Source organism: Lissotriton helveticus, chromosome 7 (genome assembly GCF_964261635.1).
Source record: "Lissotriton helveticus chromosome 7, aLisHel1.1, whole genome shotgun sequence".
Classification (NCBI taxonomy): Eukaryota; Metazoa; Chordata; class Amphibia; order Caudata; family Salamandridae; genus Lissotriton; species Lissotriton helveticus.
Window position 1 is genome coordinate 637472969 of NC_136068.1, and position 144179 is coordinate 637617147.

The 144179-nt window shown below is 44.8% G+C and overlaps 1 protein-coding gene across 1 annotated transcript; it reads left to right on the forward strand.

Annotated features, from left to right (window-relative positions):
* Nucleotides 1-3216: 3216 nt before the first annotated feature.
* LOC144769202 (uncharacterized) lies at nt 3217-91422 on the forward strand. Its single transcript, XM_078653220.1, has 5 exons — nt 3217-3253; nt 30486-30593; nt 31460-31591; nt 32919-33119; nt 91256-91422. Exons 1-5 carry the CDS (start codon nt 3217-3219, stop codon nt 91420-91422), a joined length of 645 nt encoding a protein of 214 aa, XP_078509346.1.
* The last annotated feature ends 52757 nt before the right edge of the window (nt 91423-144179 follow it).

Consider the following 144179-nt stretch of genomic DNA (forward strand, 5'->3'; position numbering starts at 1 on the left):
AAGAAAGGATATGTAACAATGTGCCTTTCCCACAGGACTTGAACTGATACTAGGGAGGAAGAAGGATGTGCGGATATGTGGACACTCTATTATAAAGTGGACAGAGGACCATGCAAGGAGACATGGTCAGCAACTAGGACTAGACAGTGCTAAGATGTTTGTGGTATGGCATGACCTTGTTGGCATGAGAAGGGGGAACTGTTGCCTCTGTTGTGGGAACTGATGGAAAACAAGCAGAGATCGCACAGGCTAGTGGCACACCTTGGGGAAAATTACTTTGTTCAAATTTTGGACCTGGAACTTTTAAAGATGATTAAAAAAGATTTTTGGGTGGTTAAAAAAAGAAAGATGGTAAAAGACCGAATTAATGTGGATGCGGTTGCTGTCATGGAGGGTAATGTGGGGTGCTACGTAGACATTTTTTTTCTGACAATGTAAGAAAAAAAGTAAACAGAGAAGTGGCAGGGTTGCGTAGGGCCAGTATAGGAGTGATCAGCCATGTGGGTATAACCTATAATTTGCCCATGTTATTTCAGCAAGATGAGGTTCACCTATTGGTTTTGGGCTGCAGTGCATATCTGATGAAGGTGATGGAGGTTCTGGAAGAGTGGTGGGGGCATAGAGAAAAACGACAGAAAGCAGGTTGGGGTTTTCTGGCGGTGGGGCGAGCTCACGAATAGGAAGGGGGGAGAAATGTTAAGTTTAAGTAGGAAAGTACGGGAAAGCAGCTTTGGAATCCTGGATCCTTGTGCAGGCAGGTGGAAAAACATGAGGCGATGACACATAATGGAAAAGGAACAAATTATTTCTGGTTAAATATGTTGATGTTTGACCACAGGTTGTTGAGGCGGGCTATGAGAGAACAAGAGGCTGGCATCAGTTAGAGGTCAGGGGAGGGGTTTACATTTTTCTGATAGATCTAAAGATATGTTGTATTAGAATGTGTGGGTTGAGCTGAAGATCAAACAAGTGTGAGCTCTGATTGCTTGCACATAAAGCAGACTTTTCCACAGCCTGCACAAGTCAAGTGTGGCTATTAACCCAAGTAAGGGCACTGCTTGGGGGGGCTAGAGGGCGCACCAGCGGCATGGCTGCTTAGTCTCGCGGCTCCCGCTCCTTGGGACACTATCCTTCTCATATCCTTTGCCAAAGGGATCCAAAACGGCTTAATTTCCGGACGAGGTGCAATGCAACCACTATCCCTGCACTCGGTCCAAATCTGGTGACGCTGGGAGACTCGGGGCCGGAGCGGCGCCGCTTTGAATATTCGCCGACGGCTGCTGCGGTGCGGTGGAGTGAACAAGTCCGGCCACGCTGGGCTACTACAGGCCGGGGATTGCCACGAGGAGCTGGGCCTCTCCCCTGAGAAGACTGGTGGACCCCTGGACGGATCTTCGCCGGCGGACCCGCGATCAGGGTGAGTGGCGGTTGGCTCGGTGGTGCGGGGACCCCCCGCCCCCCCTCCCCCCCTCGCTGCGTTCGCCTCCCCCGCAGGTGGAGCTGCCACTGCCCTCTGTATACCGGGCCGCCGGGACACGAGCACCTCACTGCCTGCCTGATCCCTGGGGAGCTCCGGACCCGCTTGGCAGGACACGGCACGGAACAGTGCACTGCCCGGTGAGGGGGCTGACCCTTGGACCTTGAACTCTCGAGCTGGCTGCCGCTCCTACATTGAGCCTCGGCCGGCCCTGACCATCTACACAGCGCTAAGCATCGGGACGCTGTCCCCTCCATGCCAGGAGACTGCGCCTTCCACACAGGAGAGGCTGGGACCCACCTCGATCCTCCTTCACCCGCCTGGCACCACTCCTTCATACTGCCAACTGAACATTGTAGGGTGGCCTCGGTGTAAGCTACCCTAGATAGAGCACCACACCTGCGTGGCACACCCCCGCTGAGGTCCGGCTGCACTGCCTCCCACACTCGCATGGAACGGTCGTGCCGCCACCCTGCACAGCGACATTGGCGTACTAGGCCCTACCACCATTGCCATTAAGACTTTGCTATCCCCCTCCCTGGCCGCCAGGCCAAGCGTGGCCTCATCAGACCCCCGGGCTTCCACCGCCTGGACCCTTGTTGCACTCTTGGGGCTTTGCCCTGCCCCACCCTCGCTGTGGCCCTACATCCTGGAGTTAGTATCCTAGCCAGGCAACCTGCAGTGCTACTGCTCCTCACGCCCTTGGAGTGTCGCGTCCCGACGCCATCATGGTGCGGCCTGAGAACCGCCAGACCAAGCTCAGCTTTGATACTGCGAAGAAAGGCGCAAAATCGACGCAGCTGGACCCGGACCCTGGCACGTCCTCCCCGAGGGCCACCGTCTCCTCCGTTAAAGACACTGACCTGTCCAGCCTGCTGCAAGAGATGCGACAGGGCTTCGCCACTGTTGTAGAAAAGGTCGACGGGGTCACCGCGCGACTGGACGCACTGGTGCACAAGGTAGATCGTCACGAGGAACGCCTTACAGCTGCGGAGCAACGTATCTCTGACACCTCGGATGTTGCCGCATCTCACACCACTCAACTGTCCAGGATGGACAACCTCCTCCGGATCATAGCGGCCAAAAATGAGGATTTGGAAGCCCGTAGCCGCCGAAACAACATACGGGTTACCAATGTTCCGGAATCCACAGATACGGGCAGAATGGAGCTGTACGTAGAGAAACTGCTCAAGGGGGCCATCGGGGAGGACGCTTTCTCGCCCCAGTTTATCGTCGAGAGGGCGCACCGCTCTCTGGCGCCTATGCCCAAGCCGGGCCTCCCTCCGCGCCCCATCATAGCCCGGCTGCTAAACTACCGCGATCGGGACGCTGCCCTCCGGGCAGCCCGAACTCAGAGATCGCTGCAGCATAATGGAGTCACCTTCTCCATCTACCCAGACTTCACGCCTATGGTGCAGGAGGAGCGGCGCAAGTTTCTCCCGGTGAAGAAAAAACTTTGTGAGGCTCAGATCGACTATGCGCTGTTATACCCTGCAAAGCTGCGAATCACCCACCAGGGCAAGCAACGGTTCTTCACCAACCCACAGAAGGTGGAGGACTTTCTCAAAACGCTCCGGAGAGCACGTAGAGAGGACCGAGATGCAGAGGAGGACCGGGATAACGCAGACCTACCCCCGGCACCACACGAAGACTGACTATAGATCTTTGCTACGCGGCACACCCTGCCTACGTCGGCTTTTTCTCATCCCGAACATTGATGCACGGACATATGAGACCGCATGGGCGGGGACGCTGCATGGACTCTTCATCCCTATGGTAATGTAACCCAAGGACCACATTCCTGGCCCTAGCCTCCACCAAGGGCGGCACAGTTACGGAGCTGGGACCTAGGAGGTGGCTGTACGCACTCTATGTTTTACCCCCACTGGGTGTTCCCCTTTGACTTGCTGGAGTTCCAGCTGTTCACGGTGCTTGAGTTGGGGAAGGGGGGAGGGGGGCGGGGTGCTGGGTGGGAGTACTTGGCTGCTGGCATGATTGGGATGCTGGGGTGGGTGGTGGGGAGGGGGGTTTATTTCTTTTTTTCCTTTTTTTTGAGACACTCATTTCTTGGACTCTTTGCTTGGACTTTATCTCGGTGTGGGCAACGATGCTGTGATGCGGAGGTGATGTATCCGTGCTGCTTATACCGGCGCTGTTATTATTCTTGCTGTGCTATCCATGGCCACTCCAGCAGTTAACACGCAATTAACTTGCTTATCCTGGAATATAAGAGGGTTGAACAATACCAGAAAGTGCCGGGATGTCATAGCCTACCTGGATAGAAATCATGTACAAGTCGCTATGTTACAGGAAACGCATCTGGCACCACAGGGTGGGACATCGTTCGCGAGTAGGTGGGCCGGAGAACGTGTCTTCTCCTCCTACTCCACCTATTCGAGGGGAGTCGCTATCCTCATAGCCCACAAGATACACTTTCAAAAGTATGGAGAATTACTCGACAGGGAGGGTAGATATGCACTATTGTGGGGCAGGATAGGCCGGGACACTTTCACATTTGTAACCATGTACGCACCCAATGTTGACACACCAGTTTTTTTCACTACTCTCTGGGGTAAAATCCTCTCCATTGCATCACGACACGTAGTTTGGGGAGGTGACTTCAACCTAGCGATGCAACCACAGTTGGACAGAGCGGATGGGGTCTGCACCTACAAGCCCAGAGCACGGGAGGCACTGGAGGGTATTGTCGAGGAGGGCGGACTGTTGGACGCGTGGCGGCACTTACACCCCCTAGGGCGGGAGGGCACACACTTTACTTCATATACCGGGACTTGGGCACGGCTAGACTATTTCCTCATCACAAGAGATGTCGCTGTTGACTTGGTGGGGGTTCGTCATCTGCCGAGGACGTACTCTGATCACAGCCCTGTCCTGCTCCACTTTCGTACACCAGGCTGGGACAGTCCTCGACCGCAATGGAGACTTCGCCCTGATATCCTCCTTGATAACCTGTTTCGTACTGAACTGGGTGAGGAGATCGAAGATTTCTTCACTAGGAACAAGGGATCGGTAGACTCAGTTGAGCACATATGGGAGGCATTCAAGGTCACGATCAGGGGGTACTGCATTTCCAAAGGCCATGGCGTACTACGCTCCATCCTCACATCACTTAACACACTGGAGAAGGAGCTGCGCGATCTAGAACTGCGAATGGTTTCCGACCCCAGCCCCGACCTACAGGACTATTTTAGGGAGACACTGTCATGATATGAGGAGGAGGCTGCGCGGGAGGCAAAGTTTAGGGGCAAACACTGGCAGGCACGTAAATATTGCGAGGGGGACAGGCCCGGAAAGGCGCTAGCTGCGATTACACAACCGCCCCGAGCTCGTAACACCATATTAGAACTCACCGACACCTCTGGCACTGCTATTAGGGACTCGGATGCGATCCTTGCTACCTTCGTGGCGCACTATCACTCACTCTACACCTCCACTGTAGGGCCCGACGTCTCCTATGCTGACTACCTCAGCGACGTTGCGCTGTGTTGGCTTAGCGACGGCGATAGAGAGTTCCTTGCGGCTCCGTTCGAGCAAGACGAAATACGCGAGGCCATTATGTCCCTCAAGAATGGCAAAGCCCCTGGGCTTGATGGCATACCAGCCGAATTCTACAAGGCTTAAATCGACATCATGGCCCCGGTACTCAGCGAGGTCTTCTCTGAATCCTTGGATGATGGAGTACTCCCTTGCTCAATGCGCGAGGTAGTGATTACCTCCCTTCTTAAACCCAATAAGGACCCCAACTCCTGTAACTCTTATCGTCCGCTCTCCCTTCTAAATTGCGACATCAAAGTACTTGCTAAGGTCTTGGCCACCCGGCTGTCGCTGTTAATGACCAGACTCGTGCTGCCCGACCAATCGGGATTTGTGGCGGGCAGGTCTACCTCCCATAACCTCCGCACGCTTTTTTCCCTGCTCCGCACGGTACACCCCGACACACCCGTGGCGGCCATATTTCTGGACTCAACCAAGGCGTTCGATTCTGTCGAATGGCCATACCTGTTCTCTGTGCTAGCTCATATGGGATTTCCTACATTATTTATATCCTGGGTCCGCCTGCTGTATACTCACCCTATGGCAAGAGTACTGATCAACGGTCATCTGTCACAGCCCGTCGCACTTACCAGGGGTACGAGACAAGGGTGCCCTCTCTCTCCCCTATTGTTCGCCATCGCGGTTGAACCTCTCGCCTGTAGGCTGCGTCAGTTGCATCGCGGAGGCGCGGTGCAATGCCTGCAGCGCCAGATTGATGTGTCACTCTATGCGGATGACATAACGCTATATGTCAAGCATCCTGAAACATATCTCAATCCGTTGCTTAGGGAGTTTGTTCTGTATGGAGGGATATCCGGAGTCCATATCAACTGGTCCAAGTCGCAACTACTCCCCCTGACTGATGCGGTGACTGACTTCCCCCTCGATTACCCAATAGAGTGGTGTCGGTTTGATATCCGCTATCTTGGGATATGCGTTTCAAGAGACAGAGACGAGACGCTGCGATCCAACTACGGTGTAGCGATAACCAAACTGATTGCTTCAGTGGACCGCTGGATCACCCTGCCGCTATCCATGGCCGGGAGAGCGTCGCTCATAAAAATGGTGATACTCCCCCGCTTCCTTTATCTCTTTGTCAATGTACCGTACTTCCCTGGCGCTCATTTTTTCCGAACCTTGCGGTCGGAGTCGCGACGGCTCTTTTGGGGAGGCAAGAATCCCCGACTTAAGTGGTCTACCATTTCTCTCCCCTATGAGAAGGGAGGTTTCGATGTCCCTGATTTCGAGGCCTACTATCAGTGTGCGCAAGCGCATTTCGCTTACCGCTGGATGGCCCCTACTCCCTTTATGCCGCATGTAGCAGTGGAGGACTGGATCGTACATCCCCTCCCGCTTAATGGTTTGCTTCACTGTCCTGAATCTGCCATTACTACACCGAATACGTCGATCTCCTGCACATTAGACGCATGGCGCCGCATCACCAAGAGCTTGGTATGTGACTTTCTCTACTCGCCCAAGCTACCGCTCACGCATCACCCTGATCTTACCCTTTTGGGGGAAGTGGGCTTTCGCAACCTCTGTGCAAAGCTGCGAGTCTCTTGCTGGGGGGACCTCTTCTCCAATGGCACCTTCAAGTCGGCAGACCTGTTCTTTGCTGCACACGACCGCACTCCCCTCGACCTCTTCTACTATGTGCGACTACAGGCGGGGATGAGAGACATCCTACCAGACTTTCCCAGCGAGCCCGACGCCACACCTCCGCTGCACTTTTTATTAAGCTCACAAGATGGGGCCCACCTGGTTTCCGGCCTTTATCGCCAGATCAGGGGAGCTGTCCCGGTGTCAGAGTCCAATGCGCGGTTGAGCTGGTCTGCTGAACTCGGTCTTGACATATCAGATGAGCAGTGGGGTCGCTGCTGCGCGCTCACCTCTCGCATTTCTGCCAGCAGCAGATTAAAGATCATTCATTATAAATACCTGCAGCGTGTATACTACACGCCGGCGAGGAAACGGCGCTTTGGCCTGGCGGATGATGACCGCTGTGAACGTTGCCATGTCCCTGGTGCCGACTTTCTCCATTTGGCGTGGACGTGCCCTCAGTGCTGGATGCTCTTGCGGAGATGGTTGAAGAACCAATGCCTTCCGACCCATTGGTGGCCCTACTCAGGGACACTGTCCGTTTTCCTAGATCCTGCCGGAAATTTGTTGACACTGCGCTCCTGCTGGCCAAGAGGCGCGTGGCGTGCCGGTGGGGACGGGGCAGGGCGCCCAAATCTAAGGATTGGCTGGGCGACCTAACATACTGCCAAGATCAGCATACGACATTTGCTGAACTGCTGCCCATCTCGAGTCGCCCCGGCGACATTTGGGACCCATTGCTGCGATATCTCCTCACACGCTCAGACGATGCGACCATAGCAGGCGATCAACCCACAATAGATTAGCGCACTACTCCATTCTTGACCCTGGCTGGGAACCCTGCTTCTATGCGCGTGCCCCCCTCCTTGCATTATCCAAGTAGGGCCCCCCCCTAGACTCGGCCACTGCACACTTGTCAGCCTCCCCCCGCCTCCTGACTCCATGCTCCGCCTGCACCGTGGCCTTGCTCCCTTGTCTTACCACCACTCCCCCATACTCTCACGCAGACTCCTTCATGCCCTGCAGGCAATATGTCGTGACACCCACTGCTGGTTGACTCTCTGGGGCCCCACGCCCGACCTAACCTCTGGCTACTAGAGACCCTCTCGCTGGATTGATTGTGCCCTGCACACACTCCTAAACGCACCTCCACTCACATAGCATGCCACACCTATACACTGATCCTTAACTGACCAAGATGCATGACTTGCCTCATGGTCATTGCACTGTTGGGTAATGTTGTTACGTTGTTTTATTACACCCCAAAAAACGGAGAGGGAAGGACGTTCTTTTTGTCTCCATTAGAAAACACTGTTCTGCTGCTGTTCATCCTCTTTTACTGTGCCACATCGGAGAAGCACCCCCACTTCCTCCTTCTACGCAATGCCGCCGGGCCTCCGGGATGCCGGCAACAAGGCTGTGTACGCTTCCGTTTTTTTATTGCTGCCGGCCTCTGGGTTGTGGGCACGACAAGCTGTGTGACATGTCTCCAAACACACAATAAAGCAGAGTTGAACCCAAAAAACAAAAAAAAAAAAAAAAAAGTAAGGGCACTGCTTTGCCTGTGTGTATGCTGTGTATTAATGAAGCATGTTAACTGTGTGCCCCTAAGAGATATTCTATTGCAATGTAGCTCTAGGAGGCTCGCTTTTTCCATCACATCTTAACGAGCGGACTTTCAGGTGCAAGCCAGCAAATGCCCCATTGTGACAGACTCTGTCAGTGGAGGGGAATAGTTGGAGTATCCGAGTTGTGTCACCCTGCATGTACCCTGACCGTGGCTCAGTGAACAGCTGGGCTAAGGACATTGCTCACTAAAAGTTTTTGACAGACAATCATGCATTTTAATTGCATTTTAATTTCTATGGTGTTAAAACAGTGCATAATGTTGTGGCATTGGCTAAAATAAATACCTGCCAGTGACCAGAACTGCTTTGGAATGACCCTCAGCCCATCTGATGAATCTGAAGTAAGTGCATGGAGCAGAATCTGAGGCAGACAATCTTTAATAACCTTCATCTTATATACTTGTTTTTTATAATATGCATTACTATGAAGGGGACACTTCATCTGTCATCAACTAACTCCTCTCCCCAACATAGAGAAATGTTTCTCTGCAGTGTATTATATGATTTTGTTCAGTTACATTTTTCAAAGTGTGGTTTTACACCTTTTTAGGAGGAGCCTAGGCAGCGCTTGCACTGTCTTCAAGACATGCTGTATTCATTAGGTGATTTGCAAAAAACACAGTTGATGGACAGAATGTAGAACAATGTCATACATTGACCCCAGTACAAGGATCTGGGCCTAAATCCATCGTTTTTTTGCACTCCACACCACCCTGGGTTAGACACTGGCTATATGCAAATCAGCTCTGACCCTGTGCCTCATGGGAACAGTCCAGTCCGAACTACCAAACCATGTCTTTCCCAGACCGGAATCAAGCATCCAAGGACCGTTTTTTGGCTATCAGCCTTCATTTAGCCTGGATAGCTTGACTCCAGTGGTGTGGAGAGCCTGGGACTCACATCTGAGCATACCCAGCCCACTCGGGGTGAAAATTGAAAAAAACACAGTTGATGGACAGAATGTAGAACAATGTCGTACATTCACCCCAGTACAAGGATCTGGGCCTAAATCCATCGTTTTTTGCACTCCACACCACCCTGGGTTAGACACTGGCTATATGCAAATCAGCTCTGACCCTGTGCCTCATGGGAACAGTCCAGTCCGAACTACCAAGCCATGTCTTTCCCAGACCAGAATCAAGCATCCAAGGACCGGTTTCTGGCTATCAGCCTTCATTCAGCCTGGATAGCTTGACTCCAGAGTGTGGAGAGCCTGGGACTCACGTCTGAGCATACCCAGCCCACTCGGGGTGAAAATTGCAAAAAACACAGTTGATGGACAGAATGTAGAACAATGTCATACATTCACCCCAGTACAAGGATCTGGGCCTAAATCCATCGTTTTTTTGCACTCCACACCACCCTGGGTTAGACACTGGCTATATGCAAATCAGCTCTGACCCTGTGCCTCATGGGAACAGTCCAGTCCGAACTACCAAACCATGTCTTTCCCAGACCGGAATCAAGCATCCAAGGACCGTTTTTTGGCTATCAGCCTTCATTTAGCCTGGATAGCTTGACTCCAGTGGTGTGGAGAGCCTGGGACTCACATCTGAGCATACCCAGCCCACTCTGGGTGAAAATTGCAAAAAACACAGTTGATGGGCAGAATGTAGAACAATGTCATACATTCACCCCAGTACAAGGATCTGGGCCTAAATCCATCGTTTTTTTGCACTCCACACCACCCTGGGTTAGACACTGGCTATATGCAAATCAGCTCTGACCCTGTGCCTCATGGGAACAGTCCAGTCCGAACTACCAAGCCATGTCTTTCCCAGACCGGAATCAAGCATCCAAGGACTGGTTTCTGGCTATCAGCCTTCATTCAGCCTGGATAACTTGACTCCAGTGGTGTGGAGAGCCTGGGACTCACGTCTGAGCATACCCAGCCCACTCAGCTATTTGCTCCTTGTTGCTTTAGCAAGCCTTGGCCACCGGACCTTCAGAAGCCCAACCTTGCAGCACAGTTAAGGGCAAGGCTTGGAAAACTCCTGGCAAATTTGTTCTGATGCTTGTTTATAAAATGTGAGCTCAAGCAACTCAAAGGTATTGGAGTGCTTTACATTAGCGCTAGTTACGTAGCACAATGTCAGATGTATTTTTGGGGGAATTGTTTTATAGAGCGCAAACTCAACGAACCCAAAGGTATTGAAGAGCTTTACAAAATCTTTCAATTACATAAGTCTGGCAAATGCAATCCACATTTCCTAATGGTTACACACACCAGACGCAGCTGAAGAAATATCCAGGGAGCTGAAACCCTCAATATAAGTCTGATACAACATTGTGAAATGCTAAAAAGCTACAACGTGTACCCAGTCAGAACCCAGCAGATCAGTTATTAGCCTTGAATAAATGTTGAGAAACTAAAATTAAACATAAGTGAAGAAAAGCAACAATGTAACTTATCGAGTTAATCTATCTGGAGGCACAAATGTGTAACGCTAAGAATGAGAAACACTGTTTTTCTGAGGCAGACAGTCAAAGAACAGTAAGAACACGTTAAAATGAGAATAAGATACCTAGTAGCAGGATTTTAATTTAATCACGGGCAAAGCAAGCGCGCAGTAAAGGAAAATGGATACAATGGTATGAGTCAGCTGTCCAACAAAGTGCTGCAAATGTGAGAAATCAGTAATTAATTAGAATAAGGCTCCAAGCATAGAATAACACGTATTTGCTAAAGCGCTTCCACGAATGTAAACATTGAGGAAGTCGAAAAATCAGATTTGGTGGTTTACACGTGGTCAACAACTTCTATTATTTTCACAGAAACAAATAAGAAGGTATCTGCCTGACTAATTCACTGTCCATAGAGAAGGAAGAATTGGGTAGAATTTTTTTAAAGGTCTCACCATAACAGTAAATAGTTTTAGCAACAGAGAGATAAAGGTAGCAAACCTTTATAACTCACAAAACCAGAAACTACAGTCTAAAAACAAATTCATTAAAATACAAACGGTCATCCAATTTTTACTCTATTCATTATATTATAGGACAAATTAGTCAGGGTCCTGATGAAGGAAGGGACCCGATTAGCGCCACTCAGATCACTCGCGACCACCTCTCAGCCTTACATACAAATGAAGAATCGATCAGACAGTAGAGAATACAAACCACGTATTTATTTGTATGTGCTCGAGCGGAGTCCGGTCTGACCAGCCTCATTAGATTGATGCAGAGGGACTGATCCCCACCAATTTAGCAATACATGTTATACTTTTCCAATACCCAAAGGACCACCCAGACTGGAACTTTCCAGTTTGGGAGCTGATGAACAAAGGAGGTACAGAAGGATGGGCTACGATCCTTAGACCAGGTACATGCTATCTTAGTTTCAAGGTTATTCGGCCCATGCCCATCTCTGAGAGTGGGAGCAGGCCTACCAACAGGGAAAGGCATGCAGTTACACAACGATCTATTCATTAGTGCAGCCAAGCTCAACCTTTAAGAATAAAGAGAAACATTCAAAGCTGCTTTCTGCTGAGGCAAACAAAATGAGACAGAAGCTTCATTCCGATCATGACACAAAATGGTGGCTAAAATACAAAATGGTGCCCTAAATGTTAACTTAACTCGCACAATGCCACAAGGGGTCAGTCAGACTTATTTTGTCAGCCCAACACTGATGAGAACCCAAAAGAAATTAGAGGTTCAAAACGTGCCGTCAAACAATCTTTGGGAGTTAGTTCAGCTTTTGCAAAAACCGCATGTAGGTAATCCTGTATGAGACATTCGCAGCTTACTCCAACAGAATGCACTTAATAACCTCCATAGAATAATTTTTAAAAGATGTTAAGAATAGGACTAATAATAGAAACCTCAACCCTATGAAAATCATTTGTCTGGTTCAAGTTTCATTCAAAAATGTGTGCAGTCTAGTCTACGCCTGATATGTGTATAAAATGTTGAATGAATTTGATTTTATTTTGTAGTAGTACTGTGTTTATTGTGATTTTTTTAAAACAATACATTCATTCATAGAGGGCTGTGAAAAATGTGCCTTAGACCCTAGACAGTTGTGTTGTCTGAATTACATGTTTAGGTGTTTATGAAATGCATACAAATATTATGAAGTCTCGAAAATCATAAAAAGATTAAGGTAATTAAATTAGATGATCATATGAAAAAAATGTTGACTGAATAATTACAGTTAGGGTACATTGCAAGAATTTGAATTTAATAGTGGCTCATCTCACCTGATTAAAGGGACCAACCCCTTTTACGTAACTTCACAGAGAAGGTCATCACCCGCTAGGGTCCGCTGTGTTGGTACCATCAGCCTGTGGGCATAATGTTCAGGATGCGGAGGAAGGTTGTCCTTTTGAGCCTGTAGTGGGCAACGACATTCTCTGGTGTTAGGTCTGTGAGGCTCATGCGTTTTCTGAAGGTCCGCTGTCTTTGTATCACGCTGCATCAGTGTTGGTCTGGGGAGGCAGGAGGGTCCGGGGGGCTGGGGGTCCTGGGGGTGGTGGGTATTGTGGTCCTGTTGGGGCTCCAACCTGCATGATCAGTGGCTCCGTGGCATTGGTTGATCTTCAGGTGTGGCCCCGGACTGGGCTCCCTTTTCTGGTTCAGGATGTTGTCTGACTTTACACCAGGTCAGAGCAGGTGTAATTTCCTGCTGCTAATGCGCCTTATTGCCTTTTTTGGGTTCTTATCGCTGATCTGGCTGGTCGTTGTGAATGTTGTGGAGTAGTGTTGTAGCACCTTTTGCACGGGAATGCCTACTCTGCATCTTATTAGCATTAGTTGCCAGTGTAATCTGTGGTGATGTTTTTTGCGGCTGCTATCGCAGGTAAACTGGTGATATGGGCTGTTACCACCAGCTTGTGAATGGTGCGATAAATCTATTGCCACTTTGGCTGCGATAAAGTGCTGATAACTCGGCGATAAATCCTTGAGAATATGCCCCACTGTGTACCTTTTATATGTGGCTGAATAATAGAAGCCCAGATATTAAATTGAGTATGTTGATACACCTAAAAAGATTGACATTCTTAGAAGTGGAAGTTAAGGTAATGGAAGAAAATCCAGTCACAACTCTACATCAGAAGCCAACTGATAAAAGCATTGCCCTGCACTATGAAAGTTTGCATCCTTAGAATTTAAAAGACAACTTTCCCTACAATCAATGTTTGAGGATTAGGAGAAATGTACCACAAGAGAGGACACATTTCCAATGCTGCTATACCACAAAAAAAGGACACCCACAAAAACATTCACTAAAGAAAGCTTGGTACACACTAAGTCAAAGCCTACTTGTAAAAGAGACAGGACACTGTTAAACAATCTAATTTATGTTTCCACATATTGTCCACAGACACATCATTTCCCAACAAGTATTCAAAGTAATTGCCAATTGATCGAAAATTCCGAATGCTTTGTTTGTCCACTACTCACAATAAAAAAATAATGCGAATTTGGGACACACTTAGTAAGAGCTACAAAGACAAATGTCAGAACTCAATGGAACTATAACCTTTAGAAGGCCACCACAAATATGGGAATTACGTGGCATGCAGCTGAAACTATGGAGGTACAGTATTTCAGAACGATAGCATAAAATGGAAAGACATTCAATTTCAATTCAATTCAAAAGCTTTTATTCGATTTGTACATACAAATCATACAAGCAGAAATACATGATTGAAATATTAAAAATCACCATATAATTATTCCAAAAAGGAAAAGAAGGCTAAAGTGCATCAAATTGGAAGTGATCCCGCCTCTATAGGCCAACATTATTATAAAATACAAACATTCTTACATTGATTAGCTGGGGATCAGTAGGAGTTACTCGCTAGACTTTTCATGGGGAACTGTACATTAAAAATTATTATAATCAATCAATACTGTGGTCAACTTCATGTTTAGTAATACCTTAATTACAGAAATTGATATAAAATTTAAAAGTGGGAGCATATCTATACAGACAGGAGCGTTAAACAGTAATATCATCATAAACAGATCCTGGCAGCTGTAGAGCATAAGTACAGACAGGTAAGTAGACAACATTATAATACAATACTTTTCCTGGCAGCTGTACATTTTAGAATAAAAGTAGCCAAAAAAAAACAAGTCTCCTCGTTCTCTAATGAAGATAAAAATATCAATGCTGTTTGTGTGGTGCAAATGTTATATTTGATAAAGATAGGTTTAAGGTATTTTAGCCTAAAGCACTGATAAAATTTGCAAAAAAGCAAAAAATGGCAACTACTCTGCCTAGAGGTGCTATCGCATGGACAGGGTATGTTTGAACTAGTCTTTGTATTTGGAAAAGCAACCAAGTGGTGTACTATGCCCAGTCTGACCCGTGTTAAAACGTACTGGTGAGAAGGGCGAGTCACAAATACAAGATAGGATTGTAGTCCGGGAGCTAGATTTAGGTCTTTATAAAATTTTATAGTAACAAGATTGCCAACGGCTTTGTCTCGTTCAGCCTTACGAAAATTAAGAAACGTTATCTTGATTTCTTTTTTTGAAATGGAGACAACCTTTTCAGGCTCACGAAACACATCAATATTAAAAAGAAGTAGATACCAACGATGAATGTATCTTAACCATGATACACGTGAGGAGTGATCCAAGCCTATACAGTCAAGGATAATGTCCTTGGTGAATCGAGTCTCTGGCTTAGCCCAAATAGAACGCCACAATAAGAGTGGCCGAACTGCTGCTAAGTCAGAAATATACTCGATCCCAACTTCTTCGTGGATCAGCTGGATGGAGGCAGAAGGGGGAACACATAACATCCTCCTTAAGAACTTGTTTTCCTCCTTCTGCAAGGAAATACCCTCACAGTGACCCCATACCCCTGCCCCATACAGAGCAGAGGAAACACAGCATACATTATAAATGTTCATCATATCTAGAATACTTCGTGAGCCGAGTTTAGAGGCAAAACGAAATATGCTACTAGTGGACCGTAGCATTTTTGTTTTTACGGCCTCAAATTCCGCATTCCAAGACCCTCTATTATTATATGTTATTCCCAGATAACAAAAGGACTTAACAGAAGTTAGCTTTTCCTTATCAAGGAAGAAAGTGTGCTTTACCTGCTTGGCTGCCTGACCACATGACATTACATATGTCTTAGTTTTATTCACACGAAGCCGCCTAGCTTGAATGAACTGCATAAAATTATCAATTAGGCGCTGTAGGCCCAACTGTGTTCGCGATAAAAGAACAGCGTCATCCGCATAAAGTAACAGCGGAACAGGTTTACCATCAATCAAAGGGGCATCTGCTGGGATGTCAGTCAATGATCGGTCGACACCATTAATAAAAAGGGAAAATAAAAGCGGGGCTAAAACACAACCCTGACGTATGCCCCGTGACACTCTAAAGAACGGGGTACATTCGCCAAGGGTGCCATAGCGGACTTTACATGAGAGTTTTTCGTACAATCTAGCTAAAAAGTACACTATTTCCCTTGGTGCCCCGGCGTCAAGCAGAACCTCCCAGAGAATGTTATGGTTAACCAAATCAAAAGCGCTGCTCAGATCAGCAAAACATAAAAAGAGGTTGCCACTTTTGGCCACAGTATATTTACTGATTAAAAGGTCCAGATTTACGCATTGGTCCAGTGTACCCAGGCCTTTGCGAAAGCCATATTGGACTCTAGTTAGAATGTTAAAATCCGTTGCCCAGTCTTCTAGCCTCTTCAGCAAGATCCTACTCATCACCTTTACAGAGGCGTCCAGTAATGAAATAGGACGATAATTAGAAGCCTCTGCCTTGTCACCTTTCTTGTGTAAGGGAATGATAATCGATTGACCCCAAGTAGAAGGAAATTCACTTTCGGCCGCACAATTGAAAACCCTCACCAAAATGGGAGCCCATAACGCTGTTTCGTCTTTGTATAAATCCAGCGGAACCCCATCGGGGCCAGGGGCCTTTCCTCCTTTACTTAAAGAGATAGCTTCCTGACATTCTTCTAGTGTTATAGCCATCGGAAGGGGCAACCATGGGTTTATAACTGGTGGTGATAACTCAGAGGTTGACCTTTCTGGATTAAATATTTTAGAAAAATGGTTAACCCAATCGCTACATGCCACGTATGAGGTCAGTTCTGGGACATTTTCTTTATTGAGAAACGGGCTGTTAATTGTTTCCCAATAGAGTTTACTATTTTTGGTCTCAGCCGCCTCCCTCAACTTATCCCACGCCTCAGACTGCAGAACCCTTTTCCTTTTATTAATAGCTGTTTTATAACAGGCCCTGAGATATTGTATGTCCGTCTTAACACGTGGTTTAGTGCCTAGCGCATTCTTTAGGTCACGGAGGGCGACTATACATGTCTTATCAAACCACCCCTGTTTTGGACCACTATTGGCTGACGGGGTCTTAGTAAAAATACCATCAATACAGCTATTCATAGATACAAAATAATCTGTTAAGCAGCCAGAATCACTGTCATCATCCAAGCAATAACTAATTTGGTTCTTGCAAAGCATAACGACCTCCTTCTGCTTGGTTTTGGAGTTTAAACCAGTCCATTTAACCCTCAGGCCCTTTGGTCTAACAGGCACTATATCAGTTGTACATTTACCACCTGGAACTAATGAAGTACCATGCCCCAAGAGGGTGACACGTAGGCTATTGTGGTCACTGAGACTTTCTTCATTCACATACAAATCCGTGTAGGCTCCACTGCTGGACATCAAAATATGATCAATAAATGAACCTGCACCCCTGCCTGTAAATGTAGGGCATATAATTGCCTGATTATTAACATTGCAATTTAACAGGGTCAGATCTAGCATGACTAGCATATTATTTAAAGTGGAACCATAACTGCAGTGTTGAAAGTGGGGAGAGTCCTCCCTCCCCCCCTGATCTCCCCAATGGCTATTTAATGCTGCATCGAAACCACAGTTATTCCCATTGGACAGATGGCAGGGCTGCAAGTTAAAATCACCAGCCCAAACCACCTCAGCCTTTCTTTTCGAGATATCAAGAGCCTTATTGATTTCCCTTTCTAGAGGCAGTAAAATATCCCCCCTAGTAGCATCAAAAATATTATTATAGAAATTAACAATAACTAAATCAATGTTCTTCCTGCACTCCACCCTAATAACTTGGCTGTATGTCCCCACGGTTGTACTGTATTTAACCGTACATTCACACAGCTTGGTTGACATTAACAATAAAAGGCCCCCCTTAGCCCTACCCGAGCTAGATTTAGTTGCTCTAAGGCAGAAGGATACATACCCTTCGATGTTAATGGGGTCTGGACACCAAGTTTCCTGAAGTAGGATTAAATCAAAACCCTCACCCAAAAAACTGGTCCAAAAGGGTGTACCTAATTTGCCGGTAAGACCAGCGATGTTCCAAGAAATAAGAGAAATTCCTGCTGGTTTACCAGGATTACCACCAACAGATATCTCCGACTGATTTGCTGGTGGTAAAAAGGCAGGACCCTCTTCCCGAATGATGGTAACTGGACTCAGGCTCGGACTAGTAGTAGTTATACATATATCAGAGCTACCCTGATTACCTATGTACTGGGGAGGTATTGGTAGTGCCGATGTAGTGAATTCGTGAGGTACAGCAAGGGGTGTGGCAGAGGAAGAAGAAGAACGCTCCATATCAAGAAAGGGCTTAGGAATGTTTAGGTCCAGTGCATCTAGAGGGCTAAGTCAGTCTACCTCATCTAGCACGGCATATCTGTTTGGGTGGGCGAATTGTGAAGACATTGGGTTTTGGGAGTGGGGCGGGTCCTGCCACATTTGTTGCCACGGATGTTTGTCTAATTGCGGTGGCTGGAAAGATTGCTGCCATTGATAAGCAGGCTGATGTAAAGGTGGCGGAAGATGAAAAGGGTGTTGCCAATGTACTTTAACTTGCTGCATAGGAAAAGGTGAGGCATTTGATAACTGCTGCTGTAAATTAACATAATGTGGAAAAGGAGGGGGCGGATAAGGTGGTTGCAGCCAAGGTTTAACGGCTTGCTGTGAAAAAAACCCCGGTCCACTGTTACTTTGAAAAGTGGGACAGGGGGGGTTAGGTCGTGCGGGTTTTGATAAAAAATTTGACAAAGGAAGTGGTTTAATTTGAGTCGCAGGACCACTATTGGGTGCATTACATACATAACTAGCTGCCCCTACATCCCTAAAATTGACAGTTATTACGTCCCCTACTATTGATTTCTTACTTCTGCCCACCCAATCCCCTCTCCGGACGGTAAGAATTTCGCCGTTCATGCTATTAGGTAGGGGTTTATGTAGATGGAGCCATTGAGCACATTTGTTTCTAAGCTCAGTAAACGTTTCTTTTACTCCCTCTTTCAATGGGGGAACTGCTGTCAACACAACAACAAAAGGAGAAACCTCTGGTGGTAGATTGATGGACCTGAAACGTGCCTGCTTCGGTTTAGGCCCTTCAGGTTTATTTATAGAAAGAGGTGCGGTGGTTAAATTGGGTTTCCCTGCTACTTCTTTAGCTTGAATAGATGTGGTGGCAATATTAGCAACAACAGAGTGTTGAATCGCCTGTACAGGGACATTCCCCTTTGGAATCGGTACAGTTATTGGTTGAACGGAGTTGTTCGCTGTTTGCGACTCAAGAGATACAGAGTTCCCAAGGGCTACGCTACCTTGGACCTTATTTAAAGCGTCTTTAGGGGACTGGATGCTCGTTAAGCATTCAGAGACTAAATCTGTAGTCCCTTGCAATTGAACATGCCCTTGTCCTTGCTTTTTTTGTGGCCATTTGGAGTGTATTAACGAAGTAAGCCTGTCCACTTTAGAAATTAAAGGTTTGATTTGTGCTGCTAAAGTGGCTTCAAGATCTAGTTTTAAATCTGTAACCATATTTTGCACCCAGCACGGGATACCTGATATCATTTGTGGGGTAGGGGAAATCAAATTGTGATTCCTAACCGGTGCTTTTGCTTTACTTTTGCCCTTCGATGTAACCTTAGGAGGGTTAGGAGCCCTTCTCCGGGGAACAATGGGTACAGGGGCTGTTTCCCCATCATTAGACCCACTCAGACTCGGCTCCTCTTTATCAGGCGACTGACATGATTCTAGATCTGGTGTACCCTCCAGGTCTTCGAAAGATGGATCCGAGTCTGATTGGGCAACCGATAAATCAACAGTATTCGGTACAGTCGGAACACTGTTGGTAGGCATGGTTATAGGTAAGGAGCAATTATTATTCAGAGTCTGCATAGCAGGGGATTTAACCTTTGCCAAAGGGCCCAAGGATGAGCGCCTAGCATTAGCAAGGTCCATAGAGACTCTTTTTTCCAATAATACAATACTTTGGTCAATTGTCTCGTGCACGCGTGAAATAAAAAGATCAATAGGTCCTGTCACCTGAGCTACCGCCGTAGCTTTTTTCGCGCAACTTCGAGTTCTGCTACGTATGGTCGACATTTTAGACGATTATGGTTATCAAGGGTGAAGACACAAGAGTTCTGGGCCAGGGCCGTCCTCTGCCGTCCTTGAACGGCCTTAAACGGCCCGCTCTTTGCCCGGTCTTCGCCCCGGTCGTCGCCCCGCGCGCGTCCCGCGTCGCGGTAGAACTGAAGCCAGTGATGAAGGCGAAGGTTGGGGGCGTGGCCGCCGGGGGAAGAGGCAGCAGCTGTGTGCCGCTGAGGCTGCTGGACCTCGCAGTCCCCCGGTAGGCTCCACGCACAGTCTGTAGATTAAATCCTCTACCTGGGAGCGCGTTACTCACCACGGACTGTGGATCCGCTCACACCAGGGAGGACGAGGCAAAAGGAACGATGAGCGGCACCCGCGGAGCGGGTGTCGCGAACAGTTGCAGGAGATGGCAGAAAACACACAGCACGAGTCTGGCTCCTCACAGAAAGCAGGTAAGCCCAGAAAGCGCCAGTTGACCAGGGAAACCAGGCGATGTTAAAGCGAAGGCTGGGGGCGTGGCCGCCGGGGGAAGAGGCAGCAGCTGTGTGCCGCTGAGGCTGCTGGACCTCGCAGTCCCCCGGTAGGCTCCACGCACAGTCTGTAGATTAAATCCTCTACCTGGGAGCGCGTTACTCACCACGGACTGTGGATCCGCTCACACCAGGGAGGACGAGGCAAAAGGAACGATGAGCGGCACCCGCGGAGCGGGTGTCGCGAACAGTTGCAGGAGATGGCAGAAAACACACAGCACGAGTCTGGCTCCTCACAGAAAGCAGGTAAGCCCAGAAAGCGCCAGTTGACCAGGGAAACCAGGCGATGTTAAAGCGAAGGCTGGGGGCGTGGCCGCCGGGGGAAGAGGCAGCAGCTGTGTGCCGCTGAGGCTGCTGGACCTCGCAGTCCCCCGGTAGGCTCCACGCACAGTCTGTAGATTAAATCCTCTACCTGGGAGCGCGTTACTCACCACGGACTGTGGATCCGCTCACACCAGGGAGGACGAGGCAAAAGGAACGATGAGCGGCACCCGCGGAGCGGGTGTCGCGAACAGTTGCAGGAGATGGCAGAAAACACACAGCACGAGTCTGGCTCCTCACAGAAAGCAGGTAAGCCCAGAAAGCGCCAGTTGACCAGGGAAACCAGGCGATGTTAAAGCGAAGGCTGGGGGCGTGGCCGCCGGGGGAAGAGGCAGCAGCTGTGTGCCGCTGAGGCTGCTGGACCTCGCAGTCCCCCGGTAGGCTCCACGCACAGTCTGTAGATTAAATCCTCTACCTGGGAGCGCGTTACTCACCACGGACTGTGGATCCGCTCACACCAGGGAGGACGAGGCAAAAGGAACGATGAGCGGCACCCGCAGAGCGGGTGTCGCGAACAGTTGCAGGAGATGGCAGAAAACACACAGCACGAGTCTGGCTCCTCACAGAAAGCAGGTAAGCCCAGAAAGACATTCATTTCTTCAACCGTCACACCAAAAACGTAGTGTATGCAGTTGCTTGTCCTTGTCAAAAAATGTACATCGGAAAAACCAACCAAGAAATAAGACAAAGAATAGTTCAGCACAAGTCTCTCATATGAACAAAAGCAGTCACAGCTCCGTTGGTAAATCATTTCATTACAAATAGACATACTGGGAAAGATTTCTAACGCACAGTATTATGGGAGTTTCAACCTAATCCGAAAAGAGCAGATTTTGCAGCAACTCTTTTGCAGAAAGAAGTTCATTTGATACTGCGTACTAACACAGTCACTGATGGCCTGAATGAAATGGCAGAATTACACAGAATATAATTCAACATAAAGAAAAAATACTATTGAAGATGACAAAAACATGCTAAGGCACACCATCAATAATGAACTGGAAGAAGCCTGCCATAACAAATCGAAAATTGCCCACAGAAACATTTTCCCTTTAAAGAAGTGAAGTTTCCACAAACTGGTTAATGAGAAAAAACATACACTTGAATTTAAATAATGGTTTAGAATAGAATAAAACAACTAGACAAAACTGAAATTATGGAACAAAAACGTGCACAAACAGTACAATGAAAGATGTCACAAATATGCTGAGGCACACTGGGCCATATATATGACCGGGGAATTTAGCGATTCGCAAATTGCGCTCAATTGCGAGTTGCAATTGACGAGTTGCTAAATGCCACGTACAACAGTGTCAGAGACAGTGTCAGAGAATATTCATGAGGCATTTGCAATTTGAGACCCCGTTAGGAATGGCTGACCCTCCAGGTATGGTGGAATGTTGGGCTCAGCAGACCTCCATGTCTGGGACTGCTTTTCGATAAAGCAGGTTTTTTTTTAAATGCAGCCTGTTTTCCTTAAAGGAAAATGGGCTGCATTTCAAAAAGAAAAATGAAACGTTTTTGTTTCAATTTTTAAGGGCAGGTCCCTTGGACCACTGCCTGCCCCTAAAACATAATTTCGCCTGCATTTGCACAGGGGTTCCCCTGGGTGACTTTTCCCTCTTGAAGAGTGCGGTAAATTGTGAGTGATTTGCAACCGCAATTGAGGTCGCAAAACATTCTTACATAGGGCAGCGATTTTCAATTAGGAAGGGACGCCCTTGGAACGCCACTTCCTAATTGCGAGTCGCAAATCTTATTCAGTGAGACGCAAATATATTGTGACTCGCTAAATAGGGTTTTACATGGCCCTATTAGTTTTTGCATGCCCAAGCGGGTTTCTTACCTATTTGCACATGCCAAAACGGGTCGTACATCTGGCCCACTATCAAAAATGATTTGGAAGAAGCCTGCCATACCAAATCCAAAATCACCCCTGGAAATATATTCCATTCATAGAAGTGGAGTTTTCATAAAAAAAGTTTATGAAAAATAGCATACACTTGAATTTTAAAATGTAGCTCTGTTCGGGACCGAATAAAACAACTAGACGAATGCGAAAATATGGAACAAGAATGTGCACATACACTTTAACGACCAGCATGCAATGGGACCGAAATATGCTTTCCATTACATAAGTCTAACAAATGCAATCCGCATTTCCTAACAGTTAGACACGCCAGACAGAGCTGAAAAATGTCCTGGGAGCTGAGACCCTAAAAGTAAGTCAGGTACAACATTGTGAAATGCTAAAAAGCTGTTGTACCCAGTCAGAAGTCGTACGAGCCAGCTGTCTGCATTATAGAAAAAGAATTGAAATCCTAAATTTGAACATAAGCATCAGAAAAGCAACAGTGTAACTCATCGAGGTAATCTATAATGAGGCACGAAACTGTAACACCAAGAATGCGAAACATTGTTTCCGAGGCACACAGTCCAAGAACAGTAAGAAAGAGTCAAAATGAGAACTGATACTAGTAGCAGTGTTTTCATATAAGCACAGACAAAGCAAGTGCACAGTAAAAGAAAATAGTACCTTTAGGGCAGATTTACAAGTCCCTTGCACCTCCTTGTGCCACCATTGCGTCACTTTTTTTGACATAACGGCGGCGCAAACAATGCAGCCAATTTACAACGTACGCATCTAGGGAGATGCATCACGTTGTAAAGCACTGCGTCACATTATACCTGCGCCAGGTATAATGTATTGCAGGCTAGGCGTTCCCACGCAAAAAAGCCATGTAGAACTGACGCAGTGAAATTTACAACATTTCACTGCATCACTCTAAGCCTTCACTGCGTTAAAATCCCTACGCCTGCTCAGACCAGGCATAAGAAATGATGCATGGCTTTTTTTGGGGGGGACTCACCTATCTGTTGTGGCACATTGCTGCACTTGCGTCACTTTCATGAGCAACTTCAGCAATGTGGCACTTTTGTTCCAACAGAAATCCTGACGCATCTGTTAATCCTTGCGCCATGGAGCACTGTATTGTAAATACAGCGCATCCATGGTGACGCAAGGACATTTGGCACTGGCGCAAGGAAACTGATGCATCAATGCAGATGCGTCACTTCCTTGTAAATCTGCCCCAATGTTACGAGTCAGGTATTAAGCAAAGTGCTGCAAATGCGAGAGAGCAGAAATGAATTCAAATAAGGCTCCAAACACAGAATAACAAGTATCTACTAAAAATCTTCCACTGATGTAAACATTGAGGAAGTTGAAAAATCGGATGTGGTGGTTTACACTTGGTCAACAACTTCTATTATTTCCACAGAAACAAATGAGGCATCAATCTAAATAATACACTGTCAACAGAGAAGGAAGAATTAGGTGGAATTTGCTAAAGGTCTCACCATAACGTTTAATAATTGGAGCAACCCAGAGAAAATGGTAAGAAGTCTTTATTACTCTCAAGATCAGAAACTACAGCCCTAAAACAAAATCAAAAAAATACAAATGGTCATCCCATCATCATCATTATCTTTATTCGGTCTCTTGCACAAAAACCAGAAAAGCACATATTAAATACAAACGAGAATGTCCTTCAATAAAAACGTGCCACTCAAAATGTTAACCAAAACTCTATCTAGAAGACAAAATACAAAGAGCACTAGACTCACACAGGCATGACCAGATAAGAAAACGTAGCCTAGATAAAAACAACTAGTCTCATCCGGTATAAACAGCTAATGAACAGGTTAGATGTGCAAAACATTACACAAGTGCATTGTGCCATAAAAAGATAGTGGGTTAAAAACACACTGGTTAATGGTAACTAGATCTAAGCTTGACTGCTGGTTTTAAAAAGCTAAGCACATAAAAAACTGTACTACCCGTAAGCATTACTAAAAAAATATAAGCAGGACCGCACTTGCCTGAAATGATCTTTTTTCAAAATCAGAATGATAAAGGACTTCCTGGGTGGGTCATAAAAACTGCAAGATATCAAAAAAAGATGCCTCTTACTATGGAAACTTACCGTCGCAGCCACAGGGCGACAGCCTTTGTCCCTTACAGTGCCCCCTTGGGTGGGCGAGAAAAACATGGAAAAGGTCAAATCGGAGCCTGGTCAATAAAAAGCGGTCATACAAATTCTCAAACCCTAATAGGTAAGGTTCAATCATCTGCATGGTTCTTAGCATGATAAAGCGATGTACACTAGACTTCAATAGCTACGTATATTCTCTGACTGTAACTGCTGTCTAGAAAAGGCCGCCTTGATACCCACCAGTTCCTTCTTGTTAGTCGATTCTGTTTCTTAAAAAGAAATCTGCTCTCCCCAGATTCACAAAGCACTCCCTATAGTATTTGAGCCACGGATTAGGGGAGGCCTGATCAAGGGCCATACAGTCCTCTGTGAAGCTAACAAATCAGTGGGAGAGGCCATGCCAAGCTCTTCGAGTAAAGTAAAGGTTCAGGTACCCTGAGGTACAGCTAGAGGCAGTCTCAAAAATATGTTTTTGGTGATTTGAAGGTCATTAAGGGCAATATAGCCCCAGATTTCAATAGTGTACAACACTTTTGTGACGCACTTGGCCCTGTAGAGCTGCAATATTACCCCAACTGGTCTTTTGCCTAATATGAAGGCAAAATTCAAAATAGCCGCATTTGAGTAAGGTCACTTTTCTTATGAATTTGTAAGGGTCCCCAGTTCATCTTGGCATCCAACAGGACCCCCATATAGGAGAAGGCCCACGTCCTAGGGACCGGTCATCCAATTATACTCTATTCATTATCTCACAGAACCAATCAGTCAGGGTTTTGATGAGAGCCCAAAAGAAATGAAAGATTCAAAATGCATCGACGATCAATCTTGGGGAGTAATTTCAACTATTGCAAAAATCGCATGTAGGCAAGCCTGTAAGAGAAATTGGCAGACTAGTCCAACAGAGTACGTTTGATAACCCTCAAGGAGATTTAAGAAAAGAGGTTAAGAATAATGGGCTGATTGTGAGTTTGTCGGTGTGGGAGCGGGTCGCCAGGCCAGCGCCCCGCTCCCACACCACCAAACTCCACCGCCGGCTGCCCGCCAGAGCAGAACTTGTCTCCTTGTCTTGCGTGTGGTGCTTCAATGGTTCCAGGCAGTGAGCCTTAGAAAGGCACTGCAATGGGAACGCTAAAGCCTGTGCCTGTACGACATGGTCTTTGAAGCCCATGCCGTGCAGGAACAGGGGATGCAGGCATACAGGGGGGCACAACATGTGCCCCCTTGCATGCATCCCCTGACCCTGAGGCAACAGGGGGCCCTGTAGGGCCCCCTTTGTTTTATCAACGCCACAGTTTTCATGAAAACTGTGGTGGTCTGGAAACTCCTAATATGCATAATTACAGCCTCAAACTGCTGCTCCATCCCCTTGGGATCTATGATCCCCAGTGGTTGCGGTGGGCCTGTGATGGTGCGACTACCGCACTCGTAATGTGGCAGTCGGACCGCCAGTGCGGTGGTTCCAGCCACACCACCGCGAGTTTAACGGTCTGGTGGACTGGCAAACTCATAATCAGCCCTTAAGATTAATATAAACTTCAACACTATGAAAATCATTTCACTAGTTCAAGTTTCATTCAGAAATGTGTGAGGTCTAGTCTAAGCCTGCTGTATGCATAAAATGTTGAATGCATTTGATTAATTTTTTTGTAGTATTGTCTTTAATGTGATTTTTTGTAAACATAAATGTACTCGTAGAGGGCTGTAAATAATGTGCCATGAACAGACCTGTTGTCTTAATGATATGTTTAGATGTCGTATAAAATTCATACAAATATTGTGAAGTCACAAAAAGGCTAACAAGATTACGGTAACTAAATTACTTGAGCTTATGAAAAAAGGGTTGACTGAATATTTACAGTCTGGGTACGTTGCAAATGCATAAACTTTTAGAAAGTTTGCAGTTTCTTGTCCAAACATTTGGTGTCTGCTGCCTGCATCCTGTGTCACATGACTAGGTATAGTTGGCAATTATATTGCTCTCAGAGAGTGAGACAAAGGGAAGATGGGTATTGGCAGGATGGGCAACTCAGAGTTAACAAGGGGTAGCAGTTGAAACCTACCAAACTTGAACACCATGAAGGCTCTGCCTGAAAACGTACCCATTGAGGTTACCCCAGACAATCTGGGGCCAGGACAGGGAGGCAGGATATTCCATGCACCTTTGGAGGGTGGAAACCTGCTCCTACTTCAAAGTTGGTAATAGGTATAAATATTGGACCTCAGACCCCAATGCTCCATTATGCTTCTGGACCTGTGAAAGACTCTGCCAGAAAGAAGGGGGCTATGCTGCCGTAACGACTGGCACTCTGCTGAACCATGAGAGTAAGAAGGATTGGACCTGCAACCTGTACCCAGGACCACTAGAGTGACTCCAAAGGCTAGTCTATTGTAGCCAACACCTGGACTCCGCAACTGTGAGCTCTACCCTGCCAAATGTTGCAACCCCGGTCCTGAACCCTTAGAAGAGGTCCTGAAGGTGATCTGCCAGCCCCTCTGTAGCTCCAGCAAAAATGACCCATTTCCTCTGCTTCGCGCCATAACCCCAAGCAGAACGGATGCATATCCTCTGCAACAAGGTCTCTTCCAGTCCAAGGACTTTGCATTGCCCTTGCAGTTTCCGTGGAACCACCACTGAATGAGGCATCCCTGACGCAGGACTCTGCATCTCAAGCCCTGCAGTTTCTTCAGAACCAGCTGATGTGCTATGCATCTTCGATGCATGACTTCTCATCTCAAGCTCCCCTTGTCAACGGCCTCCTTGATGAGGATACAGAACAATGCATCGCAGCCTCGCAACTCCTTAGAACCAATGCTATCTCATTTGTCTCCAACCCGGACTGCACATCGCCTCAGCTGGGCAATGCATCCTCAACGCGGGACCTTGCAATGCTCCGTGACCAGGATTTAATGTACTCCTGGGCAGGGCTGGACTGAGAACCCAAAACGGCCCTGGCAAATCTGACCGACCAGCCTCCCTGCTGCTTTTGTTACTGGCAGCCGATATAGCAACACCACTACAACAACAGCCCCCTCCGCTGCAAAGTTGGCCCAACCCTTCCAGCCTCCCGAGGAATCGCCTGATGCCCGCCAGTCCATTCCTGCTCTTTGGCCTAACTGGGTCCCTGTAGCCAGCCCGCACTACATTGCAATTTGCTGTAACTTGTGACTTTGTCCCCATCGGCGCTAGCAGATGACCACAGTAAGCATGGGCGGATCTAGCGGATCTCGCGTACGCGAATTTGCGGATTAACGGATTCGTAATCCGCGACAATACGCGAACTCTCGCGGATTTGCGGATTTTCCCGTTTTTTGTGTTGGCGAGCGTTCGCGCGGATTTTGGGACAATTTCGCAATTGCGAACTTACTTTTCGGCTCGCAGCGGCCGCGACTATGTTGTTTCTACGTCTGGTTTATCATCACAGGTTCACAGCACCCTCTGTTTCACCACTGCCACCCTCTGGGACACCCATGCCACCCTCTGGTACATCCTCACTGCCACCCATTAGGTTTGTTTATCACTGTAGTTTATGGGGGTTGAAAAAAGCAAGCACCCCTCCCCTACTTCAACTGCCATGAATTAATTTGGGGTTGATTAATGTGTCAGTTATTTTGAAAGTTCCAGTCTGGCTGGCACCTGCTTCCTTCCTTATCTGTAATTTGCTTTCTGTTGCAGTGCAATTTTTTTTCACAGGACCTTTATGGTCTACTTGTAGCTATTCTATGAGCCTGATGTTTGGGTCATAGCAGGGTCATAGAATAGTTGCAAACTCTGGAGGGGCCCCTCAGGAAGCACTAGAGTGAATGTTACTAATGTTAAGTTTGAACTTTTGCACCTGCTCATTGCTTTCAGTTTAGCAAAAATCGTTTTTTCTGCAATTTCGCGCGTTTTTTGGGGCGCGAATCCGTGCGAGATCCATTTCGGAAGCCGCGAATGCTTGCGAATACACGAAATTTTTTTTGCGACGTGTATGTTCGCGTGATTTTGTGCGTGTTCGCGAGGCGCTTGTAGCTATACGTTTGCCAAGTTACCCTAGCGGTCGTACACGGGCGCGGCCATCTTGTTTGCGTGACGTAATTCCGTTTCCAGCCGCTATGTGTAATCTCGCAAACTGTGCTGCTCGCTAGTACAATTTCGCGCGTGCTCGCGAGGAAAATCTCGCGCGAACTTACCCACGCGGTCGTGAACGGGCGCGGCCATCTTGTTTCTCATTCATTGCTATGGTTCTGGGTATGCTTTCTGTATCCTCTCTGAATCTCTGCCATCCTTTGCTTGTTTGAAGTTTATTTGATCTATTTTACTTATTATCTATCCCTCTATTTTTCTAGGTCTATATTTTTGTGTTTTCTGCTGCTTTTAGTTACTTTTAAACTACTTTTTTAAACTCTTTTCTTTTCTTCTTCACTATTCTATTTCTTCTTTATCATTTAACTTTATTTCTGCCCAGACCATGGTAAAGGGAGCCGGGAAGCACCCTGAGAAGGGGAAGGGTCCGCACCCCGTGCCCGGCTCCCGTGCGGGCGTTTGAGGGGGGAGCAAGTGGTGCCACGGGAGATCTTTAGCGCGGAGGAGGTGGCCGCACTCATCTTCCACGTCCAGCGCCGCCTCCCCAAGACGATCCTGGGAGGCGGCAAGATCGCAACCGGCTATGGCATCCGGGAGCGCCGGAAGCGGTGGGAGAAGGTGTGCCGGGCCATGTTTAAGCTCTCTGGGGTCCGGCGCACATATAACCAGGCCACCCACCGCTGGACAGATGTCATGGACCGGGAACGGGACTTGCTGGACGCGCTCGGCGTAGAGGTCCCCGGGCTTGGTGAGTAGTAGTAGCTATTCATCACTACTCTGTTTTATCCGGCTCTGTTATTTGCAAATCTTTGTTCTTTACCAAGATCAATAATGCTGCCGATTACATTGTAGGTAAATTATATTTCAAAATCTTCTATGCATTTCAGGTGCACTGCTCTCCTTCTCAGTAGCCTTGCTTGCTACTATGCTTATTTGTTTTGTATTTTGTGTTCATTTCATTGGCCTGAGAAATTATGTACGAGTGTAGTGTAAAGATAAGAACTGCGTAATGCTAGACACTAAGGGTCATATTTTCAATTACCGGCGCATCCCTGCAAAGTAGCAGGGATGCGGCAGTAATTGTGTGCCATGCCACCACCACCCATTGGCCCAAAACGTCACAGAAGCCTTACGCATCTGTGCCGTAAAGGCGGCGCATTGCTGGAGTTGCGTGCCAACGATGGCGCAGCTCCAGCAATGCTCTGGGGTACCCTATCTCCCCAATGCTGCATCAAGCCGTACGTCGGCTTCAAGCGCGCAGGGTTTGAGTCATGCATCATTGTCCTAAAAGTGACTGATTGACATCTTGTAGATTTCCCTCAGCCACTTTTAGGATTCGTTCCTGCGCAGGTACGCCCTCCCTTGTGCCGGAACGCCCCCTGATGGCGCAGGGCTTTACAACGTGATGCATCGCCCATATGTGTTTTTTTTTAATATATACGCCGCACCAACACCATGGCGAGTATTTTGTTCTGCCGCTGCGTCACAAAAGTCACGCAACAATGGAGGAAAATGAGCCGCAAGGGACTTCTAAATCAGCCCCAACAGACTGAAGTCCAGTCCTTCCTTTAGACACATGGCTATAAGAAGAAATAGTGGTGGTGGTCGGTGGATTGATAGTTTGAGTATTCACTGATCTGCAAGCAGGATGGACTTTGTCTGTCACTTCGCGTGCTGCGGACTGCTGCCTGCCAGGCCTAGGCAAACCTCTTTAGTAGTCTGTTTATTGAGTTACATAGGAACTTTCTAAGTCAACGGTCCGCAAATCAGGCAATACGAATAACGTAGTATACCACATGAGATAGATCCCGTGGAATAGTTGTCTATCTATTTGCTATTTCTCCAAAATATTTTGTTATTGTTCTTTTGAAATGTTTGATTTGGTTGACAAATCTCATCCATGTTTTCTGGTCTTTCTTTCTTTCATGTTGTACATCAGCTCCCCCCAAGGGCAAGAGGAGTCGGACACAGGAGGAGGAGGAGGAGGGTGCTGTTCAGGAGGATGCAGGCCAGGATCGGGCAGGCGAGGGCTCCTTTGCTGGCCCCAGTAAGTTTAAATTTTAATAAAGAGTACCTATTTTTTCCTAGCGTTCCTCATTCGATTTTTTCTAAATCGTCTTTGATCTTCTTGTAGACTGGATATAAATTCTTATCCTGCCTCGAATATGACTCCCTGTGGTATTACTAGATTATTCTTATTAGTCTGTCTGTGTAGCTAACTAAGATTGGACATTTGGCAATTCCATTGGACTCCCATTCTATTCAGCAATAGCTCTATGCACTGTCTCCTTACTGACTAGATAGTGTGGCAGAGTCATTTAGCTCCCGAAGTCACCGATGTTTGATCCCCAATGATCTTTAGATTATCCTACGCAGGACAAGAGTACGGAGTCACAGTCAAGAAGTGTCAGAGGCACTCATGCTTGCAAAAATTCCAAAACCTTTAGCTCATCCACTCTAGTCTGGAGGAACAAAAACCACAGAGTCTATTTAAGTTTAAAAGCTTTATTAAAAGTAAACACATTTATTAAAATCAACTTTGTCATAAAACTATTTAACTGAAAACGGAAAAGTGCTTAGTGCTGACGATTAATTGGACACATTTCTTGTGGTCGAGCCGAGCTCTCACCTGGTTTGAACTTGATCCTGGTCGTGTTCTTAGAAGTCAAGCTTCTGTCTGTTAGGAGAAAAAGTGGTGCGTGTTAAAAATAAAAAGCAAGCATTCATCAGTTGTGCATAAAAGTGCAGCAAGACAACAGCCTTCCCTGGAAAAAGGGACATTTTTACTTTAGAGTAGACAGTCACAAATTATTACATTGTATTCTGTTTTTTTAACATTTCTTTATTACTCCTAGACCAAATATTATATAGTAGTGAGTGGTGTATTCTAACATTCTTAAATGTACTTTGTAGGTGGAACATCTGGTGGCGGGGCCAGCGCGGAGGTGGCGGTGTTGGGCGAGGACTCGGAGGACTCTGGGGAGGATGCGGTGCAAGAGCCGGCGGACGGTCCTGTGGGGGTTCGCACGGTGGTGGCGGGAACAGGTAAGCTATATATTCCTTACTTATTGAGATTGAAGACTGCATAGTGTGCTTTCTGCACAGGTGTATTACAAATCAACCAGGTAGTAGCCTCCTCGAAATGTATTCCGACTTAGCTGTGAAGTTTTTGGTGAGAAGAATCCCAATAAGATCTTAGATGAACGTGATGGATGGGATGAACGAAAAGCGAAAGAAGGGTGTAAGTAAGTGGGACGCGAAATTTTATGATGGCTGGCAAAGAAGAACGATATATGTTTGCTTGGCCCCCGAGGTGGCTGGGAAGGAAAGAATATGGTATGGTGCATGGCTGGGTCAATGATGAAGCAAGGATGGGTGGAAGGACAGCAGCCTGGGTGGGTGAAACAGAAACTGTATGTGTGCGTATACTTTGAATGAATGGATGCCTGGAGCATGGTATTCTCTGACTCTTAGATAGCACATGTGTATCTAGAGAGAGTCGACTGTCGCTGGATGAACTAAGTGTTACCTTGAAGAGCATGTACCACCGCACCCGCACGTCCGTTCCAGTGTAGGGAAGGCAAGGAAACGAAATTGTAAATGTGTCCAATACTACCATGAATAGTAGCAGTACTTTGTATTGCAACTGCAAGGACAGCATATATCCGGTTATTACGGTGGACACTCCGTACCTCTCTTAATAACTTTAGTTTAGTTGTAGTACGTCATTCATGTGTGGGTGTATCACTTTTCACTCAATATTAAGCAAAGCACCTAAAGTCATCCCATATGTCATCAAATACGTCCCATGTGAAGTGATAGTAGATAATCAAATTATTTAGCTTCTTCATTTTCCTTTTCTAGTACTCATTTGCACTGTAGGGTGAAAGGTAAATTAATTAAGCAGTAGCCCTTGTAACAGAGTATTCTCAGTGCCACCCGTAATAGAAAAGTAATAGCTTCACCACCTGCATGTACTGGACCGGTACAGTAATGCCAGTCTGTCTCACTCATCATGGTGTGCAACTGTTTTTCTCGGGTGCAAGTTCACTGTGCTGCCATTCTGCCGGCTTGCATAAGATAACGTACCAATTTTCCTAAACAAGAGAGAAGAAGAAGAATAAGACTGGTGTACTGTCATAGTCGACTGTAATGGAAGTCCATAGTGGTCGTAGAATTTGTTCATTAAACTACCACTAATGTTAGAGCAAGGATGCAGAAGTGGGAGGTTACATAGATACTGTCCTCAATAGTTATGTACTGTGCTTTCAATTTGCTACTTGTACTGTGACCCAACTTTCGGCTCAATCACTTTGTGTTATTAATGCTAAGGAGCATTGGTTACAGACTATGTCTTTCTTTCTTCATATAGTTGCTCCTTCCAAATCGACATCACGGAGGGAGCAGGCTCGAATGGCCCGGCAACGGAGGCTGGATGCCACTGTCGCCGAATATCGGCGGCTGGTGGCCCTGGAGGAGGAGGAGGACACGCAGTCGACCGGTGCAACCACAACATCCTCGACTGGGACAGCTGCATCCTCCTCCGTGACCCCACGGGCCGCCAGCATGCGCAGTGCTCCAGCGGTACGGAGCCGGGCTAACAAAGCCAACCGCCACCGCCAAGCAGCAGAAAGACCAGCTGCCCCCCACAGGAGCTGCAAGGCACGCCAACGCCGCCTAGGAGTCCAAATGTCCTACCTGGAGCAGGAGGTCCATAACTATAAGAACTTGGTGGAGGGCCTCCGCTTCGAGCTTGCCACCCTCCGCAAGGAGTATGATGCCCATGCCGCAAAATGCACCAGCACCCTCCAGTAGTGGAGTGTCCCTTGCCCTTTTTTTAGAGACTTTTGGGGGGTGGGATTTGGGAGTTGGGTTCTTTTTGGGACTTTTCAAAGACAATCGTTGGGGTTAGGGAGGGTCTTGAGGGAGATTATTTTGTTAGGGCTACATAAATATACATTTTTAAACTTTATCTGACCATACCTGTTTTTTACTGCTTTTCAGTCTGGTGGGTGGGGGACGGGGGTGTAACAGTAAGTTTGTTTTCCTGAACAGTCGTAGGACTTTAGTAGTACTACCGTCAATCTCTCGTCTAGTCCTAATACTCCATTATACTACCTCCCACCAAACGCTTATCTTACCTGTAATTTGTGTTAGAAATTAGGGCTAGGCCCAGGGCTGGCTCCACGTGAAATGGGGATTAACGTTGGCAATCCTGGGCGGGTGAAATTTCCTCATTGCGGTGGTACTAGTGGTGTGACACAGTGGCAGTTGCATGCCTATGGAAAAAAAGAAAACGTTTCCTGGTTTGTCCTTACTGTAGCATTACACCGGTTACGGTACGATCGAGAATATAGCAGGTGACAGTACACTAGAACAGTGCCATAATGTAGCCTAACAAATGGTAAAGTATTTGCTTGCAAGTATAACTAGTACTTGCGTTGAATTTATTTGACATTGGCTCCTACTACTAGAAGAAATAGTACTGAAGCTGAGTAAGTCTAGAAGATATCCTCGTATTCCTTCACCAGCCTGTTGCTATGACCTTATCCTCCCCAGCAAGTGTGTGGAATTATTGATGTCATTTTAGTCAGACATCAAGCAAAACAACACAGCCCGGGGGAAGAGGGTTAGGGTTTGGAAAATGGATGGGAATGGGGGTTTCTTTTTGGGTAGGTTTTGTTGAGAGAAGAAAAAAAATGCACAGCCTGGACAAACAATAATTGAAGATAAAGAAATCTTTGGGTACAAACTAAAGCTAAGCACATGCAGTCACACTCATAGAAGAAAACAATGGATACTGTATCTGTATTCTGTATGTTGTTGGAGTTGTCCTGTTGAATTTGGTAAGTAAGTTGCATGCAGCAAACAATTCCTCTTATTAGCGGCACTCCTCCATTCCAGCTGACGCTTCGTCCATCAATGTTGGTGACCACTGACAGAAGACACCCTGTCCACTGCCTGCCTGGCGGATGTTAACCCGGCCTGTAATTATTGAACGGAAAACAGGAAGTGCTATTACAATACCACTGATAAATAAATATAAGGTATGTACGCTGTGTGGTGCAAAAAGTCACACTTTGATTTCCCTAATAGACAGTACAATATTTTTGAAATTGCGTGCTCTGTCTGAGTCACCTTTTTAAGGATAAATAAGTATGGCCAAAATATTATAGCGGATCTTTCCCCTCAAGGTAGGTGTACTGTAAACTGTGTTTTAGAACAAAATTTGACCTTCCCAGCAATGCTCCCACCAAGACCCTTACTAAAGCCAGTCGCAAAAATGTAGAAGACCCCCAATCAGATCTCCAAAAACGATGCCTAGCAGAAAAATGGTGACAAAACGTACTTTGAAAGTAACAGTAGGCCCAAATACACCCTTACCGACCGTGGATTGTATTCAAACCACTTGCAAGCAAGCAAAAGTATCCATAGCCAGCATCGCTCCAAGAGTGCTCTAAAACCCCAGAACTGCGTTGCAATAGAACACCCCGAAACACATGCAATCCTGCTGCTAGGGCTAACCCTAACGAACCCTAACTTACAAAAAGTGCCAAAAGGTTTTTCCTTATGGATTTTGTCCAAAACACTTCTATCCGGTATTAGACCTTCCCAGGAATGCCCGAAGACCCGCCAACCCACCCGCAAAAAAGCACGCGACAACACCCCCAAACAGCAAAAAAGCTAAATCTCATACTTACAATATCTCTCGGCCTTCGGTCCAAACGCGCTGTGCAGCTAGGTCATCATCATAACTCCTGTTTTCCACCACGGATTTCCTGAAAAGCAAATGCAATCAAGATTAGACTGTCGCAGCAGTGCTTCGACAGAGACCCCGCAACCCACCCACGAACAGCAGGAAGCCCCCCAAAACGCTACATTGAGCAAGATGTCAGAAGAAATAGCAAAAAAAGGCTTTTCCTTAAGGATTTTGTCCAAAACACTTCTATCCGGTATTAGACCTTCCCAGGAATGCCCCAGCCAAGACCCGCCAACCCACCCGCAAAAAAGCACGCGACAACACCCCCAAACATCGAAAAAGCTAAATCTCATACTTACAATATCTCTCGGCCTTCGGTCCAAACGCGCTGTGCAGCTAGGTCATCATCATAACTCCTGTTTTCCACCACGGATGTCCTGAAAAGCAAATGCAATCAAGATTAGACTGTCGCAGCAGTGCTCCCAGACCCCAAAACTCACCCACAAACACCCGGAACCCCGCCAAAGAGCACCTCAAAGGCAAGCAAGTCAGCAAAAACGGCAAGAAATTTCGACCTCATATTTGGTCCAAAACACTTTTATCCATTATTAGAGCTTCACAGCAATGGGCCCAAAGCCGTCAACTCACCCGCAAAGAAGTAGAACACCCCCACAAGTGCTGAGTCTTTCTTCATTGGGCGTAATCCAGCACTCTGCTTTGAGGGAAATCGCAGTCTGGAGGAGGAGGATAGAGGAGCATGTTCTTCAGAACTTGTGAACCTGAGGAATGTAGACTGCGGCACCTTCAAATCAATAAGCAAACAAGTGAAGACAGTTCTGCTGATGGTCTTGTTTTTGGGATTAGGTGATTAAAGTTTGAATTAAATTAACTGTGCAAAACAAAGAAAGACAGACACACAGGAATAAAAGTGAATAAGGACGAAAAAGAAAGTTATTGATTGATTGTCTCATTTTCAGGGCTCGGTGTCAGGGAATAAGAAGAAGATTTCGTCATCATACTCTGCGAATTCAGGCAGGATGAGGTCAGTGCCACCGAACAGAGAACAAATCCCCTCATCTACATTGCTTTCTCGTACTTTGCAATCTGGTGGTATGAGGTGCTGATTCATCTTGATCATTGTCAGCCGCTCCACATTTTTGGGCGAGAGGCGGCTCCGTTTGGGAGTTACAATGCCACCAGCAGCACTGAAAACACGTTCAGAAGACACACTTGCGAGTGGGCAAGACAAATAGTTTATAGCCAGGTTGGAGAGCTGTGGCCACAATTGTTTTTTGCCATGCCAATACTGCAATGGCTCATCATTAAGAAAGACCTCTGTTGAGTCATTCAGATAGTCCTGCACCATCGACTCAAGGTCATCAATGGTTCCTCCACTTTGCTTACTTTTTGCTGTGCCTGTGACATTTTTTCGAGAACCAAACCCAAGCAAACTTAGCCAATCCTCCACAGCAGCCACTGTTACTGTTGTGTGTGGTGCAGATGATCCAGTTGCCGGTGTCTTTAACGGCTGAGAGGTCACTTGTGCCCCAGCCACAGGTGCAGAAGTGGATTCTTGTGACTGGGGATGGCCTGCTGATGCTGATGCTGATGTATTGCCTTCTCCTTCAATAACCTGCCGTTCTTTTTCAAACCTCTTGGCTGACCAGGCTAGCCAATGTTTGTACTTTTGAACATCTTCATCAGCAAAAGGAAAGAATGCTTCGCCTGCCAGCGCCTTTTTGTAGCGTGGATCCAGAATAGTAGCACAAATGTAATGCTGTTCTGACTTGATCTTTTGAAGACGTTCATCACCACGTAGGCGCTCTAATAATTTCTCAGACAAAATAAAAGGGTCTTTTTTTTTACATCTTTTTCAAACTCAGAAGACACCGCCATCAGTTGGTGCTCCAGCATGCACAACAATGGGATAGCTTTTCCCAAATTACAGTCCTCCTGGCTGACTGCACGCGTGAAGAACTCAAAAGGACGAAGCATGTCTGTCAGGCTTTTAACTATGTCCCATTGCGCCGCACCCATCCGCAGGTCCTCCTTCTGAGATGTACCCTCTGTTAAGAAATAGTGATCGAGTACCGTATACTGCTCATACAGACGCTCAAGCATGTAGAAGGTTGAGTTCCAACGTGTTGCCACCTCCTGGATGAGTGCTTTCACTGGTATTCGTCTTTGAAGTAGCAGCCTCCTCAGATGCTTCCGGGCCTTAAAAGAATGGCTGAAATGGTTGCACATTTTGCGGCAGGTGGCCATTACCGCGAACGCTGCACTGTCTCTATCACTCAAGAATTTTTGAACTACCAGGTTGATACAGTGCGCCAAACACGGCACTCTGAAATAGCCACCCAGCGCCATGGCCTTAACTACATTGGCGCCTTTATCCGTGGAAACATAACCAATCTGGCGTTTTTTTGGGGATAGCATTTTCAAGACCTTTTTGTTAAACTCGTCCAAAATGTTTTGGGATGTGTGACTTTTCTCCAAGCCAAACATGGCTAGTGTTGCATGTTTCCGAGCAGCTTTAAAAACTTGGTCCGGGTCAACACCTGCGTTTAGCTTTGCTTTAACACCTGAAAAAGAGACCCAGTGTGCAGTGATGCACATGTAATCAGCGCCTGCGCCACTGGTCCACATGTCTGTTGTCAGATGTATTGTGTGAACAGCACTCTTCTGCAAAGCTGCCCCAATCGCCTACAGCACATCTTCATGTAGTGCTGGAACCGCAACTCTGGCAAAATAGAACCGGCTAGGAACCTTCCATTTAGGGCAGAGCGTTGCCACTAATTCTAGAAAACCTACCGCTTCTACAAAAGAAAAAGGGAGAAGGTCCACAGCTAGCATTTTAGCCAGCTTAGTGTTATACAGACGCGTCAGTGGGTGGTTGCGTTCATATGGCACGTCTGAAGAAAACATGGTTCTAATGTTGCCCTGGACCAAGCATTTACGGGATGATAATGACTTCGTTGACCCAATTTTGCTCGCTGGTGAACTTTTGCGCGTTGGTGTCTCACTCGCTCCAACACTCTTAGTGTGCCTCACATTGGGTGTGCTGCTGACAGGGGTACTGGGTGTAAGGGAAGTGTTTGACACGTCTTCTTCCTCCTCGTCATCATCAGATGCAACATCAACATTTTCTTGACTTCCAATTCGGGCTTCCTTGATCGCATCTAGGTGCGCAAACCATTTGACAGTGTGCTTTCTCTCAAGATGACCTCTCTGGCCTCCGGTACCATAGTTGGTACCTGACTTACCACGACTAACTGCAAGCTTACAAAGGGTACAAATGGCAAACTTTGGACTTTTTTGGCAAACAGTAAAGAAGTCCCAAACTGGGGACTTGAAGTGTCTGTGGGGCCTGGAGGAGGCGGCGATACTGGTGGTGGTGGTCATGATGCTAATGCCAGATGAAGTGGAGGATCTGGATTGCCCAACTTTTGTACGTTGTGCACTTTCACCGCCACTAATTAAGGTCGAGGTGGATGGAGGTCCCTTCTTGCCCGAAAGAAATATGGAAGCGGCACGAGTTGGTGTACTACTTAACTCCAATGATTGTGGTGGTGTTTCCACTGCCTCCTCGTCGACAACATCATCATCATCACGCTCAGCAGCTTTTCGGGCTAGGGTCAAAATGTCTGTTTGCTGCATGCCCGCTGGAGCTGCAGTGACCTTTACGATGACTGGGTCGTTGTTGTCAGAGTCTTCATCAGCAGCAGTATCCACCACTTCTTGTTGAGCCTCATCATCACACTCCATAACTCTGAGACTTTGGACGAGCTTCCTTTTACGCGTAACTACCTTTGTCAGATCATGGTGTGCCTCACTCTCAGGCAGTGGTGCTGGCTCCCAAATTTGATCCGTATCATCAGAAGGAGGTGTGCTTGAAGAAGATGTAGACACCACCCTTGATCTCTTCCTTGCTAGGGGTGTGGAAGACAATGAATGATCATCAGGAGGAGTGTCTTCCTCAAATGATACCTCGCCTTGATTGTCGATTTCCTGATGTGCCCCTACTTCGGGAGGAACAACTATTGTGGGCACTTGTGACCCTCCATGCACCTCTGCTTGCGCATCTCCTTGCGCTGCCTCTCCTTCCACATGTACTTGGGCTTGTACTTGCACATGTGATTGTTGTTGCGGCTGTGGTTGTTCAACACTCGTCAGATGAGCTACAACAACCTGTGTTGATTGAGGGACATTGCTGCTGCTTTCTTGCGATGAGCCAACATCACTGGTCGATGGTGATTGAAGAACTATACTGGCTGCCTCTGCAGCACTCAAGGGCTTGGACTTAAGTTGGCGTGGTGGTGGTGGTGGCACTGAGCCCAATAGAGCGGGGGTGCTGCTGCCAGCTTGGTCCCCAGCAGATCCCGCTGCTGCTGCAGGCATACTTTTTTTTTTACTCCCAAAAAAAGGGGCGGGCGGCACACCAGTCTCCTTGGTAACTTGCTTCTTCTGCTCCTTACTGGCACCTTTCTTCCTAGAGGAGCTACGGGTAACTTTTTTTGGGGCCATCTTCTTCAGAGCAGGTCAGAACAGCAGGCAGCAGTTGCACGAGTTGCAGAGTTGTCTGTGTCCAGACGTGACGTCGCGTGACGTTATGCTGCACACACACACCGCTGCAGGACTTCTTCCTGGCACTGGTGGTTCTCTTGAGTCTTGTGCACCTAAAAGCAATGGAAGACAGAGGAACATCAGTTCAGTTATACACCCCAAAAAATCGACAAAACACAGAAAAATCAGCACAATCCCATGCCATCCATGATGTTTACATTGAAGACACCCCACAGAAAGACTAGGTCCATGCAAGTATGCAACACTCACTACCCCTGGGCATAATGGATGAAAAGTAGGCAAAATAAGTGCAGGCCTCAGACACTGCCTCTCTTCAAAATGGCCCCTTACACCCCAAGCCAGTCCACATCAACAGTACACCCCAAAAAAACAGAAAAACAGCCAAAAATCACCACAATCCAATGCCATCCAGGATGTTTACATTAAAGAGAGTGAGACCACACTACAGGCACACTCAGTCCATGCACCACTACCCCTGGGCAAAAGGCCACACCAGCAGCCCCAAAAAAACGACAAAAACAACAAAAAACAGCACAATCCCAGCCCATCCATGGCCTCAATGGTGTTTAAATTCAAGAGGACACCCCACAGAAAGACTAGGCCCATGCAACACTCACCACCCCTAGGCAAAGGGCCCCACCAGCAGCCCCAAAAAAACGACAAAAAACAATAAAATCAGCACAATCCCAGCCCATCCATGGCCTCAATGGTGTTTAAATTCAAGAAGACACCCCTCAGAAACACTAGGCCCATGCAACACTCACTACCCCTGGGCATAATGGATGAAAGGTAGGCAAAATAAGTGCAGACCTCAGACACTGCCTCTCTTCAAAATGGCCCCTTGCACCCCAAGCACATGTTGCCTGTACCAGCCAGCACTCAAGATGGCCACCACCACCACCCACATGGCCAGTCCACATCAACAGTACACCCCAAAAAAACAGAAAAACAGCCAAAAATCACTACAATCCAATGCCATCCAGGATGTTTACATTAAAGAGAGTGAGACCCCACAGGCACACTCAGTCCATGCATCACTACCCCTTGGCAAAAGGCCACACCAGCATCCCCAAAAAAACGACAAAAAACACAAAAAACAGCACAATCCCAGCCCATCCATGGCCTCAATGGTGTTTAAATTCAAGAGGACACCCCACAGAAAGACTAGGCCCATGCAACACTCACCACCCCTGGTCAAAGGGCCCCACCAGCAGCCCCAAAAAACGACAAAAACGACAAAATTCAGCACAATCCCAGCCCATCCATGGCCTCAATGGTGTTTAAATTCAAGAAGACACCCCACAGAAAGACTAGGCCCATGCAACACTCACTACCCCTGGGCATAATGGATGAAAGGTAGGCAAAATAAGTGCAGGCCTCAGACACTGCCTCTCTTCAAAATGGCCCCTTGCACCCCAAGCACATGTTGCCTGTACCAGCCAGCACTCAAGATGGCCACCACCACCACCCACATGGCCAGTCCACATCAACAGTACACCCCAAAAAAACAGAAAAACAGCCAAAAATCACCACAATCTAATGCCATCCAGGATGTTTACATTAAAGAGAGTGAGACCCCACAGGCACACTCAGTCCATGCATCACTACCAATTGGCAAAAGGCCACACCAGCAGCCCCAAAAAAACGACAAAATACACAAAAAACAGCACAATCCCAGCCCATCCATGGCCTCAATGGTGTTTAAATTCAAGAGGACACCCCACAGAAAGACTAGGCCCATGCAACACTCACCACCCCTGGGCAAAGGGCCCCACCAGCAGCCCCCAAAAAACGACAAAAAACAATAAAATCAGCACAATCCCAGCCCATCCATGGCCTCAATGGTGTTTAAATTCAAGAAGACACCCCTCAGAAACACTAGGCCCATGCAACACTCACTACCCCTGGGCATAATGGATGAAAAGTAGGCAAAATAAGTGCAGGCCTCAGACACTGCCTCTCTTCAAAATGGCCCCTTGCACCCCAAGCACATGTTGCCTGTACCAGCCAGCACTCAAGATGGCCACCCCCACCACCCACATGGCCAGTCCACATCAACAGTACACCCCCAAAAAACAAAAAAACAGCCACAAATCACCACAATCCAATGCCATCCATGATGTTTACATTAAAGAGAGTGAGACCACACCACAGGCACACTCAGTCCATGCACCACCACCCCTGGGCAAAAGGCCACACCAGCAGCCCCAAAAAAACGACAAAAAACAATAAAATAAGCACAATCCCAGCCCATCCATGGCCTCAATGATGTTTAAATTCAAGAAGACACCCCACAGAAAGACTAGGCCCATGCAACACTCACCACCCCTGGGCAAAGGGCCCCACCAGCAGCCCCAAAAAAATGACAAAAACAACAAAAATCAGCACAATCCCAGCCCATCCATGGCCTCAATGGTGTTTAAATTCAACAAAACAGTTGTATCATGCACCCATAACCAACCCTGGTCCTACTGGATACTGTGGCTACCCACAATACAATTTATTTAATGTTCTGAAAAAGTTCCAAAATTGTAGTTGCAGCAACTGTAATGCCCCAAACAAACTTACTTGTGAAAGTTGATTTCTAATCCAAAAGTGATCCAAAGAAAGTCAAAAAGGCCTCAAATCCAAATATCCAGCAGCACCCACAAAAAGTAATCCTTCCAGCTCCAGATCCAAATGAAAGTGACCAGGAGATGGACAAAGCACTGGGAGGAGCCTGCTGGACAGGAACAGGAAGTTGGAGACTGTGGGGCACTTCCTTCCCTCCCCCCCAAAAATGGACTCCTTGCAAAAAAAAGGCCATGCAAATGTCAACCTGAGGAGTGATTCTGATAAAAATCATTATTTTCTGAAGGTTTATCCTGTTTGCTGGTGGATTTCTTGTGCAGAATTGCAAAATCTCTATTTCGCGAGTGCGAGATTGTTCCTTTCCGCCGCAACTACGTGTTCGCAATTGCGAACTCTCGCGAGGTGTGCTGTGCAAGGTGGCAAGCCGCGATTACGTATTCGCGGGCGCCAAACTCCCGCGGGATCACGCAGCAAGATCCAAAATGGCTCGGCACTCGCAAAATATGATCGAGAAAAACAACTCGGCAAACGCTTAATGACGGAAAGTGAACGCCGTGCACCACGCCGCGCGCCGCAACCAAGCAAAAAATCCGCCGCGAGCGGATTCACGGATTTTCGACAAATTCGCGAGAGTTCGCGGATTGCGAATTTGCCGAAAATCCGAAAAATCCGCGATCGGAGCGGATTTTACGCCCATGCTTAGACCACAGTTGGTGCTTTTGGTGCTATATTCACACAAATATTTTAAATTGCTTATATTCAGTCTTACTGATTGGATGTTTGTCTTTCTGGTCTTGATTTATTTATTAAAATTTGGGGTTGGGGTTTGCTTGTGACTTCACCCTGACCAGGATTGCGGTTTCTGCTTCAGTAAAATGTCATCCTCCTCAACCTTAACTCACTTTCTTACAACTAGCACAACAGCAAACAGTGATCTATGTATCCTGAGCTTCATCAAATTGCAGCTCAGTAAACATTAACATTATTTATGCTGGAATATACTAGCAGTGCAGAAACATCCTGGTCATGTGAGGTGAGTCAGAGAAACTCAGTGAATAATTTAAAGATGCAAAGTCAATAGATCTCCCCTTTCAAATGCGTAAGCTTTCGTTTGATCTTTGCAAATGCTTGTTGCAGATTCTGCCAACTGACCAACATCAGAAATAAAAACAAATGCTTTCTTACGAAAGCTGAACAGCAAGGAAAAAAGAAGAAAACTAAAAATGCTTACTGAGGGGCCTGTGTCACCATGCATTTGCACACCTACATCATGACGCTGTGACAGCCTTTTTTGAATGTATCATTCCAAGATGATGGACACAATCAGCACACATATATTGCCATGGAGTGCTGGAAGAAAATGAAAAAAAAAACAAGTTTCCTGAATGTAGGCAATGGTCAGACACAAAGTCGTCAAATCAAATGGATGGCAAAGAAGCTATTAAGGCCTCTAGGCCGAAACGTGTGTAGAGAGATCTTCTGAGTGTACCATTTACTTCGGCTGCATTACATTCTCAATTATCGATGATATTAAGCTATTGAAATTTCTGTCATATGCTATATCTTGAGCTATATGAAAAAATCTATATTTGAATGGTTAACTTCCAGATTAGGAACTGATAATCAACATGATAGTGATTTATAAACTTTTTGTAACTACATGATTTGTCTATTTAGTGGAATTCACGAATGTGTATGGGTTATGACAGATGTGGATGATTGTTTCCGTTTGTTTTAGAGCTGTATTTTATATATATTTATGCATATGTCATGTGTGTGTACATTCTTGAATACTGATAATAAAGTAATTTTGCAGCTTTTCTAATATTTATATGTTATTGAGCCCAGTTAATCATATAATATTGCACTTGAAAGTAAAGAGATTTGTTGCCTGAGCATTTACATTATAGTTATTCTTTTCCCTGCCTCAGGAACTTTTCATTAGTGCAGGGGGTCCCCTTTATATATGCATTGGTGAAGAAGCTTTTGATGGCGAGCTGGTACTTACACCACAGTCAAAGATTTTCCCCTATTGTCATATGGACCTTTGTAGAATGGCTTGAAGCACTGTAAGGGAGAAGACATCAACAATAATTTTCCAGCTTGTGAAGCCAATGTGACTCCACAATAAGGACTAGGATTTGCCAAGTATGGTTAAAGGAATTTTATTTTGGATTTCCAATCAATCCAGTAAATACACCAGCGCTTAATTTGAGCCGGTGCTTTCCGTTGCTGAGTACCAGCATTTAATTGGTTTCCAGTGCTCAGCACAGGCACCTAATTGTCAACACCACACTTTGGGCAGTTTGCCACAAGGTGGCGCTGCTCATCTAATTTAGAGATGAGCAGTATAGCAGTTGTTTAGGAAAACAATATACATTAAAATGTATATATATATATATATATATAAATTTACCGCTTTCTTTGTCAACTTTCATTAGCTAAAGCAGGCGTGGACCACAAATTAAGAGCTTGAGTTATTGTTTATTTCTATCGGCCATAATGCATTTTGGTCCAGCCAGACTTTGATGACATGACAACGCCAATGCTTTCATACAGCCCGTTTAAAGTGACCCATGCTTATTGTGATTGGTAGTAGTTAATTGACATGAAAGACATACTTTCTGGTGAAATTTGGGTATAATACAGAAAGTTTCATTACAATTGCTTCTTTATAAAATAATGTATGTTAAATGTTAAATACACAAAGCATTTCAAACAACAAAACAGAGGGCAGAGGCTGATAGAGTCCGCACCCAACACGTGAATAGTGTCCCGTTGTTTAGTTAGAGGTGCACGAAACCAAGGAGTACTTCCCTCTATGTTCCCCACAATATAGGATCTGATCCTACAGTCTTAATACTTCAACAACAGTTTCAGCACTCTATATAAGAATAATAGTGTTTCTTGTCACAATCCATAACCAGTAAATATCAATAAATTTACACATAAGGGAAAGAAAAAAAAAAACAAGGAGTATCCAAATCCAACAGATGTTTTTCTTGTTCCAATGTTCTCTTTATTTTTCACAAACAGATTCTTCTTTCACAATTGATTCATCATAGCCAACGCGTTTTGTCTCTTTGAGAGACATTTCAGGGCTATTGAAAAAATATACAAATACATATTTAAAAAAGATGGAGACTAACCCCTATTAACACACATTATGTACAAAAAGGTTTTTTAATATATTTACAAAAACACCTTCCCATTTATCATTGAATACAAACATAGTGTCTGAAAAAACGAATATGGATAAAAGCTCAAGACAGTACATAATTAAATGTCAATACTGGTGAGAGAAATCAAAATGTACATCCAGACATCTTCCTGACTAACATTAGTGTATATATACAAACAGCATTTCAGTAAGAACCAATGTTCTTGTACACATATAAATATATAAATAAATAAATAGATCATTAAGTATTTAAACAGTATTAATGATAAAAGACCATAAAATATACAGTTCTCATATCATAAATTTAAATAACATGAATAAATAAATACATAAATATTAATTATTTAAAATTTGTTTTCAGAAATGCCATAAAATATTAAAAGACAATTCTTTGTAAACGAATGAGTCCATGCTTAAATGCATTTTGTTTTTCCCTCATCTTCTCTACTGTATAATTATTTCTAATCTCCCTACACCTGGGAACTGTCCTTAAATGGGCCCCCCCATGTTCCATCAATTCATACTATGTGACTTCATTAATTTAAAGTGCTTGTGCGCTCCTAAAATAAACGTACCCAATCTCACTTGTGGCAACCCAAAATTTGATCTACAAATGTTAAGATGCTCTTAGAGTTAAAAAACACTATTCTTGTGATTATGGACGGTTTGGCGGACTCCATCCCTTAAGGTTAAATACCCAAGCAGCTTCTCTCATTTGTGGTAAAGTACCCCTACAACATCCTTCCCGATTTTGAATTCTCTATCCTCTCAGCGGAAAGGTTTTTGTAATGCTATTATTATATGGTTACACTGACGGGTACCTAATTTAATAAAAGGATTAATAAAAATATGTAAAGAATCCTGAGTATCATTATAAGCAGGTATGCAGATCCTCCGTCGTGTTTAAACCCCCTGGGGTCTTGCTATCAAAGTTTAGGATGTACCTGGTCTCAAGTTTCCTGAGTTGCCCTTCTCTGTCACCTCCCCTTCTATTGGTAGGAATGGTGTCAATGAGGTAATATGAGAAGTGTTTGAGATTACTTTCATGCATTTCCCTGAAATGTCTTGCTACTGGGTACATTTAGTCATAATTATTGATGGCCCTAATGTGTTGCAAAATTCTTTTATGTGCAGGAAGTTTGGTGCTTCCCACATATTTAAGGTTGCGTGAGCATTCCAAAACATATATGGCATATTCAGTTTTACAGTTGAGTGCCTTACTAATGTTGAATTCTTTCTCACTGAAAAGCCATATTGTATGTTTTCTTATTTATGCCATATTGGCATGCCTTGCAACTTTTGCAATTTGTAAATCCATTTTGTACCCATCATTTTCTTTGGTCATTTACTTCTGGGATGCTGCTTACTAGGCTATCGTGCATGGAGGGTGCTCTTCTGTAAGTGACTCCCAAGTTTGGTGGTAATTTGACCCCTATAACTGGGTCACTCCGCACAATAGGCCAGTTGCGCTGCATGATCTTTTTAATCTCTTTTTCTTGAGCATTGTAAGCTAAAATTGGCCCTACTTCAATAGGGTGTTGTTGTTCGATGTGGTCTCTCATCTTTTTAGTTTTTAATAAAAGGCATCTGTCTTGGTTCTGTGATTTAGTGATAGTAGCTTCTATTGTCTTTCTTGAGTACCCTCGAAAAATAAATCTTTTCTTGCTTTCCTGCTGTGCTAACGCTAAGTCTACGGGGTTGCTGCAGACTCTTTTGAGTCGCAACATTTCCCCATAGGGAATGCTTTCAACAAGGTGCCTGGGGTGGAAGCTCAAAGAATGCAATACCGAGTTTCCGGCTGTTTCATTCCTATATATTTTTGTTTCCAACTTGTTGTTTTCTAAGTATACTTCCACATTCAAAAAGTGAATATTTCTATCACTAACAGTAGAAATGAATTTAAATCGATGTTATTCTTGTTGATGGTTGAAACAAATTCTGTAGCTTCCACATCAGAGCCCTACCACACAATAAATAAACCATCAATAAAGTGATACAGTAACTTCACATTGTTCTCCATATATTGTTTGTGAGTAATGCCGAGGACCAGCCCCTCCCACCAGCCCATAAACAGGCAGGCATAACTGGGGGAGAAGCTGGCCCACATTGCCACACCACGCATCTGCTGATAGTATGTTTTATTGAACATAAACAATTATTGTTCAAGCAGAAACTAATCATGTTGACTAACATTATACTGTGTTGCGACAGGGCTGTTTTATTTGTTCCTAGGTAATATTTTAGTGCCCATATCCCGTCTTTGTGATTAATACATGTGTCTAAAAACACTACATTAAGGGTAATTAGTAGTCAGTTGTTTTTCCACCGAACGTCTTTCAATTTTAAAATAAAGTCACTAGTGTCTCTTATGTAAGAGGGCTACTGTTGTATCAAATCCTGTAGAAAGAAGTCAATGTAATTTGACACATTTTCCAGGAGGCAATTTTGTGCCGATATGATCTGTCTTCCTGGTGGTTTGTGAACGCTTTTATGTATCTTCGGAATAAAGTATATGTTAGGTACCTTGGGGTATTCTTTTCTGATGAATTTGTACTGATCTGTTGTGAAAAGTCCCGCACTTTTCCATGGTACCAATTTGCCATAGGAATCATTATATATTCCCCATCAATTCCAGTGCGTTACTGATGCGATAACATTCCCTGTCATTCAGTTGTGATAATGCTTCCTCTACATATTCTTTCTTTGCCCACAAAAAATGTTGCCCCCTTTGTCAGAGCCTCTGCTGACAATGTTGTCATTTTTCTGTAGTTTAGATATCAATTGATAGTATTGCAGATTTCTCTTATTGACTTTTCTTTTGATGTTTTGTGTCTTGGTATTCAATTTCTTTATTTCATTTTTCACATTTTCATTAAAAATGTCAATTCCGTTCCTCGATGTTATGGGTGTGAAGGTTGATTTATTCTTGAATGGAGTCTTTTTCTTTTTAAACTTTGCTTCACTTTGTGATTCATATCTTGGGGACTTCTCTGGCTGCTTATATTGCCTTTCTCCTCTTGTAATGCTATCAAGGTTTCCAAGAGAGATTGTTCAGATGTAGTGGCTGTTTCCTGGGAGATAACTGCTTCCACATGAATATCCAGGTTCGTTTTCTTGTTGTAATAAGGCGTGATGTTTTTGCAATTTCAATTTGCGGACATATGTATATATGTCCATATATATATATATATATATATTTACTGAAAAAACCATAGGTTTCAGCCACGTTATAGTTAGGAATTAGCATTAAAAAAACTTAGAAATTCACTGAAAAAAACAGGTTTCATACATGTTATAGTTAGCTGGACATTTCACTCATACAAAACCATTGAAATTCCCCCCTTATAGCTAGTTCAGCTAACTATAACTTGCGTGCCCGCAATGCACTGCTGATGACGTCACATATTACATCACTCATGACAAGGTCAGTGACATCACTCATGACATCACAGATGACATCTCAAATGAGAACACTGATGACATCACTTGTGCTCTGCATATATGTGACACCAATTCCCACAGGGGTTCCTTTGATTAAAATCTGGAGGGTATGCTGTTAAGGCCATACAGTTACATCTCTGACTGCTGCCCCACTCTTTAAGGGTATTAAGCACAAGGTGAACGGGAAAGACTGAGGTTATTAAACTGTTGTACAGTAAGGTCTGTTGTTGATTGTTCCACTGCCTAATGATATATACTATGAAAGACGGATATCATTTAACTGATTGCATGTTCGTTGTTGGCTGCTCTAACATGAAAAACAGAGGCCATTCAAGGATACCCTTTCGGGTACTGCTCTACTGTTTTGGGTGGTTCCTTTTGCCCTAGCTGATCCTGCATATACTTGGTAATTGTTCACTTACTTTGGGACATGCACAGACGAAAACAGAGTGCGATTGAGGCCTTTGGATATTTCAGAGGCGTGCATGGCCGAGCACGATGGGGGAGCAAAGTGAGCCAGCTTTTCGAGCATGGCAGCTTTTTTCATCTTGTAATTTCATCGGAATCAGCACCAGACGGATAATTTTGCTGATTCGTCCATAGGCGGCTTTGGTGTATCTTCGCATTCACACACAACCTGTTACATCATTTAAAACCTCAAATTCACGGACACTTTTAATTATTAGCTCAGACCATTATCTGCGTCATCCACGGTTATCTATACCTGTGCAACACCTTCTACGATTACCGATTTCCTGAGTGACATCTTTGAGCAAGAAAACCAGGTCTGGTGTGGCTGTCACGTCTACAGTCTACAATCTGAAGTTGATACTACTTTTATATACAGAAAGAGTTGTGGAACTCCTGAAGAAGGTGCTTTTAGTGCTGAAACATTGTTTTTTTAGTGCCGTAACATTGTTTTTTATTATGTCCATGTATATGTATTAATGTTTCGTCTATTTTATATCAGCTTTTGGCTTTGTGATATCAATGAGAATTTGGACTTCGCTTAAATCATGTTGCAATAGAATCATGCTTTGCCCATAACATTATTTGAATGAAAGTTTTTTTTTTTTAAATGAATAAAATAAAATTCTAATATGTTTTAATGTAGCTTAATTACTTTCACACTGAGCTCTCCCTATCATGTTGTCTGTGTTGATGAGTTGTTGAACTAGTTTAAACCATTTGACTGCCTAGGAATTTTGCCTTCTATTGTATTATTACCCTGTCCTAGGAGCTCTAGAAGTATTTTAGGGGGTCCTTGATATATGCATTATATACTTGGTAATGATTCACTTACTTTTGGGACGTGCACAGGCGAAAACGGTGTGATTGAGGCCTCTGGCTTTTCAGGGGCATCCATGGCCGAGCACGATCGGGGGAGCAAAGCGAGACAGCTTTTGCTGGCTAGCTGTGGCACACTTTTTTAGGGTGTGAATATGATCCTGGGGGTGATTGCACATCGGATTCCCGTAGATGACTGAATTCCTTCGTGTTGTTGGATGTGTTTTGCTGTGTTGCCTAGGGGTCAGTTGAACTGAGAATTTTTGCCGCCATGTTCGTTTCACCCCTGGGCAGGCCCTGCCTTTTAAACTGTTTTCTTGCCCTCATTTCGGGCATAAGAAGGTGCTTAGTGCGAGATGTAGTGCTTTAGCACAGTGCTAATGCCGGCGGGCCGTGGTTTCGATGCCCGACAATTTTGAGTTGATTGGTTGTACATGTGTTTCAGCATGGTGCGTGTCCTTGTGCTTGGTAGTGTGCATAGGGTTCGGGTCCCTCTGTTGGCAGTGATATGCTGGAGGGTCTTCTTTCATTGGTTTTGCACTTCGGGCAGCAGGGAACATGAGGCACAAGATAAAAGTGTTTGCTTTGGCTATTTTATGTGGGGCACGGGCATGGGTTTTCTGAACATATTTGTTGTCCCACACACTGGGGGGAATGGCCACTGCTGCACCTCAGGGCTTGCCCCTCTGCCCGTCACTGTGTTGGGGCTCAGTGCCATAGATGTGTGTCCCTGTCATCCTGTTTCTGCTGCCCATTGATGGTGGTGTCCTGCCCTTAGTGCTGGGTGGCTTGGTTCACGGCATGATATTACTTTTGAGCTGGGCAGCCTCATAGAATAGGGGGCAGGTGCACCAGCGCTCCTCACCAGTGGTGGGTGGAATGGATCTGAGGTGGCAGGGTGGGGAGTAAAAGGGTCTAAAACAGAAATACTCACTTACCTCCTGCTGCGTCTCTCCTCGCATCGGGTTGAACAGGAAGCAGCCAGGCTCCTCTGAGCCAAATACAACGCTGCAATGCAGCTTTGTGATTGGTCTGAGCGTCGTGGTTCAGCGCTCATCCAGGGAAATGGGAGCTTGCACATGTTCTCCACCCAGGCGGTAATGCGGCCTGGGTGGAGGACATGGTCAGTGCGCATGACTCTTTGGCCAGCCCCAGAGAGACAACCAAAGCATCATGCTCACTTCAGTGTACCTACCACTCCTCCCCAGGCCTGCTCTGTGAGCAGAGCAGCCCTGCCTGCAAAGCTGCCGCAGGAGGAACAAATAAAATTATAATAACATCAAGTTATTATCGTTTTATTTTTCCTTTCTTTCACTGCTGAAAAGCAGTGTGGGGCGATGCTCCTCCGCCTTTGCGGAAGAGCTGCCGGGTGCTCCTCACCCTGTCTCGTCCATGTCACCCAGTTCCTCCACCCTGCTTCGGACAGGTTTATTGTCATTCCAAGGTGGATGTTTGCATTGTGCTACGAATGGGCTTGGAGCAGGGTTGACTAGAGATGGCAATGGCTGTCATGGGCCTGGCTTGTCAGTTGGTTGCGCTTTGTACACACGATGCTTTGGTTGACGATCCGATGCCTGCAGAGTCCATTGCATGTTCGTCAGATCCCTTAATGTTCTACAGTTTAAAATTCTACTATCAGTTTGGCAGTGGAGGTGGTGACTGTAGCGCCAGTTTTGCCATAGCATCGGGGCAAGATCCTATGTCAAGTCAAGTTAAAGTAAGCTTTATTCAAAAGCACATTGTGTATCATATAAGTTGCGTAAAACAACATCTCTGATTAAAAAATATCAATTTAAAATAGAAAAACAGATCACTAAAATTAAAATGAAAAAAAAAAAACACTGTGAATAAAAACAGGTGTAGACCTCCTCCAAACAGTAGAATTTCTACAGCTGCTTCCTATGTCTTAACACAGCCGATAGATATCATGACAACACTATGCATATGTACAAACTCTGTAGCATTTGCAGATAGGTAAAAGCTGGGTAACATTGGACACATCCAAGTTGTTTTAACAACGGCTTAATAAAACATTTTCGGAGCTCTCAGTAAAACAAACAGAAAAACAGGATATGCATAGTACTTTGCTTAGAAACATTGTCACATGGGCATAATGGGAGATCAGAGGCCCTATTGTTAGTGCAAGGTAAAGTTCTTAAGTGGTGAAAGATATCCAGCCTATGCCTAGTTAGGACAAATCTGTCCCGATAATTAGTACATCAGCTAGGTAAGGTTGCATATCATAACTTGTCAAAATTTGCTATTTTTTCCGCACAGAGAGTTTCATCATCTCAGAAGATAACCTCAAATAACCTCAGATAACCTCAAATCCTCTAATAAGGAGAAGCATTTTAGTTTTAGGGCTTTTCTTTGGATACTGCTATTAAGTTCCGGATAGTCAAAAAATTTAGAGTGGCCTATGTCAACCAAAAAGTCACGCACATACCTAAGCAAAGGGATTTTCAATGCTGACGAAGATCTCAGACAGTACTCTATTATAGAGCAATTAAGGATAGTGTGATCCGAGGACCAGATCTTGTGCCAGAGCAAAACTGTCTGGACCTTAATCAAATCAGTCAAGTATGCAAATCCCAATGCAGAATGACACACATATGTAGAACTACTTTTTGGGAGGACCAGAAGGTTGCTTAGAAATGCATTTTCTACATGCTGTAATAGTTTGCCATTCGCATATGCCCAAAGCTCAGACCCGTATGTGATGGTCGGTCTACATTTGGCATTATGGACATGCAGCATTTCCCTCTGGTGCTTTATGCTCAATTTCCTGGCAAAATCTAATAGAGCTGTAGTACTTTTAATAAATAAAATTGATTTAATTGCATTAGACCAGCTCCCATCTTTACTAAATAAAATACCTAAATAGGAAAATGTAGGAGTGAAGAGTGTCTTTGCGCCTTCTATAAAAATGTCTCTACAGTGTGAGGACCTGTTCCTGAGTTTCATAATAAACATTTTACTAATATTTATTTTTAAACCAAGACCCTGCATGAGCTCTACAAATTCATCTTGTACTCGCTGTAAACCTAGTGGAGTAGGTGTCATTTAAACAGCGTCATTGGTATATACCAATTCTGGGATTCGGTGCTGTACTATTTGGGCTAGATCAGTGCACGTGGTTGCGAGGGTGTCACCGAGGCTATTAAGATAAAAATTCAACAAGAATGGGGCAAACATGCAGCCTTGGCGTACGTTTCGTTCTCTCGGAAATGATTGAGTACATTCACCTTGCAGGCCGTAACGCTCTCTGCCCCGACTCCATGCATACAAATCTCTAAGGAAATTTACAATGGAGTGATCTACTCCCATGCTAACCATCACCAACCATAGTTTCTCATGAACCACAAAATGAAATGCCAAGGTTAAGTCGACAAAAGCTGAGAACAAACTCCCTTCTTCAATAAGTACATATTTTCCAATAAGTAGAGTTTAATTGATAGCCTTTTCAGTTGTCCCGAGGCCTTGGCAGAATGGATACAGCAAATCGGTGATAACTCTGCTGGACTCTGCCCAGTCCCAAAGTCTACCAAGCAGAATACGTCCCGCCACTTTAATTAAGGAGTCCAGCAGGGAAATCGGTCTATACTGTGCTGGGCTGTTGCGATTACCTTTCTTAAATATAGGGACTATCAGAGACTCAGACAAGGTCTGTAAGAGACGTTTGCTGTGACAGGCCCTAAAAAGTAGAGTTAAAAGTGGGCCCCAAAGGTCAATGTTAGCTTTAAATAAATCAATAGGAATCCCATCTGGGCCCGGTGCTTTACTACCTCTGCTCGGAACTAAAGCCTTAACTACCTCATCAAAGAAAAAATCAGGGTAGATCTGCTCAAGTACAGATAAAGAATGAGAAACAATAGACGTGGAGATGGAACTAGTGGGGGGAGGGGGGTAAAAATACCCTCCTGGTTAGAATACAAAGTAGTAAAATAATTAAGCCATGCAGATTCTGTCACGGCAATCTCCATTCAGGGAAGATCAACTGAATTAAAAAAGGGAATATTATTAATACGCCAGAAAGATGTATTGTCATTTGCCATACTGGCCGCAAGAAGCTGCTTCCATGTCTCCTCTTTCAAGGTCTTTTTACGATGTTTAATCGCAAGCCTGTAGGCGATCCTACACTCCTTCACTTCCTGAATAGACCTAGGTTGTTTGCCTAGTGCTGGCTTTAGACTTCTCAGAGCCTATGATTTGGATGGGGTAATTTGGGTTTCTCTCTTTTCAATTTCGTTGATAAATTAGATGCTAGAGGCTGGCGATTGCCTGAGGCTGGGGGCCATTCACTGGGGTTTGAGTCCCATCTCCCACAGGAGGTAGCAGAGTCACGCTCATTGACTTTGAGAGACGGATTGTTGCAAGCGCCTCTGGCGAGTGACCTATCCAGAACTCTGCTACTTCCTGTGGGTATATAGTGTTTACCCTCTATAGTCAGTTTATTAACCTACTGTATATTATATACTTTTGTAATTGGTGTCAGGTACGGTTTTAATTAGCACACACTTTTTGCCAACTCACCCCTGAGTAGTCTAGCTTTTTTGGTTCTGAAGAATTGCTGTTATAATTTTTTGACATTTAATAGGCAAGAAACATGTTGACCTCTACTTAACCCTTTTGAGCCAGTGTGGACCATTATAGCCACTTTTGGTCACTACCTGTTTTTAATATAACAAAGCAATCCAGTTATTAAATTGACTTTAGTTTTCTTTAGTCTACTGGACACCAGCCTACTCACTTCATCACATTCACGCTGCACCTCACTGTTTTCATTGGTTCTCAAATCAAAAGAACTCAAGTAAAGAGCCCCCCTGTGGGGGTAGTTGAGCAATGCAGTGCTGGCCCAACGATGAGCTGCCTGATGATGAAGCATGACACCCCTTGGAGTGTGTGAGGGCTCTTGCTCCTGAAGGATCAGATCTCACGATCTGACACCTCAGGTGCCTCCGACCTCTCCCTTCTCCTTTTTTAGGAACTGCATAGTCATACCTTCCGATTGAACTCACTTGATTGGGGATGTGTATGCTGGACCTTCATTCGCCTCATGTCACTCTCTTTATGGACTTGCTTAAAGCCATGCCCATGGTTAATTGATTGTGCTTATTAACGTTGTCATGATCACATATATGGCCCCACGGTTTAAAGCGGATGAATGTATATTCAAGGGCTTGTGGTTGTGCAAGGCCTGCAGATCTGCCACAGGAGGCCTCCTTCTTATACGCAGGGGCCAACTCCTCATCAGTAGTGTCAAACAGCAATTCTTTGGTTGGTGTTAGGAGTTCTGCACCATACTACCTCGGGGTACCTGCCATCTTATTCTACAATACTAGTTCAGTGTTTCAGTCGGAGGCTCATTGTATTGGATACATTCTAGGGGACCCCAACAAAATGTATGGTGTTGGGGTAACAACTTTAGTCTCTAGACCCCAGTACTGTGCAGTTTAACTTGGATTAGAAGTCAAGGTAAGTGGAGAAAGTCCGTACACTATCCCTGGATATACATCCCTTCCACTGGTTATCACATACCAAGTTCAGATGGACCCTGCCTTTTCTAGCTAGAGTGTTTGACATCTGGTGGAAGTCTTGGTACAGAGCAGGCATATTGGGGACAGTCAGCACATTCACTTTTGTACCAGTTGGGCATGACACCACTCTATCTAAATAGGGATGGTCATTTTGGGGTTATCAACGTTCTTGGTGGGCTGATATGTTGTAGACAACATACCTAACCTCCCCTTGGGGGCTAGCTCACCATGCTGTTTTCTAGTAACTACAAACAGGAAGCCCTCTTGTATTTCAGCTGTACATGGCTGAGAAACCTGCGGATGGCAAAAGACACTACCATACACAATTGAGTACAAGGGTCATCATAAAATCCCAGAAGTACAGGTGAGCCACCTTGCAAAGTTGATGTCCACCACTTTTAGCGGCCTTCAACACCCTTTGTCATTCACTGACAAGCACACTATATGTTCAAGTCAGAGTCCACCTTTCTCATTGAGAGACATAGGCAATCAAACAGAAGGGACAGAATCTTGGTGTTTTCAGGCCATGTTGGGTCTGGGACTGTACTTGGATATACTCTGCTTTGAAGGGAATTCAAGGCCTTGCACTACACAAGCCAACAGTTGACACCATAGTTTGCAGCCCTGGTAGGTGACTACATCCATCATGCTTTGGGGGCTGCTCAATGGCGACTGATTGGGAACGGTGGCGAGGGAGCGTGGGAGGGGAGCGGGGTTTTAGAAAAAAGGGGAAAAAAGTACCTTATCGCTGGTGATCGACAGTTGCCGCCTCTCCGACGCAGGAACAGGAATCACCCAGCCTCCCGGAATCCCCTGACTAATCACAGTGCTGCTGTAGTGTTTGTGTCTCAGCATGATGGTTTTCCATTGGTTTCAGCTGGCTACTTTTAAAAGTTCCAGATATGAATGGGGCCGTCTTAGTCAATGCACATAAACCCTATGAAGGAAGAACAGGGCTGAGCTCCATTTTGGAGAGCCATCCCAGGGGCTTTTGCAAGCTTCCCATAGCTCCCGCATTACCAGGTTCAGACCTGTGATCGAGAATAATATGCCCTTCACACATAGTGATGACCATGTGGAAGAAAATGTAGATCGGAGGTAAGTTTTGAACAATCCGGAACAGCACCTTGCTTGTAATGTCTAGGTGACCCAACAGCAGGATGGGTCTGTAAAAAGGCAGTATAAAATATAAAGATGTAGCTAGTTCACCCTTTTTGAAGCTATGTTCCTTTTATTCTGAGACAATGTTCTGGAAGAATATTTGAGATTTCGGGACGACATGAAGGTTTACGTAACCTTCGCAGCTGGTAATACCATTCAACTAATTAAACCTTCACTGCTACAGCCTGCCTGTGACTTGAATTCACATATTTTATTAGGGAAAGGCCAACTGATCTATTTATTGCTCCAAGAAGGGCTCATTGATGGGAGGGGGCCTCACGAGATAAGGTCCCACACTCACAACTGCAGGATCAGGTTTCCGGGCTGATCATCATCGTAAAACAGCTTTCCGTTAAGGGACCTGGCATTTCTTTGGGCATAATTCAGGGAAGGCCCAGATTCCTTGGGCCACTGAGAAGTCATTCTGCACAGTAATTTGCCCCTCCAACTAACTATGTCACAGGGAGTTTTCCATTAAATATATACCTCGGTGCATACCAAGTGGAATATGGGACAGATGACCATGAATGAATGAATATGTCAAAAAAGCTAATGCCACGGAACAAATAATCAAACAACAATATGTTGGAGAGATACTATGAATTACCGCTCCCACTCGTATTAATCTTTAGAACCAATCTACTGATTACAAGGAATCACTGACCAAAGGTATGGCTAAAAAACAGATGTCAAATATTTTCAGAACAAAAAATATATATTTATTACCAGGTTTTTTTCTTTTTATCTTCTGTATATTTTTGAGTGAAGACTCACATAAACAATATATTTACATGTATATATGTTACAGTCAAAGTGTGAAATCCTGCATTCTATAGAATGCCTAGGTAATGTATAGAATGCCTGAAAATGCCTGAAAATCCAACGTCAAAGTATGAAATGATTGATATTTTATACATTGCCTAAGCATTGTGTACTTTGCCGGATTGTCTGCCGGCAAAGTATATAATACGCCTAATCCCGCCATTTTATTCCCGCCCGGCAATGTGTGAAATCCGGCATTCTATAGAATGGCTAGGTAATGTATAGAATGCCTGAAAATCGAACGTCAAAGTATGAAATGATTGATATTTTATACATTGCCTAGGCATTGTATACTTTGCCGGCAAAGTATATAATACACCTAATCCCAGAGACAGCACAAGCTATCAGCAAGTGAGGGGCAGAGACAGCACAGGTTATCAGCAAGCGAGGGGCAGAGACGGCACAAGTTGCCAGCAAGCAAGGGGCAGAGACAGCACAAGTAAACAGGCAGAGAGCAGGTGGCAGCCGTGCAGTGGTGTGGGGAGCGACCTGCCGGCAAGCAGGGTCAGAGGTCGTGTATTTTATCTGGCTGAGGTTCCACAGATGCTCTGCCGTCATCCTTTCCCGTGGTTCTTGTATCACCATGTCGCAAGGGAGTATAGTGCCAAGACAGGAATCACGCCATGCTGACATGCAACAACGGTTCTGCGATGAATTATCTCAAGTAAGAGCCAATGCTGCTAAAAACTGTGTTTTACTAACCGAAACCAGTTACCAAAAGTTAGTGGACGATGTGAAAAAGGCTAAGACGACCATTAAGAAGGAACCACGGGACTATTGGCTGGTGAAACACTATGACGTAATGATGGTCGAGAATACGGCTAAGTTGATCTATCCTGTTAAAGATGGTACAAGTGCTATTCAGTTCTGTTTTCATTGTTTTCCGGTAAGAATATCCTGTGCTTTATTTCTTAGTTTGTTCTTTCAGTTTCAAATGCGTATTAATTAATAAAGGCTTCTCATCTTGTGCCCTTTTAACACTTTGCGTAAATGGTACTGGTCATTCTGTATAATGCCTAGGAATTGTATAGAATGCCTAGGAAAAGTATGTCACATTTTCACAAAAAACGTATATTTCCTAGTTTGCCTCTAAACCATCAGGCATTCTATACATTACCTAGGCATTCTATACAATACCGGGATTTCACACTTTGCCGAATGCCTAGGAATCTCATCTTGTGGCCTTTTAACACTTTGCTTAAATGGTACTGGTCATTCTGGATAATGCCTAGGAATTGTATAGAATGCCTAGGAAAAGTATGTAACATTTTCACAAAAAAGTATATTTCATAGTTTGCCGAAAACCATCAGGCATTCTATATATTACCTAGGCATTCTATACAATACCGGGATTTCACACTTTGACTGTAACATATGTTCAAATATTTATCACAATAGACATATAAATACAAAGTCCATATAAACAAACACCACAAGATATAAACCTTACTTATTGTCTCTCATAGCCCTATCATTCAAAGAGGATGTTCTATACACAAAAATACCCTACTGAGCATTCCTAAAATAAAAGATCACTCTATAGGTCGAGCATTTAAGGTTCAAAACTTCTGTCCTTATCTTTTCAAAAAATGCCCCTGAAATTATTTGTATAATCAAAAAATTTTATGAGTGTCTTCCACTGTATTGTCGACCCGTTTCAGCCCACCAACTTCCGGGCCTCATCAGGACTTGGACTTCAGAGTAACCACATATTCAAACCAACCTACAATATCACCTTATTCGCCTTCCATTATTTATGGCATTTACAAATATACATACAGATATCATATGGTAATTTAAAACAATTACACATGCACACATAAAGAAGGGAGCTTATATACAAATGTTTATAGAATACTGAAGTGACAGCCAGATAGCTTAAACCTTAACGTGTCTAAAAGTATTCTGACCCCAAACTGAGGCCAATCACGACGTGCCTTACAAAACACTGTGTAAAAGAATGAAACAAGTGCACCCAGTGATCCCAAAGCTTAGTGAAAAGATGGAATAAAAACAAGGAACATTCTAGAAATACCCAATCACATACAACGGAAATAAATACCTAAGGAGGTCCATCGCGTGGAGAAGCGTGGCTCAGTGGTTAGAGGCGGCAGACCCGGAAGCTGAGATCGGCCGTGGACCAGGGTTCGATTCCCCGCCTCTGCGGGTCTCGGGATCAAAAATTCCACAGACTCGATAATTCTCGCTCCGGTGCCTACTCAACTCACGGGGTCACACTCTGCGATTCTGGGCAATAGCTTGCTTAATCTCCACTACGGCCCCTCGCGGCGGGATGACTGGCTTTCACCTTGTGGATACCCTGCCGGGGTATCTCACAGGGGAATACCAGGACGGGTTCCCTAAGCAAGCGCTTAGATACCGGGTCGGTGATTTGCGCTATATAAATACATGTACATTTACATTTACATCACAAATGCCACCCGGGGCACTTATCTTTCTAGGGACCAATTCTTTATGAAACGTAGTCGGTATCTTCTACTACCAGGGACTAGAGGTAAAAATATACACTAACTAAACAAGGCACAGAAAACTGTATCTATGTAACTAAAAAATAAAGAATAAACGCTATACTTACAACTATAGGTGGGGGAAGGAAGAAAGGGCACCAACGTAATCACTTCCAGAGGTGTCTTCTGTATTATTTTAATCTCTGCTGTCTGTCTATCTGGAAATCGACAGAGACAAGCGTCAACCCAAACTATTATCTATTTCTTATAAAAGGACTCATTTTGGACAAAACCAATGACATTTTTACTGGTATAGACCTCTCCGGAGATCCACAATATGTTAAAATAGTATATAGAGATTTCTAATCCCATAGTACCACGATATATCACGAAATACATTATATACAAGAGTGATTATTCTTCTTAACTTAAACAGCTCTAAAATAGCGGGAGAAACGCTTTAAGAAAATTAAAAACTTTGTAACATACAAATTCTTCAGGTGGATTTCTTATAATCAGATGCCCATGTTACCGGCTGCAGAGACACCTCCCCCTTCAGGTAGGAGGATCAGTTAAACTAGGCCCAAGTTAAATAAAGATGCCTTTAACCCTAAAGCTGACTGGTGACGTTTGTTGTGCTTCAAAGACTAAGGACATTTGTGAGGCTAGGTCTGCGGACAAATTCTGGCTTACTTTTTGATATATTGAACGTGGGGTACGTACATATCAGTAAGGAAAGGGAGCACATTTCTAGTAATTTTGAAATATGATGGAAACAGTGATTTAATATGGTCTAACCAAATCAGAACGCTGTGCTTGTTGATGTACAAAAGACAAACTGTCCCGGAAGCGGAAGTTCGGTTGTATCGTGCAGTTCAACATAACAGTAGCAGTAAAACTGCGTGTCTGTGCAAATTTAGTGGCCATTTCAAGGAAAATGGTGCCCCAGGAAACAAGTGCGGGTCACAGGATGCTACGGTTGAGTTCACCTGCTCTATGGCCATTATAGCCAGGAAGTGGGAAAGTGTCTTTCACACAGGTGCAGAGGACAAATGCTGACAAACTCATCAGAAGACATGTAGGAAGTGCATGTAGAATAGTACATATATTTTACGCCTCGTGCTCTCATTCACAAAGCTGCTCACTGATCAGCATTTTGGCAAAACGTGTATAAGAATTTTCCCACTTGGCTGGACATGCCAGGGTGGGGGCATCAGCACAGCGGCACAGCACCGAATGAGCAGGTAACTTTGATGGGCTGCACACAATGTGGGTATGCAATAAAGCAGAATACTAGGGGGACATTTTGTGATATGGCATGGTTCCACGTTCTATGTTCCAAGTAGTCCCGCTTACTTTGTTACACATTTATGGGGGACCCCCGCCTGCAACTTCTGTCAGACCTTCCCATGCCCTGGTTTTGGTGTGCCTCAAGGGGACCACCATTCTAATCGTGCCTGATCGTCGGACTCTACCCAGAGGGGGCCCAGAGGGCTTCATACCCACATTCAACATTCGATCTTGAGTTAGCGATTGCTCCCATCTAATTTGCATGTTTCTAGCGTGTCCATGTTTCACATGCTGAGCTGTTGCTGCATACTATTGTTTTTTCTGTGGATGCTTCCTAAGTCTGTGGTGAGGGGTATGGGGGCCACCATGATCTTTTGGCAAGCAAGTTTTTGAGCCCTCCCTGTTGCTTCCTGTTGATCCTCTGCCTGACCCCAAGATGGCTGCCACTTTGTTCCCTACCACGTTGTGCTACTCCGCTGAGAAAAACCTGACTTCGGCCAGACCTCAAACTCATCCCCCATCCGTCCTATCCTTCACGATACCGAATCTGTGAACCTACCTCTGACTGTGGAGATCCAGCTTTTTCGCCGATGCCCGGTGGAGCTACTTGATAGCTATAGAGGAGATGGGCTGTGGACTCCCCCTTCGGCCGTCACCTACCCAGCCAGAAATTGGGCAGACCTTACTTAGTCTCTCCATCATACTCTCCCTCCTACCCTTTTACTCCACCCAATTTCTCCTTTACGCTCCATTTATACCTCCTCTTTGATCTCTGTTTTCTCATTGAGAACTAGCCGCTTGACTGATGCCCGGTGGAGCTACCTGATAGCTATAGAGGAGATGGGCTGTGGACTTCCCCCTCTGCCATCACCTACCCAGCTGGACTTTGGGCAGACTCTCCTTCTTCTCTACATCCATCCTTTCTCCCTCCTATTCCTTTACCCCACTCCCTTACCCTTCTAAGCTCCATTTACTTCGTCTTCCGACGCTCTTGAAATGTTTTCTTGGAACTGATGTAACTTGTAACTGATGTAATTTTGTGGATCCTTATGTAAAGCGCTATGATACCTCCGGGTCTAGCCAGCGCTATATAAAACTCAAATAAATAAATAAATAAAAATAAACAAGCACTCCTGGTGCACATTAAGAGCTTGACACACCTTCAGTTCTTGGAGATAGGTTCTTTTTTATTGCGCCAAGAGTAGTACCAATAAAATGAGTAATGTAACACTTGGTGTTTACAGCAATACAGATTTACAAACTCACCTGGCACTATTTTATTGCCCTGATCCATTTTGGCCTTCATTTCGGTTTAAGTACCTCCCACTGAGGAAGTCATTTAATTAACAGGCTAAGCCTCACACTAAATTACTGTGTGCTGTGCGGACCGGGGCAGGAATAGGAAAATGCTAAAAACGCAGGTTTCAGTGCCTTATTCCCAAAACGGAACGCCCATTTTGGAAGCTGGTTTGTTTATTCTCCGGTTACTACTAGTAAGATATAATGCAGTATCAAAGCGCCACCATTACAAGGCCGCAATGATGGGAGGAAACATCACTTGGTTGGGGAGGGTTGTGCCCCTTGTGCCAGCTCATGCAAGCTACTTGCATCAGTTGAAGCTTTCAAACAGTGGTACAGCATAGAGCCAGGTCTGGGGATGCCATCGAACAGTCCCGTAGCAGGGCAAATAATGCCAGGCACAAGTTCACAGAGCAGAGGGGATTTAGTTGTAAGGCATGGCCTCTTCAATGCAAGTTCCACTGGGTACTGCAATAGGGAGGGGCCCACCTGTCAGAGGTTGATTTGGCCCAAACTGTAAAGTACTATTATAGCAGGGCTTGGTTTACCCTGCATGCATCGGTGCAGTTAGATTACAAAGCTGCAGCAGAAACTAGCGGGGATGGGTCCCAATCTGACAGTTTAGAAATTCACCTGGGTGGCACTGCCCTCACCTCACTGGGGGTCAAAGCGCACTAATCAAGTCAATAAAATTTACAATGGGTGAAACTAGCAATTCATGGGGCACTGCAAGATATGGAAGTCCATTGATGCCTTGTGGCTAGATAATCCCACACAGGGTATGCCATGAAGCCAGGTCCAGGGAGGCCATCGAACATTCCTGCCGAATGGTAATTAGAGCCATACGGAAGGTCACCGAGCAGAGGGTCTTTGGTTAGATAGAGCATGGCTTCATTAGTTCAAATACCACAGGGTACTCCAATAGGGACAGTATACACCTGCCAGACGTAGATATGGATTTGGTCAGGCTAGAAAGACTTATAGCTGCGGGTTTTAGGTGGTTATTGAGCCTGCCATGGTGGGTAGGGGGCCCCGAATACGACAGTAGCCAGATCCAGGGCATTGGCAGAATTACAGGGCGATTTGGAGGCAGTTTGGTACAAAAGGGTACCTTCTGAGGGAGCACAGTAAGGGTGGTTGATACCAAACCCCACAAGTCTTTACGGCAAGACCCTGGCATGTAAGCGACTGTGCCCCGTTAGTCCTTCAGGCGGTTGCAAGCCCGAGCAACCGGGGGCTTGCCCTGTATTGCTCCACCTCTAAAAATGTGTGAGTAATGATCCAGGACTGGAGGTCATGGATTAAAAAAAGTAGCACCAACTGGGTTGGCCACAACATTGTTTGGCTCATCAGGCAGGTGGGCAGTTTAGGTTACTCTCCATTGCCTGTCCTTGGATCACCCGCAAGTTAACCCACCACATTGGCTTATTTCACTTATGAATTAAATCAACTAAACCTGGAGCAAATTTTTTTCCAACCAAATCATGTGTTGTCTGATTTATTTCATTCCTTGTGTGCTAAGTATCTATTAATCTGGTGTGCCTGCATGGATTGCCGATGTCAGCGATTTGCGGCTGCCCGTGGCTCATGCAGGGTGCCCTCCTAAGAGGGCAGCCTCTTAGTGCTGCATTCGGCACTAGCACCTGTGCTCCAACCATTTGGGCCCTTGTTGGAGACCCCCTATTCCAGCATCACTCTCCCACGCATTCCCGGCACCTGAGGGGCTGGGGCCAGGTTTTTATACCAGCCCAAACCAGGAGCCGGCCTCTTTGTTGCCGTCTGGACAAGCTGTCACTCACCCTATCCCATACCCAACGTGCTGTTGGCAGTATTTTGCTTCTCATGCTGAACTTATTAATTGTTTATTTGGGTTGCAAGTGGGGTTACAGGGCAATCAGGATGCAGTTAGGTACATAAAGGTACAATCTGAGGGAGCACAGTAAAGGTACTCGATGCCACACCTCACAAGTCTTTACAGCAGGACCCTGGGATGTAAGCGAAAGCACCCCGTTAGTCCTTTGGGCAGTTGCAAGCCTGAGCAACCAGGAGTTTGCCCTGTGCTGCTCCACCCCATAAAAGGTGTGAGTAATAATCCGGGACAGGCGTTCACAGATTTAAAAATGGTAGTACCGAAATGTTGGCCAGGGTGGTGTTTTGCTCATCAGGTGGGTGGGTAGTTTAGGTTACTCACCGCTGCCTGCCCTTGGATCTCCCATAAGCTAACCCACAACATTGGCATATTTCACTTATGAATTAAATGAAATAAGCCTGCAGCAAACTGTTTTTCCACAAAATCATGCATTGCTTGATTTACCTAATTCCTTGTGTGCTAAGTAGCTAGTATCCAGTTGTGCGGGGAGGGCTGCCGATATTAGCGCTATGCACAAGGCATCTCAGGCCAGAACCTTGCATCACCTCTGCTAAGCAACGCATCCTTGATGCAGGACCTCCCAACACTCTGCCACTGGGATATAAGGGACTCCTGTTCTGTGGGAATAACTATGTCCGGGTATCTGGCCCACACTCTATCCCAGTCAGCCTGAAGTTGTGACTTTCTCCAGGACGGCGCGACCAGCTAACGTGGTTGGTGCTTAGTGCTTTTTGGTGCAATATTCTCACAAACCTTTGGAATTGCATATCAATGGTCATACTGATTACATTTCTTTGGCTTCTGGGTTTTGTTTTATTTATTAAAACTTACTCTAATTTTTAAAATTGGTTTGGTATTTTTCATGTGTTGTGGTTTCACTTTACTACTGTATGAAGTGCTGCATAAATACTTTGCACATTGTCTCTAAGTTAAGCCTGACTGCTCTGTAGCTACAAGTGGGTTGAGCACAGGTTAATTTGGGGTTTGCTTGTGACTTCACCCTGACCAGTATTGTGGTTTCTGCTTGAGTAAAGTTTCATCCTCCTCCACCTTAACCCACTTTCTTAGAATTAGCACAACAGCAAACAATGTGCCGTGTATCCTGAGCTGCATCAAACTGCAGCTCAGAAAACATTAATATGATTTATGCTGGAATGTACTAGCAATGCAAAAACATCCTGGACATGTGAAGTGAGTCAGAGAAACTCGCTCAATTATTTAAAGATGCATATTCAAAAGGTCTTGCCTTTCAAATGTGTTTGCTGACCTTTTGGCTTTGGAAATGCTTGTTGCAGACACTGCCAGCTGACCAACATCAGAATAAAAAGAACAATACATGTTTTCTAGCTGATGCTGAACAGCAATGACAAAAAAAGAAGAAAAAAAAAGCTTGCTGAGGAGCATGCGTCACTGTACACTTGCACACACACATCATCACGCTGTGACAGCCATTTTGCCTCTTTTTAATTTATCGTTCCAAGATGATGGACACCATTAGCACACTCGGGAGAGAGAGCAGAAAAACACATATATTCCCATGGAGCGCATGAAGAAAAAGAAAAAAACAAAGTTTCCCGAATGTAGGCAGTGGTCAGATACAAAGTCATCAAATCAAAGGATGGTAAAGAAGCAATGCTCAAGGGTAGAGTATAGGCACAACATGCAATGGTAATGCATCGGTTTTGTCTATTTAATGATTAAAGAGCTGTTTTCATCGATCATCGTTCGGGAGAAGGAAAGAGCTTCCTGACAGATAACACAGGAGTGGAGAGGATATGGTGAAGTGGCCAGAGCTGCTGACTCGAGAGCTGCGGATACCTGTTTCAGTCTTGGTGGCAATGGGCAACATCCTGTGATAATATGTAAATCACCTAGGGCCAGATGTAGGTAATTTTAATTTACCACCTCTTAAATACCGATTCATACCGAATCGGTATTTAAGAAGTGGTAAAATAGAGGGGGGGAGATGTAGGTATTTCTGATTCGGTAAATACCGAATCGTTAAGATTCGGTATTTACTGATTCTGTAAATACCGATTCGGTAATGCCCATTGATTCCTATGGGCTTTGAAGCCCATAGGAATCAATGGGCATTACCGAATCGGTATTTACAGATTTGGTAAATACCGATTTCAGCAAGGGTGCAGGGGGTGTCACTTTGACACCCTCTAGCACCCCAAATACAGGCATGTGTGCCATGTGGCACACAGACATGCCCTAAGGGCATGTCTGTGTGTCACATGGCACAGGTGTGCATGCACACCTGTATTCGGTATTTTACCACCCAATTGAGTTGGGTGGTAAAATACCGAATTCTGAAGGCCTGTAGCACTGTCAACAGTGCTACCTACATCTGGGTATTACCGAATCGGTAAAATTACCGATTCGGTATTTTACAGATTCGGTAAATTTACCGTTTCGGTAAATATACAGAATCTGTAAAATATTTGCCCCTACATCTCGAAAACCAATTACTGGTCGGTAACGGACGAAATCGGCCGTTACCGACCGGTAATTGGCTACCTACATCTGGCCCTTAATCTCTCCGCGTGGTAAATTGTTAAATAAATATGCACCAAGAGTAAAAGGCAAAACCTTGATAATATAGTTCCACCAAAGTGCATGTTAACAATATTTTGGTGGGGGGGAACTAGTAAGAGAAGCAGACCAGGAACAAGCATTGGTAAATGCAGAAAAATATGTAACAGCCAATAGAAATGGGGGAGAGGTAAATGGCACACGCAGGAACCAATAAGAAGCCAGGAAAGAGAGGTGGATATAAATCCCTTTTAGGTTTATATTAAAAACAATAGATTTCTCCAGCACTGTGCAGGCAAAACCTAAACTGGAAGAAACATAATATTAAGCAAGCAAGATACACAAGAAGACCAACCAATCAGGAGCAATAGACTGACCGAATGCCCACTCCAGCACCTCATTTAAAGACACAGCTCTGATCTACCACTGTAATGCACACGATCTGCTCATGAGGTATTTATATTTCTTCGTGAGTGGATAATGAAAGTTAAAGAGTACTGCCTCAGACGTGCCAAAGATGAAAGAACTGTGCCTTTTGCCATCATGATTATGGTGATCACTTGTCCGTTTTTTTCACGGACAGTGGGTAATCTGAGTTAAAAAAACCTTTGTCCATTATTGTTTCACTTAAGGATACTTTATGTCCCTAATTTCAAAGGGGCGTAAAGTGAAATGTTTGTATATTTAATCCTGTCATGTACAGATGCCAGTTGTTGCACTGCCCGTTTCTGGACTTACATGCTAACTAGCAAAGAAAGTTCATTTGAAGAAACGGGGGTGGTGGGGGGGGGGGCTACAATCATTGATCATTGATGCGGTTTTCTTTCTGCCCTGCTATACTGTCGGGCGCCATTGATTTGACTGAAGAATTACAGAATTGATTTGATCTATCTGTCAAGCACTCCATTTCTATAATAATATTTTGGAGTGCAGTCTTGAATTTCTTATCTCTGATGTCCCCCGTAAAGTGCTGGTCGCTTTAAATAAGACTGTTAAAATAACTGTGGCATCCACGATTTCAATAAGTGATACCTTGTGCTCGCTCGAAGTTGCAACTAACATGCCATAAAGTTCAAATACGCATGCTCCGGCGCAATTAAGATACATAAGGCCATCTCTAGTTCTACACTCGTTTGAATCCTGTGATTTCCTTCCAGTTCGAGGAAGCTTTCACCGACACGCAAAAAAATCTGAACACACTGCCATAAGGGCCACTAAGAGTTGCACATCTCCAGTGCCACCATTTAGAAGAAATTGAGCCAAGCTGGTCTGATTGTCTCTAGGGGTCTACAACCTCAATACTATACAGTGGAGAAGTGTGGCTCACTGGTTAGAGGAGGCAGACCTGGAAGCAGAGGTCAGCCCGGGACCAGGGTTCAATTCCCGGCTCGGCGGGGTCTTGAGTCCTAAAATGTCCATGGACTTGACAATTCTCGCTCCGGTGCCTACTTGATTCACGGGTTCACACTCTGCGACTCTGGGCAATAGCTTGCTTTATCTCCACAACGGCCCCTCGCGGCGGGATGCCTGGCTTTCACCTTGCGGATACCCTGCTGGGGTTATCTCACAGGGGAATACCAGGACGGGTTCCCTAAGCAAGCGCTTAGAAACCGCTCGGTGATTTGCGCTATATAAATTCCTGTACATTTACATTTACAGTCCTGAAGATGGTCTCACTAATGCAAAACTAGAGACTGAAACGTTGACTTATACACTTTTTTCTTTGATATTGATTTGTGGTTTATTTTTTTAAAAAGTGTCGCAATTGTTACAGTGAAGGTTTTCAAGTGCATAATAATTACCCTCTCGCTTCATTGCATGTATTGTATACAAGTACCCTGAAAAATTGTAATATAAAATGTAATACTTTCATATATACACAGGGGCGGTGGGTGACATTTGAAAGTAGTGGGGCGCAAAGTGATTTGCATACAGCACTGTAGCGATCGAGCGCAGCGAGCGATCCCGAACCCCAAAAGGGGAGTTTGGGGGGGTTACCCCCCCCCCCACGAAAATCGTGCATTTTCAAGCAAATTTGAGAAAGCAGTAAGGTTAATAAAGCAATTGTGAAAGTGCAGTTATTACATTAATAGATGGCATAACATAGGTAGCTGCTTATTCAGTATAACCACAGAGCTTCATACATTCCGTCCTGGGACGAGGCTGGGGGCTGGGCCTGGCGTGTCTGGATGCGGGGCCTGCCTGAGGCTGGGCCTGGGCTAAGGACTGAGGCTGAGTGCTGGGCCTGCCTGGGGCTGGGCCTGGCGGGTGCTGGGCCTGGGCTCAGGGCTGAGGCTGGGTGCTGGCCCTGCCTGGGGGCTGGGACTGGCTTGGCTGGGCCAGGGCTGAGGCTGGGTGCTGGGCCTGCCTGAGACTGGGGCTGGGCCTGGGCTAAGGACTGAGTCTGGGAGCCGGGCCAACCTGGGGCTGGGCCTGGCGTGGCTGGTCCTGGGCTGGTGCTGGGCCTGCCTGAGGCTGGGGGCTGGGCTTGGCTGGTGCTGGGCCTGGGCTCAGGGCTGAGGCTGGGTGCTGGGCCTGCCTGGGGCTGGGGGCTGGCCTGGCTTGGCTGGGCCAGGGCTGAGGCTGGGTGCTGGGCCTGCCTGAGGCTGTGGGCTGTGCCTGGGCTAAGGACTGAGGCTGGGTGCTGGGCCTGCCTGGGGCTGGGCCTGGCGTGGCTGGTCCTGGGCTGGTGCTGGGCCTGCCTGAGGCTGGGGGCTGGGCCTGGCTGGTGCTGGGCCTGGGCTCAGGGCTGAGGCTGGGTGCTGGGCCTGCCTGAGGTTGGGGGCTGGGCCTGGGCTAAGGACTGAGGCTGGAAGCCGGGCCTACCTGGGGCTGGGCCTGGCATGGCTGGTCCTGGGCTGGTGCTGGGCCTGCCTGAGGCTGGGGGCTGGGCCTGGCTGGTGCTGGGCCTGGGCCGGCCTGGGGCTGGGGGCTGGGCCTGGCTTGGCTGGGCCTGGGCTGAGGCTGGGTGCTGGGCCTGCCTGAGGCTGGGGGCTGGACCTGGGCTAAGGACTGAGGCTGGGTGCCGGGCCTACCTGGGGCTGGGCCTGGTGTGGCTGGTCCTGGGCTGGTGCTGGGCCTGCCTGAGGCTGGGGGCAGGGCCTGGCTGGTGCTGGGCCTGGGCTCAGGGCTGAGGCTGGGTGCTGGGCCTGCCTGGGGCTGGGCCTGGCTTGGCTGGGCCAGGGCTGAGGCTGGGTGCTGGGCCTGCCTGAGGCTGGGGGCTGGGCCTGGGCTAAGGACTGAGGCTGGGTGCTGGGCCTGCCTGGGCCCGGGCCTGGCGTCGCTGGTCCTGGGCTGGTGCTGGGCCTGGACTCAGGGCTGAGGCTGGGTGCTGGGCCTGGCTTGGCTGGGCCAGGGCTGAGGCTGGGTGCTGGGCCTGCCTGAGGCTGGGGGCTGGGCCTGGGCTAAGGACTGAGGCTGGGTGCCGGGCCTACCTGGGGCTGGGCCTGGCGTGGCTGGTCCTGGGCTGGTGCTGGGCCTGCCTGGTGCTGGGCCTGCCTGGTGCTGGGCCTGGGCTCAGGGCTGAGGCTGGGTGCTGGGCCTGCCTGTGGCTGGGCCTGGCTTGGCTGGGCCAGGGCTGAGGCTGGGTGCTGGGCCTGCCTGAGGCTGGGGGCTGGGCCTGGGCTAAGGACTGAGGCTGGGTGCCGGGCCTACCTGGGGCTGGGCCGGGTGTGGCTGGTCCTGGGCTGGTGCTGGGCCTGCCTGGTGCTGGGCCTGGGCTCAGGGCTGAGGCTGGGTGCCGGGCCTGCCTGGGGCTGGGGGCTGGGCCTGGCTTGGCTGGGCCAGGGCTGAGGCTGGGTGCTGGGCCTGCCTGAGGCTGGGGGCTGGGCCTGGGCTAAGGACTGAGGCTGGGTGCTGGGCCTGCATGGGGCTGGGCCTGGCGTGGCTGGTCCTGGGCTGGTGCTGGGCCTGCCTGAGGCTGGGGTCTGGGCCTGGCTGGTGCTGGGCCTGGGCTCAGGGCTGAGGCTGGGTGCTGGGCCTGCCTGTGGCTGGGGGCTGGGCCTGGCTTGGCTGGGCCAGGGCTGAGGCTGGGTGCTGGGCCTGCCTGGGGCTGGGGGCTGGGCCTGGCTTGGCTGGGCCAGGGCTGAGGCTGGGTGCTGGGCCTGCCTGAGGCTGGGCCTGGCGTGGCTGTTGGGACTAGGTTGAGGCTCACACAGCATCACACCGATGTTATCCACCGTCCGCTGGCTTCCCATCGAGGCTAGAGCTATCTACAAGACTGCCTGTATCACCCACAAAGCCTTGCACTCCTCATCTCCTCACTAAATGGCGAATAAACTGAAACTCTCTGGAGGCTCTAGACCATCATGTAATGCGGAAATTCTACTGCTTGAACCTCCCACTTTCAAGAAGGAAAGGTCGATGGCCCAATCCTTTTCAGGCAACACGGTGAGAATCTGGAACTCCCTTCCGCCTCAGCTCCGGACCACCACCTCCTCCCAGGCCTTCTAAACGGACCTCAAAGTTCTACTCCTCCAAAGACACCTCCAAAAGTAATTCACGTCCTCTCTATTATCTGAGGAAGACCTAACATTACTGAAAATTCTATTCTCCATGACTAAGAAAGTGCCTTCCCAGTGTGTTCTTGTGGTTGGAGTGTTTGCCATTTATTGCAGTATTATCCTTGTACCTGTGTTTGGTACTCTTTTGTAACATGCACACACCACTTTTCTCTTGTAACACACTGTTTGCTACCTCTCACATTTTGTTTGCTTTTCATACTTGCACAAGTGCCACCATTGCCTACGTAACGTTTGTTCTTGTGCCTGAGTGTCTAGCATATATTGCAGTATATTACCCCTAATTTTACTTTGTTTTCTCTTGTAACCTGCACACTTGTCACTTTTTCCTCCTGTAATGCACTGTTTGCTACCTCATGTATTTTGTTTGCTCCGAATTGTCACTTTTACCTCATGTAACTTAACGTATGATTTTGTAATTTGTTCACTTGTAATTTTCTCCTCATGTATCATTACTGTTCCTATTGTGAAACGCTCTGATTGCCAACCACGAAAGTACAATGGGTCTATTTGCCTCTGTTGTGCGACCTTTGTAGATGTTTGTTCAGTCCCTTGACAGTCTAAAATTATTGTGAATATTCAGGATATGAACGTCACCCTCTCTAATGAACTTGACTTGGTGGCACATTGTTGGCTTAGATGTACAAAAATGGAATCTATTGGTTCTGCCTTCTTCTCTTAAATTGAATTTGGTGGGCATGACGGGGTAATCTTGAACCACCATACAGCCAACTCGTCATAGAGAAAAGTCTGGATTAGAGAATATGGCTCAGACGATGGCCACAGCTGAGTTCTGTTTCTGAGTTTCCATTTAGAATGTGCAGATGTTCTAGGGGACAGAGGAGATGATTTACCTCTGCTACCCTTAAAAATTATTTGCGCTCCTCTTGAAACCTTCGGGTATATGTTTAACTTATCTATCCATCTAAATCAGAAACTCTGCAGTTGTGTTCCTCAAGACCTGCCCTTGTGGTCTCATTGTCGGAGATTCATTTCTTCTCTGGTCCAGTAGCATCTGTGGCCTTACGTACTTGGCCCAGACTCTCGCATCACAAGCCAGCTGAGTCGAGTCACAGCACCTTCCCATCTCTCCCTTTCAAACCACAACAATACTTGCCTGTGAGAAAGAATTTGGATGACTTTAAAACGTAAATATCCCTGCTTATCTGTCACCTTTGGCTTTAAGGAAAATGTCGTAATAGCATAGCCTCTGGTGGTAATTATTAGCTGTGGAGTGGAATGCATTGATACCGCAGACTGAGGTGTTTACTAGGCCTGTGATTTGAGGTAAGTTGAAGCACATCATAACGGTGCAGTTAGAGCGGGACAGCTCAGTTAAATCTGTGATCTCTATTGCTCTTGTCAGAGCAGTTCCAGGATACAAACCCACTCCAGCACAGTTTTCTTCTGACTTGAGCTTCCCCCTCTACCCAACCTCAATGGGGCCTTTAATTATTTTTTGGGGCTTCCGGGAGGGAGTGTGCCTTCTTGAATGATAGCTGCCTTTATCAATTTGTCACCCAGTACTCTATTAGCATTGTTGGTGGCTTTCTGGGCCTCTGAGGTTTTAAAACTAAAAGAGAGAATATTTCAGTGTTTTTTCTTTTTTGCTTCAAGTGAGACTTGCTGTCTGTCTTCTTTTGCACTCCTGTATCCTATTCAATAAGAAAGAAGCACTCCTATCCCTGAAGTGTTTTCTTGGCCAACCCGACTGCACACCTGTTCAGACCCTGATAAATATACACACACATGCCTTAGTCAGGTCCGCACAGCCGCTGGCTCCTGCAACACGACCTCAACTGATCACCGATGACACTCTGGAACATTCAAGTGTCATCAGTGATGCAGCTGAGTGGACACATGACGAGACCATTAAAGAGGCACAGCGAGAATAGTGTAAACACAACAATATGGCTGAGTAAAAGCTTCTGCTAATAAGAAACCCCCACCCTCAGGAAGGACGCCAGCAGGGCCGGGCAGGATAGGCATGCAAAGAGAACTTTCACACTCTTACCCGCTCTACAGAACCCACCGAGCTACCTCTCCGGGCCCGGGGTTGGGGCCGCTCAGCCTGCAGTGGGGTGCACAGAGGATACCGTGTGCCTGCCTTTATGCACAATCTTCACTGTTTTCGCTGTAGCGCTCACGTCTTGAGGGCACTCACCCAGCCACCGTCCATAAGTCTGCAGTTTGCCATCCCGGTCTCGGCGTGTCCTCGAGTTGGAGATGCCCAGGGCCTGCCCTAGCCCGGTGCCCAGGTACCCGAGGGCCGGGTGAGGCGCAGTATCCTGGAGTGCCAGCACGCACCTGCCTCACAGTGGCACCAACCCTCACAAGTCCCGGCCGGGTAAAGTTCGGCTCTCGGTCTAAAGACGCTGTACTGCAGTGCAGACGTCAGCAAATCTTTAGAGAGCGTGAGTTTTATTGCCGCTCCGAACAGACCGAGGGCGGAGTTGTGAGCCTGGATCTTCTAGTCCGACTTATCTGCTGCTTCATACTCTATGAAATACGTGGAACCCATGAGTGTGAAGATAGAAAGGCGACTCACACTCGGTTGTATTTCTCCACTTTAAGGAACGTCCTGCCTGCTCGCGCTATCATTCGCCTGGAGTCTGGCACATTCACGATACAAAGAAAGAACTCTTTAATTTCCTTCCTCTCTTTTCAGAACCATTTTGTCATTTGTCAGTCTGTGCTCTGATATTTCCCTCTCTGCTAACAAATCCACACCATTCGGCGGATCCAACAACAACGTCAGCAGCGCCGCGCGTCGCAAAATGGCCAATCACTGCATGACTACATGAAGTCACACAGTGATTGGCCATTGTGCAGTGCGGCATCCAATAATGGATTGCTGTACGGTGACCGGCCCTTAGAGGAGATAAGGCTGAGTCATGATTTAGAATGAGGAGGCACAAGAGAGGCGAAGGTGTGGAGAAATAACACTAGGCTGGTTCCTTAGATAAGGGAGAGGTGGTCGTGACAGGATGTCTGTTTGTCGTGTTTCAGCATTCGGGGGCTCTTCTTCTCGGAATTGATTATCGTGGTTTAACAGAATGGGGCCTATTTCTCGGAATTGGCCCGATTGTAGGGAAATGGTTACAGATGGGGGGGGGGTCTTGTTCTCGGAATCGGCTTAACCACAGTAATGCACGGTTTGAGTGAGGCAGTTGGTTCTCGGAGTCGCTTTGACCATAAGGATGAGCGTTTGACTTATTTTTGGGGAAGGAGAGCGCGTGTGTAACTACATGAGGCGCATGATCAGCGCGTGATCGGTTCGTGTTCGTTTTTCTCGGGTGCTCGTGTTTTCGTGTGCTCGTGTTTTGGCATGATGGGCTCGGGGACGTGACGGAAGAGGGTGTATGATGGGACATAACTGTATGATAAATAATTATTTTCCACATTCCCTCCTTGTCCCATAATATACCCTTCTAAAATTCTTTGCTTTTTCTAGTCCACCTCTATACTCATTAGGTCGTTTACTTGTTCCTGTAACATGATTCTTTCTCTTTCTTTCTTTCTGGTCTGTGTTTTGGGAATGCAGGTAGTGATACAGAAACTACAGAGTGCTGGACCGCACTGAATACAGAGGCAGCAGGTGAAGAGAATAGTTAGAGCAAAACCTAGGACTGCAAGCACCTTCCATCCCCATGAGGACAGGAGGCTCCAGAGCCAACCCGTCAGGGACCAGGCACCAGTGTCTGCATCTAGTTTTCTGGAAAGTATATGAAGGCGGGAAATAGCGGCATACACCGAGGGTGCATTATCTGGGATAAATATACAGCAACTGGACCCGATCAGTTCACATACACCACCACGGTCAGCCAATATGATGTCTAGGACCATACGGTTTTGTAACGTCATGAGTCTGTCGGCAGCCATCTCAGCGGTGATGTTACTTAATGCACCGGCTGTTTCGTTTATGGCTCCCTGGACTACACGAGTCAGTTGTCTTATGTGGCGGCTGTTGATCATAGGCCCCCAGAATGGGATGACTCCTTTAAAGAAATCGCCAGCCTCTTGGCCCGCTGTATCTTCAGCATCTATGGCCCCCCTTCGCCGTCTATTAATTACGGTCGGGGGGTCACTGAGATGATAATCTGCTGGGGCGGTGTAGGTTGGGGGAAGGAGAAATGCAATGTAGCATTTTCCAGACCAGCCTTGAGGTAACCAAGTGCGCGCGTGGGGTCCACAGATAAAGTAGGTGTTGGGGGCAGTGGCCATCGTTGGGAAATTTGGATCAGGTAGGGTGTAGGTCTTGTTACATTCACTATCTCCCATTTTCTGACCCTTGCCCTTTCCTCTTACGCAGAATAGGCCCTGGTGGGGCACGGCCCATCCTCCCTGGTCTGTCTGTCTTTTCTGGACTGAAAATGTCTCCCTAAAGGAGGTGGTGTAATTAAAGAGGGAGTAACTGGTGTTTTCACTAATGTCTGCTCGTCCCCATGTTGCTGTGAGAGTTACCATCCTTGCGACGGCTCGTACTGTTTTTGCTTTTATCTCATTCCAGGTACTAGTGTTATTGATCGGGGTCTCAGGAATGTTCCTAACAGAGGCGGAAAATATCATAGAGAGTGCATAGGTAGATCCAGCATAGCCAAAAGGGAGAGGAATAAAAAGCATTCCTCCGTGCACAGAATGTGGCATTAAACCACAGACCCAACAATTCGTTTTGTTAATCACCAATTGATGTTGGTGAAGTGTGGAGATGAATGTGTTATTGAAGAACTCTTTTCTTCTGTTCATGAGATGTGGAGGAAGATCTACGTGTGAATGCATAGCAGTATTATTCAAGGGCGCGGGGGAAGACGGCGGGAAAGCTAGATGAAGGAACCAACCTAGACAAGCCATGATGCAGAAAATAAGAATCATGATAGAAAGGAAAAGGGTAACTTTGTCATGTAACAGTTTCGCACAATGAGTCTTCATCTTCATAATTTCGGCTGCTTAATCTTTGAGAGGAGAAAAATGCACCAGTAACCGGACTCTTCCCAGCAACCGCTTCACCAAGCGTCCGTCTTGGGCTTAAATAGCCACTGGCAGGCCGGATTCAGATGCAAATGTCTCAAGTCTGATTGGGGTAGGATCGCAGCCGCGATTTGTACTCTTCTTGGGGTAAAAGTTCTGGGAGGGGTGAAATAAAGTCTGTCGTTTCAGTGTCTTTAAAGTCTGTTTTTTCAGTGTCTCTGGTCTCAGGATCAGCAACAGTGTCCGGAGTTGGTCCGTAGAAGGGTTTGCAATGCGACACGTGCAACCACCCTTTCCGTCCCTCGACCTTGATGGCGGTCCTCATCGTCAGCAGCACCAGTTTGGGGGACGTCCACCTTTTCTCCAGAGGGCTGGTTCGATCAAAATTTCTGACGAGCACCCATTGACCAGGCTGAAGGGGGTGCTCATCGGGCGCGGTCTTGTCTGGAAAGGCTGCAGCCACCTGTGAACGGCAAGAACGTAGTGCAGATATCAAAGAAGCCAGGTAATCTGTCAGTACATTTGCATCAATGTCAATTAGCTTTTTAGGAGATGGGACACCCCAGATATTCGGAGGCCTCCCAAATGTAATTTCATAGGGGGACAGACCCGTCCGGGAATGTGCCACCATTCTCATATAGAAGAGGGCAACCGGAAGAGCTGTAACCCAATCTATTTGTTTGTCAGCGCATATTTTTGCTAATTTTGTTTTTAATGTCTGGTTATGTCGTTCGACTAGGCCTGCTGCTTGTGGATGCCTAACACAGTGAAACTTCCAGGTGTATCCTAGCAGTAAGGAGACAGCTTCCACCAATTTAGAGGAGAATGGTTGTCCGTTGTCAGAGTAAATGACTCTTGGCAACCCGTAGCGAGGGAAGAATTCCCTCACCAATTGCTTGGCAGTCATCTGGGCACCATAGTCTGGGACGGGGTATGCTTCAGTCCATCGATTTAAGGTACAGACTACTACGAGGACATACTTATATCCCCGACATCTCTCCATCTGTATGTAGTCCATTTGTAGGACTTCAAAGGGGTGATCTGGAGGATGGAACCCTCCTTGTTCAACGGATACACTTTTCCCTGGATTGAACTGACAGCAAATCATACAGGTTCGTACTTTTTGTTTGGCTGCTGCATGCAGATGCTTGTTGTGCCATATCAGATTCAGACTGTCTAACATTCCTTTCTCTCCTAGATGTGCGGGACCATGAGCAGTTTCTATCATTATGGGAACCATTAGATCAGGGAGAAACCATTTGGACTTGTCCTGTGTTACCCAACCTTGATCTGTGTGTGAACCTCCCTCCTCTTCCCATTTTCTCTTTTTGGTTTCTGTGGCTTGATTTTGGATGTCTACTACATCCTTGGTCGGATCGATAACTGGACAGATAGTACTATTGGTGGTTTCGGTGTTTAGTGATTCTGTCTGAGCAGCATGTTTAGCTGTGGCGTCAGCCAGAGCATTACCTCTGGTGATAGAGTCTACAACTTTGGTGTGTGCTTTACATTTTAGTATGGCTATTTCTGTGGGTTTGTGTATTGACTCTAGTAGCTGGAGGATAAGGTCTCCATGTTGGATCTTGGTTCCATGAGAGGTCAGGAAACCTCTCTCTTTCCAAAGGATGCCGAAATTATGAACTACCCCGAATGCATATTGTGAGTCGGTGTAGATGTTGACTCGTTTTCCTTTGGACCATTCACATGCTTGGGTGAGAGCTATTAGTTTTGCTGCTTGTGCAGAATGTACAGGTATTCTGGCTGCTAGAAGGACGGTGTTTTCTGTAGTGACAGCATAGGCTGCTGAGAGTTCGCCTGATTGGAGGCGCATACAGGAACCGTCTACAAACAGTGTGTGTTCTGGTGTACTTAGAGGGACATCTGTAAGATCAGACCGGGGTTTTGTAACTAGTTCGACCACCTCTAAGCAGTCATGAACCTGGTTGTCAACTGGAACCGTAGGCAGTAGCGTAGCTGGGTTGAGGATATTGCACCTTTTGATGATAATATGGGGTTGGAACAGAGTGACTTCATAACCTGTGAGGCGAGCCATGGTTAAGTGTTGTGTCTGTGTCCTATTCAAAAGCAATTCTACTGCATGTGGAACTTGTACTTCAAGGGAGTGTCCTAGTACTATGGAATCACTTTGTCGTATTGCTAGAGCTGTAGCTGCAACAGATTTCAGGCAGGCCGGCAAACCTTGTGCAACAGGGTCAAGAGTGCTAGAAAAATAAGCACAGGGACGGTGTTTGTCAGCTTGTGTTTGTGTGAGTACTGACAAGGCTGTACCTTCCCGTTCTGTGACAAAGAGAACAAAAGGTTTGGCACAATCAGGTGTGGCTAGGACAGGTGCAGAGCATAATGCCTGTTTGAGGGTGTCAAAAGCAAAAGTGTGCTCAGGTGTCCATGGCAATGGGGAAGAGGTTGTGCTTGTTAGCTGTATCAGGGGTTTGGCCAGGTATGCAAACTGAGGAATCCACTGTCTACAGTAAGACGTGAGACCAATAAAAGCACGGACTTCTCTCTGTGTCTTGGGGACAGGAATGTTAAAAATGAGTTGAATTCTTTCAGGTGTGAGTGCCCTACCCTCCTTTGACAGCAGGTGTCCTAGGTAGGCCACCTGCTGTAAACACAATTGTAATTTCGAGGGTGACACCTTGTGGCCATGTTGTGCAAGGAACATTAGGACAATTCGTGAAGCTTGTTCACATTCTGGTTTGGAGCGTGCGGTGATCAGCAAGTCATCGATATATTGTAACAATGTCGTGTTGGCGGGCAGAACAATGTCATCTAGCTGTCTTTTAAGTGCCTGACTGTAGATACTGGGACTTTCTGTATATCCTTGGGGAGCTCTTGTGAAACAGAAACTACGACCTTGTAGGGAGAATCCGAATAGGTACTGACTATCTTGGTGGATGGGTACACTGAAGAAAGCATTCTTCAGGTCGATTACAGTAAAATGTGTAGCCTCAGGATCTATGGCTGTTAACAGAGTACTGATATCTGAGACCACAGGGTATTGTGGTACTACACATTTATTGAGTTCACGTAAGTCAACCACGAGTCTGTAGACTGGTGGCGCACCATCATCAGTTTTCTTTCTGACAGGCAGGACTGGCGAGTTACATGTGTTGGAAGGTACTTCTCTGACTACTCCTTTTGTTATCAAATCATCGATAATCTGAATAAGGGCTTGCTCTGCATCTGGAGGTAATTTGTATTGACGGATACGAGGTAGGACAACGCCTTCTTTCAGTGTCACTAAGTGTGGTGTAATATCCATGAATCCTACATCTGTTGGATCAGTAGCCCATAGTGTAACAGGAATGTCTCTTAGTCTGACATCTAGTTCTCGTGTGGTGAAATGACCTTTAAAATCTTGGAGGAATAGTCGGACTCCTTCTGGGGAACAACATATTATAACACCTAGTTCTTTTAGTGTCTGGATGCCAAGGAGATTTTCGGGACAGGACTTTGTAAGCACTAAATCAGTGGAAGTTGTAAGAGGACCAACTTTAAGTGAAATTGGTTCAGAAACTTTGTTGATGACAGGTATACCAGAAAAACCCAAGGAAATACTATTTGAGCCAGAGAGGGGTACCTTGGGAACTTCGTTGTGCTGCACTGTCGTCCTACTAGCCCCGGTGTCGATCAGAAATTTTGCTTCCTTACCTAGGAGTTTAGCATGTACATAGGGACCCTCTTGGTCAACCGGGACCGGTATTAGTGGACGATTATCGTGTTCCTCTCAGCTGTTTCATGAGATCGTGGGGAATTCAGGATAGGATGACACTGGGTACTGATAGAGTTGGGTGGTAGGTTTAGCATCAGTTGGAGGAGCAGAAGGACGAGGGGGATAGTTACGAGGTTGTGTCTTCCCAGTGGCAATATTATGTTGTAATACTGGACAGTCACGCACGAAATGTCCTGGCTTTTTACAGTAATTACAAGTAACTTTTTCTTGTGATACTTGGGGTTGTTTAGGGGTCTGTTGGATCGTATTAGTTTGTGCTACTAATACCTTCATTTTAGTATCTTTTGTTCTCTTCTTTTCTTGTTCTTGTTCGTCCCTAATTCTATTTTGGTGATATTGGAGCATCTGAAGTGCTTGTGAGGGGGAGCTTGCTTGCCAAGTACTTTCTACCTTCAGTACTCTATTTTTGATCGTGGGCAAGGCATTTTCTACGAGTTTGGAAACAAATAATCGACTATAGGCATCTCCACCGGAGGAGAAGCCGCTGTTGATGAGGAAGCATTTCTCTAACCTGGAATAATAGTCCCCTATCTCCTCATCTGGTTTCTGTTTACATGCAGAGATAGCATCCCAATCTTCTTTCTTAGTGGTCAGCAACTGGGACAGTATTTTAGGGAGACAGCGAGGGAGTTCCTGAACTAGAGGTCCCAAACCTTGTCCGGGATTACGAGTGGCATCTTCTTTTTCTAAGTCTGCCCATGTTACCTTTTTCCCTTCAATCTCCCAATCTTTTCCTTTTAGCTTGTCGTACGTTCCTTGAGGTAACAGGACTTTAAGGAGAATATTGAGGTCTTTATAAGTAAAGGAACCCATTTGAAGAATGTCCTTGAGTACCCTATGGAAACCCGAAGGGTCTTTTTCGTGGGAAGGGACCATTTTCTTCATCTCGAGTATTTCCAGTTTTGTCAAAGGAGTGTACACAAATGTTAGTTGCAACTTTCCATCGGAATCTGCAACGGGGTGTACTTCTCGGAGGGGGAACTGTCCTTGGTCATAGGGATGGGGATTTGTACTGCCTGTAAAACATTGGATATATCGCTGTCGTAGTTCAAGGAAGATATTAAGGAATTCTTGTCCCCTAGCCACCCACCTCCCTTCTAAACAGTCCCATTAGAGAGGATGTAATCTTTTTGGTGGGCAACCAGTATCTTCGTACATTGTAATGAGTTGTTGAACCATATAGATGCTAGCTAGTCTTTGAGAGGCTAGAGGGATCGATAAAAACATTTGAGCAACTATATCAGAGCCATATATGGAGTATTGAGATACCCAATGGGTGCTTGATCTAGCGAGTTCTTTTTCTTGTGTGGTGAGTGGAGGCTCGTCGTCCATCCAATCATCTAGAGCTTCTTGCGTTCGTTGGAACAACCTATCTGTGGGGGCTGACAATTTCTTAGTTCTAAGTTTGAATTGTTCGTTATTCTGAGAACGAGGGATACGGGAACGTACTGCACCCTGAAAAGCAGTTCCTTCGTCTCTATCCTCGCTCGTACTCTCATTCTCAGTTCCCTGGGTAAGGGCATCTTTTCGATGGGAATCGGAAACCTTGCTTATGAAGAGCGGAATAAAAAGATCTATTTCTTTTATTTTATTGTAATTTCCTGCGACTACTGCTTGGTCTAGTTGTAGTAAATCATCAGGAACTCTTTTTCCTGCACTAGCTATCATTCTAATAAAACAAGTGATCATGAATCGTGAGAGGCATTTTCTATGTGCTATGGGTCTATTTTTTATAGCCTCCTGTAGAGTTTCTAAATGTTCTCCTGTTCGAAGCGCTTCATAAATTTTGTTTAGGCAATTTGTGACATTCGGTACCTCTCGTATACCTTCTAGAGCTTCTCGTAAGCGAAGGGAAATACCTGCTTGTGAACCTTCCCCTGGGGTTGGATCATAATCACATTCTAACAGAGGTAGAACACCACCCGAAGTGTCAGGGATGGGTTCCGGCTGAGTAACTACTCGTCTGGCTGTTACCTGATTCGTATAAGCAGGAGGAGGCTCCATCAAGTAAGTAGTAATAAAATCGTCGGGTACAGAAGGAACCTTAGGGTGTGGAGGTGCCGTAGGGGTACTAGAATCTGAGTTAATCTCGGACCCTGTTTTTGGTGAGAGGACAGGATATATACCCGTTACTGAGGCTGAGACCTCCCTTTTCTTTTGTTCAGAACAAATATCATCATCCTGATCCTGTAACTTTTTCATCTTACTTTCTTCCGACATTCTCTTTGCTTTCTCAACTTTCCCTTGCTCTTTCTGTTCCCTTCGATGTGCTTCCTTTCGCCATATATCAACACTCTCTAACATCGAGGGTCTCGCTTTCTTTTCCCAACATCTTTTCTCAACCGCCATGATACAATTCAAATCCCATGTGCCACTCTTTGGCCATCTGATCGTGATGTCTAAATCTTTAGTATAACCTTCCCAAAGATCCAAATACAAGATGGCACCAATCCCATACTTTGTGTACATAAAATAACCAGGAGTATCCTTCGGGGGGGCTGGTACAGACTGTTCCAGTAACCCCTTCCGGGTACCCAGTTTACACAGCTTAGAGAACAAAGGCATTGTATCAGATACAAATAAAAACTTTACACTTGAAAAAACTCGATATATTCTGAGTATCAGAATACAAACATACCGTATTCTAGAAACCTAGAACCCGTCTTTACCGTGCTCTGAATAATTCAGAACCCGTCTTTACCGTGCTCTGAAAATTCAAAACCCGTCTTTACCGTGCTCTGAAAATTCAGAACCCGTCTTTATACACCCCCAGCAGTACTCACCGAGGTGCAGAGAACTTGAAGACCTTGAAGATCTGGACACTTGATTACGCAGTGCTCGTGGACAGGGACTGGTCGGGTTTCAGACGACCTCGGACTCGGCAATCTTCACAGGTTTCGGGCTCTGGGTCGAGACTTCCGCTGTCGTCCTCACAGCCTCGTATGGATGGCTAGGCCGTGGCTCGGCCCCTCTTCGACACGAAGGAGTTCATGCAGGAACACCCTGCAGTGTGCACGTAGAAGTCCGTCGATGTCTTGAAGAGACCGGTCTAGGTCCGCATCACCGGCGTGTGGAGAGAAAGGGAAGTTCCTGTTCGGGCGCCAATTTGCTGTGGTAAATATTTTAGTAATTTACCTTGATCAGAATTTCTAGGCAATATCAATAAGTTCAAGTATGAAGAGCAGAGTCGGTGGTGGTTCGAATTTAGGGTCTTTATTCAGTAACTCGAGTTAAGGGAGAGCTCCGTCACCTGAGGAGGATCGGAAGAATCTCTAACATTATTATCTGAACACACAGTATTTATAGCAGGAAAAGAGGAAGGAGCTTCCCTTCAATGCATGCCCGGATCATACGTTAACATAAAACAGAAGTCATGTAGGCCCGGATCATATGTTGCAATAAAACAGAAGTCATGACCATAAAAGGAGGCAGCGTCATGAAAGAGTGAAGACATGGTAGAGGAGATAAGGCTGAGTCATGATTTAGAATGAGGAAGCACAAGAGAGGCGAAGGTGTGGAGAAATAACACTAGGCTGGTTCCTTAGATAAGGGAGAGGTGGTGGTGACAGGATGTCTGTTTGTCGTGTTTCAGCATTCGGGGGTTCTTCTTCTCGGAATTGGTTATCGTGGTTTAACAGAATGGGGCCTATTTCTCGGAATTGGCCCGATTGTAGGGAAATGGTTACAGATGAGGGGGGGGGGGTCGTGTTCTCGGCATCGGCTTAACCACAGTAATGCATGGTTTGAGTGAGGCAGTTGGTTCTCGGAGTCGCTTTGACCATAAGGATGAGCGTTTGACTTATTTTTGGGGAAGGAGAGCGCGTGTGTAACTACATGAGGCGCATGATCAGCGCGTGATCGGTTCGTGCTCGTTTTTCTCGGGTGCTCGTGTTTTCGTGTGCTCGTGTTTTGGCATGATGGGCTCGGGGACGTGACGGAAGAGGGTGTATGATGGGACATAACTGTATGATAAATAATCATTTTCCACAATGTTTACATGTTTAGATTGGGCAGAAGTTGTGGGCTTCTGCTGAAAAAATGCTTGTATTTCATTCCTATTGGCTATTGAGTAGGTTTCCCCTCATCTAAAATGGCTGCTTCATCAAAACGTGATATCATGCTGCAGGTTAGCAAAGGCCTAGCATGAAACAACAGAACATTACATGCTCGGATTTGGAGTTCCAAAGCTGGGGTTCAGCCTCTTCTTTCAGTCCCAGCCCATGGCATAGCAGGTTACTATCTTTGTGATACGCCTACATGGCGATGTCATGTACCATGAAATGCAACCAGAGCTAGTGCTCTGAAACGACTCCTTGATTTTTGTTTCCTCATCACAGACCAGAGACCCTCGGCATTAACTTGGAGGTTGAAGATGTGTCAACAGCCCTACATGGTCAGAGTGCGAGGGCTGGTGAGGAGTCAGTCTAGACCTTCAACCCCTGTTCCAGATGTAGTGTCTCCACTGCCCTTATCACCATGGGCTCAATCTGACTGCAATAGATTGAAAATGGACATTATATCTAGCATAAACAGAGATGAAGGGCACATGGGGTGTTGCTTGGTCAGAAGGATTAGGGGAGTGTACGCTTCAGGGTTAGCAAAAACAATGCCGGCATATCAAGTTGAAGTACATTATTAGAGAAGCAGTGCGGAAGTGGCGTTTAAGGGTTGGTGAAAAAGGGAGAGGAGTGCAGATTGTAAGGGGTCCTTAGAAAACAATATTTTAAACAATAGCAAGCCTTTTTAAGACCATCAAAACAGAGACGACAGACAAAGAGAGAGAGTGTGTGTGTGTGTGTGTATGTGAGTGTGTGTGTATGTGGTTTTGTGTAAAACCCCAGGTGGAATTCAACAGACTCCTCACCATACCCGACTGAAAATACCTGTACCCAACTATTTACTAGAGAATAGATTTACTAAGTGGAGTGTGACACCCCAAACACCCTCCTTCCCCTGAAGCTACGTCTCTGGAAGGGCATAACCTTCACATCAGTGGACAGAGTCCGCTTGTGACCAAGAGTAAATGCATATTATCCAGGATGCCCATGTTAATGGGAGTGCTGGGCGCAGTAATCGATGGGAGGAGAAAATACAGAAGCTCAGTGGTGTAACGAAACTTGAGGCCCCCCAGCAAAGTACAAAGAGCCACCCCCAAGTTCTGGACCCAGTCAGGTGCTCTCAGGCCAGGGTCCCACGACCCGTGAGTAGTGCCCGAAGGACCCATGGCGATGCAGGGCCCTGGCACCCCAGAGACTGTGGGGCTAATGTTACACCACTGCAGAAACGGGGTTTGGCGCGTACTAGGGCCCGTTTCCTGACACAGCTTTGGGAAACGTTCTTAGTGACGCAACCGGGATCACGCTGTTCCTTCACAGCACTGGCAACAGAACAAACACATGTTTAGCATGCAAACATTCTACACACAAATCATTACAATGACTTGCTTTAGGGGGGGACATTAGTGGAATAGTTTTGGACCTAAAGTCCAACACCTTCCTTACTAATGCACTGATTGGAGTTGGAATAGTAAATTAAACTCTTTCAATATCCAGCGCCCCCTAAGGCAAGTCGTTAAAAAGACTTGCGTAGAGAAAAAATATGTGCTAAAGACTTATTAGTTCAAATAATGGAATTCCTTGGGCATGCGTGAAAATTCATGCAGGATACCGTCATACATTCACAGCTTCACTGAGGTTGAGGATCAGAACTATGGTATCAGTTGGAGTCTGGCTGCTGGGGGTCAGTGGACATAGGAGTACCTACGGGGTGGACTGGCATGTCTGCATACTAATCCTACTGGGGACTGGTACATGCGGTTTCTGCGTATCTTTATTTTGTTTTACTTGGATGATAGTCTTGCTTGCAAACTAGAAACATGCTTTGCTACATAACTCTGTGAAATAAAGTTTATGGAAACAGAATAACTTGTTAGATGTTTGGTATTATTGTTATAAAGAAACCTAACCTAGGCACTCAAACATACCTCCTGACGTCTGCCTTCCTCATAATGAGTCAGCTCTCCAAATCTAAGTAGCCTCCTGCAAACAGCTCGTCTTTTGTTAGTGTTCCTGTATATGTTTACCTGGCAGGGCTAAGGTATGTGTTTATGACTTATGGAAATATATAAATCCAAACATACACACCTGTAAACACAACCCCCACGAGTTATTTACACACATTATGCACTGAGACAGACATCTACTACAAAGAAAATCGCATTCTGTTACATGCACTTTCAACACTCAAACTCTGCCATACACTTACAGTCCTTCATAAACCAATTCTGCACAAACCACACACTGCAAGTTACTATCACTTAAAATACTTTATAAAGATTTCTCTCACGCCGTCCCTTGGGGTACTTTACTCAGCACTATGCTCTCTCACTCACAAGCACCAAGGGAACTTTATGCACCCGTGCTCTCTCACACTAACACTCCATGCAACCCATTGCTATTTCTCACCTTGGCCCTCAAAGTTCTTTGTGCAACTCTGTGATTTTTTCACTCATGCAACGTACTTTACACACCCTGAGTGTTAGAATTGAAAATGTTATTGTCCCATTGCTCGTGTTTCATTCTGTGTTAGGTTAGCATTCATGGCGCCATTTTATTAGTAGCCGCCATTCTGTTCTACGATCTAAGCTAAGCTCCTGCCTCATGCTGCTTGCCTCCATGCATCTTTCTTCATTTTTCTCCAATGTCAATTTCAGCTACACTAATGAATGTACTTTCTATTATGGCATACCTTTGCTGTTAGATAGGCTCGTTCCCACCTTCTAGAATGGCGGGCAGAGGCAGAGTAACCTTGGAGCAGAGATAATATGTACCTGGTCCCAGGACCGTAGCTCATGCTCCTGTGCCTCCTTTGTTTGCTAGTGCCTAGACTGGAAATTTCCAGTCTGGGCGTGTTCTTAGGGATTTATAGATGTATATTATCTTATGTTATGTTGGGGGGAGTCAATCCCTCGGCAGCCACCTCGCGAAGCTGGTCAGACTGGGCTCCGCTGCAGCGCAATACTAACAAATAACTTGGGTTTATATCCTCTACTGTCTGACCGACTCTTCATTTGTTTGGACGGCCAAGAGGTGATCACGAGTGACCTGGGTGACTCTATTCGGGTCACTTCCTTCAGTTGACACCCAAACAGGGACCCCATTGAGCTGACCCATCCACTCCAACGGATGGGTGGGGAGGTTGGGTGCACGTCGGGTCGGATGGGCGGATCGGGGATCCCTGCACGATAGAGCGCAGTACTCGCAGCTGCCTTGCCTGGCTGATTGGGCGATGCCTCACCCAGTAGGGGTCCTGAAAGGTGAAACCCTTGGATCTGACCATTTGGTCCGAAGAGTCGGCAGTGGAGAATACATTTGTTCGACCTGTGTGCCCCAGGTCAGTTTCTCTTGGTTCTTTGTGAATATGGCCCCATTTTGAATAATCTTTTGTCTGAGCTTTGTAGGGCTGTGACACGATTTGAATACAGAGCATATATGGACACTCTGCAAGGCAGCATGATGGATTTGGCTTATTTTTGAATATGCCTTGGATTTGGCTGGCTTTTGGTTTTGTGGTATCGATTTTGACTTGTCTCTTTGGTACAGTCTGAGGATTAATTTTTGGTTTCCTTTGTTTGATACGGTCTGAGGACCAATCCTTTTTGGAAAGACATTTACAAGCTATTCATCTGGCCCAAATAGCGAACTAGTCCCTCATTATGCCCTGTTTGAGCAAGTTGTGTTGTTTGGGGTGCCGTTGTTGTTCCGCTGAGGCTCAATGGGAGGAAAGGCAACCTGCGTCTGTGGAAGGCACCCGAACTTCGACATGTATGTTAAGCATGGCCTTGGCCCTAATATGTTTAGTACAGTACGGCACAAATATACGAGGGACAAAGCCGAGCTGCAATGGCCGCTAACTGGTACCAGTGATGAATAAAAACTGAATTTGCTGCAGGATAAGTTGTTCACAAGGCAGTCGATGTTTGATTATCTCCAGGTATGGCAAAAGGGGGCTAGGCAAAGGCGAATGAAAGCAAAGAAAGAGACACAAAGAGAAAAGATGGAGACATTGACTCAGAAAGCAGTAGCGAATGATAGAAAGTGGAGAAAGGTATAGAGTGTGGTGACAAAAAGTTTTGATTGCAATGTGATAAATCCTATGTCTCCCGAGAGGAAGGCGATGCATTTGTGGAAGAGCTGTTAGATGCCTGACCTCCACCTCCCTATGCCCCGCAGAGGATATACCATATTGTCCCGACGCCCCAGTCTTCTGCCCCTACTGCTTCCACCTCTGGTTCTTCTGCTCTTTACCTGGCTGCCTTGGCTACAGCACCGCCTGCTCTTTCTCTGGCCTCACATGCCGCGACTGTGACAACTTAAAGTCTCCCTGCTATGCCTAAAGTTTCCACCTACACACTTTCTCCTTTCCTCTCACCCTGAACACAGCCATTAATAACTTTAGTGCCTGCTCCATCATCTATTGTGTGCTCCTCGAATATATCTTCCACAACATTTCTGAGTATTGTGACACCGGTGCGTGGACTGGACGAGGGGGACTGGACGACTGCACAGGAGCGAATGGGGCGGGTGCTGATTCAATCTGATCTTGGAGATGTAGAGAAAAAGATGGTCGCTGATCAGGTTGCACAGTGGGCTCGGAATCCGATTTACAGCGTGGAGGATGTGTGGAGTGTGTTGAAGGAGTATGAACCATTTTACAGCAGCATGCCCTTAAGCATATGTCGGCACATTAATATGGTTGTGGGAACAGTGTTTCTATGGTGTTGCTCCTTAGATAATTTATGACATCCGGGACTGTGTGTATGCTGCCGACATGGCCCCTAATGACGTTTTCAGTAATGTTGCAACACTGATTGGTTATCGAGGTAGGTTGCATCAGAAGAGCCCGACGACAGTGTCCCAGTTTCCAATGAGGAAAGTACATCCTATTTTTCACCCTGAGATACCGGAGCTACGAGATCAGCAGAATGCTATCGTCAGGGATGTATGATGTTCCAACGCATGCTTTTACAACGCATGCCTTTACGACGCAAGTTTTACAACGCAAGTCGTTACAACGACTTGCGTTGGGGGGCGCTGGATAGTGAATAGTTTAATTTACTATTCCAACTCCAGTCCCCGTGGATAGTAGGGAAGGTGTTGGATAGTAAATTAAAACTATTCCCTATCCTAGAGCGCCCCCCAGCGCAAGTCGTTATAAAAGTTGCATTGTAATGGTTGCGTCGTAAAGGTACTAAGTTGTAAAAGCTGCGTTGAAAAGGATGTTCCCCTATAGTCAGGCACCCAGTATAGGCTCATTTCCAGGAACAATGGGTTCATACTCCTTGGAAAAGCAGTGAGGTTTGGTCGCTTAAGACTCAGTTACCCAACCCTAGAAAAAAATCCAACTGCATATTATAAAGAATTAACTGAGGCTGCGTCGTTGACGGTGATGACCTTAGCAGACATTGAGATGTTTTTTGGTTTATTGGTGCCCGTTGATATTTGACGGCTGGTGCATCGATAGGACCCTGTTGTGGAGTTGGGTGGCACTTGGGATGAGATCAGTGCATGGGATAAAGAGAGGAAGCCTGGTGAGAAGCCTAAGGCTGAGATACTAGCTTTGCCAGGTCGAATTATTACCTAAACACACTCTCTAAGTCCACCTGGAAGAGTAGATTGGGACAAGTTAACAGCATGTCGTCAGAAGAAAGATGAAAGTGTATCTGACTTTTTTACTAGGTTTGAATGTCTGTTTTTGGACTTCAGTGGACAGGAATTGTCGATGGAGGGTGGTGCCCGACTGTTTGTTAACAGATTTGTTACAAACCTGCTTCCCGAGATAGCGACTCGGTTACAGGCTTGAGAGAGCACTTGGACTACTTCCTCCCCATCCGTGATATTAAGTATGGCTCAGTATTATAAGAATAGAGAGAAAGAACAGAAGGAGAAGGTGGAGACAAAAAATAAGGAATTGAAGATGAAGGTGTTGTTGCAGCAGGTAACTTGAGGGACCCAGATAGGATGTGGCATTGGTCTGGCCCGACAGCAGCCCCCGCACTAGCAAAAATACGGCGCCTTTAGGGTCTAACCAGTGTGCATATTGTAAGTAGGAGGGACACTGGCGCAATAAGTGCCCGATGTTTTTGCTAAAAGTTGTGGCCCCTAGAGGACGAGGTTCTCGTGGACTGGGCCATGGAACAGGTGGGCATGACAGAGGTCAAGAAAATGAGGAACAGCAGGGTCGCTCTGATCAGAACTATTTTGATGACCCTCGGGGCGACAGTACTATCATGATGACTATGATTTGGATGAAGTGACTGGGTTGACTCATGGTTAGGACTGCCAGGGACAGGGGGAGAGACCAGTTCAGATACCCGTAGATCAGCGTGGACCTTATGTTACTGCTGACTTACAGGGCTCAGCTAAGCAATTCTTGGTGAATACAGGCACAATGAATAGCTCTGTTTCTCATTCACTTGTCCCCGGGGCAGCCCTGTCCGGCCAAAATAATGTTTTGGTTGTGAGCCCCATTTCCAAGCCCCTTGCCTTGACTATAGGTTCCTTCACTGTAGACTAGCCCTTTCTATTGACATCCAATTGTGGAGAAAATGTGATGGGTTTAGATTTGTCCCAATGCAGTGAGTTCCAAGCAGTGTTTGTGTAAGGATAAACGCCTTCCAGCTGAGTTTAAAGATATGCCAACTACTTTGTGGGCTACAGGTGATACTGATGTAGGGCTGTTACGGATACCCCCAGTCTCTATTAAGGTCAAGGATAACGCTGTCCTGCCTCGTATTCCCCAGTACAAAATCCTGCAAGCTCTCTTACAGATTATACCGGACTTGATCAAGTCTGGAGTTGTTGAAGAGACAACCGTGAATGTGTGAAATAGCCCTAGTCTTCCTATTTTTAAGAGGGCACCTTCTGGTTCCTCTGACGATCATCCGGATGTCTATCGTTTTGTGATTGATCTGCGTGAGGTTAACAAAATAGTGGTCGCTCAGTTTCCAGTGGTCCCTGACATCACTGCCCTTCTGACAAAGATTCATTTCACAGCCAAATTATTTTCTGTGATTGATTTAAAAAAAAAAAATTCTTTAGCATTCCCATTCATCCTGATAGCAGGCACCTCTTTGCATTCGCCCTGGCTGGCAGAAGCTTTCAATTCTGTCACGCTCCTCAGGACTATACTGAAAGCCCTAGCATATATAGTCAAGCTTTAAAAGGTCACTAAGATTCCCTCACACTTCCCTCAGGTAATGTGTTACTGCAGTAAGTTGATGATCTCTTGATCGCTTCTAACACTGAAGAAGGTTGCAAAGATGCAACGGTCAAATTATTGCTACATTTGGCACAGCACAGACATAAAGTGTCCCTTTCAAAGTTTTAATATTGTCGACAAGAGGTCACCTACTGTCGAAGGAGGGAAGGAGACTAACACCCGAACGCATTAGTGCTATTGTCAAAATGCCCATTCCTAAGACTCAGTGGGATGTGCGAGCTTTCATTGGAATGCCTTCGTATTGTTGGCACTGGATCCCTAACTTTTCTTTACTAACAAAACCGCTGCTGCAGCTAACCACTAAATATGTGCATGAACCTTTGCCCTGGTAGCCTAAATGTCAACAAGCTTTTGAGCAATTAAAGGTTGCGCTTTGCTCTGCTCCTCTGCATAGTACGCTTGACTACCAGAAGCCGTTCGTGCTGTACATACATGAGACGGCTGGTTGCGCGCTCTCTGTCATGACACAAGCCTTTAGAGGTAAACCCTCCCGAGCTGTCTAAGAGCGGTCGCGGCTTTGGCTGTGTCTATCCGACAATCGGCAGGGCTCGTCCTTGATACCGATCTCATAGTTATGGTACCTCATGCTGTGGATACACTTTTGAACAGAACAAAGACACAGCACCTTACCAGTGCACATCTGACTGAATATGAGCTGACCCTATTCGCACCACAGGTCTCCATCAAAAGATCAGCCACCCTGAACCCAGCCATGTTACTACCCCACCTTTCTGAAAGTGAGGAAATAGACATGCATGTTTGTGTTTTTTGGACTGAAGAGGAGACAAAGGGACAGGTAGACCTGACTGATGTTCCCCTAACTGAACCAACAGCGAAAAGGTCCCTATGTGTCTAAAGAAAGGGCAAATAGCTATTACCTGGACCAAGTGTCACTATCCTAAACCAATATTTGCTCGAATGACCAAAAATTATAACCACTAATTATTTATTATCTCAAATCATGCACTTAAGACAGTTATGTATATGTCATAAACTATAACAGACCTAATGTTTTGTACACAACACATATTCAGGAAGATAAGTTAAAAGCACATTTATTTGATTTACAAAATACAAATTGTATTTAAACAATATCTGTTTTCAGTCAAATTCATATTTACATTCCTCCCATAGTGGGTTACAATCTTATCAAAACTATTTAAAAAATTTTAAAAAGTCGACGCAGCGTTTCGGTAATCTCTTTAATGGTTCCACCTTCTTCAGGACTAAAATAGTTTTGTCAAGTCTTTTAAAATCTGGTAAGTAAAAATTCAATTATTCCTTTCAAGGGGGGATGTCCCTCCGAAAATCCAAACAGAATCGGCTTGTAAATGAGCCTCATTCATAATCATGTTAGTCTTAATAGTCCGCGAGAGCCAACCTACTAGTACACCATCTATGTTGATTTAAAAAAAGCTGCTGCAGTCAATTCAGGACTTTATCTCAGAAATCAATGCGGTGTAGATTATTTTCTCATTTCAATTGAGCAATTCAGGTATTTACAATTACCCGTGGAGGGTGAGATTCTATAGTTCTTTTGGTTATCACCTCACTTTGTTGTGAGGTGATAGTGTTTTTTTTTTACAGAAGGGTTCGCCTCATACCTGCCTAAACAAATGTTAACGGCCATTGTAACATAGATTCACACAGCAGTGCATTTGACACCAGTCAGAGATATTGTCTAAGGTTTTATCTGAATGATGGCGGAGGTTAATTAAATCCAGGCCAATATTTTGAAACTGAACAAATTTAATGTCACGTGAACATTTTGAAAGCAATGTGAAGAAATGTGAACTAACTGTGAAGTAAATGCTGAGTAAGATTGAAGTAAATGTGATCTAATTGGAAACTAAATGCAAATTATATTTAGACATGTTCACAGTGCATTCAACATGTGGAATGAATTGGGGACTTAAATATGGGTCATCAATGGTAAGTAGAGGTAGGGGAGCCATCAAATTAACAGGGATAGCCAAATCAGATCTGAGTCAAAAGTCTTGCTTCTCTCCAGACACAGGGGCAGATTTACAAGCCCCTTCCGCCACCCGTTCGTCTCTTTTCCAATGTTAAAAACCATTGGCATAGCCGATAGGTCTTGCCTTTGGGACCTTATAAGTGTTTAACCATGCAACAGTTAATGTTGTTGCACCAAAGATATTGTGCTGCGTAAATAAATACTTATACGGTCCCAAAAGCGAGACCTATTGGCTATGCCAATGCTTGTTTTTTTGTATGTGCAAAATTATGCAGAGATTTGCCCACCCCTACTATCCTCTAAGATGATGTTTTGTACATCTTCTAAGATTACATTTGCCCTATGTAATCAGAAATTTCCATGTATACAGTACTGCTTTTTTCAGTGAGCACAAAGTTCACGGGGGAAAAGAACAGTCTTCGGCCCAACACCAAGCTCACAGGCCGTGCTGTGAGAAAGGTATCCCTGTATGGGTATATCTGCTTACTTCCATGCACTGACACCACTAGTTGAATTGTGGTCTATAAACAAAAGTAATAACACTGCTCTGCTATCTAGTAACAGAACAATTCATTCCTAAATAATCAGACCAACCATTTGTACCTTTGTTTTTCGAGCCTGGGGCTTTGAGCTTCTTGCTCCTGTCCCCGGATGTGCTTTGCAGAGCAGGTCACCTCTGTCCCATCTGTGCAGCAGGTGGTGTTCTGTAGACCTCTGTGCATTGTGTTGTATGTTCAACGTTTTTTTTTTATTGGGGTTGTATTGTCGATGTTTAACACGATCCGCCACTTTTTGACGTGTCTGCCTTGTGTTTTTTAATTAATGATATTATTCCTTCTCTTCTTTTCATGTTGCAAGTTTAATGGTGCATTATCAATAATGGAACGTGAGAGGTGGAAAGAAATGAAGATATGTCAACAGGTAAAGGTACCAACCTCAGTTAGAGAGGAGAAAGTCTCTTGTCAGTACCCATCATTCACAAATTGTGAGATATCATCACTTTGGACTGGCCTCCTCTCGCTCAGACATTCAGTCTTGATGATTGACTGAGATATCTTAAGCTAGTTGAAGGACTAGAGGATGGCTGTTGACTCGGCAGAGTCTACCAAAAAGCCCATAGGCACAAATTCATGCTATGTGAAGAGGATTCCTAACAAAGAAATCAAAGAAATCAAAAATGTGCAGCGCTAAATTATACGAACAAAAGTGTGTTAAAAATAACTAAGGGGACTCAATTCCTATTTTATTCTTAGAGAGCCCTTGTCATGTTTAAAAAGCAGTCTATTAACACTCGAAGTTGTCAAATGTTAAACAGTGTTATAGGTCGACATGTTTCTGCCCTCACAAGGATCTGAGCGTATCGGGGCATTCACCAGGACCAGAAAGGCAAAAATTCAAAGAGCTGCTGCCAATAACAAAATTGTGAAAAATTATAATACAGTGAAAAATTTCAAAAGTAACAATTCTTATGCTCCACCGGTAATGTCCAATCTAAGTAGTAGTAGAGGAGATTATCGGTTACCTGTGAAGACAATATTCATATGTTAAAATTACACACCACTCTCAGTTACACCAAAACGAAAGCATGTAATGAGTATTTGGCTGGAAACCTTGAATGTTTTCCCAGTAGTCTATATAGTGCATATAGTACATACACTTACCCATAGTGATTGGGTGTCGCCCTCACCTCAACCTGGTAATTACTCAGGGAAGGGGGCACCGCTCTGTAATAAAAAAGGGAAGTCCATGATAGAAATGGTCATGGCATCGCTATTTATCACGTTATACTTGTTAATCCAAGCTCAAACAAATACTACTGCAACTCTCACAACAACATCACTCCTGTAGTAAAACCACTAGGTATAAACAGTAAAAACGCCAAATCGTGACTGGCATATAAAGGTATCGTATCTTGGGACTTGCACAATGGCCGTGTCTGTTTGGGTCAAGGAAACCACGGATCCAACGATTCACTGAGCCTTTGCAAAAGAAAAAGAAGCCAGTCGACCCCTTAGATAGGACTGTGTTTATAGTCACGTTGAATTTAAAGCACATAAACAGCAACACGAATGTAAGTTTCTAACGCAAGACCTCTCGACTGAAGCACATGTGTACCCAAGTACGTGAATGTAAACACGCAAATGTCAGTCTTTAAAGAAAAGAAAAGACCTCTGAAAAATAGTCAATTGTACAAACAAAAAGTTTAGACAGAAGTTTAACACGAATAGGCAAGCAAGGCGGCCTCAACTGTCCGTCGGTACCCCGGGCGGACGTTGAGTAATGACCGGAGGTACCGACGGTGGCCGCAAAAGACTGATTTATTCGCAAACGCGGGCGGTCTCGGTCTCAGGACCGTGGGGCGTCTGGGCAACTGCCTGTTCGAAAATCATGACTGGTATTTTCGCGCATTGCGACTAATTCAACGCGACTATAAACACAGTCCTATCTAAGGGGTCCACGGGCTTCTTTTTCTTTTGCAAAGGCTCAGTGAATCGTTGGAACCGTGGTTTCCTTGACCCAAACAGACACGGCCATTGTGCAAGTCCCAAGATACGATACCTTTATATGCCAGTCACGATTTGGCGTTTTTACTGTTTATACCTAGTGGTTTTACTACAGGAGTGATGTTGTTGTGAGAGTTGCAGTAGTATTTGTTTGAGCTTGGATTAACAAGTACAAAGTGATAAATAGCGATGCCATGACCATTTCTATCATGGACTTCCCTTTTTTATTACCGAGCGGGCCCCCTTCCCTGAGTAATTACCAGGTTGAGGTGAGGGCGACACCCAATCACTATGGGTAAGTGTATGTACTATATGCACTATATAGACTACTGGGAAACCATTCAAGGTTTCCAGCCTAATACTCATTACAGGCTTTCGTTTTAGTGTAACTGAGAGTGGTGTGTAATTTTAACATATGAATATTGTCTTCACAGGTAACTGATAATCTCCTCTACTACTACTTAGATTGGACATTACCGGTGGAGTATAAGAATTGTTACTTTTGACAATTTTCACTGTATTATAATTTTTCACAATTTTGTTATTGGCAGCAGCTCTTTGAATTTTTGCCTTTCTGGTCCTGATGAATGCCCCGATACGCTCAGATCCTTGTGAGGGCAGAAACATGTCGACCTATAACACTGTTTAACATTTGATAACTTCGAGTGTTAATAGACTGCTTTTTAAACATGACAAGGGCTCTCTAAGAATAAAATAGGAATTGAGTCCCCTCAGTTATTTTTAACACACTTTTGTTTGTATAATTTAGCGCTGCAAATTTTTGATTTCTTTGTTAGGAACCCTCTCCACTCAGCATGAATTTGTGCCTATGGGCTTTTTGGTAGACTCTGCCGAGTCAACAGACATCCTCTAGTCCTTCAACTGGCTTAAGATATCTCAGTCAATCATCAAAACTGAATGTCTGAGCGAGAGGAGGCCAGTCCCAAGTGATGATATCTCACAATTTCTGAATGATGGGTACTGACAAGAGACTTTCTCCTCTCTAACTGAGGTGGCTGGTACCTTTACCTGTTGACATATCTTCATTTCTTTCCACCTCTCACGTTTCACCTAGTTGTTCAAACCCAAGGTGTTTTGTGTTACTTATATGTCTGATAGGGGATATACACCTTGCGGGTCTTTAAATAATTCCCTGAGACCTCCCATAATGTTTTGTATCGCATTATCAATAATGCCATATCTCTCTCCTAAAATTAATACATAAATGCAGTGATAAGGTAGTGGGGTACGTGGGGAAGACCCCTGATGCATATGGTGCACAAAAATGTGCTGCCGGTCAGGGATGTTGGACAGGAGAATCTGGAGTATTCTCTAAGATGCCACAGCGTCCAGTGCCTCAGGGAGAGAGGTGGCTTTACAACACCAAAGAGCAGACTGCACGTAGGACTTGGAAAGGTTTGTGTGTGAGTGGCGGACTCCGCCTTTGGCTGTAGCCGGCCCTGTAGTGGGAGGCAGCTGGAGGGCTGGCAGATCTCAACCCTTCTGCTTGTATATACCAACAGGGCCTCTCGTGCTGTGCCATGCTGAGAAAAAGCATGCCAGCACCAAGGCCAATGGAAGCATGGGCTGTGGGAGCTCGAGAAGTGAGCGCTCAGCCCATGAATACAGACCAGCTGAACTCAGGAGAATATCCTGGCATTTCTTCAGCTCAACCACAACAACGTTTCATTTCATATAAAAAAAAATTATTCTGTGTGCAGTGCTTGTGAGGCTCAGCTTCTGTTAACTTAAAAAACAAAAAGAATCATTTACATTGCTGCCATTGTCCTAATGAGATTTCTTGAAAAAAGTAATGCATGACATGAAGCCCGCGGAAAGGAAAATAATGGATGCATTGTTTGAATGATTTTCTCTAGCATTGGCATAAAAACAGACTCGTTTTTTTCCTAAACAAATCGCCTCCATATATGTTCTCATTCTTCATTTTAGTGGGGGAGGGGCAGAGCGAGGCACTTGGGAGAGCAAGGCTTAATGAGCCATGAAAGTCCCATGGCGGCTAGGCGCGTGCAAGCACTCAAGTACGCAAGCTTGAGGCAAGGAAAAGATTGTGGTAGCACTTTGAAAAGCCACTAACTAAATGTCTCGAAGAGACAGCATGCGCTGTCTCTGGCGAAACCTAAAAATTACACAAATGTGGCATAAGGGGCTTGTAAATAAGGACCCCAGTGTATGAGATGAGTCTTGAAAAATCAAGCAGCAGTATTCATGTAAATTAAAATAAAGTTTCTTCTGCATCCTAAAAAATTTATTTATTTAACATGTGAAAGTGTTTGAACTTAGTACAGCAGATGATATCACCGAATCGAGAGGCATTTATTAAATATTTGAATACTTTTTAAACATCAACTTAGAAATATGGATTTGTCTTCCTAGAATCAAATATCAGTTAATAAACCACTACAAAATACAACTATCTACAGATGAGATGGGTGGATTTAAAACTAGGGGTCCTGTATTGAAAAACTAGAATCAGGTTTTACTGACACATGCTTTCTTTATCATTTTAGCCTTTTCGGAAGCATAATGTATCTACTCCCATTGGTAGGAGAAATATTCACCGCAGTGCGGCTGCACCAGTGAGTTGAACAAATTAGTAGATGAGTGAAGTTAAGTAATGAATGCTGAGCTTGGTTAAATCAAGAGTTTGTAAGATGAATACCCATATGGTTTTACTTCCTATCCAGTATGACTGAAGCACTTATAGTTTGGGCATAAAAAATGTATTTTGTTAGATTTATGATTTTTGACAATGAAAGCCTCCTTTTGGTAATAATGAGTATAATTCTGTCCATGATATAAATTTTACTGAAATGTGATGTATATTTTTCTTATTATATAATAGGTGGGATTGTTGCTAATAAGATACATCCCTTAAGGAGAAAAAATCTTTGTGTCCTGAAGAAGGTGGCCCTATTGTGACTGTGCTACCGAAACACATCAACGCCTATTTTTATGTTAAATTTGGTTCTAGTCTGCAGTTAGCTTTAGACAGGGATTCAATACCCATGCTCGGTGCTGTTTATACCGTGTCTGAATTAAAAACTGTATGACAAATTTATCGTCTTTGTATTCTCCTTTTTAGATACATGATTTATTCCGCATTGGAGTAATTGCGTTTTTATGATTATACCTTTTAACTTGAATCTTCTGATGGAGATTCTAATATCTGTACAGTTTTATATTCATTAAAAATATATTTTGATTATAGTCATTTGTTTGATTATAAGTGCTTTATTTTCTGTGTTGAGTGTTGATGAAAGTGAGTATGTATGTGGTTATATACCTGGCGTGAATTGTTGTCTGCAGAGTCTCTCCAAAGGGTACATTTATTTTTAATAATTTGGAAGTTTACAAAGAAAAATGGGTAAAGAAAGGAGGAAAGCAAAAACAAAAAGAAGAGGGTACAGTAAAGAGAACTCGTGTGTGACTCAGAGCATGAAGTGGTTGCAGGATTTCCTTTCAGAGGAAATCCTTAAACCACTTCATACTAACATGGAGGTGCATATGTTCACAATGGGGACAACGTCTGATCTCCTGACATTTACGAAGGATATTCCAAATCTTAGAGAACAACCAGGCAAGTAGTATACAGAGTTAGAAAGAACTGTGATGATTTCGAGGGTTCTTTGGATGGATTTGAATACCTTGTTTGAGATTATTATTCCAAAAGATTTGTGATCAGAACGTAAGGTGGTTGTGAATTGACCTAATGAAGAACATGCAAGGGATCCTTTTCAGAATGGTCTGTCTCCTGTTATCAGGAATAATTATAAATTAGTGATTGAGCAATTTGAAGGCTAGTGTGCTGCAAAAGGAAATACATTTGCTGAACATTTTAAGGGCGACACAGGAGCATAAAGAATCAGTGCATGCATATTGGGAAAGAATTTTGGAAAATATATAGACAGTACAGCGGAGTTGATGGCACCACGAAAAAAGAAATTTTTGGATTCATTTTAGTTTTCATGGTTGGTTTGTGTCTTAAGGTTAGTTCCCATATGTAACAGAGTGTGATATGCTGACAACCCACAATTCTTCATGAGTTTTTGATGTATGCCACGCATGTTGTGATTGTTTTGATGCCTATAGAGGCACAGTCAAAGTCCTTTCAGAAAGTTAGCTGGAAAGGAAACCCTTCCCAAATGTCAGATCTTGGTTTTGATTCTGGCTTTGATTCAGGTTCAAATTTGGATATGCAGGAAGTTGATATGCACAGTAATGATTTAAAATTTGTGCAGGATAAAACAACATTTTCAGAGGGTGTTTCTCAAGGCAGAGGTAGGGGTTTTGTTAATAAGTTAAATGTAGCCAATGCTAATATAAATATGCAGAAAAATACTCTCTTTGTCATATATGCTGGAAAACTGGTAACTGGGAAAGGGTCTGTAGACTTACTCCAGAACGGGTGAAAATAAATCACAAGCGGTCCCCTAAATGTGACAAACATGAATAACATGGCATAGAATGGGTTGCCTCAGTCAGCTGCCCCAGTCCCAATTGGCTTTTGCACAGAATCGAAGACTGTGCAATTAAAACTTTCCTACAGCCCTAAAGATGAATTACAATTTGCAGAGTTAGATGCAGAATTTCCAACAGAATCCTGAGTGGCAGCAAAGTTCTTCAGTGATGAGCAATACCTTTCCTCAGACTACATCATCAATACTCGGAGTTCCTACTAGACCAAGTCAAATACAGGCACAATGACAGTGACTGATTGTGGAATGAGGATTGCTTGCTTGGTTAAGTCTTTGAGCAGACCAGAGAAGCCAATATGTAGATGGTGAGAGGAATGGCCACCCAGTATAATTTTTGTTTGCTACAGCTGCTACCTGTTCAACAGTCAAACCGATGGAGGTTCTAAACCTACCCGCTTGGAAAAAGAAGTGCAAGTTGTAGGCATTAGTCAGACCCTCCAGCTTATCGCGATTTCGCGATTTGCAAAAAAATCGCGAAATTTGCATCTTTGTGCAAATCCCGCGATTTTTGGCAAATCGGCCGCGAAATCCGCCGTTTTCGATTGGACGCCCAGGAGCCAATCTCATTCGTGTGTCCTTCTCTTCTTATTGCCTGCTCCATTCTCTTCCATCTCCACACTCCAGGATTTCGCGCCCCCGAGACGAGAGAAGAGACCAACGCGCCACGGACGACGACGGACGACGGGAGAAAACCAAACCAAGGACGACGAAGACGAGAGAGAGACGACCGCCAGGTCAGAGAGCCAGGTAAGCGCCTAATTGTAACGCTGGCTCTGGGCTCTGCTATGTGGGGGCCCGCCGCACACGGGGCACGCGGCGGGCCCCCAGCCGGGCAAAATGTTTTGTTTTAATCTGTTGTGGGGGCCCGCCGCACAAGGGGCACGCGGCGGGCCCCCAGCCGGGCAAAATGTTTTTTTTTTATCTGTTGTGGGGGCCCGCCGCACAAGGGGCACGCGGCGGGCCCCCAGCCGGGCAAAATGTTTCTTTTTAATCTGTTGTGGGGGCCCGCTGCACAAGGGGCACGCGGCGGGCCCCCAGCCGGGCAAAATGTTTTTTTTTATCTGTTGTGGGGGCCCGCCGCACAAGGGGCACGCGGCGGGCCCCCAGCCGGGCAAAATGTTTTGTTTTAATCTGTTGTGGGGGCCCGCCGCACAAGGGGCACGCGGCGGGCCCCCAGCCGGGCAAAATGGTTTTTTTTTATCTGTTGTGGGGGCCCGCCGCACAAGGGGCACGCGGCGGGCCCCCAGCCAGGCAAAATGTTTTGTTTTAATCTGTTGTGGGGGCCCGCTGCACAAGGGGCACGCGGCGGGCCCCCAGCCGGGCAAAATGTTTTTTTTTAATCTGTTGTGGGGGCCCGCCGTACAAGGGGCACGCGGCGGGCCCCCAGCCGGGCAAAATGTTTTGTTTTAATCTGTTGTGGGGGCCCGCCGCACAAGGGGCATGCGGCGGGCCCCCGGCCGGGCAAAATGTGTTTTTTTGATCTGTTGTGGGGGCCCGCCGCACAAGGGGCACGCGGCGGGCCCCCGGCCGGGCAAAATGTGTTTTTTTGATCTGTTGTGGGGGCCCGCCGCACAAGGGGCATGCGGCGGGCCCCCGGGGGGCAAAAATCCTTTTCTTTCCTTTCCGGTGGGGGCCCGCCGCACATGGGGCACGCGGCGGGCCCCCGGGGGCCCAATAATCATTTTCTTTCCTTTCCGGTGGGGGCCCGCCGCACATGGGGCACGCGGCGGGCCCCCGGGGGCGAATAATCATTTTCTTTCCTTTCCGGTGGGGGCCCGCCGCACATGGGGCACGCGGCGGGCCCCCGGGGGCCAACAATCATTTTCTTTCCTTTCCGGTGGGGGCCCGCTGCACATGGGGCACGCGGCAGGCCCCCGGGGGCCAACAATCATTTTCTTTCCTTTCCGGTGGGGGCCCGCCGCACATGGGGCACGCGGTGGGCCCCCGGGGGCCAACAATCATTTTCTTTCCTTTGCTGTGCGGGCCCGCCGCACAAGGGGCACGCGGCGGGCCCCAGGGGGCCCAAATCCAGGTTTTTAACTTAACTTTTAACGTAGCGTGACCCTTTGGCCTGATTTTGTACTGTCAATGTTACTGATTTTTTGTCCTGAATCTTGACCCTTTGGCATTAATTTTTACTTGCCATTGGGCCAGGTGCCGCTGCGCACTGGTAAGTTTGGGGTTGTGGGCACCTGGTGAGTTTCCTAACTCTTTACTTGGTTTGTTTTACAGAGCATCACAGGGGAGAATCCGCTGTTGCAAGAGCCAGAATTGGGTCAGCTGCCGCAGCGCACTGGTAAGTTTGGGGTTGTGGGCACCTCTGGGGAATTTCATAATTGTTTGTTTTGGTTCTGGGGAATTGTTGTGTTCTCTGGACTGTACTGCATTTTTTTCCTGAATCTTGACCCTTTGGCCTGATTTTTTACTGTCACTGCACTGAAGTTTTGTCCTGAATCTTGACCCTTTGGCCTGATTTTGTACTGTCACTGTTACTGATTTTTTGTCCTGAATCTTGACCCTTTGGCCTGATTTTTTACTGTCACTGTTACTGATTTTTTGTCCTGAATCTTGACCCTTTAGCCTGATTTTTTACTGTCACTGTTACTGATTTTTTGTCCTGAATCTTGACCCTTTGGCATTAATTTTTACTTGCCATTGGGTCAGCTGCCGCTGCGCACTGGTAAGTTTGGGGTTGTGGGCACCTGGTGAGTTTCCTAACTCTTTACTTGGTTTCTTTTACAGAGCATCACAGGGGAGAATCCGCTGTTGCAAGAGCCAGAATTGGGTCAGCTGCCGCAGCGCACTGGTAAGTTTGGGGTTGTGGGCACCTCTGGGGAATTTCATAATTGTTTGTTTTGGTTCTGGGGAATTGTTGTGTTCTCTGGACTGTACTGCATTTTTTTCCTGAATCTTGACCCTTTGGCCTGATTTTGTACTGTCACTGATTTTTTGTCCTGAATCTTGACCCCTTGGCCTGATTTTTTACTGTCACTGTTACTGATTTTTTGTCCTGAATCTTGACCCTTTGGCCTGATTTTGTACTGTCACTGTTACTGATTTTTTGTCCTGAATCTTGACCCTTTGGCGTTGTGGGCACCTCTGGGGAATTTCATAATTGTTTCTTTTGGTTTGGGGCAATGGGGAATTTCATAATTGTTTATTTTGGGGCAATTCTTTCACTTTCTTTGCACGTGGCTTTGACATTTTAAATTTTCAGGCACTTGGAGCTTTTCAACAATTGCTATGGCTTTTTCCCCCTGCGCTTTTCTCTCTGTCTGTTTGCTCAACACCGTTCGGGGACTGGCATTTACCATTGCAGTTATGGCCCAACACGTTTGTCAGTTTACTTGTGCTTCAGGGTTGCATGCATTTCTTATCGTTGAGCATCGGCGCTTTATGAACTTTCCATTCAACAATTGCCTTTCCCCCCTTCCCTATCTTTGTAGGTGAGATAACTGACAGCGCCACAACAGCGAGATCTTCTGTCTTACAAGGGAGCAACAAGCCACCACAAGAAAAGCAGAATGGATAAGTTTGTGCTGCAGCATGCAAAGGGTGTGAAGCACAGATCACATCTGCCCACCCAGATAACCGCAGCAGACCGGGCCAGAGACTACAGCACCGTGATGCACGCTGACGGTGGGGTGCTGTTTTGCAGTGTGTGCAATGTGGCGGTGGACCACATCCGGAAACACACTGTGGATATGCATGTGCGGTCCCAAAAACATTTGAAGCGCTGTTCAGATGATCCTGACCTTCAATCGTCTCCAAAACGTGCCCGGCAGATGACAGTGAACTCGCTATTCACAAAGAGTACAGTTGCCGGTGCCGCAAACCATGAAATGATAAGTGAGTGGGTTAACGTCTGCACTGCGTTGAACATTCCGCTCAGCAAAACCGACCACCCTGTGTTGCGCAAGTTCCTACACGAGCGAGTACGGAATGGTGGAGCGATACCTGGGAGTCATCAGCTGCAAGAACGTTATCTCCCTAAGAGATATACAAGTGCCAAGAACGAGCTGAAAGAGCTATTGAAAGATCAGAAGATCAGCGTTATCTTTGATGAAACACCAGATGTCGAAGGGCGGTGTGTTTTGAATGTGCTAGTTGCAGTAGTCTCTCCGCAGGGTGGCCGTCAGATCCATACCTACCTGGTGGACACAGTCTTCCTATCCCAGTGCAACCATGCGACTGTAGCGCAAGCTGTTGTAAAGGTGCTCACAGAGTACAGCATAGACTTCCAGAACGTTGTTTCCTTCAACACTGACAACGCGGCATACATGCTCAAGGCATTCAACACAGTGTTGAGGAATCTGTACCCAAACTCCATCCACATCACCTGCTTGGCACACATCATGAATCTTGTTGGAGAGTCATTTAGGAAGCCTTTTGTGGAGCTGAATGCTTTCCTGCTGTACTTCTCCCGCATCTTTTATATGGCCGGCAGCAGAAAGAGAAGGTACCTGCACCATCTTGCAGAGAACCATGGGATGAAGGCACCTGACCCTTGCAGTACCCGCTGGAATTCTTGGTTTGCCGCAGTCCAGTACCACTGCAAGCACTTTGAGGCCTATGCTGGGTTTGTGGAGTCAGAGATGCAACTCAGCAAGTCTCCCCCAGATTCCCTTGAAAATCTACAGAAGATTTTTAACACCGACCAAAGGGAGTGCATTAAAGTCCAATTGGACATTGTGGCAGAAAAATGCCAAAGCATTTTAAACCTGATGGAGCTATTCCAGAGTCAGACACCAGTGACCATGAAGGTATACGATTATTTGGAGGACCTCCACATGAACTTAACCAACAATTCAGTCCTCACTGTGGAGTCACTACAGCCGTTTGTACAGACCACTGCAGGGGCAAAATTAAGCCTGGCACAGAAAAAAAAAATTACAGCCCAGCTTAATGAAGCTTTTGAACATTCACTAGAAAAGGTGGCCAAATACATGGGGGAGGCCCAGCCAGGCATACAATTCTTGAAAAAAGTGCGCCTCTTCAACCCTGCGCGACTCAGCATCCTGCCTAATAAGAAGAGTGCCTATTCAGCAATCCCTGGTTTCAGCAAAGTTCCCGATCAGGAGCTTCGCCTCTACTTTGACAATGTAGGGCCAGAAGCAGTGCAGGCGTCTGTTTCTGGACTTATTGACACCGACCTCTTTTGGCGTGGGCTGGCTGACCGCATTCCAGCTCTTTCCCAACTTGCAGCTGTGTATAAGGACTGCGTCACAAGCTCTGCAGATGCTGAAAGGAGCAACAGTATATACAAAATTATTCTCTCTTCCAGACGACGGTCCCTTTCAGAGCAATCAATCCGGGCATTATTGTTTTTACATTACAACCAGCAGCACAATACTGGTCTTGATTTGGAGTGCTCGGAAGAACTTACCGTACGTGGCCAAGACTAACATGCCTTTTAACTAAAACAAATGGGCTGAATTGTAAATAAACAAAATGTACATAGCTCCATGTTGTCAAATAACTCAAACAGTAAGATATCTGTGTTTGGTGTTGCAAAAACCACAAAATAAAATGCCGCTAAATGCCGCTAAATTTCCATTTTTGTGCCGCAATATTTTTATTTTTGTGCCGCTAAATTTGCCAATCCATGCCGCTATATCCTGGGGGGTCTGAGTAAACATAACTAATAAAGTGTCAGCAAATGTCCCTGTAAAAATTGGATCTAAAGAAAATAATCACCAGTTCATAATTTGAGAAATGAGTCCACTTTATTTGTTGGGTTGTGATCGTTTGTGCAACATGAATTGTGTAATTTATTGTACACTGACGGTGTGGCAATTCAAACACAAGACAAGGACTTTAAGTTAAAGTCAGCAGGTCAAGGGGGGCTGGCTAGCATTCACGCAAGACGGTGGCACCCTTCTAAGCCCTGCTGAGCCTGCTGCTTTGAAAGCTACTTTTCCTGGCCATGCCCTTACAATAGACAACCCTGAACTTTGGGATGACCTTTCTGCCAAACATGCATTCTTCCCCCCAGATGCTGGATCATACTTGGTGGTAACTTTAACCTCCCAATGGACCCACTCCTGGACAGGCGATCTGCCCTCAAATACAGAATCCTCAGATCCCATAAAGCGATTCAAACCTTGTGTTCGGCTCACAAACTAGCCGAAGTCTGGAGACTCCACAACCCCACTGGCAGCAACTTGACCTTTTTCTCACCCCCACATGACACTTTCTCCAGAATCAACTACTTGCTTGTTGATTCCACTCTCCTTCCATAAGCCACCTCTACCTCTATAGAACTGATCATTATTTCAGACCGTGCCGCCATCTTTATACATCTCCAGCTTCTTCCCACCTCTCTGAATTCAAAGGCCTGGTGTATGAATCTAGTGATCCTGGAAGATTCAAACGGAGTCAAGGAACTCCATAATGGAGTAACCTAATTTATTCAGATTAACCAAAACTCTGTATCCTATCAGGTTACTCTCTGGGATGCCCTGCAATGCTACTGTAGAGGCCAAATCATAAGCCAAATGTCATGGAAAAACAAACTTATGAAGTCATCCCTAGACCACTTGTCTTCAGAAATAAAGAACTGAGCTATTGGGAAAATAATGACCCGGCTATCCTGACACTCATAAAGTGGCTTAAATATGAATTAAAGTCTTTAGTCAGTAAACTCGTGCATGTTTGGGTCCATGCCCAAAAAAGTAAAAAACTGTTTTACCTTAATAATGCTGGAAAGTCCCTGGTGGCCTACCTAAAGTTTAAAGGTAACTCTAACCTCATCCAAACGATCAAAGATGAACGTAACAAACTACAAACTTTAACTGAAATGATACTTAAAGTCTTCCAACGCTTCTACACCAAGTTATACACTCCCTCAGTCAACATGCCCATTGATGCTTGCTCAAACTTTCTGAAGTCTCTACCAATTATTCAAATTTCCAATTCCCATCCCACTTTGCTAACCATTCCGAATCATTACAAAGGAGATCTCTCACGCCATCAAAAGTATCCCATCTGGCAAAGCACTGGTGGTTTCCCAATCGAATTTTACAAAACCTTCGCCCCCAATTATTACCACATTAGAGCTGATTCTCTCCCACTTCGCTAAGCTCTGGTTCAGTATCGGAGTTGACCTCCGAGGTCAACATTGTGGTTATCCCGAAAGATGAAAAGAACCACTCCGACCACCAAAATTTAGGTCTGTTTCCCTCATCAACATGGAAGCTAAACTTTATACAGAAATCCTTGCAAACCATCTCACCCCTAAGTTTCCAAAAGTAGTCCACCTCGCCCAAACCTGTTTTATCAAAGGATGCCTACCTAGTTATAATATCCGTCTCATATCATTGTGAGAGCCTCCAACCCACTTTTTCCAATGGCAGTGGCCACAGCCTTAGATGCGGAGAAGGATTTCGACAAAGTTTCCTGACCATACCTCAAAGTCAGTCCCTCAAGACATGCTTTGGGGAAGGAGTTTATTACAATGACCATGGGTCTATACTCTAACCCCTCTGCCAGAATGAGGATTAATAGAACCCTGTTGCAACCCTTTATGCCTCACCAGGGAACCCGCCCTATTCCCTATACTGTTCTTACTCACCATTGACCCCTTGCTCCTAATGCTAAATGAGTCACCCGACATCCCGGGCATCTCCTTTGATGACATCCCATACAAAATGGCTGAATATGCGGACAACGTTCTGATATTCACAGAATCTCCGGATCTTGTGATTACTGCGATCCTATCTAATATTGATCATTTTTACAACTTCTCTGGATATTTCCTGAATAGGGACAAGACTGAGATGCTCTTTCTGAACATCCACTGCCATCCCTCAATGAGTGGTTCATCCAATTTCCATTGGAAGTCTGCTAACAAATATCTTGGGATATGGTTTCATAAGGCCCTCGTGTCCATTAATGAAAACAAAACCCTAAATAAAATTAAAGAGCTACTATTGACGTGTTTGCCGAAACATATATCCTGGTGGGGTAGATTTGAAGGTAGTAGTAGTAATAACAAATTGAGAGAGAGGGAAAAGGACACTCTTGGTCCCCCTGTTAAAACTTGTAAAACAACAAAAGAGTGTTGTGAGACGCTAGGTGCAAAACAGGTGGCAGGCGTTGCGGGCGGTGTGCCATTGTCGCTTTCCCCCCCTCCCGAGACCCATGGGGTGTGGATCTTGTGCATTACAAACAGTACAGGGACCTCAAATTGAAGGTTTCCCATCACTTTTGTTTGGTTTTTGCACTTTATTTTACACACTTGTTTTTAACTTTCACGTCCTCTGGTAAGGGTGGGCCTTAGCGCGCCCATACCGCCGAGGTACACCACCTGACGGTCCTGATGAAAGCCCAGTAAATGACACATAGACAGGCAGAAACATGTTGACCCCACTTTAAGTGGAAACAACCGAGTCATTAACTGGTAAGTTTCCCACACATATTTTACTTATGTCAAACTGACCATTGAATAAAAAAAATTCCGCATGGTACAGTTTCTGACATTTTTAGCTCACATTTCTTTTTGACACTTTTGCCACAAACAACCTGCTCCGCAGTAATCTGGCGTTGTAGCACACCAGGGAGGCATTCGGCTTCTCCTGGTGGGCCCGATGATGAAGCATGTCACCACCCAGGGTGGTGAGTAGGGCTTCCTAAAAAAAAAACGCTGATTTCCACTGTGACTTCTTCAGGGAGATTTCTTCTCTGTGTTTAGTGCTTACACACTTCTCGCACGACTCAAAATGATGGTTTCACCATTGATTAACTTACTATCGAGGATGTTACCTACTCAACTCTACCCAGACGTCTTTCTTAAGGTTGATAAAGCTGTTTTACATTTCCTATAGGAGAATAAAAAAACTAGTATTAGCCTAAAAAAAATGAGGAAGACGGCGAAAGTAGGAGGTTGCAACTTCCCTAACTGGATCGCCTATCAAACTGCCTACCTGGAAGCCTAGGCCTCACGGTGATTTGAAATTAACCTGTTAGAAAAACCTGTATGGATCGACGTGGAGCTCTCCATCTGCCACCTCTTCCCATTCCTGTCCACACTAACAATGACACAATATCCTTATACCCAGTCCCATAAACCTTTAAAAACAATAAATCCACCATACTCTCCTTAGATGCAGAATTGACGACCAATATTCACAACTCAACTTTCACATCACTTTGGTACACTAAGAAACTACATATTTCTAACTTTCAAACCATTGGACAAATATGGGCAGGTAAAGGAATTGTAACAATATCAGACATCTATTCTATGATAATACTGAACCACTCTTGTTTGCCTTCTTACAATGCAAGTGCAACCTCTCTAACATGGACTTCTATGTTTTTCTTCAAACTAAGGCCAAAATATCTAAACTTGGTCCCACCCTTAGTTCACCCTTACTAAAGAAACTCCGACTGATATTATTGAGTGGTAATGCTGCTTTAAAATTCTACAAAATACTTACCACTTCCAAAAACCCAGAAAAGGGCTTCTTACTTCTCTTCTAGGAGCCTTGCTCCCCCCAAACGAGGACACCTGGGTAAAAGTAGGATTACACCTACTTCAGCACAAACTAATTCTGTCCCTGACCCAGACCAAATTCTTTGCTTCACACTTCATGTACTGGACCCCGTAAAATTGTTTCAATTAAAACTCAAGGATGCCAACACGTACTGGGCATGCAACTACTCCCCTGGTGGCGAAGAGCACATGTTCTTCTTTTACCAACATCTATGCTCCTATTGGTGAGATGTTTCCCTAGAATTACTCAAAATATTCAGAATGACCATTTCATTGTCCTTCCCACTTATTTTACTAGGACTTCATCTGACACAGATCTTTCCCGTCTTGACCTTCTACTCACCATTGCTATCAAAGTAATACTGATCGTTTGGAAGTCTAGCAACAATGTGTCATATCATGCCTGGTGGACCTGGGTTAACTGCATAAGAAAAACACACATAAACCAATCTAGAAACAAAGGTTGCCCTGTGACCTCCCAACACGCTAGATCTCTTTATTTGCAACCCGTTCTCCCAATTGGAAATTCTCCAATCCTCCCCTTGGCCACATGCTCCCGCATCGTCAGCATTACCTAGGTTTTCATACCTTTCATAGTGACTCACATGACACCACCTCTCCCCCTCTTCCTATCCCCTTTCCACTCCCCACCATTAGATATTATGCCAGAAACAGTTCCAAGGATGTGTACAATATACATATATTTCTGACTTGCACCCCTCAAGATTCATTATATCCCCTACTGTTTATCACTTCATACCTCCCCCACACATCTTTGAGCTAACCTTATGCTACAGTCCCTTGGTATAGTTTACAGCTATTGGCAATCTACGAGCTCTATCCATAACAAGCGTAAAAGGAACATTGATATACATATCCTGGCAGTGCTAATGATTCTATGTCATTTTATTTTCTTCTCCCTCCTTGCGTCCTCTGTATTCTTTTTCTTATTATTAAAAATGCTAATAAACTACTTTGAACAACAACAAAAAAATCCAAAAGGTCAAGGGTGAGGTTGCTCCCAGTTTTGAACGTAGAGGATTTGCCTTTTGATTTTAAACACACAGTGAAAGAGGAAATGTGGGATTTTATTAAAAAAGAAAATGAATTAATAAAAAGTGAAGAGCCAGTGCAGATCTATGGGAAACATAATGTGGCGTTTCCTTGTCCTCCCCAGTCAAAACTTACGTGTGAAGCAGAGGAGGAAATGGCACCTGTCATTGAGAAAATGGTCGACGAAAGCATTTTTGAGGTGCTATTAACTCCTTGCAATTCGCAGGTCATAGGTATTTTTTTAAAAGAGAGGAAAGTGGAGAATGGTGCAACACCCGAGAAAAATTAATAAGACTGTAGTATAATGCTGTCCCTTGGTACGAAACCCTGCTGTCAAAATCAAATAACCTAATTCGCAGCTCTTCTACTGCATAAAAGCACAGCTCTGGGTAACAAAACAAGAAAAGAAAATACATTCCATGACCATCACAAACATTATGAGCTCACAACTCAAAACATAAAAATGTATCCAATATCATCACCTGGCTCATAGTTTCGTCGTGCAGAAGAATAGTGCAATGGGTTAGAAATAAGGACAAACAGTGCATATTCAACTAAGATTGCCCCTCCCTTCCTTCAGTATATTTAGCTGCCCGCACATAAAAAGTAAAAAACCCAATAAAATCCATAATCCAGTGCAACACTGACCCAGTTACCTAGCCACAAACGGCATTCCTTCTGATATATAAAATCTGCCATATAAAAGACGCCATAGAATAACATACCAGAGGGCAGTGCAACTGCTGAAGAAACAGTAGGGCTGGCCCACACTGACGAAATTTGAATAATTCTAAAGTAGTAAAATCACCTTTTTCCTTGGAATTTTATACAAATGACTGTAAAACAACATATGTAAATTGGATTGGATGTATTCACCGTTGCAAGGGCAGGGGAGAAGTTCAGATATCAAAAAGCAGTTTGAGGGATATCCCACCATGAGGGGGAGTTAATTAAAATGGAATCTTGTTAAATCCTCCTGTCATTTTGTTCCAAATACCTGCTAATGTGAAGTGGTTTATTTTAATAGATTAAAATAATTTTGCCAAGCATTCTTCTTCATTCATGAGAATATCCAATATCTCTTTGTGTTCACATTTTTAAGTAGAGTAATGGTCTGATGTTGAATCCCATGTTAGTATATGGAGAGTCCACCAATCATCTCAAATCCTAAATAAAGATTTAGAGTCTGCGCAATCCTTGATGAAAACCCTCCACAATTAAGAGCATTGCAAGCCTAATTCAGTTGCACAGCTGAATCATCTTGTAAAACAAAATGTCAATACTGTTGGAAAGAAATGATCTGCTTTGTCATAAAATTGAGAAAGGAGAGAGAAAGGTGTCATCAGAACGTATCTATGCAGTTCTGAATATCAATCCATCAATGAACCAGAAAGACGAGAGAATGTGTTTTGGAATGGTTGGCTACTGTCATCAGTGGATTCCAAACTTTTCCCTGATTGCATAGCCTTAACAGAAGCTCACACAGTGATGTGAGTGCTCTGGTGCCTTGGGACAATGAATGCATGAATGACTTTCTCGAGCTCAGACATAGCCTCTTTACTGCACCTATTCTTGGAATGTATTATTATGATAAAGATGTTTATGTATGCCACCACGAGATGCTCACTTTCAGTCCTTACTCAGCAACATGGAGGAGCCAAACAGCGAAGGGCTTAAGGCCTGATTACAAGTATGATTGTCATGGGATCGCCATCGAAACAGCCTCAGAATCACCGCCGGACAGTTGGGGGTCCTTCCGTCCTCTTACGATGCATGCAGTTCATCGCCTGTGGTGCCGGTAGGATAGGTCAATACATCTGTCAGAGGGCAGACCACCAGTGTTACTGTCAGTGCAATTATGATGTGCCTTCCTGCCGACTTGACTGTGGCGGTCAAACCACCACATCTGAGCTGGTGGAAAGGTAGGTATATAAGGCTGAAATTCATCTGTACTCAAGTTCACACGTCCTGGGCCACCATGGAGCCGAACCTACACATCCTGCCACTGCTGTTCCTGCTTGATGACGTCCAAAACCAACACCGTTGTGGACACATCCAACGGTAAGCCATACTCTTACCCGTTTCCATTGACTCTTCAGCAAATAGATGCCATGCCATGGACCTGCCAAGAGGTTGGGGTCCCTGGGCTAAACTTATTGTGTGGGCCTCTGTTTGGAATTGTTCTCAATGTATGATACAATTACAACTCAATGATGCACTCCTTGGCCAGGTCACTGACTATGCACAGGCACACTCTACCAAAGTCGACATGTGATATCATAATCAGGGTAGTGATGCGTCCATTAAATTAAGCACCTCCTTATCAAATTCACACCTATTAATCTCAGCGACACCCTCACATTGCCCTCGTGCTGAGTCCTGTTGTGTCATCTATATGGATGTGTCATGAAACTAAAACACGCCTTCTCTGCTGAATATCTGTAATGGACAGATCACCCACATGAAAAGGCAATGGCAGAAAAATCGGATTTCAAATAATCAGTTTGAGAAACATTCAAACGTCACAATGTAACTTATTCTTGCTTTTATGTCTGTCTTTCATCTAGGAGACTCAGCATATCCCAAACGTCTATGGTTGTTGGCACCGCTGAGGAATCCAACAACACCAGGGGAAGTCCACTTCAGTGAGGCCCATGGAAGAACAAGGAGGCCAGTGAAGCGGCCTTTTGGGCTCCTGAAAGCCAGAATCAGATGTCTGAACATGACTGGGGGAGCCTTACTCTACTCAGCCGAGAAGATGTGTCAAACCAGTGTGGCCTTCTGCATACTCCACAACATCACTCTGTGATGGAATATCCCTTATAATGGAGAGAATGGAGACCAAGAAGTGCTACCGGGTGAGGAACCTGAAATGACAGATGATGATAATAGTGGTGAAGAGGAAAGAGCTGACTTGTGTCAATATCTCATCAACAATTTCTCATCTTGAGTGTAAATATGATGTTAAATGTCATGTCATGTCATTTGGACATTTCAGAGTTGTGACATTTGGGTAATATGATACTGTTTGTGAGTACGAAGGGGACATGGGTTGTTCCTGTGAATGTCTGTCACAGACTTAGAGTGCACAAATCCTGTACAAGGCAGCTTGCACAGCGATAGGACGGAAGTAATGAGGAATCCATTGGACTTGTTTCTTGTCATGTGGTGGTCCTAATGCAATATGTGTGGCATCATGTACTTCAACAAAATGTTGGGGGGCCAAATCATGCTAGTCTCCCTTCACATTGGCTATATAGTCATTGTGCAGAAACTGTATGTGGCTGTTGATGTGTCTCCTCATTGTAGCCCTAAGTGCTTGTGACACACCACTGAGATTTGTTTGTGAAATTCACCAGATGTTGCTACACTGAAATGGGATAATCCTGTGATCAGAAAATGTAGTATAGCCATTTGTCGGTTTATTGTTGTTAGTGATGTGAGATTCCATTTGTGAGGTAGGAGATATGGTTGCAACTGATTAACATAGACCGATGTTATTTTGCCTACTAAATAGGAAATACTCCCCATCATTCAATCAATCAATCAATCATGTCATTTATAAAGTGCAATACATACCTGTGAGGGTCTCAAGGCACTGGGGGGGGGGGGTGTGCTGCTAGTGATCGAAGTGCCAGGTCTAGAGGAGTCTTCTGAAGGCCGGTAGATCTTGGGTCTGCCGCAGGTTGATGGGGAGGGTGTTCCAGGTCTTGGCGGTGAGGTGGGAGAAGGATCTGCCACCGGCAGTCGTTCTTCCGATGTGGGGAAGAGTGGCGAGGGCAAGGCTGGCGGAGCTGTCGGGTGGGGGAGTAGAAGTTGAGGTCTGTTGAGGTATGCTGGGCCGGGCTTGTGGAGAGCTTTGTGTGCGTGGATGAGGAGTTTGAAGGTTATCCTCTTGTTGACGGGGAGCCAGTGCAGGTCTCTCAGGTGGGGTGTGATGTGGCTGCGGCGGGGGATGTTGAGGATCAGACATGCTGAGGCGTTCTGGATGTGTTGCAATTGTCTCAGGAGCTTGGCCGACATTCCTGCATAGAGGGCGTTTCCGCAGTCCAGCCTACTGGTAACGAGGGCCTGGGTGACTGTTCTTCTCGTCTCAGTGGGGATCCAATTGAAGATCCTGCGGAGCATTCAGAGGGTGTTGAAGCAGGATGAGGAGACGGTGTTGATCTGTTTAGTCTTGGAGAGGGTGGAGAAGAGGATGATCCCCAGGCTGCGTGCGTGGTCGGTGGGTGTTGGGGCTGTCCCTAGGGTTGACGGCCACCAGGAGTCGTCCCAGGCTGAGGGGGTGGAGCTGAGGACGAGGACCTCCGATTTGGTCGAGTTCAGCTTCTGCCGGCTGTTCCTCATCCATTCGGTGACGGCCTTTATTCCTTCATGGAGGTTGGTTTTGGCGGTGGTGAGGGAGATGATCAGCTGGGTGTCGTCGGCGTAGGAGATGATGTTGAGGTTGTGCTGTCGTGTTACGTGGGCGAGCGGTGCCATGTAGATGTTGAACAGCGTCAGGCTGAGTGAGGAGCCCTGGTGTATGCCGCAGATGATTTAGGTGGTAGTGGAGCGGAAGGGGGGAGGTGGACGATCTGGGTTCTGCCGGAGAGGAAGGATGTGGTCCAGTCCAGGGCCTTCTCTTAGATCCCAGCATTGTGTGGACGTGTTCCTAATGTGTGGTGGCAGACCGTGTCGAAGGCAGCTGACAAGTCCAGGAGGATTGAGGCCGCTGTTTCTCCTTTGTCAAGCAGGGTCCTGATGTCATCCGTGGCGGTGAGGAGGGCGGTTTCGGTGATGTGGTTGCTGTGGAACCCGGACTGGGAAGGGTCCAGGATGCTGTTCTCCTCGAGGAAGCGGTTTGTTGACAATTTTCTCCGCGACCTTCACGCGAATGGGAGCAGGGAGATGGGTCGGAAGTTCTTGAGGTCCTTGAGGACTGCCTTGGGTTTCTTGAGTAGGGCTTTGATCTCGGCGCCAATGTTGTGAAGGTCTGCACCTGAAAATATGAGATCACTAATGCAGAATATTTAAGTCATGTATGATTTGCTGTTTCTGACATCATGCCAGTCACTGATTGGAACAATGGAATATAGATGTTATGAGACAATACACTTATATGTATGTTTTGGTGAGACTTGGTTGTGATCCTGAGCTAAACATTGTGTACATGCAACATATTCATGCTTTCACAAGGAACGTGTTTTGGTATTGTAAAGTTCAGATGCAAGCACGTATATACATTGCTTGATGTGATATTTACTACAGTAGACAATGAGTTTGTGACTTGTGTATGTTTGAAGTGGTAAAAGTGAAAAGATATGTTGTGTAAAAACTTACATTAAAAACAAGGTGAAATAGTCGATCATGGTGAATAAAACCATAGTTGTAGAAGTCAAATTGTCTGAAGTCCAAAATGCCACTCCTATCAGAAATAGAGAAGTGTCCAGAAATAGTCCACAGAGTGACAGTGTGACACATACACTGGAGGAAATTGGGGTCGAAGTTTCTTTCTGGGCATGGTAGGTGCAGTGGCGACTTGTCGAGGGAGTGCTGCAGGAGGAGGGTGGGGGAGGGCCAGAGTGGGGGAGTAGTGAACTCTGACACACAACGGTCAGGAGTAAGGTATGTAATTAAATAAATAAAACTATTTACCTTGCGCTCGCTGCATCGCCGAGTTGGTGATGCAGTGAGCGCAAGGTAAATAGTTTTATTTATTTAATTACTTACCTTACTCCTGTCTGTCGTATGTCTGAGTCCACTACCCCCCCCACCCTGTCCCTCCCCCGCCCTCCGCGAGCCGCCACTGGGTGGGTGTCTTGCCATCCGCACATCCTAGATATTTTGGTGGACGTCCCAGTCCGGTAGTGCAGGTAGGATCCGCTGCGGCAGGGACAGGGGTGTCTGCATACATGTGTTCCTCTAGCAGGATCACCCTTCCTGTGCCTGCTGCAGATGTCGATGGTCCGAATGTTGCTGGACCACAGGAAGAGGTTGATGGTGGGGGTAAGGCTCTGCACAGGATTATGCTAATGTCCTACAGACCCCCAACGAGGGAGCCCATATTGGAGTTGATGCCTGTAACCTCCTGGTATATGTCCTTCTGCAGCTGCCTAACTCCTGGATTTCCATCAATACCTGTTCCATCACATCTTGGGACTCATGTTAGACTCCCAAGATTTGGTCAATGCTGGCCTGGGTGTGAGTGGCCCCAGTGGCCTCACTCAAAAGCCCACATTACCCCTCTAATGACCCATACCCCCACTGGCCTTTGCCCTTGTGCCAGGTTGCACTCTCCCATTGGGTCCTGGTTTCTCTGTGACTGGGCTCGTGATTCCCACCTCAAAAACCAGGACTGGGGGGCACAAGATAGCAGTGACTGTACAAGGTACACAGGCTGGGGGGGGCTGGGATTGATTGAGGTGTTGCAGCTGGAGTGGGAGGTGTTGGTGTGGGCGCAATGAGAACCACTGTTGCCGCCTGCCCCTGTGCCAGGACCATCATCCACGTCCACATGTTCAGGAGCGTTGTCAACACTGAGGCTTCATCCGGGGGTGGAGTGGTAATCTGTTTGGTGGCCAAGCTCTGGCCGGTGCTATGCCCAATCAACCTGTTTTGAAATAGAGAAAATTATTACTGGTGGAAGTGATTGAATCCACATCCAAATGTTTTGTGTCACAGTCAGTAGAGACCTAGGCAGGAGCAGTTCCTCTGTTATGGCGGAGGAGCGTTGCCCCACTAAAAAATAAAATGAGAATAAAACCAGTTTATTATCATTTTATTTTTCTTACCAAGCCAATTACCAGCCTTAGGACAGGGGAAGGGCAATCCTGATGGATAATTCAGCGCAACTTCTATTCAGGGATCAATACTCGATAACATTCATATGGCCCATACACATCCACCCAAATCACTGATGCGCTGGTGGTCAAGTTTTCATGACATAAAAATGTGTTCCTTCACAGATTCATGTTAACATCTCTAAATACATAACTAAACTTTATATCAACTCTCTTTCCTCTCGGTCGACGGACCAATTAGTTGAGAAGTTGATGGTAATGATAGCACTAACATAATTATCTTAGTTAGCTAAATAATCACAGACTCTCCATATGATTAATAAAGTTTATCTCAAATTGATGTAAAATATTAATGCTCATTGCATACGGTTACAAATGCAAACAATTAGCTAATGCAGACAGTATCATACTCATCAAAACGATTAAGCAAACAAAGGAGTGGATAGATCAAGAGACAAACGTTGCAGCAAAAACAATGCAAAACAATATACATGTGACGGAGTGGATAGATCAAGAGACATCAGTTTCAGAGACAAAATGCATTTGAAAACAATTATGCAAAGTACGAGTCAAAGGATAATACAAACCCAAAGGATCTGCGAAATACCACCCCACTGGCCGAGGAAATGGTTGGGGTCCCCTGAATATAATCAGGGAACAAGGAGTTCAGAACACAGGAGCAGAACAGGGACAGGATCAGCTAGGCATCTCTGCAAACTGACGGACAGCGACGCATCACCCCTCTCTCTTGATCCGACCAAACTCTTCTCAAACTACACCCCCCAAGGCACCCCAGTTATACCCTAAAACCTACATCTCCATCCCACATTAATTGAAAGAATTCATGGAATACGACAGTTCATTAGTGGATTCGGGAGGTGGTCTGTCACACCACTGTGACTTCATTCACAAGTGGTACATGCCCATTGTATTACATCCTTTCCCATTACATATATTTGACCAGTTTATTCAATGTAGTATTTGATACATTTCAACAATTTCACATAATATTCCCAGCCGCATCCACGGAAGAAGTCCTGGGTCCCATGGCCAGGCTCATACTTTGGCAAGCGAACAATACGCTCTGTGCTGAAAATCCTTGAACTTCTGTCCTTTCTTTGCAGCACTCAGTGCTTCTGTCTGTTTCTGTTAGGCCACTTTTGCTCACATCTCCAACCCCTCATCTATTCAGTCAACTTAAGAGTACTTTTGGGCCCATTCGGCTAACTATGGCGAATGAAATATAAACATTCATTAATTACATGGAAAAGCACTTTTCACTGTTTACCATCCACTTTTTCACTATCCCTTGTTAATATTTTCCTGGCATAAGCTTAGGGCAAAAATTGCATTATTCGTTATTTTTAAAGCAAGATACAAGATGTAAAATGTAAAATGCAGCCTAAACATGCATTAATTGCGTTTCTTTTGAAACGCATTGTAGTATGCGGCCTAGTTCTTTCATGCATTATTTCTTGTTTCTTTCAAAGCGCAATGTAAATGCGACTTAATTCTATCATGCATTAGTTAATTTTTATGCACTCATGCGCAAATCGGTTTCCCTCCTGTTCATGTGATTTGTATATTAATTTCACTGCACACTGTTAGTACATATTATGTGAATGTCAAACTCAGCAGGTTTCTTTTTGCAAGATCCTGCTCCATCACGGAGCTTCACTCAGTTGCAGGGTGGTGGAGAGTTGGGCACTGTAAGTGCACATGTTGGTTTGTCTGGCCGACTTATGACGGCCAAACCAACATGCGCACTTACATTTCTCCAACCCAGCTGTGTTACACAGCCGGTGGAGAAAAGGCACAGACTCCCAGTGCCTGAGCGAGCATTTGTTCAGCCTGCTCAGGTCAATCCGCACAGCTCTCATGCTGGTATTTCCACAGGAGAGCAGCGCTGTGATTGGCCCCGGGAAGCATGTACAGTGAGTGTGCCCAGCGTCAGGATAGGAGCACCAAGATGGCATCAGTGACTGGTAAGTGTTTTTAATTTATCCCCCCGCCCCAGGGTTTATGTTGCCCCACCACTTTGGGTTTAGAGCAGCCGCCACTGGACCTTGGAAAACCAAAATAGGTAGAGATTACTCTTGAGTTATATTTCTGTAGTATTGAACTTGTAGCAAGACATTTGGAGACATCAAATATATGTACTAGAATGGAGCAGCTCCTTAGATGTGCTGACATTTGCATGTTGGATTAAGGAATGAACATGACATCTCACAAACATATAAGACAATACAGTGGAGACGTAACATGTGTATTTGACCATTCCAAAGCCTAGTTGTGTTCAATACAGGCGAACACACACCTTAGTTGTATATTTAGCATTAGTTATCATGTGAGCAGTGCAGAGTCAATGGGTCACCTACAACTTCTACTCAGATGACTTAGCTTAATGCCTTACAAATATTTGAGGTAGGCACTTAAAATGGTGTTGCTCATGCCATCAATAGTTTCAGTTGAGGTGACCAGGACAACATCAAGCTAGGTAGGCAGACATGTCTCTCAGTAGAACATTGTATGTAGATTGCTCAGTCCATGAGAAATGAATATCTGTTGTTAAATGCCAGATAAGTGAGAATAGGCAAAATCCCTATTTCATCTTGTTTTCTGTTACTGAAACAGGTCCTCAAGGTAGTTGTAGTCATTTCAATCTTTACATGCCAACAGATGACAAATGGTTACCTCTATGAGAAACGAACAGCAGTTTTAACATGGCAGACAAGTGAGAATGGGCAATATCACTGTTGCATCTTGTTTTCTGTTACAGAAACAGAGTCACATGGTAGTTGTAGTCATTTCAATCTCTAGTTGACAACACCTGCAAATGGTTAGTGTTACAAACCTGTTGCCAAAATGCAGTTGGGCTGGAGCATACATTTACATGTGGACACATATCATGGGTCCTGGGATGATAATTTCAAAGCAATACACCCACAGACACCATTCCAACATGTGGCACGTAATATGGAGATTCATACATGTGATCATATATGCCACAATACACATTGACACTGACAATCATAACATCTCTGATACCCCGGGTACTGCATGTTAGAGAAGCAGATAGCCAACACAATGCTAAAAGTTGAGATGAGAGAAAACAAGACATTGATGTGCAGTGACTGTTATTGAGGTGTAACTTTCCAGTCTCCACTCCTTGAGCTATTCCTGTCATGCCCTCAGAATGCAGGATGACCAATACCTTCTCCTACCACAGTTGTAATGGGGCACTGGTAGGATTACCAATACTCTTCTGGGCCTTCAGGTGTTGCTTGGAGACCAGGGAATTCACTTTCCCTCTCAGGCCGTTCTACATCTTCCTAATTTCCTCCTTTACGAGCAGGGAGGCACATATAGCATTTACTCCGTCAACTATCCTGTTCCACATTTCCCTTTTCCTACTTAGAGGAGCTTGTTGGACTTGGGCTCCACACAATAGTGGCTCTACTCTTTTGATTTCATCCACCATGACTGACAAATCAGTCTCTGAAAAACGTGGATTTTTTGGATGAAACATAACTCTAAATTAAAGTGGGTGACAATGACTAAAAATATAAACACCAGCAGATATTAGAAAGAAAATGCAGGGCCCGATTCACAGAACTAACTTAAGACAAAATCCTAAACTTACTACCATTTTGGTATTCACAGAAGGCACTTACTCATTTTGGTATTCACAGAAGGCACTTACTCATTTTGGTATTCACAGAAGTTAGGAGTCCTAACTTTAGGACTCCTAAATGCCTTCTGTGAATACCGAAAGTATTAAAGTTAGGATTTTTCCCAGTTTAGGAGTAGTAACATTAGAAGTCCTAACTTTAGGACTCCTAAATGCCTTCTGTGAATACCGAAAGTCTTAAAGTTAGGATTTTTCTCAGTTTAGGTGTAGTAAAGTTAGGACTCCTAACTTTAGGACTCCTAAACTGAAAAAATCCAACCTTTAAGACTTTCGGTATTCACAGAAGGCATTTAGGAGTCCTAAAGTTAGGACTCCTAACTTCTGTGAATACCGAAATGAGTAAGTGCCTTCTGTGAATACCAAAATGAGTAAGTGAATTCTGTGAATACCACAATGGTAGTAAGTTTAGGATTTTGTCTTAAGTTAGTTCTGTGAATCTGGCCCGCAATGTGTTGATCGTTACATGGGACAGGAAAAAATGGGCTGCCTTATGTCACCAAAAAAGGGTGTTCTCTGTCTTGGTGTGCTGCAGTGGAGAGGCAAAGGATCATGGTCTGAGATTGGGTGTGTTTTATTGTGTGTCCACTTGGACAATGAATATCAGCTGTGTTGTTCTTGTATCCATCCAATGTGCACTGTTCTGGTGCATTGCTGAGAGCATACCATGACGGCCTACCCCCATCGGAGTACCACCGCAACAGGACCGCCAGTACAACTGTTTTTTCATAATCAGGTCAGTGGGAAGCCGTGGCCCTGATGGCGACGGAGTAAGCATCGCCAACATTGCAGCCAGCCGCAGCGCATGCGGAATCCACTCCCTCGACGCGGTCAGCTGCTCGGGCTGCATGCATCGTAATACAGCGGGTGGAAGACTGCCTGCTCAGCGGTCTTCTTGGGACTGCCGTCAAAGTGGTATGGCGGTGAGACCACCAAACTCGTAATCAGGCCCTTAGTTCTTAGCTACTTTAGACATCTTAGCCACCTTGCTTCCGGGCTGCATTAGAAGCATTGTTGCTATCTGTCTTGTCATTAAGCAGAGCAAATGGATTGTGATAGGTTGTACACTTATTGTGTTAGTCTCATATTCCTTTGAGATTTTGCTGAATTATACAAAAACTCAGCATCACACACACAGTTGCTTAACCAAGTATGAGCGGTGGCTGAAAATATTTAGCTCAAATTTTGTAATATCCTGAATCTAACTTTACTGTTGGCAATGACTGATGGGGATGATGCCGATGATTGAGACAATGATTGTGATCATGAAAGTAAAAATGTAATATATATAATCAGCTACCTAGCCAATACCAGACATTCAAGATGTTTTACTTGAATTGGATTGCATTGAGCAATTTGATTTTATTTGTAGATGGTTCATATCTAAGAGACCATCAAGAAATGTTTAGAACAACATATGAATTTTGCACAATTGCATACATTGTGGAAGCAAGGTACTTGTGTAAGGTAACTTCGATACAATTTGCTGAATTAATAGCTATTACCAGATCAGATTGCATGGCCTATGGTTTGAGTGTTACAATCTACACAAATAGCCAATATGGTCTTGGAGTGATCCAAGATTTTGGAATTTTGGAATTTTGGAAAGAATGCATATCAATGAATGTTTATTAATCTTTTTTATTGATACTAATTTGTAAAATCATTATTCATTATGTTGATATTGACAAACAAAAAACATTTAAAACATAAATGTATTCTTTTTATTTCCTACCCTATAACACAACCACTCTCCCTACTGTTGCACTCACTGGAGTGGGAATAATAATTTTTACCCCTCCGCTATCCAACACTTTCCCTACTGTTGCACTCATTGGAGTGGGAATAGTAACATTTACCCCTCCGCTATCCAACACTTTCCCTAATGTTGCACTCTCTGGAGTGGGAACATCAAGTATTACCCCTCTGCTATCTAACACTTTCTATACTGTTGCACTCATTGGAGTAGGAACAGTAACTTTTACCCCTCTGCTATCCAACATTTTCCATACTGTTGCACTCACTGGAGTTGGAATAGTAATTTTTACCCCTCCGCTATCCAGCACTTTACCTACTGTTGCACTTATTGCAGTGGAAATAGTAATTTTTACCCCTCCGCTATCCAACATTTTCCCTACTGTTGCACTCTTTGGAGTTGGAATAGTAATTTTTACCCCTACGCTATCCAACATTTTCACTACTGTTGTATTTATTTTACTGTGAAATGTATGTTGTAATTTTTTTTATAATAGTTAAATGTTTGAATTACTTCTAAAATGTTATTTTTTAATTTTAAATTATTGAAAAAAGTATTAATTTTATTTGTATGTAATTAAAACATTTACAAATTCAGTAAAGATAATTGTTAAAATATTTGTAAGTAAATATATGTATATGTATAAATTATTATGTTTGTGTGTTTATATTTTTTTAATTACTTTTATTTGTAATATTTAGTTAAAATGAATATTAAATTAAATGTGTTTTGTTAAAAATAATATTAATGTTAAATATATTTAATACATTGTATTTTACTTTATATATATTTAAAAGTCGATATTTTTTTATTCTATAATTTTTATCTATATTTTTTTACATCGATATTTTATCAGTGAACCGGACGAACACTTCGGCTGAAACATCTACATTCTATATAGGTGTACCACCTGCATTCAGCATGAGGGTCAAGACTGAATAAAGGAACTAGTCACCATTTCCCATGAGTTTTGGATGGCAGATGAGAAGAAGAGAAAATTAGAACTGGTTTTGTGTTGACTGTTGGCAAGAGATACACTACCAAGCCATAACATGTTGGAGTGCTCCAATACTCATATGGTCTATGGGTTTAACAGTGGCTGCCATAGTCTCTATGGTACCCCGTTTTAGGGACTTTGTGGCAACCGATGTCAAATATTGTGTGAGCACCAGTATTTGATCAAACAGGAATATATTTTACATGTGTGATGTGCAACATCGGGACCACAGTTGCCTACTTCTTTTTTGGATGATATTTACAGGACTAGCTGGCCAAGCACCAGCTTAAGCAACAGTGTGTACTGTGCACTAGATGTGGCACTGTCAGACCCTGTTCGGGGGGATGGAGGTGCAAGCGAAGGGTAAACAGGGGCTACTGGGCTCCAAACACGTAGGGGTGGGTGGAGTTTCACTATGTGGAATTCCGTGGAGTTGCATAAAAACTCAGTGGAATTTCGCTGAGTTCCGTGAGCGGAGTTGTCTAAGTCGGCCATCCCTGTCTTTGAGCAACAACATAAACATGCCAAAAAGCCTGCAGGCATACATTGGACTTATTAAGCACTCAAAGGGCAGTACGTAACACGTACCTAAAGTTCTAAGTACCATTGACAGTCCCTATCACAAACTGTCATAATTAGCTATGAAATGCAAATGCACCAAACCATATACATGTAATTCAAGGGCCTTTTGTCCTAGTGCACTGACGCTGACAGAACAGAAGGATAACCGAGGTAACAGTTAAATGACTGAAATAACTACCATGCCAGGCTTTGCTCTAGCTGAACAGACCAGGTATAACTACCAGCGCACGCACATGGCTTCATTTATTCTAATTACCCACCCACCTAAAAAGGCCCTGAGCAATTCAGTCAAATTGTGCATCTTAAATCAGGTTTCCATATCAGGTGACAGTAGGATGCACTATAGAAGAAAATCCGCGACCGAAAGCCTCGCTGAAGAGTCTACACACCAGCACTAGTCCTCCTCACTGTGACTGGTGTCTCTGCTTGCCTCAGGCCCTGATTCGCTCTGACAGATACACAACCGCCCCGGGGGCACAGGTTTCAGCACAGAACACTCAGTCACTTGGCAAAGACTGAGTCAGCATCTCGCTGGAGCCAGCCCAATGGTGGAAAAAGTTTCCAGGTCTGAAACCAAGAAACAAGCGCAACTCCCTGTGAAAAGAAGCCCAAATCAAGTGCAAGGTCTACCAAAACAAGCCTAATAAATCAGAAAAGTATAGGTGAAAAGTAATATGTGGTGGTGGGTGCTAGGAAAGTCCAGTAAGCGGTGTAGGCAGAGTGCGGAGTGACACAAACTCTGTGAACTCCGCCTGCAGAGGGCAGTTTACTGCCCACCCCTACAAACATAGTAAGTTAGGTCATTTGCTATTGGTGTCCTGGGGCCCATCATACCATGGATCTGCAAACTAGGGCAAGTACACCCCCTTTCCGCACTTAACTCTCAGGGTAGCAAAGGTGAGCAATCAGATGTTTATCAGGGAGGTAGTGTGGGGTACAAGAGCTCAGAACTCAACAGTCAACCAACAGACACAATAAAGTAATACTCAATCCAATGCTTATCACTATGAAAAAGAAAGTACTTTTAATCTCACAGCAAAACTAAAAACTTCACAATTTAACGGATATGATATACAGGGTTAAAAAATGCTGGGTTCTGACAGTGAGATGCTACAACTCCTTCCCTTCGTTGTAATCACCCTACTTCCTGCCAAGGACATGATTCCCACTAATCCTGCCCTGACCTGACCTGCCCCCTTCTCTGGGTTTTACAGGATTAGCCTTGGTCCTCCAGCATCAAATAACCATGTCTAGTGGGCATGGTAGATTGGCCTGCACATATTTGTGTATCTCATCATGTGGCATAGTTAAGCATGCAGTTTACTCGGAAGTTGCTTCTCAACAGTCCCAGGCATATGAACAGAAACAAGAAACAGGTGATATTTAGCCTTTCTTGGTCAGGTTAGCTTGAATTGAATAAGAAACACAAAGATCCACCCTCAGACTGATGTACAACCTTGTCCTCCCAGACTACGTGTGTTTCCTACAGTGGTGGAAAGCACACAGCTTTGTTTAAATACCCCTCACACACCAAAAGGGCCCTTGGTGTCATGCTTCATCATAGGGGTCTCCCTGCTCCGCTGCGGGATGGGGCGTGCTATGACCTACGACTTCGCGGGAGCACTGTTCATGGAAAACAAGACTATGTGTAGTGTAGGAATGTGAGTGGAAGGGTCAGGAGTGATTAAAAAATACCTGGCTCTATGGACTAAAAAACTTTAATATTCCTTTGAGCTGGTATTGATAAAAGTGGGGACTAGGTTGGAGTTACATTGCTCTGTCTATGTCAACATGTTTCAAAGCCCTCCCCTGGCTTCTTTATCAGGACAAGAAGGCTCCCTTCTACACTCACGATATAATACGAAGAAATATTTAAAAATGTGTATGTATATGTAGACACTACTACGGGGTGAGCATGCCAAATAAACATGCACAATATACAATACCCCAATAGGTATACTATGAAAATCTGGAAGAGAAAAACATAGGATTTAAAAGCATGACATACACATCATCCATCGTGATAGGTGGTGACCTAAAAGGAAGGTGATATATTGTGATATATTTTCCTTATCCTTATCAGTGATGCTAAGCTGGTGCTGTGTCCTGCAGGTAGAGGACGTAGACAATACAAAGACATACATACACTGAACATAAATCACACACTCTATGTCAAAGGACTGGTAAATGTGAGTCCAAGTTGATTAATGTGGCCTGTGGTAACTCGCATTATTCAGATACGCTTTTGTGCTATGAGAGAGAAAAAAATGTTAAAGAGGTAATGCAGGTACTTATCTCAGAGGAGATCTTACCCCATGAGCCTTAAAATGGGTGGGAAGGGTGCCTATAGTCACACACTGTGAATGAAAGAAATGAAGAATAACACTGCTAATTATAATGTTCGGCCAACCGTGGTACGGTCACGCTGCATCCTACAGGTCCTAAGCGGCTATGCCGTACTCACAACTCCAAGGTCACTGACTCTCCTGGATACTGCCTCCCCACGGCTCCATGGAGCGATGAGCCTATGGGGGGAGGGTCCTTAAGTAGTGCGGTTAATTGATAGAATTGCCACCAAAAATGGTCAGTGCTAGACTGCTCAAAAGAACTGCTTCATGTCAGTGTTGTTGCCTGGCCGTGGGGCTAAGGAAAGGTGTGTCTTCAGTCTGATTGACTCTTCGTTGATGACTAGACTGCTAACATTATTGCTCCATTAGAAAAATACCCTACTTCCTGTTTTGTACCGAAAAGAAAAAATAAACCGCACTCCGTATTTAATGGCTTTGGGTGTACATATGAGATATGGAACCCAGTATGGTGCTTGAAAAAATGCTATATATATATATATTCACTGAAAAAAACATAGGTTTCACACCAGTTATAGTTAGGTGGAAATTTTACTCGCATAAAACCATTGAAATTCCCACGTTATAGTTAGTTGGACTCACTATAACTTGCGCGTGCAATGCACTGCTGATGACGTCACATATTACATCACTCATGACATGGTCAGTGACATCACTCATGACATCACTGATGACATCTCAAATGACATCACTGATGACAACATTCTTGTGACAAAGTGGCAGACCTCCTATCAGCATAAAATAACCTTTGACACACACATTCAAAAATAGAAACTAACATTTTCTTAAAAAAGGAGAAACCAATACCAATTACAACAACTTATTAGGTAATTCCAACATCTACATACACATCCACTCATTCACCAACAGTTCTATATAGTCACTCATGCATGTACTTACTCATCATATGTACTCATACACCTATACATCCTGTTACACACTAATACTCATCCATATAGTTACTCACACATAAATTCACACATGCAAATAAACTATCAAAAAAACATTTACTTGATTATACTGCTATATACACTCCACTACACATACTTCTACAGAAACGGAAACATATTTACTCTCTTAAACAATCAATTATAAAAACACATACTCACTAACCCACCCATACACACAATCATCCGTCCATACAGTCTTGCACACATGCTGTCTTCAAAATACATACAAATAGTGAGTCACTCCTTCATGCATCTGTGCTCTAAGTAATATCCCCCACCGAACCATACAGACACTGATACTGATACTCAAAAAGCAACTAATAACCCATATACACACTCATGTAGCTACTCACAAACCCATGCAGCCACTTATACACAAAGTGAGACACAGATACAGATATTTAAATATTTAAACATTACTCGCTAATATATGTATTCACTAAGATACATTTAATAAGTCAGTTAACCAATCAATTTTACACAAAAAAACATCAATTTAGACATTTATTTACCCATTTATTCTTCCATCAACCTTTAGATATACATATATAAAAAATATTTATGTTTCAGAAAGATACACATTCACTGGATGATGTCATCAGTGATGTCATTTGAGATGTCATCAGTGATGTCATGAGTGATGTCACTGACCATGTCATGAGTGATGTAATATGTGACGTCATCAGCAGTGCATTGCACGCGCAAGTTATAGTGAGTCCAACTAACTATAACGTGGGAATTTCAATGGTTTTATGCGAGTAAAATTTCCACCTAACTATAACTGGTGTGAAACCTATGGTTTTTTCAGTGAATTTAATAGGTTTTTTAAATGCTAATTCCTAACTATAACTGGTGTGAAACCTATGGTTTTTCCAGTGAATATATATATATATATATATATATATATATATATATTACCTACTGGCGGTCGCCAGTAGGTATATATAGTTAGGATTTTTTCTCTATGGGTTTTTTGAAAATTCTATGTCTAATAACTTTGGCGTTTGTGGACGGAATTGGCTGAAATTTTCAGGAAAATGGCACATTTTGTTTCTGAGCAGCCCCGAAAATTTTGGGGGGGTTTGTCAAGGGGGGGCCGAGAAAAAAGGGGGGTCCCAAAACGCGTTTTTCCCATGTTAATTTCCATAGGGCGGTTGGCCTCACTTTTAGCCCGAACGGCTGAATGGATTTGCACGAAACTTGGCAAAATTGTAGGGACTGGTAGCCCGATGTGCCTTTTGTAGGTCTCAATATATGTGCTCCAGTGGATTTTGAGAAATTAACGTTTAAAAAAAGATATATATCTGTAACAGCGGACCGGGCAGCGCTCTGGTTCGCGGACTTTTCGCGCAACGGAGCTTTGTGAAGCGAAGCTGATTGGTTCTCCGGCGTCTGTCAACATTCCAAACAGTCCGTAGCGGCCGCCATCTTGTCTCTCGGTAGGATCGAGAGACAAGAGGAGGTCAAAACAAAGGGGGAAATAACTATAAGGGGGCATAGTAGATCCTCGCTGACCCCCTAGGTTTGATGTGGAGGTTTTAAAAGGGCCCCGCGGGGCAAAAAAAAAAAATAATAATAATAATCGAACGGCTGAATGGATTTGCACGAAACTTGGCAAAATATTAGGGACTGGTAGCCCGATGTGCCTTTGCTAGGTCTCAATATATGTGCTCCAGTGGATTTTGAGAAATTAACGTTCAAAAAAAGATATATATCTGTAACAGCGCTCCGCTTCGCGTAACGGAGGTTTGCGAAGCTGATTGGTCATTCTGTCACTGGGCTATAGTTGGGCTACATCTGGCTGATATTTGGGCTACATTTGTTTTTTTGTGTGTCTGGCGGCCATCTTTGGGCTACATTGGGCTACATTGGGCTTCATTGGGCTACATTCGGCTAATTAGCAAATAGCTCATCGCAAACTAGGAATGGTAAAGAATCGCTATTTATTCCTTAAAGTTCGCTATTTAGGAAATGCAAAAAACTTTGATGATACATATGGCGGTTCATCTCTAACAAGATAAGAAGCATAGGGATACATTTATGATGACTGGCGCATCACCAGGGATGTGTTAGTCATTCTGTGCCGCTGTTCCGTCACCTATGGTGTGCTGCATTTACAATGCGGCGCATCATGGGGCAAAAACAGCACAGATGCGTGATGTATCTGTGCCGTAAAGGTGGCGCATTGCTGGAGTTGTATCGCAAGTGTGATGAAGCTCCAGCAAGGGTCGGGGGTGCCCCTGTCGCAGGGTTTCTGTTCTCACACAGAACTGTGGACAGAGGATTGGAACCTCGGCGAATGCATTGCTGGAGTTGTATCGCAAGTGTGATGAAGCTCCAGCAAGGGTCGGGGGTGCCCCTGTCGCAGGGTTTCTGTTCTCACACAGAACTGTGGACAGAGGATTGGAACCTCGGCGAATTAGGGTGTCCCAAAACTCACGTTAGTAATCAAAAACTCCTTAGCAAGCTAGGTACAGTGTCACATTGGATATAACAAACTCTCAATGTTTAGACAATCCAGAATATGAACCTATAGTACCTCAGGATACGTGGAACTCATGAACAGTCGGTCGTTATAGATATCTTAGAAACCAGAACATGGAGTTAAGAAGAACAGATGTGTATTTGAAATGTTTATTTACTAATGCCGTCTTCTCAGGCGTAGTACCTTAGATAATAAAAGTACACATATTATCAGTAGCAAAATTACCAGCATAGTTACTAGTACATAAAAAGTGAATGGTGATAGTATGTTAACATGCTGTAAATGAATAAGAGTTAGCAACACTTATAAGCAGCCGCGGGCCGTGGAGGGAGTTACGGTGAGGCAGGGAGGCGGGGAGGGGGAGAAGCAGGGTGGAGAATACAAGTACACATATTATCAGTAGCAAAATTACCAGCATAGTTACTAGTACATAAAAAGCGAATGGTGACAGTATGTTAACATGCTGTAAATGAATAAGAGTTAGCAACACTTATAAGCAGCCGCGGGCCGTGGAGGGAGTTACGGTGGGGCAGGGAGGCGGGGAGGGGGAGGGGCAAGGTAGAGAGGGCTCCACCCTGCTTCTCCCCCTCCCCGCCTCCCTGCCCCATCGTAACTCCCTCCACGGCCCGCGGCTGCTTATATCTCACCCTCCCTAATACACATATTATATTATTTGCTAAGAAGGTCTTTTTGTGTTGGTTTAGGGCGTGCCCATACTTTAGTGTCTTAGATTTGAAGGAATCACATCAGCATACACCAGCTCTCTCTTCATGTGAACCGCATCAACTGTTGTGTATGTGTGTTCGGCAAAGCAATATAAAACCCGCCTCATGCCCAGAATTGGCAGAAGTTGCACTTATGTTATGAGTATGAAGTCGTGGAGATCAGACCTCATAACAATTCTGTATCGTGTTGTTCTTGAAACTTTAGCACTCGCTGTACAGATATAGTTTAACAAGTAAAGCAGATAGTAGACCAATAACATATTATTCTCATGTAAACCACGATGAACTACTAGGTGGAAAGCTAAAGCAACAACTAAGTGTCGTGTGCAGAAGTTGCAAAAAAGGAAAAATGGCGTTTAAACCGGTAATGAGCCCATGCTAACTTAACACGGTGTAAAGATATCCAGGACCTAGATGACACCTCCTCATGATCCGGAAACGAACTGAATAAGATAATAGAAGTGCCATCTCATGAGAGCAGATTGCAAGTTTATATGTGGACGGTCCGCAAGGTAAAGCATTAAAAACTAGGAAAATTTAATGCTAAAGAAAAATAAAACAGCCAAGTACTTTATCGAGTCTTAAGCCAATAGGCAAGGTAAATAATAAAAACTTGACAAATAAGTCAATGAATTGTCAATGAAATGCTAGTACTCAGCATATCAAACATGAAAAAGGTCTATGACATAACTGTGTATGCAAAATAAGCTGCAACAGCCTCCAATAGGAAGTCACCGTCTTCATCCGAAAACAGTTCAGCTATCCAATTTAAAAGCGGAAAAGAACATACGTGCTCTCCCAGCACCGGATCCTCTATCACCATCAGAGGACAGCTCGGTGGGTTTTCAAGAAAGCTCTGTTCCAAGAAAGACTGTGCTGCCGCCAGTAAATTCCAGGGACCAAGTAGTCCATGCATCAATGCCACAGCCATAATCCTTTCGCCAGGACAAACCAACTCGTGAGTAATGATAGGAGTCATCAGCTGATTAAAGTCGACGTCAGGAGAAACCGGTCCGCAGAGACACAAATCAATGGCCCAATCGAAATCACAGGTCAGGCAGTGAAATACAGGCTGGACACAGGTGAAGTAGGAGAATCGAAAAGATAATCCATATGCCGTGCTTAATATCGCCAACGGCATTGTGCCATAATATTCTAGCATGCGATTGCGGAACAGTGTCAGCAGCTGCAGGGTGGGAGGTTGCATAGGAGGGACATCCATATTTAAAAATGTAAAAAAGCACAAGAGCGTCCGCTGGTAATGCAAGTAAAAATGACAATCCACGAACCAGAGTGCAGAAAATAGAATGAAAGGAAGCAGGGATGACTCCAAAGATTTTCTCAAATGAAGTCACGAGACCACTGGTAACAACTTTAAAAAAGTGCGCCAGGGACTTTGTGGAGGATGCGTTAAAGATAGTCGGAAACATGTTGCTGAAATTGAAAGGCAAATCTTAATTGAAAAGGGTGTGCACCTCTGTACGGGTGTTCGCTATGTGAAGTACGAAAGTTTCACGGGCCGAACTCAAGGCCACCTCTCTCTGAGACAAAAGAGCTCTTATTCTTGCCATGCCATTGAAACGTGTCCCAAGGTTGGTATTTGTGGCCAGATTGAAAACTCCCTATGTTCATGTGTGGGAGGAAATAGAACATTTCTGCAGCAAATAACCCGTTCACTTACTGTTACGATAAAAGGAATACTTTTAATTAACTCAGAACAATCTTCATTATTGAGCATCAAATAACTACCATTTTCCAACAACTTGAACGTGGGGATGATAGCAGGAACTGGCGTGCCTTGCAACACGCGAGCCATATTTGGTCGGTGTTTGTTGCATGAACCGTGTAACTGTATGTGCCTACACATTAGTGAATGATCTGGCGTCTCAGTGCATTCCTCTCCATTCAGATAAACTTCTTGATCATCTTTGAAACATCTGTATGTGTATGGAAGCGACCAGACCTCATGAAGAAAAGCACTACCTAAAGGTTCATAACGACCTATTGGTATATATTTCATACAATTTGAAAACTTATATAAAGCAAAAGGCAGCGTTATTAAACCGTGGATAAGGCATGTTGCCAAAAAACCCGCAATCCTCTGCTGATGATGTCACTGAGCATGTCATGAATGATGTAATATGTGACATCATCAGCAGTGGATTACGGGTAATGGTATCTCTAGTTTACTCCCTTATAGCTGTCTTTCTTTTAACATAAGTGTCTGTTTCCTTCCCTTATACTTACTGTTTTTGGTTCGCTTCCGGTTCGCGTACCGGCGAGCGAACTGGGAAGCGAACTAAGAGAAATAGAGGTTGGCACAGTTCCAAATATTGTACCAATTTTTTAATAACGGGGAGGTAGTTCTGAAAAGAACTTTTTTTTTTATTTTTCTGAACATTTTTTTACTGTTTTTGAATTTTTCGGAACAGTTTTATATTTTTTTGGGTTTTTCTTGGAGGGGGCAATGAAAACGATTCATTGTAAAGGGCTCAACAGGAGCAACAAAACAAAAAAAAGAAGTATTTATTATTTTGGGCGTTTCGGACAAACTTGCATATGATAGTCAATAGCTCTGTTGATCAGAGTGATGCTTTTTTCTCCGTAGGAAATGAATCCATCGCAAAATGCGCAGATGTGTTTTACATCACCAAATCTCATTTGTATATTTGGCACCATCTCCCTGCCCTCTGGTCCCGTTACTTCCGGTACAACAGATCTTCTGGCCATAATAGGGAGATTATCTAGGTCGTTCCGAAACTGTGCAGCACTGTAGTTGTTAGGATGCCACCTAGTCATATGGCGATGCATTGTGTAGTTTCCGAAACTGTATTTTTTGTCGGTCCCTCTGGACAGTCTATCTTGACATATAAGGCAAGTTACGTATCTTGCATTTACTTTTTTCTGACCTTTGGGAATTTTAAAAAATTGCCAAATGAAGTTTTCTTTCCGGTGAGACGTCCTGGGCTGCTCAGGCAAAAACTGCCTCTCTTCGTGCTCGTCCTCCTGTTCCTCTTCTTCTTCTTCTTGTTGAATTATAACTTGAGCAGGTGGTCCACTCTTCCTTGGATGTGGTGGAGGTGGTGGGGAAGCACCAGCTGAAGCTACTAAAGAAGCCATTGCTCAGTGATCACAAAGGGTCTTTCTCTCACAATGATGAAAGTCAGAGTGAGGAAAGAAGGAGGGATTTTCATCATTTGGGAAAAACAAGAGTTCTCAACCAATCAAAAGTGTTCATTTTAGATTATATGACCTAGTCTTACATCATTAGGAAACCAAAAGTGAAATGAACCAATGAAAAGTGTTATTACCAAGTCACATGACTTGCTGTGTTTACGTTAAGCGCTTTGCAGGGCCTCCCGGTTTGCTTCCAGAAACCTGCGCTTTGCGACTCGCTTCGCGTACCAGTTCGCTAACGTAGTACGTCATATGACGTATCACGCGACAACGTGAAACGTCATGCGGACGGGAGGCGTCACGATGTTGTTTTGTAACGCGGCACTTGCGGTAAAGAAACGTTTACCGGCTCGCGGTCTATTTCGCGGCATCAAGGTCAGCTAACGGGAAGCTTCCCGATTTGCGAAGCGGGAACGAAGAAAAAAAAATATTTAAAAAAAAAATTATTCATAAACATATAAAATATATTTTTGGATTTAAAGAAGAATACATTTTACAGCTACAGATATTAGCTGTTAAAAAACCAATGAAATTCACAGAAAAAACCATAGGTTATGGACCATATATAGTTAGGAATTAGCATTTACAAAACCTTGAAAATTCACTGAAAAAACCATAGGTTATAGACCATATATAGTTAGGAATTAGCATTTACAAAACCTTGAAAATTCACTGAAAAAACCATAGGTTATAGACCATATATAGTTAGGAATTAGCATTTAAAAAACCTTATTTTACTCACACAAAACCATTGAAATTCCATATATAGTTAGTTGCACTAACTATATATCGCGCACCCGCAATCCACTGCTGATCATGTCACATATTACATCATTCATGACATGGTCAGTGACATCACTGATGACATCACTGATGACATCTCAAATGACATCACTGATGACATCACTGATGACATCTCATTTGACATCATTCTTGTGCTAATACGATAAACCTCTTCAGACTCTAATATAACCTTAGATACACTCAGTGTATACAGACACTCACACACTGCCACTCATCCATGGAGTTACTCACACACCCAGTCAGTCATGCAAAGAAACAATCTCACCTCCATTTCTTCAACTATACAGTTAAACACACCTTACTTATTGAAACATATACTAACACATATTTACTCTCTTATACAATCCCTGATACAAGTTCACAATGATCGATACAACCACTCACTCATTCAGTGGCTCTCATGCACAGTTATTTATATATGCCAACTCTCACATGTACTGTGTTTTACATATGTACTTACTATGACATGTAGCATTGAGATATCCATTCACTCATCAATACACTCATGCACACAGTCAACTGCCCATGTAGCTGTTTCCACATGCACTCTTGAACTCATACACCTAGTGAATAAACTGCTCACACATCTATGCATAGAGTCACACACCTTCCAGCCACCCCCACACAAACTCAATCTCCCATAGAAATACTTGGGCAACCAATTAATAACACATATAGCCTCTCGTATAGCTAATGATCAACACATGCAGCAGTTTACAGAACAACAGACATAATGATGCACAAATTAAGACAGTTTAGTCACTAACCCATGCATTCAGTGAGACACATTTAATCACTCACTCATACAGTCAGTCATGCACCTACTAAATCCTTCATCCAGACACTTATACATCCACTCAAGACATATTTTAACTTTACAGAAAAATACAGTCACTGGATGTTGTCATCAGTGATGTCATCAGTGATGTCATTTGAGATGTCATCAGTGATGTCATCAGTGATGTCACTGACCATGTCATGAATGATGTAATATGTGACATGATCAGCAGTGGATTGCGGGTGCGCGATATATAGTTAGTGCAACTAACTATATATGGAATTTCAATGGTTTTGTGTGAGTAAAATAAGGTTTTTTAAATGCTAATTCCTAACTATATATGGTCTATAACCTATGGTTTTTTCAGTGAATTTTCAAGGTTTTGTAAATGCTAATTCCTAACTATATATGGTCTATAACCTATGGTTTTTTCAGTGAATATATATATATATATATATATTTTTTTTTTCTTGAAATGTGAATCATGACAGGCCCATTTTGGGAAATATGTCTTTATGAAAGGCGGGATTACGGCAGAGAATGGGTATTCTACCGAATATATTGTTGCCAAAATCTGTGCCTTTTGGTTGAAATGCTCAATTCACGTGTCTCAATCTGTATGTATATATGATAAAATAGTAACTTGTTGCTACAAATGTTTCTAAATTGCACTAGAGCACTTTATTGTACATAACGCCGTTCAGCTAACAAGAATTGTTTGCATATTTGTACACTCTAAGATGGCCGCCATGTTTACCTTCTTAATGCAAGTAAACCGTTTTCTATGTCGCTGAAGGTAAAGCGGAAAGTGGCTTTAAATGGCGTTTTGTAATACTGCACAGGTTGACACTGACGAAGCCTTCTGGCGAAACGCGTCTGTTGGGGTAGGGGCCTAGATTAAAATTTATCATCTATGATATTGGCGTGCTGGTCATTCTTCTAGCAGAAAATTGGAGTGGATTGTGTGGAAATATATATATATATATATATATATATATATATATATATATATATATATATATATATATATATCCAAGCTCCGGTTACACCAAACAAACGAGTCACTCTTGGAAGCGGGTGCTGTCACGCGATGGTGTCCGCGTGTAAAATAGCAGCTCCGATTTCCTAGCAATACCCAGCCGGGTTTAGGAAAAGACAGCACTCTCGGGTACAGCAGTATATCAGCAAAGGGTTTTATTCAGAACAAACGCGTTTCAGGAGCAAAATCCCTTCGTCAGTGTTCACATCGGAATGCGCTATCTTTTCCTAAACCCGGCTGGGTATTGCTAGGAAATCGGAGCTGCTATATATATATATATATATATATATATATATATATATATATATATATATACATATATAAAATTTCTATGGCAAAATGAAACCCCTCATTTTGTTCCTTTTCAAATTAAATGTATTAAGTGTTACCACTTTATTCCAATCAAGATGACTTCAGGTGTGCCATACTTTTGTCATAAGTAAGACTGTTAGCGTTCTAATTGTTCTTTAGAACACTCTGGGACATTCTGTCATTGGGCTATAGTTGGGCTACATCTGGCTGATATTTGGGCTACATTTGGGCTCTTTTGTCTCTGGTGGCCATCTTGGGAGACTGCATATCAGAATTTTTTTAATGAAATATAAGAGGATTTGAGAAGTCACTCAAAATGTGCCCTAATTTTTCTTTCTTCAGCACTAATCATAATTTCTATGGCAAAATGAACCCCCTCATTTTGTTCCTTTGCAAATTAAATGTTTTAAGTGTTAACACTTTATTCCAATCAAGATGACTTCAGGTGTGCCATACTTTTGTCATAAGTAAGACTGTTAGCGCTCTAGTTGTTCTTTAGAATACTCTGGGACATTCTGTCATTGGGCTATAGTTGGGCTACATCTGGCTGATATTTGGGCTACATTTTTTTTTGTCTCTGGTGGCCATCTTTGGGATACATTGGGCTACATTGGGCTACATTTGGGCTCTAACATATATATAGCCCAATGTTGCCCAATATATATTTGTTCAAAGTTAATTTTCGTAAAAACCACTGGAGCATATATCTTGAGACATAGCAAAGGCACATCGGGGTACCAGTCCCTACAATTTTGCCAAGTTTGGTGGAAATCCATTCAGCCGTTCGGGCTAAAAGTGAGTCCAACTGCCCTATGGAAATTAACATGGGAAAAACACGTTTTGGGACCCCCCTTTTATCTCGGCCCCCCCTTGGCGGATCCCCCCGAAACTTTCAGGGAAGGAACGGAGCGCAGCGAGGCAAAGTTAAGGAAAATTACAGGCAGATCCCTCATTCGGCGCCAAAGTTATTCCCAATAGAATGTTGCGGATTTCCTATGGAAAACGATCCTAACTATAACTACCTACTGGCGACCGCCAGTAGGTAATATATATATATATATATATATATATATATATATATATATATATATATATATATATATATATATATATATATATATATATATATATATATATATACATATACATATATATATATATATATATATATATATAAAAATATAAAAATATACATGTATATACTAAGAGGGGTCACGCTAGATATGGTTCAAAAGTAACCCTGGGCAAAGCACTACGCTACGCTTGCGTAGTTTGCAAAGTTTGCGCTACTTCGCACTACGCGAATTGCACGTAGCGCAGTGCAAACACGCGTAGCGGTCATTTTTTGCTTGCTCGCGGTCCTCAACGTCAAGTTGGCGACCGCGAGCAAGCAAAATGACATCCCGGCGAGACTTTTTCATCGTTCGCTATCAGCAACATCGAGTTGCCGATTGCGAGCGTGGAAAATAAACCTCCCGGCGAGATTCTCAACGCGGGGAGGTCAGGTTTCTCATTGCAAGTGGTCGCGTATGCTTGCGACCGCCCTCGATGAGAAACTTCCAGTCCACGTTGAGAAAGCTACCGCTCGAGTAAAAGTCTACTCAAGCGGCAGTAAAAGACAGCTCGCACTGTGCAAGATGCCGTTTTCAATGATTGCACAGTGCGGACAAGCATCCGGCCCTGTGCAATCATCGTGAACAGCGCACTTCGCAGTTCGTGTAGTGCTACGCGTAGCTCACGTAGTGCGAAGAGCACTTCAAATAGCTACGTGTAGCGCTACTTCACAAACTACTCCCAGGCTTGTTCAAAAGACGATAGGAAGAGTATTGGAGATTCGCTGTCCGTAAAAGTCATCGTGTCCACAACACGTAATATTGACAGTCGCCAATGCTGTGCGCAATGTAAAATCACGTGTCCACTTTCAGGGAAGGAACGGAGCGCAGCGAGGCAAAGTTAAGGAAAATTACAGGCAGATCCCTCATTCGGCGCCAAAGTTATTCCCAATAGAATGTTGCGGATTTCCTATGGAAAACGATCCTAACTATAACTACCTACTGGCGACCGCCAGTAGGTAATATATATATATATATATATATATATATATATATATATATATATATATATATATATGTATATATATATTTATATATATATATATATATTTATATATATATATATATATATATTTAAAAAAATATAAAAATATACATGTATATACTAAGAGGGGTCACGCTAGATATGGTTCAAAAGTAACCCTGGGCAAAGCACTACGCTACGCTTGCGTAGTTTGCAAAGTTTGCGCTACTTCGCACTACGCGAATTGCACGTAGCGCAGTGCAAACACGCGTAGCGGTCATTTTTTGCTTGCTCGCGGTCCTCAACGTCAAGTTGGCGACCGCGAGCAAGCAAAATGACATCCCGGCGAGACTTTTTCATCGTTCGCTATCAGCAACATCGAGTTGCCGATTGCGAGCGTGGAAAATAAACCTCCCGGCGACATTCTCAACGCGGGGAGGTCAGGTTTCTCATTGCAAGTGGTCGCGTATGCTTGCGACCGCCCGCAATGAGAAACTACCAGTCCACGTTGAGAAAGCTACCGCTCGAGTAAAAGTCTACTCAAGCGGCAGTAAAAGACAGCTCGCACTGTGCAAGATGCCGTTTTCAATGATTGCACAGTGCGGACAAGCATCCGGCCCTGTGCAATCATCGTGAACAGCGCACTTCGCAGTTCGTGTAGTGCTACGCGTAGCTCGCGTAGTGCGAAGAGCACTTCAAATAGCTACGTGTAGCGCTACTTCACAAACTACTCCCAGGCTTGTTCAAAAGACGATAGGAAGAGTATTGGAGATTCACTGTCCGTAAAAGTCATCGTGTCCACAACACGTAATATTGACAGTCGCCAATGCTGTGCGCAATGTAAAATCACGTGTCCATATTTTTAGAAAACTAAAAACATAAATAAAAATAGGGGGAAACAAATGGTAACCATCACATGATAGGATTATAGTGACGCAGGAGAGGGAAAATATAGGCAAAGTCTTTGAAGGGTCTCCAAAACAAAGTAGCCAAACTGTTATGATGGGAAGGCAGATGGTTATTTTGGCGGGGACCCAATACACCAAAAAATGCCGGTGTACATCGAGAAAAAAATGGCTGCCATGGGCACAATTACTCAGACAAACCTGTATATTTGACAGACAAGGATTTCAGAGACTGAAGTGGGTTCAAGTAAATTGACCCCAGGGTATGTCATCGTTCAGGCCCACGATCTGCGCCTCCAAATGGAAAACCCGCCGTTGTTCCTTTTCAAAGAGGCCATTCTCGCCATTCAATTGTTCAATGACGGTCCATTGTAAATCATACACAGTGTGCTGGGTAGTCAGATAGTGGGTCGCCATCTTGGTTGTGCTCTTCTTGCAACGTATGTTGCTCTTGTGTTCTCGAATGCGAATCTTGACTGGTCTTGTCGTCATGCCTATGTACTCCAGACCGCATGGGCAGGTGACCATATACACTACGTTCTTACTGTTACAATTTGTGAACATCCTCTGTTCCCATTTGGTGCCATTCCTGAATTTTATGTGCCTACTCTTCCTTGTGAGGTGACGTGCTGCAGTTGCCACAGGGGTGGTGGCCCTGCACGGATGGAAGAAGTAGACCCTTATTAGTCCTTGGTGGTCCTGTTTGTGGTCTAGTGTGGACTAACATGTTCTTCGAAATTCCTTCCCCTCTTGTGTGCAAACATAGGTTTCGGGAGTTTGAGGTTGCAGGCCATGAGGTCAGGGTTCATTCATCGGCTATGATGGGAGGTTAAACTGGGACACTGACACGGTCCAGTTGAGGTCTGAAGTTGCAGTATAGGGTGGTGATTTTGTTACAGAAGAATTCTGAGAGCTTGTTGCAAAGGTCTTGTGAGGGGGTGATATTGCTGGAGGCTACAGGAAGCGTAGGGAAATCTTTGATAATGGGGAAGATTTCCTTTCTGCTGGTAATGCTGATGGCTATGCGATCTGCAAGAGATGTGTGCTTATTGTGCTTATTGTTCCATATCTGCTGGTGGTAGCGTCTTAGGGCTTACTTGAGGATGCCTTTATCTGCAATGTCTTCACTTTTTCTCCATTTGCACTCCAGTTGCTTCCAATGGTGTTTCATCATCCTGAATTATTCTGTACACCAGCCGGCCCCTAGTCGGCCTCTTGCGACTGGGTTGCCTTTGAGGGGAGCCATGGTATCACCAAATGTGGTGGCCCAGCTGTTAAGGTTCTTGATGGCTTTCAACAAGTTGCTGGTGTGGTCAGGCCAGTGCTCAGGGAGGACAGATGCCTACTCCTCTTCTGAGACGCTTTTACAGCTGCATTGGGCGGGTCTGGTGGTGATAGGTCTGTTGTAGTGTGGTATGGGTATGCTGAAACTGATGAGGATATGGTATATCCAGGTCAAAGCTGCTGGATTGTCAACTGTGATGTTGCTGATTGAGGAGAAAATAGGGTCCAATAGGTATCCAGCAGTGTGGGTGGGTTCGGTAACGTAATGGATGAGGTCAAGGTCTCCAAAGTTTTCTAGAAGGGCCATAGAATTTGGGTCAGTGTGATGTCCTAGGACTCCTAGGTGGAAGTTATGTTCTCAGAGGAGGAGCACGCAGTCGGAATTGTATAGTGTTGTCTCAAGAGTTTTGGAGCCTATACCAAAGTTACCTAGCCGCATGAGAGCCGAATGCGCCAGGGTGACGAAAACCAGCAGGTCCATCGTATAGATACTCCAGGGAAATCCAGCTAGAGAAAAGTCCTATGGTGATCTTGGTAAGACTTAGCACTGAATGTGTGTTTCACTTTACATTCTCTTGTATAGGAGAGTGTTGAGACCCTTGTTGCGACACGCACTGTCTGTGATACCTCTTGTGCAGATGTTTGTAATGTGTGCTACCCTAAACTCTGTAACCGCATATCAAGTTGCATGCTCAAGTCACTATTGATGTCCATTATGTTTTTTTTAATGTTTTTGTTAAATGTACTTGGTTTGTTTTCTATAACAAAATCTATAAATAAAGCAATAAAAAAGGATTAAAAAACTCACCTATCTCCTGTTCCTTAGCTGTCACATGTTGGTCACATGTTTTTGTTTCATGCGTAACTGAACATCCAGTCTGTCTCTACAACTCGTCTATTCAGCACCTCTCAGGCATAATTTCTTTTGTCCTGATGATGATCCCCCGACCTCAGTTGGAATCGAAATGTTGTTGACTTTAGCGTCTTGACTTCATTTATTTAATCAATAATGTTTATTAGCAAAGATACTTTGCAATTGTGACTCACTGTTTGTGAATTTACTTTTAAGACATTCAAATGTATAATGCCTGAGGTCTGGAAATCTTGTGATTTCCATGTCTCTGCCCACTTAGCTTTTTGTTTTTATGGTTTTGAACTATTGTTCGGTTGAATAAATTATCTAATTCTCCATTTGGAGAGGAAAAAAAAAAGGTCTCTGCGGAGGATTAAGGTGCTCGCATTGATGACGAGGAGTGTGACGAAGTCTGTGAGGTAGCTGGTAAAATTGGTGTAGGGTTCTGGTAAATACGAGGGTTGCAACCAGGGAGAAGGTGACTGTGATGTAAGTAAGATATCTGGGTGGGGTATCCATGTAGGTAGCGCAGTTGATGGTATCTTAAACATGATGGTGACTCCACCTCCGGGCTTGTGCTGACAGTCTTGCCTGGTGATCTTGAAGCCAGTAGGGATATCTGTAGGGATCTCTGGTGCAGAGGATTGGTCTAGCCATATTTCTGTGAGAAAGGGCAGGTCCGGAAAGGGGTTGTGCAGTAGGTTCTATATCTCAGTGGTATGTTTTGTGAGTGAGCTGGTTTTGAGGAGCATATCTGTACTAGTGGTGGGTGGTTTGAGTGGTCTTTAGTTTGTGTGAGCATATGGCTGGTTTGTCTGTGAGTGAGTGTGGTGCTCTTGGTGTAGGAGTGGTGGGTGAAGGACGTGGGAGAGTGCATGAGAACTAGCAACAGGCGCATGTGAATTCTCCCTCGCTGTTGTGTGGGGCTGTGTGGCAGCTGTGCAGCAGCTGTGCTGCAAATGCGGCTGTCGTTAGGAACACAGAGGAGCGCAGGAGGATAGTGGTGGGTAGGGGAAGAAACAGGGCTCCTGGTATGGGGCACGGTTCAGGCACAGACAGGTCCAGACAAGCTTGGTGTACACATCCACTGCGCATCCACGCTGCAGTCACCATCAAATAGGTGGAGCAAACAGTACTGTAGGTATAAAGCCAGTGGTGTCACTTCTTGCACAGATGACTGGTGGGAAGCCCGGTGATATCACTTTCTGTGCAAAAGGATGATGGGAAATCCAGTGCTGTCACTTTTTGTGCAGATGGGCAATAGGAAATGAAATCCTCT

Coding starts and splice junctions, on each gene's coding strand:
- LOC144769202 (XM_078653220.1), top strand. CDS start 3,217: ATGGGCGGGGACGCTGCATGGACTCTTCATCCCTATG. Junction 3,254..30,485: donor ATGGACTCTTCATCCCTATG/GTAATGTAACCC, acceptor GTTGTACATCAG/CTCCCCCCAAGGGCAAGAGG. Junction 30,594..31,459: donor GGGCTCCTTTGCTGGCCCCA/GTAAGTTTAAAT, acceptor TGTACTTTGTAG/GTGGAACATCTGGTGGCGGG.